A 123,669-nucleotide genomic window follows, 5' to 3' on the forward strand; every position below is an offset into this window, starting at 1 on the left:
TTACACCTACAATCAAGATGATTTCCTTCTCGGTACAGCTTTGTCTGCGTTGTAAACCATTATAATTGTTATTTTAAAGGGTAAGGAAGGTTGTAAAATAAGAGTATAATATGTGCTGTCTCAAACTTGATTTAACTATTCACTGCAATGCTGTTTTTGTGTGAGTAGACAACAATGGTAAGAGCCTAAGCACTTTTATTCCACAAATGTGCTTAGGCCCAAATTAATGAGTAATATGAAGTCCTCGTGATAGAGTTAGATAGATAGACAGATGGATAGATTCTCACACTGAAAGTGCTTTAGAGTGATTTCCGCACACGCACTATGCAGAGCAAACCGCTGGCGACACAACTCTTAACCCTTTAAAAGTAGGCATTTTCGAATGTTCTTGTAGAACTCCATTGCTTTCAATTACCAGAAGTGATGTATCAGCATTTGAATGTTCTAATCACATATGTGTGGCCCTACACAGGAAAGGGATAACTCCCCAGACTTCTATATTCCCAGCCAGCAACCACTTGCTACATATAAGCAGCCTGCCATCAGGACAGCTCTTGGTCTGCCTGCAGTTTGCAAACTGGCACTACGCTGGTCTGCCATCAGACAGTTGACGTGATGCAGTCAAGCAGAGAATTAGATACTAAAGGAATGCAAAATCACTGGTGACTGGTCCTGCAGCTAGCGGATCACTGTAGTGCCAGTTTGTAAAACAAAGGTGGGCTGACGGCTGGCACTGTTACAGCCCGATAGGCACTTGCTTGCTGGGTTCATGCCCATGAAATAGGACCGGCAGGCTGATTTGGTAGAAAATTGAAGTCGTAGTCTCTCTCCTTCAATAGTGGTTCTTACCTGTATACTTTGCTTTATGGGGGGAAAAATCAAAAATGTAATCTCTGAATACAATGTAGACTGAATGCAAACCTCACAGATTCCTGCCTTGTGCTCATCAAAACTTTGAGGGGTGAGGAAGGGGGGGTTTCATTGATTTTTAATTTGAGATATTGCATTGCAATTTGATAATGCACTGCCATGGAATATATTTCATGGCAGTGAATTAATTTTCAGTAATAATTTATAATATATTCCAGTATATTTCTGTATTAGGTATGTAGTACACATATTTGGTTAATGGAGCAGATGAGGTGAGGGACCTTGCACAAGGGCACAAAACACATACTCCAGGCAGGAACGAAACCTATCATCCCCAGCTTCACTGCAGTACCCTCACCCTGTCTAGCACACCTCACAGTTAAGAAAGGGGCCTGTATACAATCAGCATAGTGCTTTCACAGTTCGGCAAGTGAAAAACTGTGACTGCAGAACTGGCCAAACGGTCTTTATGAAGACATTTACTTGTGAAGTTAAGGAAGAATGCTGAGTGAATCCAGGCTAGGATGGCAGAAAATAGCTGCACAGCTCCTACAGTCTATCACAAGCCCGGCCCTGCCAGACGAGTCAGCGCTCAGACTCTCGTGCCTCTGACGCCCACACCACAAGGTGTCATTGTCCTCGCAGGTGACTCGTCCTGGCCCCTGAGACAACCCGCGGAGGTTAACCATGAAACCCGATGCTGAAGAATGCGCGGGACCATAATGAGACCACCGTAACTACGCAGCGCAATAAAGCTTTCATACCCAGACACATTAACATTGCATGAGCTGACCTCATGGCAACGGAGGGTGGATAATTCTGCAATTATTTTTCATATGCTAAGCAGTGATTTGACACCGAATTCCGAAATGCTAAACCCCATTGGCTAAAGACAAGAGGAGCCTTTCAACATTCCTGGGAAATGACTTAATACATTGAGTACTATTGCAGAATCCCAGAGATATGAATTACAATTATTCAAATTATGGACTGACCAGGAAACCACACAGGTGAATTAAAAGGAGCATATGCAATTACACTTTTGCAATTTATCACTATTTGTTGCTGATAACATGCAAAAATTAAGCAAAAATTAGCCACGGTGACGAAACGTGAAGAGAAAACAAAAGGAATACAAAGAAAAATACAAACAAAAGGACTTACCTTTGGACATCTTCTAAAGAATGTAATGTGGATATGTTAACAGCTTCTGATAGGGGGGGCTCACAGTTTCCTTAAGAGGCCAAAGGTTGTGGGTCACAGAAAAGGAGATGACATGTCATGGAAAAGATTTCAGTCAATAAAGGATCCTATTAAAACATTTGGTAACACTTAGCTCAAGGCCCTCGGCGAGAGGGGCCCTCACTGACATAGCAGCTGTCACAAGATGGCATAACCGATGATGTCATACTTTTATTGGTAAATTTTATGTCAGCAGCATCTGTTTTATATCAGTTTTATATCATTTGACATCAACTGACATCAACTGACATCATCTGTTATGCCGTCTTCTGACAGCTGTTATGTCATGTGTATGAGAGTGTTATGTCAGCTTTATGGCAAGGGGTTCAAGTAAAGTGTTACCAAACAAGTTATACTATACGTCCACTTTCTATTTTGTTATATATTTTGATATACGCAGTGTAGTATATTATTTCATTTTGAGTGTATTTTGATGGACGAAGACAGTTTTTGTGGGGACGGCCTGTAGCATAGTGGTTAAGGTACATGATTGGGACCCGCAAGGTCGGGGGTTCGAACCCCAGTGTAGCCACATTAAGATCCACACAGCCGTTGGGCCCTTGAGCAAGGCCCTTAACCCTGCATTGCTCCAGGGGAGGATTGTCTCCTGCTTAGTCTAATCAACTGTACGTCGCTCTGGATAAGAGTGTCTGCCAAATGCCATTAATGTAATGTAATGAAAATAAGGATGTTTTGGTTATTTTTTTGGATATGTTTCTGATGAAGTGCTGGCTTTATGGTGGTAGGTATAGGGCAGTATATTACCCAATTGCTCATCAACATGATTTCCTCTGGTGAATTCAACTTAAGCAGAGCGAGAAACGAAGAACCAGCCTGAAATAAAAGTGATATTTATATGTATAATTGTGAATAAACAAATAACAAAATTGAGGCGGCAGAAAAATATCCCCTATCTTGACCTGTTTTCAATCATTTTCCTTCATTAACAAGCTTGCCAATAATGGGAGGAATCAATTGGCTGGAAAACACATAGCTTTTTTCTTCATGCCATATTAGAAAGATTAATCGATTCAATTTCAGACACTTTGTCGCTAGAAAGTCTGCACAATGTAATTAAATTCATAGGGAGGACGTTGTATGTGCAGCATACACAAAACAAATACTGAGTCGAAATAAAGGCTAACCTGAGCTCAATTTTTTAAATGATTACATTTGCGTATTCATAGACACAGCTTTTTCATGAATATTCTCACAGTATGAGCAGCTACATGTATCAACAATTTTGAATGACACACCAATGATTATACACACTGAATAATGATTGAAATGTGCGCAAATAAAGAGTTTTATTTCTGTTTTACCTACTTTAGTGGCTATACAGGATAGTACCAACACTTTGTGACTTAATCACATTGTTAAACAAGGAAACAGGTCAAGACCAATAATTAATTATGGGGATATTTTCTGCCACTGACAATCTGTTCATATATAAAGTTTCTGGAAACATATTTTACGAGGTCCTGTTGAGCCCTTGAATGCCCAATACAGGCCCTTATTAAGCAGGTCATCAGAAACTTTGTAAAATACCTTTAATCACACATACAATTGGTCTGGGCCAATAATAGCATATGGTACAACTGAAATCACATTTAAAAACCCCTAGTGAACTAACCCTTTGAAACTACCATCACTTTCAAAGTTACAAACAGTTCTGCTTCATTCATGTTAGAGGTTTTATTGTGATGGTAATAACAGGAAACAATATTTAAGGTCAATTGTACATCGAGCTTGACCAGAATGAAAATAACTGGACACTGGGCAGCTTCAAAATTGCAAAGCTAAGGTTTGTCACCTGGTCTGGTTTATGTCCTATGTTTATGTGCTATGCATATACATCCTCTGTTGCACTGTCATTTCAACACGTTGTCATACATTGAAGTAGATGTCTTGTGTAAGATACTCAAATTGTGTTACTGCTGTTTAATACCGCCTAATGTACCAAAACCTTTAGCTGTCAGTGGGATAAAACCCCAATCGAGGTGGCACTGAGTACCCATGCTGGGCGGCCAGTGAAAGGCCTTTTCACCAAGCGAGGAGAGGCCGTGTAAAAGTAACCGCCATCTTCCATTAGCAGCTTTGTTGCTCGACAGCCGCAGTGTGAGTGATGACACACAACATTACGCCTCATTTTTGTTGGCACAATGCTCACCTGGTACCAGTATTTGTGTAGTTCTTAATGTGCATTACAGTCCAAAGACGAGAACAGATGCCTTTGAACGGAAGGACAAAAGCCAGACGAGGAGAACCTGTTAATGACGACAGCTGCTTTAAACGAGCTAGAACATGTGCCACTCAATGAAACGCAGGGCACTGACCGTCACATTCATCTGTGAAGAGCGGAATTACAATCAGGCAATGCTAATGCGATATCACCACAACAACCGTTCAGGTTCAGAATCCACCCATCCATCCATTTGTTTGTGGGAGTACCCAGCAGTAACCCATGTGGACACAAGGAGAACAAGCAAACTCCTGAAAGGCCCTCAATGGGGATTCAACTCGGTAACTTCTTGCCATGTGGCAAGAGTGCTTGAACTTAACCATTTGAAATCAGTATGAACTACTGTCTAACTTTCTAAGACATGGATATGGCAAAGGAAACTTTATGAAAATCCTATATTATCTACAGTACAACAAATAAGAAGAGCAAGATATGTACCACTTGATACTTACCCATTAATAATACTAAAGTACAATGCTATTCCTAAGTCAATTCATGAATGCAGTTGTGATTTATGAAACAATATAGTGAAATTCTGCTTAGAAAGTACATTATTAATGGAACTGGTTTAAGATTTCAGTAAAACTGGTCTTCCAATGTTGCATAGTCATAAAATTCCCGTCAAACATTTCACCAACATCTGCTTTGTAATTAATTATCGGAGCTTGAGGCAAGAGAAGCAGCTAATGGCTGGGTACAATCTTTTCCAAGATACATTTTATGAGATGGGAATGTTGTATTGACACACCAAATAGCTTGATTGACAGGGGACAAGTACTCTCACATGTATAGATGATTGCTTCTGAAAATGTAAACAAGATAAGTAGTAGAGACCATGTAGCCTACATGTACTCCAGGCAGGAGCAAGTTATTCTTGCCAATGTCAACAGGTATGATTTGTCAAAATCTAAAGGGTAACTGTTTTGTCAGGCGAAGTTGACTATTACACGTATCGTGCCCATGGGTGTTTGTGTTATCAGACAGTTCAAATACATTTTTGAGGCTTTGGATGAACTCTTCCTTTGAAGCGCGATTGGGGAACGTCAGTCTCGGTACCTCCGCAAAGAGCGATGGCATTCCGCGAGACTCTTTCCTCTAATTGCCCGATCACGCTTCTGCACGCACCTCCCGTCTCGACCACGTTTCTCCTCAAACACGTCTAACGACAGCTATGTGGGCGTGCCGAGACTCATTCCGTCCTCCGCTGTAGCGTCTGGCCACGCTTGCGAAATGTCCCACGTCGCGACTCCTTCGACGGGAATTTGCTGTCGCCTCATTATCGGCATCAGACGAGCTGAGTGATCGCAATTACGTCTGCCCAAATGCTCGGAGGAAAAACCCGCTTTTCCTGAAAGTAGCAATGGTTCATGAATGGGCCCTATTGTGAGCATGCGAGGGTTCTGCCAGTTTGGAATGGTGTAAACTATCATAACCAGCCTTTTAGCTTTAAATGCACCTTAATTAGCGGATTCCTCTTTCACCAACAACACATCTGCTACAAGATGGACGCTGACTGTAACATTGACAGAGCATCATGCAGGAGATGTAGAGATATACTGTACATCCAGTGTTTTTTTTTCTTGCTCTCCTTTTATTGTCTCTCTAGACTATTCCATCAGGCTTTCCATGTAGCCTAGCTCATGTTCAGCAGCTCGATATTAGGCCGTATTCATAAAGTTAACCTGCGTAGCATCCTACCAACCTTCAGCTACACAGAGTGACGGACAGAAGCATGTTAATACGAGATGGGATTTGTTTATTTTTACATGTGGATCTTGTTACACCCAGTAGTAAGCATCATTCTCTGTGGAAATGTACAAATAAATGGCCTGCACCCCATTGCAAAAATGTTCCTAGCATTATGCCATTTCGTAATTTTTCCCAAAGCACAATAAACTATTTTGATATTGGAATTATTGTTTAGCATTGTTTAGCCTATTATTCTTTGACAACCAACTGAAATGTAACAATAATTTTGTGAAGATTTCACAGTTCACACTATTACTACCAAGTTGCTCTTTACTCCATTGAAGGAATGCGTCTGTGAACTAATCCCTCGGGGAGCTACTCACACTCACTGAACAAATGAATGTCTGTGAACGAGTCATTCACAGAGCTGTGCATGTTGCAGTTAGCGGACAATAAAGCATACAACAGGGCCCTGCAACATCTAATCCATTAGTCTATGAAACATTACTGGTGCCCCCTGGAGGCTGAAATGGCTCAGGTGGTAAGAGCAGTCTACTAGCAGTCTATCGAAGTGTCCCTGAGCAAGACAACTAAGCCCCAATTGCTCCTGATGAGCTGGTTGGTGCCTTGCATGGCAGTCATTGTGAGCCAGTGTGAGTGTGTGTAGGAATGGGTGAATGCGAAGCATTAATTTACAGCACTATATAATTGCCAACAATTTACCATGAAGTGGTGTAATCCATAAGTTCTGAAAAGCTCTTAGATCTTTGGCCTGCTTGCTTAATGGAACCTGCCAGTAAACTTTACAGAATTTGAAGGTCTTCATGAATTAGCCTTTTCCAAACTGCTCAATTAGTTAATCTATGTGGGGCATCGGGTAAGGATCAAATTTGGATAGGGCATTAATCTAGCGGAAATCTGAATAGTATCTGTATTAATGGCTGATATTAGCATGAATATACATATTTGCGTGAACAAGCTGGTGCACAAGCCTACGTAATAAAGTGGTCACTGATTGGATATTACATGGTTTCTTTTCTGGCATATTGCCTGCTTTCTGCAAAGCAGGACAGTGTGGCTGAGTATGACCTAACTCTCTACAGTAATAATGGGTAACCCCCTGCCTGCTAGGCCTTTCAGGTGGTCTATGCAATGTGCAAGTTTTAGCTCTTTCACTTGCTCACAGTCACAACTGCATTCATGCCAACGGCTTGCAGCTGCAATCCCAGCAAATGCCATCAGGAAGTGTTCAATGTCATCATCCTTGGTTAATGATGTAATTATAATAACATTATAATAGTGATATAAACATCTGTATATTGCACTTTAGTTTTTCAGTTACCTCAGACAGCATTGCAGCTCTCCAGATGGACGACACACCAGTACATATATTTGAATTGTTAAAATAAAAGTCATAGGGACAAACTTGTTTGTGCAAGTTAAGTCTTCAGACCACTTTAGAAAAACAACCAAAGTTAGACGGGTGAAAATCTGCCATGAACCATTTTTGAGGGACAAAAAATAGGGGTTCAATTCACATTGAACATGGTAGAGCACCACTGTCCTTCTTAACCGGAATTAGAAAAGCCATTTCTAAAAATAAAAAAACACGTCAGGAGAACATTTGGAGTTTTCCTTAAAATAAAATTCCCCATACTCAAATAAATCCACCACAGCACTCTATGTGAAGACGGTGCTTTCCAACTCAATGCTTATCAAAATCTATAGCTTCCAGCTCTTGTTAAATCACTATTGAACAAAGTATTATTTTACCTGTCATTCATATTCTAATAATCTTGAAGTGACAAGGGAAAAAATTATCCACGAGGCATGATGTGTCATCCCCCATCCACCCCCACCCCCCCATCCCCAACACCACCCATCCCAACAGCACCACCCCCCCTTGTTAAAATTTTACAGTTGGACCACTGGGAATAATCACTTTAACAAGATTCCTGAGGAGACGATGAACAGTTGGGGAAGGGGAGCTGAACCGAGCACTGAGTGTGTGTTCTGGCCCACTGCTCTGTTTGTCAGCACTTCCAAACAAGGCTACCGTCTGCACAGAGAGACAGTACCTCTCCCCCTGGAGACACAGAGCCCCTCAATATTATGTCTTCTACATGCCTGTGATTTTTTTTATTGGCAACCATAGTTACTCTGAACGGCCCCTGGCAGTCACGAGGCTACCGATATCAGCACCCCCGCCTTTCCCAACAAAGCGGTTACCATGGTACCAAACCAATCATCTTTCTCCTGGCTGGCAAGCTAGCGGAGTCCTGGAAAACGCAATAAACAAGCCACATACGCACACCCTCCCCCCACCCCTTCTTTTCCTCCTTTTTCTCTTTTTTTCTTTTTTTAATTCTTGCCCAATAAGGATAATGTTATAGGACTGGCCTTATTGGGTGAAGGTAGGCTGATGAACGACCATGGCAATTCTCTCGAAAGCCTACAGGATCCAGCCCTGTGAAACTGTGGAATGAGCTAAATATACACTGCGCGCGTGGCCATGGATTTTCCTACTAATTCAGCCGACGCCGGGCGTCAAAGCCGTTTCTCAGACTCTGAGCACAGGAGCTGAGCTCCAGATACATACTGTAAGTGTATATAATGATAGAGGGAGCTCTATCATTTTTGGGGCAAAGATGTATTTTTCCTTGGGTCTATATTCCACAATTTTAGATTTGTAATCAAATAATTTACATGCGGTTGAATGGCAGATTCTGGACCTTTATTAAATGGTATTTTTATACATTTTGGTTTCACTATGTCAAATGTTTTTTACATTGTTCCCCCATTTCCGGGTACCAATACGTTTGAAACAAATGGCTAAACAGGTGCTTCTGATTGGTCCTCTGGGTTCAATTGCTTCCTTGGGGTAGTATCTAGTCTCGATCCTTGGCTTTGGATTGCCTTTGGAGTATGTTATTGATGATTGGCAATATGAGGACTAATGAAAGTCAAGAAAGCTATAATAAGGCTGAGCAATAAGAGAAAAAAAAACCTTAGGCTGACCAATATCAACTATTTTGAACTGACAGATCAGAAAACCTCTTGAGGAGGCAGGTGTGGATGTTACAGTGACTGCTTTCCACTGAAGGCTTCATGAACAGAACTAGAGTATATACTGCTAGATGCAAACCATCCATCCATCCATCCATCCATCCATCATCACCCGCTTATCCGGAGTCGGGTCGCGGGGGCAGTAGGCAAAGCCGGGTATTCCAGGCGTCCCTCTCCCCAGCAACGCATTCTAGCTCCTCCTGGGGGATCCCGAGGCGTTCCCTGGCCAGGAGAGATATATAATCTCTCCAGCGGGCTCTGGGTCTCCCTCGGGGTCTCCGCCCAGTTGGACGAGCCCGGAAAACCTCCAAAGGGAGGCGCCCGGGAGGCATCCTGATCAGATGCCCGAACCACCTCAATTGGCTCCTTTCGACGCGAAGGAGCAGCGGCTCTACTCCGAGCTCCCTCCGGATGTCCGAGCTCCTCACCCTATCTCTAAGGCTGAGCCCGGCCACCCTACGGAGGAAGCTCATTTTGGCCGCTTGTATACGCGCTCTCGTTCTTTCGGTCACTACCCAAAGCTCGTGACCATAGGTGAGGGTGACCAGTAAATCGAGTAAATCGAGTAAATCGAGAGCTTCGCCTTCCGGCTCAGCTCCTTCTTCACCACAACGGTCCGGTGCAACGCCCGCATTACTGCTGACGCTGCACCGATCCACCTGTCGATCTCACGCTCCCTTCTACCCTCACTCGTGAACAAGACCCCGAGATACTTGAACTCCTTCACTTGGGGCAAAGACTCGTTCCCAACCCGGAGGGAGCAATCCACCGTTTTCCGGCAGAGAACCATGGCCTCGGATTTGGAGGTGCTGACTCTCATCCCGGCCGCTTCACACTCGGCTGCAAACCTCTCCAGTGCACGCTGAAGGTCACGGTCCGATGAAGCCAGCAGAACCACATCATCCGCAAAAAGCAGAGATGCGATTCTGAGGTCACCAAACCGGACACTCTCCTCACCTCGGCTGCGCCTTGAGATCCTGTCCATGAATACCACAAACAGGACCGGTGACAAGGGGCAACCTTGGCGGAGTCCAACACCCACCGGAAACGTGCTTGACTTTGTGCCGAGAATGCGGACACAGCTCTCACTTTGGTTATACAGGGACCTGATGGCTCGTAACAACGGCCCCTGTACCCCATACTCCCGCAGTACACCCCACAGGGTTCCCCGGGGGACACGGTCGAAAGCCTTCTCCAAATCCACAAAGCACATGTGGACTGGATGGGCAAACTCCCATGACCCCGCCAGCAACCCTGCCAAGGTAAAGAGCTGGTCCACTGTTCCACGGCCAGGACGGAAGCCACATTGCTCCTCCTGAATCCGAGGTTCGACCGTCGGTCGGAGCCTCCTTTCCAGTACCCTAGAGTAAGCTTTCCCAGGGAGGCTGAGGAGTGTGATACCCCGGTAATTGGAGCACACCCTCCGGTCCCCCTTCTTGAAAATGGGGACCGCCACCCCGGTCTGCCACTCTACAGGTACTGTCCCCGATCTCCACGCGACACTGAAGAGGCGTGTCAGCCAAGACAGCCCAACAATGTCCAGAGCCTTCAGCATCTCAGGGCGAATCTCATCTACACCAGGCGACTTGCCACTGAGGAGCTTTTTGACTACCTCAGCAACTTCCGCCAGGGATATAGGTGCAGATTCCCCCAAGTCTTCAGGCTCTGCCTCTTCCACAGAGGACGTGTTGTTCGGGTTCAGGAGCTCCTCGAAGTGCTCTTTCCACCGCCCGACAATATCCCCAGTCCGGGTCAGCGGTTCTCCTCCCCTGCTGAAAACAGCCTGAGACAAGCCCTGCTTTCCCTTTCTGAGTCGTCGGATGGTTTGCCAGAACTTCCTCGAGGCCAACCGAAAGTCCTTCTCCATAGCCTCCCCGAACTCATCCCATACCCGGGTTTTTGCTTCAGCGACTGCCGAAGCTGCAGCCCTGCTGCAGCCCCGGGTGGCCAGGAGGGCTAGATGCAAACCACAACCAACAAATAAAACATGGTTGTGGGAGTATTTTTGTTAAGGATCTGAGACTGCAAGCAGACATTGCATTGCAAGGATAGATGAGAAACATACTAAACATGACTGTTTTGACTTTACATAATCGTAATATGGAACATGAAATGCTATTCATTCAGCTATCCTGGTTTTATTTCTAGCTTGCTTCCATACATGAAATCAGTCTGGTTCAAACCCAGGAATAATTTATTTGGAAATTGAGAACTATCATTTTTCATTGCCATAATAAGCGTCATAATAAGCTTAAGTAAATTTTATGTGGCCGGCTTTCCCTGATTCTGAATCAACTTTCTATTTTCAGAAATTACACCATGAATAGCAGATATGGCTAAAAGTATAGTGAGGTCAGCACACCATTTGTGGAACCATTTTCTTCCAAGATTCAGACATAAACATAAATATTAAAAGTTGTCTAAAATGTAGTGCCCACCCAGAATTATGTTACTGAAGCACTGTTATATACAAGTTTTCACAAATGGGTTTTTTAAAGGCAAGGTTGAGTCATCACTTGAGGATCAACCATCACTGCTTTTGAATCATCCTTCAAATTCAAACTCCAGGCATAGTTAAGGGATCAAACTCCAGATGAAACAGTTTTGGAATAATTACAGTGTTTTATGTGTGAGGATACAATTATTTTTGTATATATTCACAGATTTCAACAATCAAGCATTTTATAAACAGTCTTATTTTAGCAGCTTGTGAAACTGATCACTTCATGGAAATGGTAATAATTAAATGTTAATTATAAGTGCAAGACATGCTTGTTTTTCTATATTATCTTAAATTATTTTTTTCTGGTGTAATCATTTTGAGCATTTCAATAAACTGTTCTCACAAACCACAAAAAGGTGTTCCATTTATTTAACTATATATTGTTGCAGTGCTTGATGGAGAAGTTCATTGCCTGAGAGAAGCTAAGTTTTTTTTACTGGTACTTCAGTATTTAATCACATTGATTTTCAGTTGGGTGCAAATGTCTGGTTAAAATGTCTGTTACAATGATTCTATATGTGATCTAAAGCAAACCTGAACTCTAAATGATACATGAGACCTTTCTGCTAATTTTAAAGCAAGATTGCTTTTTACAGGACCCTGCAAAAGTTTGGGAACCCTTTTGGATTATTCTTTGTTACTTTGTATATAAGAACACCTTGCCAACTGTTAAGCATGGCGGTGGATCCATTATGCTTTGGGGTTGTGTGGCAGCTGGGGGCACAGGAAATATTGCGCATGTGAAAGGAAGAATAGATTCCAGCAAATATCAAGAATTCTACAACCTAATGTTCAGACATTGAAGATAAAGACAGGTTGGGTATTCCAGCAAGGCAATGATACCTCAAAATTTAGAGGTAATTCTGTTCACTTTCAGTAATTGTAAAAGGCTTTTTGACCAGGGGTTCCCACATTTTTGCACACCACTGTATACGGTTTCAAATGCAATACTCAATTTTAACATTAATAAATTTTAAAGGTGTCTAGTTTGGCTTTTGAGCTAGGCAAATGAAAAAGCAGCAAGAGGAAAACATTTCAAAGCACTTTCAATTTTAAATGTGAAATGCGCTACATTATGTGTCAGCATACTGTAACACAGCTGTGGAAAAAAACAGTCAGGCTACTTTATGTAACATTTACGCTCCACATAAAACAAAATGAAAAGAAAGCAAAAGAAAGCAGGAATGTTCCTGGAGAGTCCTCAGTGTTCCCATGGGAGTGTGTGTTTTGGTGGTGGTGGGGTGGGAGGGTTGTCTTATCCTCCGGAGTTGGACAGGTCGCAGTTCGGAGCTCATGGAAGGCTCCTCAGCTGGAGCCATACGCTGAGATTAGTATCGTGTTAATGGGTCCCGAGGCTCCAGGATTCACTGCTGGAGAACTGTAAGAGTCAGTGGAATGCAGACCGTATGAATCAATGTCATCATTAGAGACAATTGCACAGACAGATGCGAGACATCTCTGTGCCCGGTTTATATCCTGATTTTGCGAGTGTGTATATCTGTGTCCGAGTGTGATTGGGTCAAAAACATCCCTGACAAGCAAAAATTAGAGACAAATTTTTGCATGTTCAACTGAGGTCTCAAAATATTAAAATATGTCCGCATTTGGTCATGTACACTATATTATTTGCTTGAAATTGAATGAAGCATTATTAATGGAAACTATCAGTTGTGATTTTAAACAGTTTTGTTTTTACAGTTAATCCTTTCTGTATGCACTCAGGGAAGTAGGTCTAGATAAGAGTATCTGCTAAAAGTAAATATACATGATACATGAATGTTTGAAGATTAGATAATTTAAGTCTCATTAAGTTATTCTTTCTATATTAAATCTTGATCCTGATCCATGCATTTTGAAGCAGGCCTTCCCAACTGCATCACCGGTGAAGTGGCACTGTTTTTATTTGATAATTGATTCACACATTTCAAAAACATAGTTCCAAATCCTATTTATTTAAACATATTTATGATTGTTAATGCCACATTCTGTAGAACAACTTCTCATGTTAGTACAATATTGAATCAAAGAATTGCACAGGATTTATTTTTCTCAAAATAACAAGCCACACAACTGTGTGCCGAAAATATACTTCGCTGAGCAAATATCTAAGATTAGACTTGATTTACACAATAGGGTATTTCAAGCACACTGTAGTCTTACTGAAATACAGCACTTTCAAAGTTGAGCACTGTGAAAACAAACAAGACAGAACATTTTCCACAAGACAACCTGTGAGAAATATTTCACACCTCTGTTGCCTTGTTTCCATTTTGCTGAAAGACATTTAGTATAAGACACAGTATGTGCATCTGAACTGATCTTATTCCCTTTTTAATTTAATTTAGGCACACAATGTGCATATAGTATCACCCATGTCATTTAGTGTGGGTGTGGTGTGTTTTTGTTTTAAGTGTTGGTTGTTCTTTCATGTTTTCATACATTCAAAAAGATTGTTTACCACAAGTGTTCTAGATGTTTCTTTGATTTTTACTTTCATGCTAGACTAATTGCTGCAGGCAATGAAAGCACTGGAATAATCACTGGTGAGCACTTTCGCGTGTCTTGTATCCAAGTAATATATTTTATGCATGTTGTGGAGTATATACTGTATGTTGAAACATGTTTAATGGCTTATGGATTGCTTTAATGTGTTATATGTTACTTTGTAGGCATAAAATTTATTACAGTAATTCCGATATTTTGGAGAAATCTTGCTGAGAGTATGCTCCGTTAATCGCAAGCTAAAACAAGACCCAGTGGTTTTTCTTCTAGCTCTTCTGTCTGTTCTGTTGCATCTCACAAAACAGCATTGACGTTAATCTTTGAAAATATGAAAATGCAGGTCTTCTTACTCAGCCTGCAGCTAAGCCATATTAAAATGTGGTAGTTTATTTAGCCAATACAATGCGTATGTTAGCCTAATATTTATTTCCCAACTCGATCACTGGACTAGGGGGCAGCTTGTATCTAAGGCACATGATTGGGACCTAGAAAGTTGTTGATTTGGATGGATCAGGTGATCCTGAAAACGACATGCCTTCAAGCCCCGCCCAGGACCGTGATTCTGGTCTGCGGCTCTTATTTTTACTTTTAAACTGATCTTAGAATGTGTATTTTGTGGTGTTTTATTTCATCTTGATTGTATGCTTGTTTCTGTGAAGGACTTAACTTCTATTTGGAAAAGTGCTCTATAAATAAAGATCTATCTATTTGTCGGCAAACATTTCCCCGTCTCAGCAGTTTCAGCAGTCTAAATTTCATATTTTATTTTTGGTGTATCAATAAATCTTGAGTAATACTATAACTTATGAAATTCTGCCTCTTTTCAACCACTGATCTTCGGTGGTCTTATATAAAATTTTAAATTAAGTCTTAACAGTGCAGGAATGATTATATTTCATGCAACGCTCTGTCAGTTTCATCCTGAAATGAATTATAACATTGCTAGCTACGGAAACAGCATTCATGATTTATCTCTATTTTTTGCAATTTACAATAGAAACAAGAATTTGGCTTTTTTAAAGTCTGTCAAGCCACTTCTGATTAAATTTTTCCAGTCTTTGAAGTTGCAAAGATGTGCTTTTTCAAAAAGAAAGGTACAACCATTGCACCATGTGTCTTTACCTATATTAAGCCTTCAGCTCTGCTGCAAACAATGGATGTTACAGCAGACCCTGCACCAACCACAGCCACTGAGAACGTCTTTGGCCTGGCATGCCTGATTCCCTCCCTAATTCATCTGAATGTCCAATTGACTACTTGCTTTCTGCAGCTGCACTCATGTACTGGTCCTGTCGCTGATTCCGGACAAGCTTATTAACACACTTATTGCAGGACGTTATTTGTCAGTCAAGCATGCTGGAGCATTTACGTTCAAATCCGATAACGGGAACCTGATGCAGACCAGCCGGTTCATTGAACCATGGTCATTGAATTTGACACATTTCAGCTTTGTGAAAACAAATGCATTTTGTGTAAAAAAAGGAAAACATAAACAGGGCCTAAGATTTGCTGTGTATGAATGTCCAAAATCCGCCATGAGCGTAGACCCCTTCGAAGGCTGAATGAATGGACAGGGTCAGATAGCAGGGACAGCAATATTGGCGGTAATAATGTAAAATCTCCCACTCATTATCATCATTCTACCAAGTGATAAGAGATAAGGAGACAAAGACAAGGCCGCTTTTTATGGGGGGTGGTCTGCAAGTTTGGGAGGTGTGGTATGTTTGGTATGGTTTGGCCAGAGAACAGCACCCATGCTTCTGGGATGGTTTGGCCAGGGAACAGCACCCATGCTTCTGGGATGGTTTGGCCAGGGAACAGCACCCATGCTTCTGGGATGGTTTGGCCAGGGAACAACACTTATGCCTCTGAGATGGTTTGGCTGGGCACAGCAGCCTTTCAGTTCACACTCAGTGTTCCCACAATTGTATAGCCTTTATATATTTTTATATTTAAACCTTTTTCAATATAGATTTGTTGCGGCAATAGGATATCTGCTTCACATTTAAGGCAGTGACACTTACTGTTTGATCACAACCAGAGGAGATACAACTGGGTCCCTAAGCTAATCACTGCTGTTAGCAAAGGTATCAGTCATTTGTTTGACAGACAGACATGCATACGCCTATGAGCTAGTTATGACAAGTTATTGTCACAAGATGAGAACTTTTAGCAGGACGGAGGCAGTTTTTGTTTCTACTTTGCATCTTTAACAAAAGAATAATCAGAACAATGCAGCAATGTATCAAGGTAGAAGTCTTTGAGCAGCATGACAAAGGGTACAATTTAAGACAAGTATCTTATTTATTCTGCAGTTTATTGTTATTTGAATAAAGCAAGAATGTATCACTCATGATTTTATAGCTATACACATCCGAAATCTGATGGTAGCACATATGAAATTCCCTTAAATCACCTGGAAGCATGCAGACGTTTTGTGGTCATGCGACTGTCAACAAAGGGAACAACAGAAAATGCTGAAGACCGTGAACTATGTTCGATGAACCAATGGTGCCTAGTTCCCTTCCTGGGTTGACTGTTTTGAGCCCTCATCCCATGACCCCCCAAACACTCATCTCTGCTCATTGCCATAGCAATAGAAAATCACCCCTGGCATCCCTGCTGAAAAAAATGGCACAAGCTAGGTTTTGAATGAGCTGGTAGCTGGTTGACCACTTCAAACCAGCTCTCAGCTCGACATGGTTTAGCTGGTTGACCAGTTCTGACCAGCTCCTGGCTTGACATGGTTTCACCAACTCAAGCTGTTTTGAAACAGCCTTATGACCAGCCTTGGCCATGCTGGTTGATCAGCTCATACGCAGCTAGACCAGCTTATGACCAGTTAACAAGCTCAATTTTCAAGCTGGTCAACCTGGCATAGCTGGATTTTGCAGAAGGGATCACCCCTGCCAAAGTACAACCCAGTAGGGACTCTCTGAATTGGGTAAGGTGATCCCCCTGCAAGGACCATGATGGCTTTTCCAGTCTGGAGTCTGGGGGAAACATTCCTCCAGCCTGTCACTGCTCTTCCGTTCCTTCTGCAAAACCTTTCCCTTCCAGACTTTCCTCGGGGGACAGAGCTGTTTAATAAAGCCACAACAAACCTCATGTCTGCTCCCTGTAAGGAGCAGATCCATCTTACTGTGTGAAGCCTGATCTTCCCTCTCTCTGGGTGTAGTCTTCTCAAACAGACACAATGGCTGGCTGGAAGTTTCATTGGATGTGAATGCCTCTTTTCAATCAAAAATTGTAATCGGCCCACATTTTTTCCCCATGAGCTCTAAAAGACGTTTTTTTCTTTATTTGAATAGAGGCCTTAATAATAATAGGGCGGCCTGTAGCATAGTGGTTAAGGTATATGACTGGGACCCAAACGGTCGGTGGTTACACCACAATAAGATCCGCACAGCCGTTGGGCTCTTGAGCAATGAGTGGTATTATAATATTCCAGTGTTACAGCTGATCCATATGCATCAAAAAAGAAGTCACTTTAGCTCTTGAATCTGATATACCGTAAAACCTTTTCTTAGTTGGTCATCTCAAGTCAAACTCATCACTTGGCACAGCAGCTTCAGGTGTTTAAATATTGGAACTTTTCCCCCTTGAAGCGCACGGGGGTATAGAATGAGATCTGTGGTTGCGGAGCGGTGAAGTGAAGGTGAACCACACTGGTGCAGCTTTCAGTCCAAATCCTTGGCATCAAATCAAATGCTTATGTATTATCCGAACATGAATAAGTTTAACTTATCCCAGACCCCTCCTCCCACAAACCAGGCTCATGTTTGAACATATTTATTAAAAAAGGTAAAAAAAAGGGCAAAAAAGGGCCTTTAGCAGCCAGAAGAGACGGTTCCCCAAAAAACCCAATATTTGTGAACATAACTCTCTGTGCCCAGGACAGGTTTACAGTCTATCGCTGGCAGAATGAATTCCTGAAATAAACTTTCCAGGCCGCGGGAGTGAAAACAACCCCACTTCTTTTGTGAGAGACAGACTGGGCCCAGCCACATATTCATCACCAGGGATAACCTTTGACCCCTGAATCATATGACACTGAGTGAAGGAGATCCCAGTGTAGCCAGACAGTCTGACTACGGCTGTATCTCTACCTCCCTCTCTCTTTCTCTCTCTCGCACATGCACGCTCCCTGTCTCTGCAATGTCGCCCTGTATGTGCAATATAAACACGCCCTCCCCAACCCCCCGAAAAAGACCCCAGCTCTGTCACGACGCCCACTCTCAGGGGAACACGCAAGGCTCTTAGAGGCCAGCAATTAACAACAGGTAGGCTCTAACAGAGGTTTTCCACACCTTCACGCAGCCTAAAGTTTCCTCTGTCAATCTCTCTCTCCTGTCTTTATCGGGTAAGTCTCCTGCCTGCTCCTTTAGCAGTGGACTCCATCTGTAAGTGTCTCCAGTCACCAACCAGAATACTTTTTCCATTTTTGAAAGTTCAGGATAAATGTGATTCTTATTTAAAAGGAAAAGTCATTGTGCAAGCATATGGTTTGTCGATAGGTGTCACTGCTCCACACAGACCTACCTGAACTGCTGGGTAACCAGCTGACATAAATCGTAAAGAATGACAGTGACAATACCTGTTCAGAAACTGTACTTTTTCTGACCTAGCTGTCTTTGCTGACATCAATTTTTTTTCAGTGCTATATGCCAACAAATGTGTCTAACAACAGAAAAGGAAAAAATTGGCGGTAATCCTCCGGCCTTCCATCGCGTTTTGGCGGCAGAGAGGCATGCGATGCAGACAGCTTTGCTCTGCCGTGAGTTATGCCTTTTTCCGTGAGAAGATGCACGCGTGGAATGTCGACACCTAGGGCTCTTGGCTAATGTTCTGGGCAGACGGATTGCAGCGATGGGTTGATCTTACATAAACGCTATCAAACGCATTTAGAATTGCACTTTTAGAGCAGCCAATTGAAAAGATTTGTGTTACCACCCTAGTGTTGCTGTGACTACTTCTGCATCAAGACTCCATCTTTCCCCTCCTTGTATAGTCCGCCAGTGGAGATGAGCTTTGGATCTGTATTGTGTTCACTTTGGTAAGCCAGGCACATTTATATTGAATTGGACAGTTATTGTGCATACTCTGTCTGGTTGCATCTTTGCACATTTGAATGATATTAAATACAAAAAACTGCCTTGTCTGTGCCAATTGTGGATTGGCACAAATGCACTAAAATGCATGTATATAGGCTATATACTGTATACGTATATGCATTATATACTGTAAGCAGTATAAGCAGTAATTCATGATGTTTTCCAGTAGACAAACTATCCCAGGTTCATTGTGCCAGTTCAGGATGCAGGTCACAGAGAGACAGATTAACATTGCAGAGAAAGGTACCGTCGTGCTCCCTTTGCTATCTTGGCACACCCAAAGCATTCTGGGATCATACCTCTAAGCACTCCAGCTAAATGAGTCTGTTAAATGGTGACGTGTGGATCCAGAAGGTCCTGGAGCTGCGTGATTTGGCGGCAGTGGCGAGAGGACCGTGAGGCGTGAGTGCATGGGGACACATTCGCCTGCTGCGGTCCAGACCTCAGCTCTCAGCTAACGCACCGCTCACACAGAGGGGGAGGGTAACAGCACCGGTCCAGACCTCAGCTCTCAGCTAACACACCGCTCCTGAGGTAACGGAACACAGAGGGGGAGGGTAACAGTAACGAGAGCGCTGCTTTGCCATGTGGGCATTGGCATGAAAGATGTGTCTTGTAACAAAACAAAATGTCCTCCAAATAAATGTGTCCAAAAAGCTATATTCAAAATGGTGGATATATGTTGCCTTGCAGATAGCATTAAGGGGAGGAACCTGTACCCGTACATATGAAATACTTTTATCCAAATGCATATTTCAGATACGTGTACACACTGTACATGTATTTGAAATTATGCCCATATCTAGCTGTGTGGGTGGAGCCAGGGACCACAGGACCACCTCCGGCATTAACTGGGCTGACTGAAAGCAGTCGGCGCTTAGGGTGCAACGAGTGACCGGCACATTGTTGGTTTGAATCCCACATCACGCAACCTTGGGTTGTTCAAATCCAGTCCTGGATACCGTAGTCTGTAGACAAATGGAAAGGCTAGATGTTCTGAATTACATTTTGTATGTGTGCTTGCGTTCCAATGACATAGTGGATGGGGAAATTGGGCAGCCCCAAAAAGGCCCACCAGTGAACAGACAAAGGGCAAGCAGAGGCAAGGAGAGTGGTTGCATGTGGGGAACACCTGTTCGCTCTTGTCCCGGGAAAGCCACGCTTCTTCAGTCAATCACGGAGCTTGTCGCGGACAAATGGGAGCTTTGTGTGCCATTTACCCTCTGTGCCCTTCCACCTTAAAGGGTTTTTAGGTGAAAGCAACTGTGCCCCACTCCTGCCTGTGTTTTATATAATCTCACATGAGACTATTAATTTGCATGAACTCTAAAATAATACATTCTGGTTAAAGAACAAAAAGACATCTTTGATACCAAAAGCATGTATCAGAAAATAATACAGTAGTTCTTCCTCAGAACTGTTGGGCGGCTGAAAGTGATGAAAGTTAGTGATGAAAGATCCTTGCACCACCCCAGGAGGAAGGATGGTCCCTACCGCATTGCAAAAGAGACCAACTGTCATCACACGAACCTACTGTCCGGCTACTGCCCATTTAAGGCCTGATTTATTAAGATTATTGGCCACTTATTGGCCAAGGTATCTATTTTGCACCAATCATTTGTTGTGTTATTAGTTTTGCGTGTGCTAAAAGGATTTGCATGCACTAAACGTCTTTAATTAGGTATATCACAAATGCTACTAGGCTAGTGGATGAGCGAATAAAAAGAAGCAGAGAGACAGAGGAGAATGCATGGTTGCCTGCCCTCTCAGTGATGGGGACAGTACTCCCAGTTTGCCATAAAACTGGATGGAAGAAACTAGTTTACCTTCCTTATCAATTACATTAATTCTTCTGCTAAAACCAAATTAAAATGATGTTACCATAGTTTTCGGTCCGACAATCAAGCTGCCTGTGAATACTCTTTCCAGAATAGTCTGTCCAGCCTGTGGTGCCACCTTGAGGCACAGGGAAGGCAATGTACTGTATCAAGGAAGGGAATTTTGCAATGAAAAACTAAGGACATGTGCTACCGCACATTGACTAGAACCTGAAGGGATTTGATGAACTATTACCCCCAAGTATTTTTCAACTTGGGCACCAATTTTCTACCATCCATAAAGTATCTGAAGTACTTTCAATGGCTCAGTCAAGGTAATTTATGTAAATGAGGAAGAGCAGCACCTAACCCTGTGGGACTCCACTCCCCACAATACCCTGCTCAGATAAGATCCCTCCTACTTCTACTCTTTGTGTTCTATCCCATAACCAGTTCCCACTCAGAAATAGCTCCTGCAAATCCTACTGTCCTCATTTTGATATTAAAATTGTACCTTATCAAATCTAAATGCACAATATCATATCATGCCAGGCATGACCATGTTGGCTGTCCCATGTTATTATATTAGTTTGTCGCTAATGATAGATTCCAGTATTTTACATGTGATGCAAGTTAGATCGATAGGCCTGTAGTTTCCTGGATAATCTTATATATTGGTATTATATTACCTTGTTTCCAGTCATCTAGAGTCATTTCTCCAGTTTCTAAGGACTGTCTAAAAATACTTGCCAGTGGTTTAAAAATGATCTCGCTTATCTATTTGAGTACCCTTGAGAGTATGCCATTGGGGCCTGCTGCCTTATTTGTCTTTAGTCTCAGTATCTCAATATCAGCTTTGTATAATTTCTTATAGAGTATAGAATATGCCTTTTGCCCTATTAGTAGCCTTCTCCCTGGTAAAGCTCTTAACAAAGTGCCCATTTAAAGGCAACAGCAATATCTTTATTCAAATACAGCAGTTCCTCCAGCTCCTTCGTTATTCTTAATGCACTTAAACTCCTCTTTAACCGTCTCTTTCCTTGTCCTATTACAGTATTGAAAGAAATGCTTAGGATTACATTTAGCATCTTATTCAATTTGCCTTTCAAATAGCCTTTTACTTAACCTTAGTTATTTTTTAACCTTACACTATCCAGCTTTATTACCCTCAGTACTGTCCTTTTTATATAAATCTTATGCAGTTTATTCTTTTTTTGCAAACCCTTATGTATAGCTTTATTCACCCACTGTGGAGACTAACTTTTCAACATAATTTTCCACACCTTTGGAATTAATTTTCATTGGGCATCCAGTATAACCCTTTTGAACCTGCCCCACTTTTCAACCACAGCCCTACTATCCAGAATTTGCCCCCAGTCTACAGTACTTAAATTTGATTACATGACTCAAAACATTCAAAATCGACTCATAAATGCTTCAGTAAAAATAGCATCCATGTTCTGCAATGGCCATCTCAGTCTCCAGACTTAAGTCCCATCAAAAACCTGTGATCTGAACTGAAGTGGGGGCTTCTACATGGTGGAATTGTCAAAAATCCCTCCAAATATTTTCTAACCTTATCTCAAATTATAGGAAAAGACTCATGGCTGTCATCTTTGCCAGGTGTGTTTGCACAAAGTATTAAACCAGGGGTGCCAATATGTGTGGACCCTGTTTTATGGGGAAATTATAATTTGATTTGAAACATGTAAGACCAAAGTACACTACCACATGTTAGAAAAGAAAGCTTATGTAACTTGCTTATTTTTAGTTGACAGCATTTTTTGTGCATATTATCAAAGGTGCCGATAAATCTGGAGCCCACTGTATGTACATGTGTAAAAGCAATAATAATATTATTACCATTACTACTACTACTACTACATCAATCACAATATCCATAACAACTGTGATAACTGTATTTATTAAATGTTGTTCACAAATTGCCAAACGCACTGTAACCAAGATTCGTTCAAGAAATCCTGATGAAATATTTTCCACCCCAAAACGGATACATGGCCAAAACCAAATTAGATTATTTTGAAATGTTATCTGTGGTTTGTCTGAAAGAGCCACATGATTGAAGGATTTGCAGATAGCAGGAGAAATTAATCATTGTTGAACAATGTGGTCACAAGGTTTTTTTCACACTGTCTGCTGTTCATTGACACATCACAAAAAAAATGCGAAAGAAAAACAACTCTAAACTGCATTTGGCCTTAACTTGCCTTACAGTCCGTCTAAAAAAACAGTGCCTAAGGCAATGTTAAAGATGTCCTAAGTTAAATTTATGTGCAACATCGCCACCTCCTGGTCTTACATAGCCACCACTTGCACTATTAAAAACAGTCCCCACAGACCAGTCACATCAGAGATCAGAGGCAGGACAAGCCTTCCAGCTTCCACTCTCTTGGCAGCCTGCCTGTTGTTGCCATGACGACATTTGCTACACTTGGTGGGCAACAAATAGAGGGTATGGACTCACAGCTGGTGTCAGCCAAGAGCAATATCAGCAGCTGCTTACTGGCACAGTCAGTCTGTGGTACACGCTGGGCTCCTGTGCACCATATTTCTGTTATCGATATTAATGAACACACATATTCATCATTGTAATGTGCCTTGCTGTCCCACCTGGGGCCACTTGTTTTCGGGAATGGGGGGAGTCTGATTTAATTAGGGGGGACATTGTTCTGGCCCCTGAGTTTGATGGCAGTTGAAGGAGAACAGTGTTAAATTAGTTTTCAGATATCCACGACTGTGGCATTGAAAATTGTACATGTTCACCGTCAAAGTAATTCAGCGTGGAGGATTACAAATGACAAATACCCCCAAACATACAAACACCACTTCCAAATTATCACACCTTCTAAAAATAGAGGGAATCTAAAGCCTGTTTATAAATGTTTAATGTGATATAGGGTCCATATGGTCAGGATGACATTCGCAAAGTATTTTACCATCAGTTTTAATAGAATAAGCTGCATTGTTATTTAAGGGTAAATTCGAAAGCTATGATTAGCCACACACCAAGGAAGACTAATTTAATAAATGGTTCCTCTCTCTGTGTGCAATAATTGCTGGATAATTTCTTAATTATGTACATAAATCACACTGTGTTTGATTTCAGGTCTGTTGGCTGGGTGTTTTATACATAATACATGATAAGACAATACGTGACTAAGACAAAATGAATAAACATAAAACATGGCAAGACAGACCTGAAACGTGACAAGGGGAAATTGGCAATTGACTGATTTTGTTTTTTTTCATGATTTAATGTTTAACCCTATCCACTAAGCCCCCTTGTATTTGAGTTGTTGACCACTCAAATTATTATTGCAATCAAATTTATACAATATAAAAAACCATGAATTAATAAAAAATGCAAAACAGCAGTTTAGATTCTTATCAACTTCTTATTTTCTTAAGCAGGGCAATAAAACTCCAGCCTCCCCCTCGCCACGCTCACTGTTTACAACCCTCACCTTGCCACTCAGACAATAGAAGGCATATTCTAAAATTATAGTAATCCTTGATCCGACAATATTCGACACCAACATATTTCTGAAACCAAATATCCCACCTGGTTATGAAGCTACGACTAACGCTGAAGTTTATTTCGTAATCCATTCAGCCATTTTATAGAAAACGATATATTTGTCGGCACTATACTGAAGTGAATGTTGTCTGGAACTGCTTCTTGGTGTTGTGTAAAACATGTAAAACATGGTAAGCTTCTTGTACAGGTCTTCTTTAATTGAAGTCTTAAACCAGTACGATTATGTATGATTACTTCAGTCCTGCTGGCGGTCACTAGGCAGTTGGTTTTCAAGGTCTTTCACACGGCGAGTGAACTTCCCAGAGGACGTATCGTGAGACCCATAACATGGCCACAGTCTCTTGGATAGCTTGGATAAAAAAGGCAAGCACAGTTGAGCTGCTTCTCGGAAACAAGAGAGGAAGACCACCTAGGTGGGCACACCGTACCCCCTCAAGTTTGGCCCCTTTGATGTGCAGTGATTCAAGTTTACCCTTTAGCCCCCACCTACCCCCCTGCTATGTCTCTCAGGCTGCTACTCTTTCAACAAAAGGTGGTGATGGTAGGGGGGCTCAAAGTCATCCCCTTGTTCATGTTCCTGCAACTCATACCATTGTTACAATCTAAAGATATTACTAACACACCAGGGGATTGTTTCACTTAAGTGAAAAGGATACAATAGAAATGAGTGTTTAACATAGAAATCTGTTCATGCATAATCTCATCCACCTGCCTTGTTTTTGTTTGGTATTGCCCTTTTGCTGTTGTGTACAACAGTGCAGCGTTCGTCAATTACAGAAGCAGTCAGTCGAGCACATAGTGTTACTCAGCAGGGTCACATACCATACCAGTCAATTAAGTCCCAATGACTGATTGTTGTTGATGTGAAATATGGAAAGGTCTTCTGTTTGGTGATTGCAATGTTTAGGGGCATTCTTCAATGTCATCTGTGAGACATCATCTTCCCCTTTGTGGCAAAAATAGAGTGATATATTACTTGTTAAGTGTTGTAATGGCTATTGGGAACATCCTAAGGAAGACAGATTTCTTATTTATGTAGCTGTTAATCAGGGGTGCCCTATGTACAGCTGTAAAGCAGCAGTCCTGTACTGTGGGGCAGCTGATATAGCAATCTAATATACCATAGGTCAGCTTATATAGCTGAAAAGTAGCAGTCTGCTATACTGTAGGGCAGCTTATTTAGCTGCGAAGTAGCATAATTTGGCTGATTCAAATTGCAGAGGGACCACAGCGCTGCATCGTTGAAAGAGAAACATTTCCCATATCAGCACTATAACACGTTTATAAAAGCTGGGTTAAGCTATGTTATAAAAGGCATGTAACAGCTCTTGCTGATCCAGGGAAAACTGGCCTTTATTGTATTCATCATCCTGCCCAAACTGTACTCAGCCAGGTGTGCTGGGGGAAAACTAAACAAAATGGCAACCATAGCAGCTCAAAAGTGCAGCACTTCAGCTATACCCAAGACTGGGCAATCTGGAATGAAGTCAAAAATTAGTACTTTGCACAGTTCTGCCCATGAGGACAGGCTTTGAGAGGGTGCCTATATAAACAGGGACCCCTGCCCAAAAATTATCCCCCCAACACACTGAAAGGAGGGGGATAAACTGCACTTCCAGTTTTTCACCAGAAGGGGCATTAAATTAATGGTGCAGATAGTGATAGTTATTTCGCATTGCCTTTGAAGTCCCTGTTTGGAATTTGAAGAATTTAATTAAATTGAATAAAATATTAGAGAAAGTCTTGGTTGAAATCCTATGATGTATGATTATGATTATGATTTTAATGTTATGTGCAAGCTAGCATACTATAGAGAACACCCAGCCATGGTATGTAGTCTGAATTAAATAGAAGGCGCCTCACACACGCTGAACAGATACTCTGTGCAAGGACACACAAACAAGGGAAAGGGTGCCAGGAAAGCCCCGTGGCACCTGTTTTCATTAGAATAGAAAGAAGAACAGAGGGAGAATTAAATAATTAAAGAGTGTGAGAAAGAGAGATGAGGAAGCTTGTAAAGTTTTGCAACAAGCAGGAGCTCAAGATGGCTGCAGTACAGGGACACGATACCCAGCATCTGGTGATTTATTGCAAAGGATTTGCAATTCAATGTTAATTCGTCAAATGACTTTTGGTCCCCTGAATTGTGTGTGTGTGTGTGTGTGTGTGTGTGTGTTCTTACGAGTGCTTTTTGCATGAGGCTCAATGGTCAGGAACAACTTTAAGTAGTTAATTTAGATGTTTTTATTCCAGCCATGTCAAGTATACCAAGCACCAAACACACTTTAATGCCTATTTTCTCTAGATTACATATTCCAGTGCAAAAAACTACTTTTTAAAATCTATTTAATTATAGATGTAGCTATAAAATGGTGCTTCATAACCAAAATACAGTAGCTGGTCATTTACAGAAGCTTTTTTTATGCTATGTATTTTGTCATTTCTATTTTATGGGGTGCATTATTTGGAAAAAAAAAAAAGTAATTCAGCATATACATATAGGTTTTGAAAAATAATTAATAAATAAAACAAAAGTTTGAAAAAACCTTGAAAAGTAAATTACCAACTATTCACCACATTGAAACAGAAAAAATAACTGATTTATTCCGCTGAGTATTTAAACTAATATGCTAATTTGTGCTTTTTTAATATCCCTGAACTAATAAGTCATAATAAAAACCATTCAAAATGGTTTGCATATTCCACATTCAAAATATCATGAAATTCTCCAAAAAATATAACTTTTTCATATTCACCTTTGGTGCCTGACAAAGGCAAAGGTTTGTATGTACAGAACATCAGAGCCTTGCAGAACATTTGGAGGGAGAAAGAGAGGGAGAGAGAGAGAAAGAATAGAGCAGAGAGAGCAAGAGGAGAGTAAAAGGGGGAGAGAGAAGAAATACAGAGAGTGAGCATCAGGCCAGACTCCACCCTCCCTCAGTTTTTGCAAAAATATTCCTACCAAGCGAGTGGTGTGAGGAGAGTTGGAAAGTTCAGAGGCAGAACCTGACTCCCTCTTTCAGCCACACAGACTCGCACACACACAGGCTCACACAGTGTGTGAGTTTCACATACGCAGACTCACACAGGCCCACCGCTGTAGCAGGGGCACAAGCGCGAAACGGCATAGCGTCACAACAGCCCGGACTATCTTTTCTGCACCACACCCTTCCTCACCATGGGGACCCTCCTCCTCATCACTGCCACTCTCTGCCTTGCTGGAGCCCAGCACCAGGGCCTAATCGACTACCTGGAGCAGAGACTGGTGGCTATTGAGGTAAGTACCGCCCTGCTGTCTTCCCCGTGCCAGGCCGTTTGGCTCAAAGTTATTGGCTGACTGAATATTCTTGAAGGTACAGATGTTAAAGGGATAGTCCAAGTTTTTTGGAAATGTGTCTTTTTTTGGCTCTTACCCAGTTAGATGATGAGATCGATACGACTTTCATCCCTGTGCATCCAGTACAAAAATATTAGGCAATATCTATGGGCAGCTACCACTATGAATAGCTACAGAAGGAAACGACGTTAGCACTAAGTTATGTGATGGAAATACAAGTCTGAGCCAAAATTGCTAGTCTAGGAAAATAGCTGAAGTCATAGAAGGAATACTTTCAGTTGGGGTAAGAGCTGCATAATAAAATAAACTTTAAAATCATGTTTGTCTGTGTCTATTATTATTTTAAAATTTGGTAGAAAATGTGCATAGTGTATCACCAAAATGTTTTGTAGATCTTTTTAGCCACTCATGAACATCCAATATGCCAAAAGCCTAGTAAAAGGGTGCAATCTTATAAACTGTGTTCAAAGGCAGATTTAGCAGGATTTTCCCCCTTGGCCCCTTTGTTTACACACAAACACAGCCAGCCAGCAGACATCCAAAACTGATAATACTAGCTAATAACGCAGCAGCTATCCAATGTTACTGAAAGCTACCTCTTGATTAATGGTTAGCCACCAAGGTTAATCACTTGTAAACCAAGCTCACCACTGTAATAGCCAATCATCTTCTCTTGCCAGAAGAAATAAATAAATACACGTAGACAAGCAAGGTATTGGGCAGAAGTGAACACAGAAACAGCCTGCCAGTCATAGTAATGACAGAGCATGTTTGTTTTTATAATATTTTCAAGGTGAAAACACTGCATAGTATTCCTTTCATACTCTTCCTAGGTTTGTTCTTGTGAGGTCTACAGCTCTGATATTGGGGTAAATCTTGTTTAAGGGTACCTGGAACTGGGAATGTTTTTAATACAACTAGAGGAACAGATAGGAATGCCCGTTGGGCAGAGAGTCTCAGATTAAGAATGCTTTCTTTGAGGGCGGAGGTGCTCTGCAGGGGCCTTCCTAGGATGTATGTTGGATTGTGGTAGTGCCGAGGAAGGCTTTGTTTTGCTTTGGTTTTCTCAACCTGGGCAAAGTTTCAGCGGCAGCCATCCAGTGTGATCTGACTGTTTCCTATTAATCTCAGAACCTAGTCTCCTAAATATACTGTACAGTAGTGAATGCATGCATCTGCCATAATGCACCTCTGACTCACTGTCTCTCTCATTCTCTACCTCCTGTATTTCCCTCCACATTCTGCTCAATCCTCCTCTATATCTCGTTCCCTCTCCTGATTACACATTCATCCCTGCCCTTCATTCTCACTCTTTCTGTGTCTCCATTTCGCTCTCGCTCAAAGTAACCTGCTTCTCGCTTCGCTGAATCTGCAGTAATACTCCCATGAACAAGTCAATTCATGAGTGGACTTTCGATGAGCTCTACTTTCCATGGCAGCTGGGGGGAAAAAGGGGGGGAGAAATGTTTCCCCCCTTTTTGAAACAGGGCCTACAAAAGGTACAAATTAAAAGAATAATAATGTACAAATGAAAAACGCTTATCTACCTAAGCAGATCTACTGTATATATAAGAAATACAGAATGTACACTAATACTGTGGCCAGGGTTGTTTCTAGAATGCATGGATGTGGGCAACTTCAAAACAACCTCTAGGCTATGTAAATCAAGAGAGTGGTTAACACTGGCATATAATCTGAACATCTGTCATGAAATGGAACACTAATTCAATTATCCATCTGTGACAGAGACTTCTGTTCAAATACAGTCAACTAAAGCGTATTCTATGGGTGCACCACTTGGTTTTTATTTGATAAATGTTTGGGCTATTACAAAAAAAAAAAAAAAAAATCATTCAATATTGCTCTCTGTTCCCTATCATGGCACTTTCCGTACTGTGAACCCATCACTCTGTGACCCTCTTTTCCCATTTTTTAAAAATAAAATGCATAAGGTCAAACAAGTGAGCCACTCTAAATTAATTTACTGCACATTTCAATCTAGTGGGATGGTGGTTTTGTCAGGAATGGTGGAGATCCCTACAAAGCAGGATGCTATATTCAGGCTGCAGCAGCCCCCATCCACAGAGCATGTGCAGTCACCCGATTATTTGATAAGCATGCTTTCCATATGGCCTTCTTGGTCACCAGACCTGAACCCAATTGAGAATTTATGGGAGATTCTGGAAAGTGGATGTGACAGTGTTATTAACCTCCATCAACAGGATTGATAGATTTTATAGCACAGCATGTCAGGGAGCGGGGTCGAGAGGGGTTTTAAAAGTTACCCACCAGATGTGGGATAACCACTAATATGTTCTAGGGGTATCCCTCGAGACAAGGGATATGCCCTAGAGGAGGAAGGGGAAAACAAAAAATGGAATAAATAACTCCCCGGCGCTTAACCAAAAGAACGACCTATCAAAAAGATCAAGGAGTCTAATTGGACTCAAGCAAGGAAATCACAAATGGCAGGGAAACTCAACCTCGCGCCCTCCTGATTACGTCGATCGGAAAACGAAGCGAGTAGGAAGTAGGTACGCAAACAGCAGCAGGGAGAAAACTATGCAGGCTCCCAACTACGTCATCGCCTACTTAGGACTGGAAGCGGCATAGTGACAATGAGAAGACACACAAGACATCCTGTCTCTAATTCAACTGAGGAAGCAGGATTACTTATACTTACACTAGAATACACAAAAAAACATTGAAACTGTAATTCAGTTGACAAAGCAGGATTGATTAAACAGAGACAGGAATAAATGAAACACATTAACCCTCTCATTCAACTCATTCATTCAACATTCAATAATAGTATACACAAATAGCGACAGGGATCTCCATCATGGAACGACAGTTTTATCGCAACAGACATATACTAAGACTGAAACAAATACAGTCTCGGCTCCACTGACAATGCGGGAGACTTAGGAGGAAGCAAGATAAATACACAAACAACCCCAAGGATCTCCAACATAGAACTCCGGGCTTCGCAAAGCTCTTACTGGGAGGAGTGATAACTCCAACACTCGCATATTTAACCTTGGTGTAATACATAGAACAAAAAACATACACTAATAAGGCAATGAAGAGCACTTGGGCAGGAGACCTATGTGGAAGTAACCTAAATACTCAATCTGCCGTGAGGATCTCCGACGTAGATCCCCGGACTATCGGAGGTGCGCAAAACTCTCTCTGATGGTTGTTTTCTCCAACTGCGGCGTATTGAGACTTATGAAATATGTACAATAACAGACAAACTATGACGAATGACAATGAAAACAATGAGTTGAAAGTGACAAAAAGAAACACTCCTGTATACTAAAGTAAATGTAATGTGGCTGTCAAACTAGAAATAGCACACTACGGGAGACACACAGCAGCAGCAAGAACCATTTCCACATACGGATAGGGTGAACACCGTCTTATCCCATACGCTTGTTCAAAGCTGTAGGGAGTCTGAGCCAGTCTTTTAATTACAAAAGGGCCTCAGAATTCTAGTTCCACCTTAACTCAGCCTTGTTTTGAGTTAAGCAAAACAAGCTAATATACTGGAGAGAAAAAAAAGGCTTAAGGTAGACTTTTTAGCAGTGTTTGTGTAACCCTTAATATTGGTCTGGTATCATCGCTTGGGTTTTCAATGCTCCTCTGGGCATTGTAGGCTCTTACTACCAATAATTAGACTCGGACTACAACTGGATTGAAAGATGTTTTACTCCCAAAAATGGCAGACAACAACTCCACAAGTTACCAGCGTGAACAGTCCTGTCCAACTCACCCTATCCTTTTGTCGCCAGGAGAGCCCTGTATCTAAAAAAAAGTCCCACTTTCCAGTGCATAATAAATGTAAAATAAAAGTATTTGTTATTCTTATAAACTTTGCAATGCTGCCAGAAGCAAAGCTACATTTTCTTGGCCTTCCAGGGGCGTATCTCTTTGTGGCACGAGCAGTCCAACCGCTACGCCACAGAGCTGCGAGAGTTCAAGCAGCAGATGAACGGGCTGACGGAGAATTTGGAGAAGGGACACGAGGCCCTCCGCAGCGACGCAGAGACCGTGGGCACCCGCGTGGAGCGTCTGGAGCGCGAGCTGGACTACATGGAGACCCAGAACCCAGCACCGCCCTGCGTGGACATGGACAAGAACCTGATGGAGCAGGAGATTATGACTGCAAAGGAAAAACCCAAGGCTGAATACAAGCTTTCAGGTGAGGCTATGAGAAGGGGATCCATACACTTTCAGGGTTCTTTGTTTTGTCTCTATAGGGGAACCGTTTTTATTTTTTTATGGAATATCGTATGCTAGGTGTGAAAAATATGAAAGCTCCCAGATTGAACCATTTTGCCCAGAATGGAGACAGACTACACAATAACATGCATAGATTATATATATATTTTTAAATGTAGGTTGAATGTTGTGAACATCTAAAGAGTAAAACAGCACCCTGATGTAAAATCCAATCCACCAGATTGAGCTGGTCAAGCTGTCATAAGCTGGTCTAGCTGGGTATGAGCTGGTCCACCAGCTACCAGCTGTTTCAAAACATAGCTTGAGCTGGTCAAACCATGTCAAGCTGGGAGCTAGTCTCAACTGTCTAACCAGCTAAACCATGTCGAGCTGGGAGCTGGTCTGAACTGGTCAATCAGATACCAGCTGTTTCAAAACCTTGCTTGAGCAGGGCAGTGAATGAAGTTGGACCCAGTCACTGTATGAGTCTTGTTCTTGTTGAAAGCAATGAAGGAACCAGCTAACAAATTTGTGAACGAGTGAGTCAAATGATTTGTGTTTCTCAGGAGAACCATCTCACAGTTGCTTTAACTGTCAAGGTACTGGAGATTCATAACACATTTTCAGCATACTCAGGTTGCCAGGACTTCATGATTAGCAAGCCAGGATCAAGGGTTCTGCTAAAACACTTTCAGTAAAGCTCCCAAAGGAGTATGTGAGAGGATACAGTCCAGATGGGGAGTACTGCTAGACACAAGTCAGCAGATTGAAAAATTGCTAGGTGGGATAAACTCCAAAAATAATGATTTGGTACACATAAAATCCTGTCTTTCTTTGGAACATTGAATAAGTATGCTGGCATCTGTTGTTTCAAGATATTTTGAAGCTCAGAGAAAATTGAATAAAAGTTGAGATATTATTCTGCCGGGGATACTTGGAATAATGGATCTTGTCCGCATTTCTAATTTCATCATCCATGTCAGCAGCCCCCTTTATTTTTTAATTGCGGAGTTCTTTACCATTTTGTCTTCAACGTGTATCTATGGCATTAAATTAATAGATGCCTGATAACAAACCAACTTACACCCAGGTTTGGCAGGTTTAATTTAAAACTCAGTCAGTTCATTTGAATTTGACTCTTTCATCTGGTTTAATTCTGCTATCTTCTGTTTCATTATGAGAAGCAGCTTTGTGTTGTCAGTTTTCCCACAGGATTTCAGCGAGTTCATTTTCTTCTTACGAGCAATGAAATTGGCTGCCTCAGGCAACGCTTTGCACTTGAGCATACCAAAACGCGACTTCAAAAAAGGTTGAACAAGGGAAGACCTGTCATTGGAAAGAAATTAAACTTTCATTAAAGTTTTTTATAAAGAAAAGTTTAAATGAAAAAAAAAACAGCTGAGACATAAGAAACCAACACAAAAAAGCTTTGCAGCTGCTTTTGTCATGGTGGAACAAGAACAGAGGTAACTCTTCATCACTCATCAAACAATTAATTAACCAATTCAAATAAGAACATTTTTGTTTAAAAAATAGCTTTTTGCGCTATTTTTGTGTTTTCTGATATTTTTTAATGTTTACATTTCTTTTATATACCACCATTGAAATTAATACAGGGTTGTAGTAGACCCATGCAAGACAATGCATTTTGAAAGTTAGTATCTGCAGAGAGAAGCATATAATCTTAAGCTTTGGAAATGTGGTTCCTGGTTAGTTGATGTTACTAAAGTGTGATTGGTTGTCTAGATTGCAGAGACATGATCTCCAGAATTAAAGCCATGAAGATTGTGAAGAAGGCAGGCGGCCTGAAAGGAGTGTGGTTCAAAGACACTAGTGTGTCGGGGAAGGTCTACGTCTTCAATGGCACCAGCAAGGACGTGCTGTATGAGTTTGGCTCCGCACGGGACCTGGCGGCCTCCGTGGGGCTGTCCCGCGGCAGGCCAATCCACCTCCCGTTCCCCTGGAGCGGGATGGGCCACACCATTTACAACGGCTATGCCTACTACGTGACGGAAGGGGCAGTGTTCCAGCTGATCAAGTACGACCTGCAGAACGGGTCCGTGGTGGACAGCGCTGTGTTCTCGGCCGACGACCAGGTAACACACGCTTATGAACAACCTCACTAGAAGGTGGCAGTTAAGTTACAAAAAATGTTGTATGAAACGACAAAGTTTGATCTGGTCAAACCATGTTCAGTATGGAGCTGATCTGAAATTATCCACCAGGTACCAGCTGTTTTAAAACCTAGCTTGAGCTCTATTTTTTCCTCCCCAACTCTAGGTTTTTGCGCATTAAACAACAATACGTAATTATTGTTAAAGTGGCAATCTATGATTATGAACAAATAGCATATTTGAGACATATTCCCACTGGCATTTCTCTAGCAATGACCATTGAGACCATTTCCATTGTTTATCCTCTTATGTATCACCCCTTTTCTTGACACAAGCTTGAAAATTACATACCCAATATAAATTGGTTATTATTCCTGAACCCTTTTGACTACAGGCATAATCCTCTATTAATCCTTTATTGTTTAAAAGATTTTATGTTTTTGAGTGGATACAGATTATTGTGGCTGTGGCTGGTGCTCTTAGAAACACAATTGACCTTAGCTATCGATAGTTGATATATTAAGTTAGCTAGCTTGTGAAAATTCAGTCTCCCAAGATGAGCGCGTATCATGGAGCCATGTGTGGCAAGTGGGGGCACGTCATAGCTAATTGATAGTTCTGATTACCAGGCCCAGACAGTTTGGATGAACTTTTATAGTGGGAAATTTAGGCTTGGAAAAATAACTTTTAAAATACATTGAAATAACTGAATAATAACAAAAATATGCACACTTGTTTTATTGTTGCCTAAAGACAACTAGCAAGCATCATGTTCAACCACCATGTTACTCCTTTAACATCGTTCTTTCTCAATATATGGCCAGTAGGGCCTGACTATAACTTGACAGACACCATTTTTCAATGACTTTCAAGTTAACATTTCCATCCTGTCATTTTCTGCACCGTCCTTAATGTCATTCATTCTGAGTGTGCAGATGACTTATGACAACCTGCTACAGTTCTTTTATCAAGAACATTTCTTGTATTTGCTGGATCACGTCTCTCACTGTCAAAAATAGAAACCACCTCCAAGCCATTGTGAACAGCTGCCTGGAGATAACCATCACAGGCTTATCTTTATTTTATTAAGACATCGTTGGTGACACTGCTGAAGTCCTCTCCCTTGGACACAGCCTATCACCATCTCAAATCCTATGCCGACAGTTGCACCCAGGAGATCCACCTCATCAATATGACTATACAACATTTGCAATCAACAGTTCTTTATCATAAATATAAAAAATAAATGACAAATTTGAATTTAGAGTGACAGATTAGAGGAAAAAAAGATGAGAGAAATCAATATTAATAACAATGGAGATATTTGCCCACGCCTGCAATGTTGTGTGTCTAGCTTTATTCAATATAGCTGTCATATCGTACGTGCTAAATTAACAATACACACAAATATAAGCATGCAATATTTCTTCACTGCAGTGTCTGGATTAGCCCAGAGCATGTAAAATTGCTGTAAAGCCAGCCAGAACAAGGCCGTAAAACATAACCCTGGACAGAGCGATGATCCGTACATTTCTTATTTAATTTTCACATTTTAAAGTGCATTCAGTTTTTTTCTAGTAATCATATGATTTGTGTTTCACCCATATTTTAGTTGTTTTTAGCATGTCTGTGTGTTATGCAAATCTTGCTTGGCCCTCTGATTCGGTGTCATTCACTGTAGCCAATAATTTTCCAACTTCCAACGTCCTAGTGGCCTGCAGGTTCTGCTGATTTTTGTTTTCTGTCGCAACAAGAACAGGTTAACTTTGTAATCAACTATGTTAACTCATCAATTTACAACTGAGAAACAATGCAAAACTGCTCACTCTGTGGCCCAACAGAATGAGCTGAGAACCACCGCCCTAAATGGATACATCTAAGTAGTTGTACTGTACTGTATTGTATTGGATTGTATTGTATAGGTGCCTGTGTACGGACTCTCTCCGGAGACCTACATCGACCTGTCGGCAGACGGGGGGGTGCTGTGGGCGCTCTTTGCAACGCGGGACACCGAGCGCACCATCAGTCTGGCGAAGATGGACCCCGATACCCTGGAGGTGGAGCAGATGTGGGACACGCCCTGTCCGAGAGAGAACGCAGAGGCGGGCTTTGTCATCTGCGGCACGGTGTACGTGGTCTACAACACCAAGCTGGCCAGCCGCTCACGCGTGCAGTGCGTCTTCGACGTCGACGGCCTGGTGACCAGCGACGAGGCCCCGCTGATCTACTTCCCCAAACGATACAGCACCCACTCCAGCCTCAAGTACAGCCCCCTGGAGAAGATGATCTACGCCTGGGATGATGGCTACCAGATTCTTTACAAAATGGTCATGAAGAAGAAGCTGGAAGTGTGAGCGCCCCCTGGTGTCCGATGATATAACCACATAATAAGTGACAGATAATGAGGAATATTTATCTTTCACAGCAAAGAATACACATACACAAAACATTCAAATACATTAAAGTAACTTCTTACTTATACCTTTCTGGTGTGCAAAGCACCCCTTACATTACAATTTTGAGATGAGTAGGAATATTATTCTGCACATTATTGGTCTCTTTCAATATCCTTCAACAATTGTTCAAACCACATATATTTTTCTTTTTTATCCAAAATTGTCATTGTACTTGTCACACTACAGAATGAACATTGTTTTCCTAAATGTTTCAGCAAGGAGAGGATAGAGCAAACTAATGAGTACTGTAAATTCTTGCTGATCTTGGGAAAGTGTCTCACCATTAAGCAGGAATGCCAGGCAACACCCACAGTAGTTTTTGAAAAGATTTAACACTTAACACTTGTTAATTTACCGAAAACCCTCAAAAACTTTTTCATCTCTTGTAAACACAGTTTGAACATGTCATTAACAAGAACACAAGCAATGCATTGAAACCAGGAGGCCCTGAGGGTAACATGAAAGAAAGTATTACTTTGTTGTTAAGACATTGAGAAATTACAGAGCTATAGGGAAAACCGGCTGCAATATGTAACTCATTATGCATCAGTGTAAATTTGCAGGGGTGCACACAAGGGCTGTTTCACGATGATGTGCCAATTTCTGCTCTTAATTATTTAATTAGCTCAATCATATCTTGATCTAATATTTGTATAAGCACCAGCTGCAGCCACAAACTGCAAGTGTATCCCAAATATTTTACTTTGTTCAAGCTCAAGAGTGAACCAACATAGTTTATAGTGATTTGTGAAAAATAAAACTAAGGTAATTGGTTAGACAAAAAGCCAGCACTTGGTTGTGCACCCCTGGTGTAATGTATCACTTGTATTTGGTGGTTTTCTTGTCACCTATTTATCAGATTTAATTTCATGCCTTTTGAATCATGTCACAAAAACTTTATTATATGTTGTAGGCAAGTAGCATCTGGTTATTTACATTTTATTTGGCAATGTTCTCCAATCTGATTTAGCCAATTCTCCATAGCATGAATGTGTAGACACTGGATTTGTAACCAAAAGATTTTCTTATTTTTTTGCAGTGCTGGGCTTGGGTATCATACATACTTGTGCCTGTAGAGAACACTAAATACAAATACAGACTTTCTTCTGAACAGGCTTCTATCTTCATGTGTAAATATAACCAACGCTTGCTTGCTGCTTGGAAAAAGGAGTATGGTCATCAGCTGGTAGCTGCCACAGCAATAAAGCTTTGTTTACATTGGAAAAGGACACCCACTGAAACAAGTCATTTTAGAACTAATCGTTTTATTGTGGCTTATTTAAAATACAAGGACAGTTTTCCGAACAGTTTCAAACAGTTATTTTACAAATACAAAGTTTCAATACAAAAAATTGGAAAGTCAGTTAATCGGCCAGATAAATGGAAAGGGAACATTACGCACATTAATAAACACTATGCACGATGATACTCAAAACTGTGAAGTGTTCAAACGGTCTTAAGAACCACAGCTAAATCAGTTTGAACCCCCCTCCGGTTTCTATGAACAGAGGGATATCATCACACGCACATTTGCACGCGCACAAACACGCACACTGGAGGAACTGATAGGAGGAGGGGGGGAACATGTCAATCAATTATCTTTTCCTTGTCCGTCTACAAACTGGAGTCAGTTGGAATGTAGGGAACCAATTAGGGTAGCTATATATAAACACGGACGTCTCGACAATCACGTAGTGCGTAACTGAAGATGGCGCAGAGATCACTCCAGCTGAGAACGCCGCCTCTCGTACTTCAGAATTAACAACTGTCAATTAGCCAAATGTCACATCTCAGAGGTATCTGGCCCGCCCACAGCCTCATGGAGGAGCTACGCTTATTTCCGTCCAGGGAAACCCTGGTTTTGCTTATGAATCCCGAAGTGTTGTAAAACTGTTTCTACAGAGAAATGTGTTGGAAAATAAAACATGCTGTCACAGACAGGCAGTTATCGAGTTATTATTCTTTAAGGAAACAGGATCCTTCCTGTTTTTTTCATTGTTATTTTTTAATTTCGAGTTCTAAGGTCTGTCCCATGCATCAATGTTCATTTTAAATCAGAACATCGCCTTTAAATCTTTTGTTTGATTAAAAAAAGTGTTTTTTTATGGTCTTTTGGCTGACAAGCAACAAAAAGGCTGAACCCCAAATATATTAAAAGCTGATCCACAAAATCTCAGTAGGTTTGTGGTTATTCGAGAACCTCCTTTGAAGGATGTCCTCTTGGTTTACAGGGAATGAAAGCACACGCCTTTCAAGACTTCTCACCTTTGCTCTTGAGCTATAGCATTGTATGGTCAGAGTAAAGTAACACTATGCAAGCCCTCCAAATATGAAGCAGATGGTGAATGACTCTTTCTTCAGTGGGTCCCCCAGAAAAGGTTTCCATTGTGCTTTCAGTCTAAAGTATTGTGCAAAAGATAGTGCCTTTATTTCACTATGAAAATGATGAATGGTTTGTACGTCTCTATGTCTCATTGCATTTTTAGAAAAAGCATGCTTCAACAGCCGAAGAAATCTCTAAAGCAGTGCTTTCCTCTTTGTGACTAAAAATTCAGGTTTTACAAAATGTACAGAGGGCAAGTGTTGCTGTTGATTGCTGTTAGAATGACTATTATGGGACACAATTATGGTGTTTATTATGGTAGGACATTATGGTAAAAATTGTCTACTGTGGCCTTAATTTATTTTTGTCAATGTCTGACTGAAATGGCAGTTTATTGTCTCATTTATTGGCCTCAAGAAAGTGTAAACTGAAACACTGCAACTTTTCTTAGCTCGTACTCAGAAACTCTGGCCATAAAAGCAAGGGCTTCGCCTCATTACCTTCAAGCGATAACAGTAACCACAAGATTCACTTTAAAATAAGACATGAAGATACATTCTACAGGATGGAAATCAACACAACACTAACCTATGCTAATGGGTCTGTCTGCATCACTTCTGCATCTAACACAACTACTACCTATGAACAATTTTATAACGATCTTATGAGCATCAATTTCAACTTTAAAACTAGCAGGTGCAAGTCAATGTGTCTGAACAGAGTGAATTGTGGGATTTAGTGTTTAATTCAACTGCATAATTGAGCACCATTTTGTTTCATATCTTAAAAACAGAACATTTTCAAATGATTTTAGTGGATTTGAAATGGAGTTATAGTGGAATCTCAAGTTTAGATCAGTGTAAAAGAAAGTCAGGAATTCTGGCCCACAGGCCTGTTGAAAATGCATAATTCAGCATTCAGTCAGGTTTGTGCTCGATGTACAGGTAGAAAGGGTGTAAAGATGTTTTGTTATCCAAAGACAACATTAGTGCTGTAATTAAATTGACTAAATTATTACTCTGTTTAAAATACATATTTTCATCAAGCCGTGTTGAGTCCTGCAATGCAAATAAAAGTATTTTCTCTTTGAAAATTCTAAACCACACCTAATTTTACACTCACCTCTTCCAGTGGTGCTTCTGTTTTCACATTTCTACTGTAACACTACAATTCTCTTTTCACAAAAGTGACATCATAAAACAGGACTGTACCAATCGGAAGGCAACATTTAACAGCTTCCCAGAATTCTCACAGTGACCTTTTACTTTATTTATACAGAAAACACAACAGAAGAACTAGGAATTCGCCTTTAGCTCTACATGTAATAAAACCTCAACGTTATCGGCCTCAAAAACAAGGAAATGATATGCAGAGATTTCCCAACAAAACATTTTGCAAGTAACAGGATTATGTTCTTTGGCCTACACGACAGTTGGACCTCTACAGAAAGCTACAATCTAGAAGAGGAGATAAAAGTGTATCAGATGTTCCATTAAATGCGTGTCTCTTCGGTCTTTAAGAGTGCCACGTCTTCCGTGCTCTGCATGCGTGCACTCACACCCTGACCGTTCTGCTGGCTCCACACGGCCTATCGATCGGCCCGGCTGCCTTCGCTGCAGATTGATAGCAGGGGTTTACGTGCATTTCAGGAACCCTGCTAAATGTATAGCCTGCCACCTGTTACAAAATCCCTCCTTGACCCTTCCACACTAATGTTGGGAATTGCGTTGCCCTTTGCAATTTTATTTTTCATTAAGGCTTTAAGAGCTTTTGATTTATATTAGCAATACATTAAAATGCACGTCATGTCAATTTCAATAAATCTCACCTTAAAAAAACTAATGGAACATTGATTACATTTTTACTGTACAGGGACATGAGTAATTATAGCTCGCTTGGAGTTTTATGTTCCTTTCTACCTGCCATAAGGTAATTATGAAATAATAATATGCTTCTAATTTAATGACTGTATATTTTATAATGCCTGTGTCCCTTTCAGTCTCAGATTAATCGTTTTCTCACCACAGTCGGCAGCTTTCTCGCAGTGTAATCCACTTTAATGCTTTGACAGGATACTTTACCCCACGCTGTCCTATCTCACCGTACCTGTTCCTCCGCACTGTGTCAGTTCGCCATGGCGACTATCAAAGCGTGCCATCAGACCGAAGATCCTGTCAGTGCAGAACGGAAACACCGGTCCTTCACAAACACTCCCGAACCTTGCCGCATTCGCATTTCAGCGGGAGATGTTGTCACCGATTTGCCGCTCATTGTCCTGGGAACGTCAGGGAGGCTCTCTGTACGAGGACACGGCTCCGTCCCAAGCACCGACCTAGGACCTGCTAGCCCCGCCCTAGTTCTTAACCCCCGAGCGTTTAGTGCAAAAACTCATCCTGCGTCAATGCCTAGGGGAGCTAGAGGTCTACACCAAGGATGAGCGGGGAGGGTGGGGAACGGACGGACAGACAGACGGCGAGTCAGCTGGAGACGGGATGACCCCCCCCCCCCCTCCACGCTGACAGCTCGCCTCAGGGGCTGCTGGGAGGTTTGGGGGAAGGGCAGGACCCTTGGCTGTCGAAGCTGGCAGTGCGTCCTTTCCACTGGAGAAACAAAGCACAAACAATGAAGGTGAACTGTGGTTTTATTTCCATGGTGCTGTTACAGAAGATCAGTATTAAAAGGCTAAGAGGGTGTTAGTCCTAGGCAATACCAGGATAGTACACTGCAAAAAACATCTTTTGTACAATGGGACTTTAAATTCTTTTTTTCTCGCGAGGAGAAAATATCAGCCTTTTCACAAGTTTACTGTTTGTTTGGAATTCTTACCTCATTAGCAAATCTTACAATGAGTCAAATTATATGACTTCATTGGCAATATCTTTGTCTTATTTTGCAAAAAAGTTATAGGAATAAGATTTCAGTCTAGATAGATAAAAATCACTGCCAATAAGGCAATAGTCATGATAAAACTGTGCTTATTTCTAATAACTACTATCTTTATTATCAAAAACAATATGATAAACACTTAAATTATATTCAGAGACTGTCCGTTGAACCATAAAATTAATCTTTTACTAGTCTTTTTGATAGTTTTTTCAGCTGAAAGGATATCATTTAAGATGGAAAAAGAAAGATTGAAAGAGCGTCCCAGGGCAAATGTTTTTTAACAGATTAATGGTCCAAAATAGTAATTTGTCCAAAGATTGGGCCCAGTTTCATTTCTCGTCTGTTTGTTTTTCAATGCATTTGTATTTTGTTATTTAACGCCAGGCTTCTATTGTGTTTTTTGTAGTAGTACACAAAGTAGTACACAAACCTCTTTTTCAGACTTCCTGGGCTCCAGCAGGGGGTGCCAGTGAGCAATTGGCTTGCGGGGGTAAGCCAACATTTCATTCCAGTGGTCCCTACCAAGCCCTTCTGCACTGCACCCAACACGGTTCACCCCGATGATCTCATTGTGTCCGACCCTGCGCGGAATCAGAAACGGTAAGAAAGGGAAAATCACAATTCCAGTTCCCCAGTCCTTCCGCAGCTGAAGGATTAACATGGATTTCCATATCAGAGTCTATTCCTTAAACCCAGGCAGATGCCATTATTTATAGTATAAAAATGTTTTACATAATCATCCACATCGTCATCATCACTGTCTGCAAATGCGGAGAAGTGTGTGGCAACAGTAATGATAGTGATTTCAGTAGCAGGCTCTAGACTCTAATTTGACAGTTGTTCCAAATTAGCAAGTGCTATAAACAAGCGATGCATCTGACGCATCTAAACGCCGCATCAATGTAATTTGTAACCTCGTCCGTCAAGTTGAGGTTTGGAGTGCTAAATGCCAAGAAAGTCGGCATTATTGTCATATAATTGTTTCGTATAATTGTGCAGAAATATTGAGACTTAATGAGTCTGAAACAGCAACAACTGTTTTTGTTGGTAGCTGAGGGCAGGGAGGAATTATTACGTTGTGCGTCATTCTGATATATGGAACGGCCTCTAGATGCACCAGGAGATTTCCGCTCATTGATGCAAGGCTTAATAAGAGCGGGGTAGAAATGCACCCGGGTGGTTTGAATGAGTACGAAAGCAGAGCTTAGCACACAGGAAAGTCAGCCTGATCCTTTGACAACACCTCCCACTGACAGTGTGTGAAATCCAAATGCGTCCGACAGCTTCAGCTTCTAAGAGACTCTCCGGTTTCTTCCGGAGCCACTGCTCCGACTGGGCCGGTGCTTTCAGGCTAATCCCACGTCCCCGAGAGAATTCTGACGTAGCATAAGGCTTTGGGTGGTGACCTACTGGCCTCCACATAGGCGGACATGTTATCTCACGCCTTCACCTCCGGCTCCACAGCCAGTCCGCACATCGTCGCGCCATGAGGTAATCGATACGAGAGCGGGTTTCCGCCGAGGCCTGGAGGCCAACGGATCTATAAACACTTACATAAGCGCAGCACGGAGAACGGGTCCTTATGACCGCTTCAGATCGCTTCCTTCCCGTGATCCGCAGTGTCTAAATGTTTCCCGTGTTGAAAATGATTTGCCTCTCCGTAATCGCTTCCTCATTGTGTCCGTGAGAAATGTCACCAATTTATCCCTGTCCCCAGGTTAATTTAGCTAAATGTAATTCATTATAACACTAAAGGTGCATCCCTCGCTTAAAGGTCATTAACTCTTGGGAAGAACAACAGTGTTAAAATGTTGATGCTCTTTCAGCATGTTCCTCTGCTTAACATTCAATAAACAATCTATGTAATATTTCTGTTGGACAAGCGCCAACATAATTAAATCTAATACTTCTATTAGATTTCGAATACATCGGTATATATATGTCTATTTCTGGCTGGCACCAAACGTGTGGTTGGTTGAACAAAAAAGCAACCTCTGTGGTCACCTCCATATTATTAATCACTTTTACTCAGTCAGGAGATTAGGGCCCAGAGCAGATCTAGCCAATGATTTAAATAACCAATAAGTGGGCTTCATATTCACACAAATTAAATTAAATAAATTCAGGGACTGCCATACCACCCTGTCTCTTTCTTACACCAAACATTTGAAGCTAGACACGTGGGCTTGGTTAGTACTTGGATAGGGAACAACATGGCAACATTGCAGTGGAAGCCTTGATGGGTAGTAGGGGACACTTTTCCTTGGACACTAGACTAGACAGAAATCCAATGTCACGGCACAGTGATGAGACAGGGTGCTGTAAAAGGTGTCGTCCTTCCAATGATCTGTGGCCAGTTAATCCATGAATGTCCTTTCGAAATTAGAACTTGTTTGCAGAAAGTGAACTATAACCACCATTTATGGCATGATAAACTGAATGTTTTCAAAAATTATACTTCATATACAATATGTACTTACATGCCTTTAAGATTCAAAATGTCATCTTTCTACACAAAACAGGATGAGCTCTGTGGTCATTGTTAGTCATTGTTCATAACAGACTATCTTTAGTCAGATATGGTCTTACGCACATGTCGTAGTCCATGACGGATATGAGGAGGCTGACTTGGTCCATGCTCTCTGGAGGAATGTCGAATATGATGGCCTCGTTGTAGGTGGGGTTCAGAGTGTTTTTCTTGATGGTTGTCTTCTTCTTTTTCAAGCGCCTTCCATCACATATGAGGGACACTTTCACATAGGGGTCTGCACGTTGGAAATAAGAAAGAATAATCACTACTTTATGCATGTACCCCCTGTCATGCACGGCTATAATACAATGATCTAAACAGAAGTATTATCAGAAAAGGTTCTACAAACTAAAAAATGGATATCTGATGAATTAAGGATTTAAACCATCTCCATCTCAAAAAGTTAAGTTATTGAAATATGTAGAAGTGGAATAACAATAACAAATAACTAAGTAATAGTGTTTTGGGTTTCGTGATTTAAAACTAGAACCATCACTAGGATGTCCTGTGCAAGTGAATGCCAGAGTTCTTTTTATGAGGGATGCTTCGTTAATAAAAGACAACGTGAAAATTATACAAACTTAATATATTTACACATCTACTGAAGCAGGCAGCATATGCTGTTCTGTTTCCATATCAGGTTCAAGACCAATCACATACTGTATATTGGCTTCTGAGACTGATTTTTGTTTGGGTAGAAGCCAGGTGATATAAAACACTATTCATAATGTGTTGTACCATATTATACTTTGCCAGCTTCTGTTGAAGTTTTTATTTTTATATATAGCAATAATTAAGCTGTAAATAACACACTGTAAGTCATTTGTATTTTACTACAGTAATTACAGGCATCTTTTTAATTAGGTAGAACTGCTTGATATAGAACGAATAGAGGTTGAACTTATACTATAACTATAACCTTATAAACCCCCTGGGTTATACTGTGCTATGGCAAAACTCAACTAATGAACAGAGCCCTCAATGTTGATATCGATTTTAGACAGGTATTGTTTGTATAGTTTGTTTTCGCGATTTCCTGCAGCACAGTGATAGCCTGGTTTTCTATCTCCAGTTAGCAGTACTGAGTTAACACCAGGTAAGAAATACTGAGATTGAATACCTCCTGCTAAGATGCTAAGGTGATTCATTGGTCTCATCATTGCTGAATCTGAATCACGATTGTAAATAGATGAGTTTCTAGATCGATTTTGACAGTGTTAGTACGATAAACTGTCACATACTGAGTATAATAAAAAGGATGGAGCTTTCCACGGAACGGAATTGCTTGGGGTTATGATTTAATAGCTATATTTTACTGCTTGCAGATTCAATTGAGGCATTAGGTTTTCAACTGAGGGATATTTTAACTGTCAAAGCAGATTAAAGAGAGCTATAACAAAGTTCTGCTGGTATAGCATCTGACGACAGGATCTGTATCCATATTGATTCTTATTTGACCGCAAATATATGATTAGTAATACACCATGTAGGACTAAGGAGAATTAGTCTTTTCTTTAGAATTGAAGCCAGTTTGAGAAAAATCCGCACCACTTGAAGGAAGTATTGCTAATTGCTCCACAAGCATGAACAGCTAAGCCTGGAGATTGAAGTGAGGAAAGCTTTGCCTTAATGATTAATTACTCAGAGCAATTTTTCAGTATCTGTACCATGTAAGAAAAGATTTGTCACGGACAGATTCAGCAATAAATGTTGCGACAATGTCACCTTAATGTTTCCTTTGTTTTATCAGGCCTGTGAAGAAAATATACAGTAGGTATAAAAAAAAAGGTCACTTGTGCGTTTGTGTGTGTGTGTGTGTGTGCGTGTAATTAATAATATTATGAGCAATGTCATTTAGAATTTGAAAATACACTGGCACATAAACACTGACACAGTTGTACACAGGTGCATAATGTACACAGATATATGCATATGCACACACACACACACACACACACACACACATACACACAGACAGGCATGTGCTGTGCAGAGCAGAACCTGAGTATCCTGTGATGTCCATGGCTTTGAGGTTCCTGCACCTGATGACAGTGAGGGTGAGTCTCCCAGCCGTGGGCAGGTAGCAGAGTGAGAACATAATTTCCCCCAGGTCTACACTCTCCTGCCAGACCAAGAACACACAGTGAACTCACTAAGGGTAGCATATGGGCTCCCTGATGCAAATGCCAAGACACCAGAATATCACAAACACAACAGAGCGTGTTTGACAGAAAAGTTGTTAGGTGAGCCCAGATTAATCAGGCGTACTTACAGGCTGAAAATCCCTTAACAATATGCCATATGGAAACCACACGGAAATCAGTGTCAAAAGAGTGGGTGTTTATGGATTCAGCTGACTGCTAACATACATCCGAAAATCTGGATCCGAAGTCCACAGCTGTGCTCTACTCAATAAAATTCTTCTCGAGGTAACATGAGTGAGAACCACTAACTGAACTCGGCCCAGGTAGGAAATCATGAAAAGGAAGATATGTGAAGTACAAAGGAGTCGAGCCGAATCTCATGAGCATTACATAAAAGTAGCCTACTGGAAGACTTTGCACAAGTATCATTTAACAGATCTGCTTTGATTGTGTTCAAAGTACTGAAAATCGGTTCAGTCGCAGTTCACATCAAAACCGAAACCAGATGAGATAAGACTGATTGGATTTCAGAAAGAAAATGTCAGAAAGTTACTGAGTAGACTGTATGCCCCACATCAAAATGAAGGTAACAATTTGCATGACTGTTGCCTTTACAGCAAACTATAAATTGGTTGAGTGTATCCATCTCCTTTTTAAACTCTGGCCTCGAGATCTGACATGTTGAATCTTGGAGACTACAACAGACTTTCAGTAGCTCAAGCTGAATAGAGTTTCTTATAAAAATGTTTTTAAAAACCCTCTTGCCGGCAAAATCCGATCAGGCTTGGAAATTAATTTCAAGAGCAAAGTGGGTGACAGTTGGCTCCAGTGCATAATTTGTGCCAGAACGGGAACCCTCAGTTTTGGACTGCCTGTGTTCCAGTTTTTAATTGCTTGGATCCGGCACCCCTTCCCCATATTAATTAATAGGTCTTACCGGCTCAAGCCACAGGGCCCACATTTTGAGGGGGCTTCCAAGGTCCAAAATCACTCACAGGTATTAGCCTACAAAATGTAACCCCTTTAGTATCAGCCAATTTTTCTTAACACAAGCTTGAAAATGACATGCCAAAAATAAGATGGTTACTATTCATTACATTAATGGCATTTGGCAGACGCTCTTATACAGAGCGACGTACAGTTGATTGGACTAAGCAGGAGACAAGGGTTAAGGGCCTTGCTCAAGGGCCCAGAATCTTATTGTGGCTACACCAGGGATCAAACCACGGACCTTGCGGGTCCCAGTCATGTACCTTAACCACTGTCTTGAACAACAGGCATAATCCTGCTCTCTTCTGAAAGGTAACCCTTTGGGGTTTGTCTTCCAAGAGTCAGAGAGTCCATTTAGACATATCTGATAATATCCGGATAATATCTGATAATACAATATCCATGACCAAGTGAAAACAGGGTCCACTAAAACCAAGTTACAGAAGCTCAAACAGTGGAAGTGGAAGATATTTTTCCTCAGACAGAAACAGGTTGTGAAGATTGTAAAAAAGAAGTACAATAATCACAATAATAACATCTTGTACACTAATATGTTCATTGAGGTCCATTGATTTAAGTTTTTGTCAAATACCAAACCCCCATCAACATTCACATGCTATTTGTTATTCAAAAGCAGGTTTGCTCCTTATTTATAAGCGCACTAATATTATTCAAAATAATAAAATGTTTCACTTCACTGAAAAGGCCTCTATTGTGAGTCTAATTATATTATATTATATTATATGCTAACTAAGAAATAGTACTGGGTGGTTTAGTCTCAATTTAGAAAACAAATTAGAAGTGTGATTACCGGATACATGTGACACTGAGACCAGGAAAGAAGCTAGTCTCAGTTCTCACAAAGGTCGTGAATGTTCTCATGGAAGCCAGTTAGCTTTTACGACCTCAAAATTGCACTCTTTTAATTGGAAGTGAGGTAGCTCAAACATTTCAAACACTGCCCTGCACTGCACACAGTGTGAACAGGCACAGGGGTGGTGATCCCACCTCCCCCTGTTTGGAGCAGAGGGGAGCAGAGCTGTCTGCCGAGTCCACCTTCACCAGGACGAGGGTAAAGGGAAGTGACAGCCGCCCTGAAAGTCTCCCGGCTTCACTGAGGCCGATTTCCCGCTTCATGTCGTGATTAGTTAGAGGCGCGCTGAAGTTCATCCTGTAAGCAGAATTACTCCTGATGGTTTCTAGGCTTTATTTAATCACTTGAAATGAGCCTCGTAAGCCCCCTCTGACGGACAAATCCCCCAGTTCTGTCCCTAGAGTGGCTTAATGGTCCACGCACCTTAAGGCGATTTGGCGCAGAATGTAATTAGCAACTTTCAGTTTGCCTCCAGTTTGAGCCAGATAAAGGACTAGCCGAGTCCTACACTAAACAGTATGTGTGTACAGTTGATATAATTTGGACATGGATTATTAGGAAAATTCACTGCATGGAAGTAGTCGGAAAGGATTTCTACATTTACTGATTTATTTGCTGATTTATTTTCATAATTTAAGAACAGAAAACAGCTAAGCTTAACCGGGTGGTTGCTGAGGGTGATGAAGCATAGAGCTCAGACTGACTAAACCCTCCAGAACCCTAAGCAGCACAATTGTGCATCGCTTCACAGTAAAATGTTCAGAGTTAAATCAACTCTCATAGAGTCTCTTTGATCCCATGAGAGTTTGCACTACATTAAAAAAATACAAATAATAGTTTATTTATCACACTATAGTATATACAGCTCTTTACAGAAAGGTAAACACAACACAAACCTATGACTAATGCTTCCTTGGAGCCCAGATCTGCCATCTGGGAAACACGTTTACAGTTTACAGTTCACCTACTGAGTTACTGGGGAGCGAACTGAAATCCCCAGGGTAGCACAAGGATTGCACCCTGTAGCAAGGTGGTTTGTGGTTATTGCAGCAAATATAAATGAGGCAAGTCACCTTAATTCAATGTATCTTTTACATACAAAGGAGGCCTATATGACAGGGTTGCCTTTTAATGTGGTATTAATGTGTAATGGAGTAAATTAGAAAAATGCATAAATATCATAGAACAGTAGTCTACACCATAGAAATACTGTTGTTTGTCCAATAATGATGCTTAATGTAATCAACTTTTATGTACATAACTTTTTACATTTCAGAGACCGTACACTGAAATTACCTTAGCAACTCAACTAATTTGTGGGCATTTATTAATTTGTTGTTTATTTATTTTCCTTGATCAGGAATAAGCGGGTTAGATAATGGATGGATGGATGGATGGATCTATTTATTAATTTATCAATAACAAATATACTTTAATTCCTTTTCTTGGTAGCCAATAGTATGACCATGCTTTAAAGAAATACTATGCAGGATTTCTTTCCTTGCTTCCTGTGTTGAGAAAAGCATCTACGGCCCCATTCTCAATCTCTCCTACACCCCCAAGATGACAAAGCTCACCCTATAAAACAATTACATATTTTATTCTAGCTAGCTGTCGGTAGCTTTGTCACACCGTATTGCAGATTACTATGTGATAGCTGTGATAGCATTGAGCTAAGGAAGCTGCGGTCTAATGTGATTCGTAACACATCTGCTTAATTTAGTGGTCACTTTCCACACAAGCAATTTAACTGACATTGTATTTAACTAGTAGCTAAATTACTGCAATTGCGTCTCTTTCAAAAAATACAGCAATAGCTTATTCGTATCAGTCAGGCAAGTATATCAAAATGCTCGACTGACATTACCAAAAACATTTTGCTGTCATACAGTATGCTCAAAGTTACGGGGTAGTTAGCTTTAGCTTAGTGGGAATGCAGAAGATATTTTGCTTTGTCTAGCTTTGTTGGGCAGGTTTGTACCATGGCAGGAGCAGCTACATTCATACCAGTGAGGTAGTCAAATGTATGCCAAAATGCTTGACTGAAAAATCTGATAGAATCTCCCAAAAACAAACCGTAGTACTGTACTGTGGGGACCCAGCTATCATGGCCAGCCATCTAGTAAGCTAATATGGACAGCTACCTGCTTTCTCTCGCAAACCCAGCTAACGCACCACTGCAGCCAGTCCATACATGTCTCCTCTTGCTCTCATCTTCCTCTTTTGGACACATGTTTTTCTGATACAGAAATCACTGCGCCAATGTGCTGCCCCCAAGTCAACCAAGTCACACCTGATGGAATACTTCACTTTGAGACAGTTTGATTAGTGGATTCGAAATCCACAAATATACCATATATTATTCACTTATATATAACTCCTAAATAAAGTGAACGGTTTCTTTGCTGTGTGCAACCAAGCATTGTACAGCCATGCAACATATACCTTATCTCTTTGACACAGTACCACACGGCTTCATAAAATCCTCCTTTGAAGCCTGTCACCCGACCCAGAGACTGCAAGTCATTCTGAGTGACTCTCCTTAAACAGCCAGTCACAGTCACAACGACAAGGTTCGGCTTCCTTTTTTGCTTTCATCTTCCCAGTACAGCAGGTAAGGAAGAAACAGGTCAACACAAATGATGATAGAAGCTCGACAGAAAAATACACATGAAAGCTTTGCTTCTTGGTGGGCAATTCTTCCCCTAAAAGGTTGAGGCTGTAATACTTCCCTCGAAGTTTACCCTCCCAAAACCTCTTCCATCCATTATCTTAACCCGCTTATCCTGAACAGGGTTGCTGGAGCCTATCCTAGCATTCAATGGCGAAAGGCAGGAATACACCCTGGACAGGTCGCCAGTCCATTGCAGGGCATACAGACCATTCATTCACTCACACACTCATACCCACGGGCAATTTAAACTCTCCAATCAGCCTAACCTGCATGTCTTTGGACTGTGGGAGGAAACCGGAGTACCCGGAGGAAAACCACGCAAACTCCACACAGAGAGGCCCCAGCCAGGATTTGAACCCTTGCTGTGAGGCGGTAGTGCCACCCACTGCAACATCCGTGCCGCCCCAATTTCAAAACTTCATGAATGACTAGCCTTTCCAAACAATGCCTTTTTTCATTTTCATATTACAAAAAGATATATATTTTGACAAATGGCTCTGTAGATTATCCAATATTGAGTTTTTACCACATTAAAACAAGAAAACAAACTCAGCCTTCAGCCACGTAGTCCAGAAAGTGATTATCAAATTAGTGCATACTTAATGATGCAGTAGCCTACCTAATTTGCTTAATAACCAAAATTGTAAAGTAAAAAAAAAATGTTTTAGTGGATACTCAACTGGCAAAATGTAATTGTGATAGGAGAATACTTTTAACTTGTTAATGCTCACATTGTTCCATTCGGCTCATTAAACACCCAACAGTTGTAGAAGTGCTCTGGCTCAGCTGGGGCACCTCTTTTGGGTACTTACAACTGCAGCTCTTTTCTCATTAAGAAGTGATTCTTCTGCTTTGCCAGGCGTGTCACCGTCAATGGCTACTTTATTATGGCAATTATGGGAAGGTCCACTTTGCGTTGCTGCTGCAAATCACCACAACTCGATGAAATTACCACGCCGCACAAAGAGCAAACTGCCTTCTGCCACTTTAGCAATAAATACAGCATTATTGAATGGTGTCTCTGACTTCATGGTTCAGGCTGATAAACGGGGCACGAAGGTCTGTGGAGTGTTGCACAGTGACACGCGAGTTTCAGCGAGGTCAATATGATGCGCGAAGCTATTCTAGTGCTTTCGGCCTACTCTATGTCCAACATCTCTGCGTTCCCAATGGATTGTACTATTGCCTCCACAAATTACCCACTAAGACAACAAAAAGACATTGGGCTTTAATTTAGGATATGATACTAAAACAGTATATTTACTGTCACAGAGCATTAATGCAAACACACCAAAAAAAACCAAACAAACATATTTTCCAGTCTGCGTCTGGTGTGTTGCGAGCTGGCGTGCTGTTGATTTAGAATTTTCTAGATTTGTTGTAGCTTATTGCAATTTTCCAGTCAGACAGGTCCACATTTCACCCTTTTCAACAAAAACCTGTTTATGGTACGAGTCGCAGCCCAGTCTATGGCATCGCCTAATTCTAATTTCTGGGGTTTCACAATTGTCATGCAATGCGCACATGATCAGCCTACTCAAAATTCAATTAACAGTTTTTGTGGATTGTATGCTGTTCAGTTTGTCTTTGATATAAATCACTCAAGCAGGAAAATGCATCATTGATTATGGAAAATGGCAAGCTTTAGTAGCCACGGCCAGAAGGCCAATGCGCCGTGCAAAGTTGATTCCAGAAAATATGGCCCTTAGTGTTTCACAATGCTATCTGAGCATTATCTTTTGAACTACAATCCCCTTGAAGGAAAAGTAAAATCAAAAGAAGTAATCTGTTTGTTCTTTTACGAGGTACAGTTCAAACACATAGATAAAGAATGGTCATTTCATCAATACAGAATCAATGACACTATTACTGTCCACACTTCGCTTCAGTGCATTCTAAGTAAAGGGATCGGTGCAGAAAAACTACAACTACATTACTGTAGGCCTACTTGCCAAAAATGCTCGGACAAGACTAATCACAACAATTAGCTAGCAAAACTAGCATTTCAGCCAGACTTTTGCCATGTTAAGCAAAGAGCTTAGATGGCATCCTAAATGGCGTTTTGCAATATATCCCACAGCTGTGACAGCACAGCAGTATTTGGTTTCAGGTCCACAATTCCACAATGCAAATTGAATTAATGGGAATGGTACAGTACACAACTGCCCAATCTGATTTAGCATGATTTGACAGTAATGTCTGAAATTTGGTCTATCTGTTGCATAACTTTCTGCTTGGACAATGCTTGAAAATGTTTTTGACAACTTTTGGAAAAGTGCTAGCCCACTTGTCAGTGCCGCAGTGTGAGCATTCCAAGTTCAATTAAGCCTTCTGCTTGACCGTTTGATAGAGCACATCATATGTTTTCCATGGCTCTTGGTGAGGACATTAAAGGGTTAATTGCATTTGTTGTCAAGCATTTGAGGATTTCAATATGTACCTTACATTATCTGAGACAAATGCACTTACATTGAGGAAATAAATCAACATCAAAGTTCAACAGACATTGTTTGATGGTTTCCGTGACTGAGCTGTAATTGATAGCATCAAGATCCAGTGTCAACAAGAATAACTTAAATTGGAGACATTTGAAACTAAACTAAATTCATGTGCCACAGCCTTTCTTATGTTAGACATTATCGATTTTACATTCCTAACTCTACCTGGTGTAATACAGTATGTACTAAATGTAACTCATTTCATGAGGGTCATAATCGGTCACTAATTGTATAGTCAGGTGATTGCAACAATCACATGCCTACAGTGCCCCATGAAGACTTTATTGGTGATACAAGATAGCCTATAACTAGGGACAAAGGTTTATTTTGGCCTGTGGTTAGACTCCTCCCACACTCTTGGGATATGTAATCTGCATGCACATTCTCAATCTGACATGAGCCGAATATCTAGCAGTTGTCATGAACAATTTAGAATAATTAATTCTGCATATTAAATGTACTAATCCTTACATAGCGAAATTATAAATCTATTCAAGAAATTCTCTGTTTAGATAATGTTTAATTAACATCCTGTCTTTCCCTTCACACACAATTTATTGGCAGTTTTTGTTTTATCAGTGATCAATTAAAATTGATTTTGCTGCTCTCTCAGTTCAGGGCTGCACAGATGTGACTCTGGCTGAAAATAAATGTTTTATGGAAGGGCTTAAGCAGATAATACTGCAATGCTTGCTGTAGTCTGGTACCATAAATTGGCTCTCCGTAACATTTCCTGCATTGCAGAGATTGTTTGGAGCAGTATTGGGCTATTGCTAATAAGGCAAAGCACACACTAGGCCAAAACTACTTTAAGAGTGGCTGGACTAATGGTGCAGCAGGGCTTTGGACAGGTAACGGTACTTACAAAAGCCAATGGTGATGCCAGCCCCCAACTCTTCAATCAAACTTCAATTTTGTAACAATGATCATTCTAGTACAGAATGGCCACTATAGTACATTGTACCAAATTGAAACTACAACAAATATAAACACAATGTACAGTATACGGTTTATATTATGCTAAACCTCCACTAAATGCTCTTGTCTGTTCCGCATTTCACAGTGGAAGAATATAGTTGCATAAAGCATTAGCAAGGATCATTCGCATTGACATTGTTGAAAAAAATGCATTACTGCAGCATTTGTAAATAGAACGTTGTAGCCTGCAACGTTCTCCTGCAACGTGAAGAACATAACCGTGAAAATTATGTGACGCTGAAGCCATGGTGATACTATTATGCAGCTTTCAAACATGGGCCAAGAGATTCTCAGTGAAAGCTCTTCAAACGGTGCAACCCATATTCTGTGTGTGTGTGCCATATGCTTTAACTCAATCGCTGGCAACAGCAGCAAGGGGAAATGATACACACTGAAGGCAGCCTGGCTGAGCTCATGTTGCCGAGGGAAGGAACAGTGAAGAAGCGTCTTACGGTGGTCGCGTACTGTATGTCCTTCCAGATCGACGTCTCCCTAGAGAGGTCCGACATCTCGAACAGATTGTCCAGTATCACCTCGCCGATCATGTCGTGCCTGGAGAAGCGGTCAAAGTCGAAGACGCTGAGGTGGAGCTTGCTGGTGGCGAGCTCGTCGTAGGTGGCGGGGAACTGGAAGGACTCGTTGAAGGTGGGGTTGAGGGTCTTGCGGTGGACGCGCGTCTGGAACTTGCGCTTGCGGTCGGGGAGCAGGTAGATCTTGACGTAGGGGTCGGAGCTGCCGCAGAAGTCCTTGGCGGGCAGGTCAAAGGCCTTGAGGATGTTGACGATGAGGGCCTCGTTCTCGTAGTCGTACTTGAGCGAGAAGTTGATCTTGCCGCACGTCTTGCCGCCGTTCTCAGGCACCTCCTCCGTTTCCAGCGTCTTCTGCTTGTAGAGGTCGGGCTTGATGCGGCCGATGCTGGTGGGCTGCTCGTCCAGGTCTGCGTCTACATCCACGTAGTCGTTACCCAGGTCCAGGCTGGACACCTGCATCTGCCTGGGCAGGTGTCTCTTAAAAGAGCTGTGCCTGAAGGGGGAGAGGGACAGGAAGAGAGTCAGCGAGAGGGAGAGAACGAAGGGAAAATAGAGTGAGCCAAGTGGTTATCTGTGTGGCAGACCTTGGTTATCTGTGTGGCAGCGCGAATTAGGATTTTTTGCACTGGATATGAGCCTAGAGCATCATGGGTCTGAGTCCTAGGTGCTGCTCAGCTGTTGCAGCCTCAAGCCTACCCCTCCCCCCTCCAAATTCTTCCTCTGCAGCGACAGGTGTTCTCTCTCAGGCAAATTACACAACGGTGCTTCTGCACAGGAAGAGAAATCCAGCAAATAATGGCCTTTTAAGAATGTCATTAAAGACACACTCTACACATATCATCACATCAAATACACCGCTGGTAATAAAAGAATAAAAATACTTTTAACAATAACAGTTATTTTCATGCTTTGTTAGATTTGCTGTTCTCCAGAGAGACCTTAAGACTATCAAAGTGATTTGTTCCCAGAATTCTTTGTTCCCTGTGGTCTTCATTACCTTCCATACAATGAGGACACTTGGGTTCATGGCCCAATATTCTTAATAAGAAACACAATATAATACCTAGATTACATACAATTAGATTGAATCCACAGATATTTTCTCATTTTACAGGTATGATGAAAATATTAATCCGAGATAAAATTCTGCCTGGGGAGATCTATTTTCCTTGCCACCTACTTCAATTTTCTGCTCTTGCTCTTAAAAAGATTTCTTTCCCAATCTTTAGGACCCATGTGTGACCATTATGGCCACTAAACATCAAAGCAATCCTTGGCAACGGCAAAAATGTGCTATATTTCAGTAATTGGTATTGAACACCAACATAACATCTGCCATATTTCTTACCGGGAAATGGCACTAAAGTTCCTGAACTAGAAGGAAGAAGACTCCAGACTTATTTCCCTTCAGCTGTTTAGTGTAAAAACACATTAAGCCTAAAAGCTAACTAGACGCAGGCCACAAAGGAGATTTACTTGAACTTGAAATAAGAAGCTTCCATGGGCTGAATGCCCTGTTCTCATGATTATGTATTCTTATGAGCTGATAATACTTTTTTATGAAACAAAATACATAGACACTCACTTAAAAATCTATTAGGTATTTATTAGACTTATTTTACTTTTTGGTCTTCTGCTGCTGTAACCTATTCACAACAGAGTTTTGATGTGTTGTGTGTATGAGATGCTGTTCTGCATACCACTGTTGTAATGTGTGATTATTTGCATTACTGTCACCTTCCTGTAGGCTTTGACCAGTCTCGCCCTTCTCTTCTGACCTCTCTCATTAACAACGTGTTTTTGCCTGCAGAACTGCTGCTCATTGTTTTTCGCATCATTCTCTGCAAACTCTCTGTTGTTCATGAAAATCCCAGGAGATCAGCAGTTTCTTAGATGCTCAAACCACCCTGTCTGGCACCATTAATCATTCCACGGTCAAAGTCACTTGAACATTTCTTTCATATTCTGACATTTGGTCTGAAAAACAGCTGAACCTCTTGACCATGTCTGCATGCTTTTATGCATTTAGTTGCTGCCGCATTATGGCTGATTAAATATTTCCATTAACAAGCTGGTGTACCTACCTATCTAACGTACAGTTGATTAGACTAAGCAGGAGACAATCCTCTCCTGGAGCAATGCAGGGTTAAGGGCCTTGCTCAGGGGCCCAACGGCTGTACGGATCTTATTGTGGCTACACCGGGGATCGAACCACCGACCTTGCAGGTCCCAGTCATGCATCTTAACCACTATACTACAGGCCGCCCTCTCAACCTCTTCAGACCCCACCACCTTCCCCAGCGCGCGGGCGAGGCTGACCTGGTGGAGGAGGCGGGCTCGGTGGTCTGGCGCTGCATGCGCTGGGTGCGGCGCAGGAAGTGGTCTCGCATGGAGAGCTGCACCTCGGCAGGGATGTCGGGCGAGGTGTGGCTGATCTTCACCGCCGCCTCCAGGAAGCTGACGGAGGCCAGCGGGTCCTTGGCCTTCTCGGCCGCCATGACGTCGGGGCCGCAGGCGGGCTGCGAGGGCGGCCGGTCGTCTCCGCCCCCTTCGGGGGACGCGGCGGGGGCGAGGGGGGCCGAGCTAGAGGACAGGGCCTTGCGGCGCCAGGGCACCCAGCACAGCTTCCAGGAGGCGAAGACGCAGAACCCCAGCAAGCCAAGACCGCACAGCGCTAGCACAGCAAGGAGGAAGCTGAAAGACAAGTCTGACAGGGAGCCACACCACGGGAGGGGGCACAATATGGACAGACAGATGGCCAGAGCAGCGAGGGGGGAAGACAAACATAACCGCCACGTTAATACCATGCGCTGAACAAAACAAGTGCATGATATCTGTGAATGCAGATTATAACAATTTAGGGCCAGATTCACAGACACAGATTAAGCCTAGTCCGAGACTAAATTCGATTTTTAATGGAGACTTTCCGTACAAAACTCAATTTAGTCCAATACTAGGCCTAATCTGTGTCTGTGGAACCGGCCCATAAAGTACAAACAGAAACATTTGCATTTACATTTGTTTTATTTGTTCAATCTGTGAGCTCTATAACGTTTGGTACAAAGACATTGTTTTCTTTATTTGACTCTGTGCGCCACAATTTTCGCTTATCAAACAATGTAATCAAACAATTAACCACATGTGGGTAAAGTGCCCATTGTCAGCTTTTATGTAAGGGTATTTTTATACACTTTGTTTTCACCATGTAGAAATCACTGCACTTGTAAGGCATAGTCTCTGGTGATGTTGTACTGCAGCCAGTACCTGCTGGTTTTGGGGAGTAGTTGCCTTAAGTTCTCTTCAACATATGAAATGGATGTTCTGTTGGATTCAAATTGAGTGACTTGGCCATACATTTTTTTTCTTCCAGTTTTTCCCCTTTGAAAACTTCCTTGGGTTGGTTGGTTTATTGAGTGCACTAGTGCTCTATTTATTCATAATGATGTTCATATGTTCATAATGATGTTCATTATTCATAATCATGATGTTCATGATTTATTCATAATGATGTTCCAACAGTTGGTTTCAGAAAGCCTAAGGTTTGGCCTACTGAAATTAACTTCTCAGCCTACTTCTCAGCTTCCTTGACTATCAATGGCCTCATCTTGACACATACCAATAACAGACACAAAAGCCAATCAAAAGACTAGAATCAAGATTAGATACTGAAAGCTCTCTTACACTTGCCCAAAGGAAGCAATTGCACACACCTGACCTGCCAGAAATTCATGTGAAGCCATTTGTCCTAAAAATTATAGTGGCTAGTGGTGTGCAGTTCGCGAACAAGTCGTTGTAACTCTTTTTACTGACTCGGGGGTACTAGTTGGTTTTCTCAGTTGAGTCGTTCATTCTACGTGTTTGTTTGACCAGTTGGGGTGCTCCTATGCACTTGTGCTCTACTGAAACAAAAGAATAACTCTCGTCCCTAGTGCACTATGTCATTTTGTCATTTTCCCCAAAACACAATAACCATTTTTGCTCATGGAGATGTTCGCCTACTGCTCGCCTGTTTTTTGACAGCCTATTGAAAAGCAAGAATCAGTTGGTGAAGAATTCGCACACTATTACTACCAAGTTGCTCTCCTCTGCACTGAACAAATTCACGAACAATAAAGCCTATTATCTAATAACATTAACAACTCTCCAACCAACAATGTTTTTAAACATAATCACGTATAGTATCAAGTATAAATGACTCGATGTTGCAGGACATGACATTGTAAACCCAAAATGCAAACACATTTTGCTGTTCCAAAGCTCTCACACTGAACGAATGAGTGTTTGTTAGCTAATCATTTGGGGAGCTACTCACTCCACTGAACAAACGAGTGTCTGTGAACTCATCGCTCTGGGAGCTACTGACTCACTGCACTGAACGAACGAGTGTCTGTGAGCTAATCATTCAGGGAGCCGCTCACTCAACTGAACGAACAAGTATCTGTGAATGATTCATTCGGGGGGCTGTGTGTGTTGCAGTTTGAGAATGATAAAGTGTACTCTTCACATTATGAAACCAACTCCCATAATTTCTTTTATACCTTAAAAAGTGAGCTATTGACCGATTTCTAAGGGAAAATATGCATAATTTAAGATTGTTTAAGGAATTTGTTTTTTTTTACATACATTTAATTAGAAATTCCAGCACCTGAAATAAACGTTAATGGGATTTTTATGGGCTATTTAATCGGATATTATCATAATTAAGGGGTTCCCACCCAAGGAGGAAATCAATGGGTCCTTATTTTGAATAAAGGGGTTTGCTTTCAGGGGCAAATTAAGTGGGTATTAAGCACATTTGAATGATTTCAAGTTTCATAGTGCCAATGAATGAGATAATCTACTCTCCAACTAACCATGTTTTTAAGCATAATAATTGTGCAAAAGCATTTCATGACGCGATGTTGCAGGACATTATGAACCCAAAATGCAAACACATTTCTTGCTGGCAGTTGACAAGTCAATGAGCTTTGAATGAGAATCACAAATCGTTCTTCGCCAGCGGGGGAGTCCTATGTGGCCCCTGGCCTTACTGAATCAAGTGAACAAAGTGAGTCGTTCAAAAGAGTCATTCTTTTGACTGAACGAATCAAAAGTGAATGATTCAGTAAAAAGGATCACATTTTTGTCTGCATAATTATAAACAGTATGGGTGGCCAGAATCCAATTTTAATAAATATATTTCAGTTGTTCAAAAGTGTATGTGTGGCTAGTAACTGAAATGTAATGGTAATAGAAATTTTGGCATTACTGTATCATGAATGTAGCTGACTGGGACATGTATATTGAGAGTACTGTACGCCTGCACTCCAAAAGTATAATTCTCAGCAGAGCTGCAATGACGAAAGTGGAGCACTGATTAAACATTGTAAAATTATGTCGAGATTACAGGGACTTATTCTCCCTAATTCATGCATAACTAATGCAGTGAACTATGAGCTGTTTTGTGAAACACGTGCCTCATTCATACTTTAAATGGCATCTCCAGAACAAATTAGTCTTAAAAATTTCCTTTAAAAACTAAATTAATCTCCAAGCCTGATAAGTATTGACCTTAGATAAGGGTTTGAATGAGCTAGCAGCCACATTAAATCAATGCAGAATTTATTTAATGAAGAGGACTCATGGGTAATTAAGTTGACTCAGTGCTTATCAGCTATTAGCACAAATTTTATTCATTCCCTTATGAAAGATCACCTTTCTGTAAGCCCTGTATTTTACATTATAATACAGAAAACCTCATAAAACAGACTACCCAAAACTTCCATTTGAGTGCTAATGGTTTGAGAAGTAATATGTATAATAACTTGAGAGAATTTATTTTTTATTACGGTACAAAAAGGTTTCTGCAAGGTTCAATTCCTGGGATATTCTCACAACATCGCCCAAATCTTTCTTTCTGCTGACAAGATTGGTTGCTTGATGGTATCCACACACACATTCACACACAGGCACACACACACACACACTGTAACACACACAAGTTATATCATGATGGCACTGTATTGGAAATTAAGATGTGCAAAATGCAATTGCGGCTACCTCCGATTAATAAAAAATTGGTTCATAATCTATTTTCAAAAGTATGAAGCCTCACCATGAAATCACAGCAACTTCTAATATTGTCAGCAGAGGCAGTTTTACATTATCTCTCAACACTAAAGAAAGGAAACTGCTGACAGCCTTGTTTTTTTATGATTATTATGAATGCGCTTGCGGAGTAAGCCAAGTGAAACAATTCCCGGGGAGAAAAAACGCAAACACAGACAAACACCACATGGACATTCACTCAAATCAGAAAAGGCACAGCCGTCCTCAGCTTTGCCCAGGGCCAACAGTATCCACAGATTTATTTTTTCTTTATTGAGTAATTAATTGATTTCTGCCCGTAATTTGTCATCACCATTCCAGCCACAGACTGGAGCTGTTTTTAGATGGTTGGTTTTCACACATTCTTCCCCATGGCCAGGAATCTTATCCAGTTTATCTGTAATAATTTACACGGTAGTGTCTCCTCACTTACTGAGAGGGCTTTTCCTGTCCTGACCTCATAATTCAAAACCAAAACGGTTCTCTGAAGATATCCACTGATATATAAAATACTTTCATTCGCCTTTCACGGTTCAGCTGGATGGTAAGTCTCACCATCCATCCATCCATCCATTATCTGAACCCGCTTATCCTGATCAGGGTCGCAGGGGGGCTGGAGCCTATCCCAGCATACATTGGGCGAAAGGCAGGAATACACCCTGGACAGGTCGCCAGTCTATCTCAGGGCACACACACCATTCACTCACACACACACACACTCATACCTATGGGCAATTTAGACTCTCCAATCAGCCTAACGTGCATGTCTTTGGACTGTGGGAGGAAACCGGAGTACCCGGAGGAAACCCACGCAGACACGGGGAGAACATGCAAACTCCGCACAGATAGGCCCCGGCCGACGGGGATTCGAACCCAGGACCTCCTTGCTGTGAGGCGGCAGTGCTACCCACTGCACCATCCGTGCCGCCCGTAAGTCTCACCACCATATTTCAATTAAATATACGCATAATAACATTACAAGTGGACACTAGATGAACATGTGGTGTGTGCTGTACCTATCATCCTACAGTAAGTTGCATTGCAACGAAAAGGGTACTTTGCTCACTAACTAAGGCCATATGGTGCTGCAACCTGTTCAATGGGTGATGCATTTTTTTATGAATATGGATTGTTCCCCATTCAGTTTTTTCGGTCGGTGGAAGACTGGAGATGATCAATGTAAGTCTTTGGAACTGCACAGTTTTGCAACATTGCAGAGAGTGAGTTTGTATCAAGGTGCTGGTTAAATTCCTATGCAAGGCTAAAGGGCCAGTGTGACATGGTGCCTGATTTTCCTGTGTACTGTATTCCAGGTCTTCAAAATTTGGGAAATGCTGTACATTCCACGTTGGTAGCATGGGGATTTAGTTTAGCAGACAAATTTTAGTTTTATTTATTTATTTTTCTCTACCAAGGATTCAGTGTCCAAAATGTTCTGTTTGGACACTCAGCCAAAATCCACTGCGAATTATGTGAGACAGGATTTCCGGGTGTGGGGATTTGCCTCTCATGGAGATATTTTGGGTTGTTCACAACCAAAGCTTCTCCTCATAATTCAAATTTCATGACAATGCAAACCCTGTGATTGGAACTGGCCGGACAGTGAGTTTGAACACTCTGTTGTTCATGAACGTACTGTAGCACGTAAACCACTCAGCTGCTTCTCCTGTAATGGATTCCCAGATGAATGCCAAATTTAAATTGGATTTTTTTTTGTTTAATCCATGTAGAAGTTAAGACTAATAAAAAATAAGCCACCAGCTCGCTCAACCTCCCATGAGCACACGCACACACACACACACACACACACACCGGTTGTATTGTGATGGCACATGGCATTTTTGTTGAAGATGTGTTAAATTGTAATTACCAGACATCCAATTAATTATAGCTTTAATTAAACATTTTTTTCACAAATATGTCAAAGCATTGGTCCTGAGGCAGCACAATACATTCAGAATTCATCAATACTATTCTGATGAAAGGATCCCACAGAAAGCTGAATGTGGCAAAGCGCTGGTATAATGCGTTTAATTCATAATACAATAATAATAACTGCATACTTAGGCAATATACATTCACTGAGCACTTTATTAAGAACACTGCTACACTTAATCATGCGATTATCTAATCAGCCAATCATGTGGCAGCAGTGCAATGCAGATACGGGTCAGGAGCTTCAGTTAATGTTCCCATCAAACCATCAGAATGGGGATAAAATGTGATCTCAGTGATTTTGAGAGAAGCATGACTGTTGGTGCCAGAAGGGCTGGTTTGATTATTTCTGTAATTGCCGATCTCCTGGGAATTACCAGAGTTTACTCAGAATGGTGAGAAGAAAAAAAAATTCAATGAGCGCCATTTTGCAGACGGAAACTATGGAGAATGGCCAGACTGGTTTGAACTGACAGAAAGGCTATGGTAACTCAGATAAGCACTCTGTACAATTGTGCTGAGGAGAAAAGCATCTCAGAATCCACACCAAACCTTGAGGCAGATGAGCAGCAGCAGAAGACCATGTCAGGTTCCACTGCTGTCAGCCAAGAACAGAAAGTTGAGGCTGCAGAGCGCACAGCCTCACCAAAACAATCCACCTGCCTTGTGTCAACAGTCCAGGCTGGTGCTGGTGGTGTAATGGTGTGGGGAATGTTTTCTTGGTGCCCGTTAATACCAATCAATCATTGTTTGAATGCCGCAGCTGACTTGAGTATTATTGCTGACCATGTGTATCCCTTCATGGCCACAATGTACCCATCTTCTAATGGTTACTTCCAGCATGATAATGCACCATGTCACAAAGCAAAAGTAATCTCAAACTGGTTTCATGAACTTGACAAAGAACTTGGGATGAGGTAGAACGGGAGATTTGCAGCGTGAATGTTCAGCTGACAAATTGTGTGATGCGATCATGTAAACATGGAACAGAATTTCAAAGGATGTTGCAGCTTTCATCATCATGTGGAATCCATGCCATGAAGAATTGAAGCTGTTTTGAGAGCTATGAGAGCCAGTATTCGCATAGTGTTCCTAAGAAAGTGCTCAGTGAGTGTATGTGTTATCAGTTCTTGTATATCAATACGAGAAATACGTAATGATAACTTCTGAAATCAAACTTTTATTTAATTAACCGCTTGCATGACTGCATCATTAGTAGGAATTAATATGCATTTCTTATCATGTCACAGTGACCTACAGTGGGAATCCAACACTGTACTGCAAACAAACAAAAAACAAATCAACCTTAAGCAATGAACTCTTATATTAAGACTTAAAATCGTATTTCTAATGCTTTTTAGCAAAATAAAACAAAAAGGTTGTCAATGAGATGAGATGAGCCTGTTTCACTCATTTCAGGATCTGCCAATGGTTTATGCCAATTTCACTTATCAAGCAAAAGGTAACTTATTAAGCTAACACTCTTAAAAATAATTCTATTTAATTTCATTGGATTTTAGACCCATTACAAGATTAAAACACTTGTTAAAACAGTTTTTGCAGCGTGGCTCCTGATATTAGCACTGGAATTTGTAGTTCCCAGCAGACTCTTAAGACTGTGGAGCTGCAGTGGAGACGTGAGGAGCCTTGCCCCCCTCAGACAGGCTTGCGTAATGAACCATGACCGCGTACGGCTCCGCTCTCTCCTGCGAGCTTATCTGCGTCCGCAGCGTGAGAGAGCAGTCCCGCTCCAGGGTTAGTGCTCAATTAACGGCCGCTCTCCGGGAACAATGTGAGCCCACAATCAATAGGCAGGGGTTTTATTCACCTTTTTCTTGGTGGAAAGGGTCGAATAGAGATCAATACCACCAGTGTAGAGTCTTCGTACAGACTGTGGGAAACTCCTATCCTGGCGGAAATTCTGTAAGTAATGCATGCTGAAATGGACTGAGGAGATCTAAGTTTTACCCCCTTACTCCCTTATGGACAATTGCCAACGTCAACAACTCCTTGCCCTTGCACGCCCCGCCTAATCTACATTTGTAATATCTGGTACTCAATTTGATACCATATATTATTAATGAATAATATTATTATTAAAGGCCATTCAGCCCAGCAATGCTCGCCTTTTCCTACCCCCAAGTGTACCTACTGCCTAGTTTGTCTAAAAGCTAAATGGAATTACCGTATCAAGCCTGGTCTTGAAAACCCCCAGTGTTTCTGCCTCAACTACATGTATTGTTATAAAGCCTTTCAAACCACTGTGCATCAGCCAGCACAGTATTTATATAATTGTTTCTGTGTATTTTATTGTGTGCCATGTTTCATACATTACATTAAGTGGTGTACAATCAGCCTATGTGTCGAAATAATCACTCTCTACGAGAATATTCTGCCATTTGCATGATGCAATGTGAAAGGCATTTATATGATATTTAATCATAACTGCATAACTGTGGAATTAGTATTGTGATGTAGAATAGTTGCAAGAAAAAAATTGTTTATTTACTGACATTACAGGCATGTGGAGGGTGCATTAATGCAAGCAGAGGTGCACTGCAAGTTTCACTTCTTCCTAGAGGAATCTCAAACTGGATGAGTGCACTTTGCAAATGCATTGTGCATGAATATAATTTCCAACAAAAGAGCCTGATGCTCCCTGTGAGGATCTGGTCTGACAACGAGAGACTTTAATCTGCAGTGTATCTCATCCGCAGTAGATCAAGATAAAACAGAACCTGTGATACAGGCCTAAAATGGGAGTATGTCTTATCAGTTAGATGCAAGGGAAAAAAAACAGGAAAAGATTCCAGAGATGCATTTTGCAGGAAACCAACCGGCAAAATTATAACCAAACCACTTGGCTAGCTGGACTTCCCAAGATCATACGCAAACATGAATTTGTATTAACCTAAGAAGATGGATGATTTGGAGGCCTCATTAAACATGGCCAGGCAGGGGCTGCTGTCAAAGCAAATCTGTGGAGGAGCACGGCGTGCACAATAAAAGGCAACATCACCACAAACGCAGCCAAGATATGCAACCGGCAAGTGCTGCAATCTTTCAAAACCAGACCGAGTGCAATTTCACGGACCAGTGATCCTCTACCGTGAACGCAAGCCTGACTGATTGGCCGGTTCCCTCTGCCTCTTAATGCCAGATTATACGTACATGACAGAGATGCAAAGGTGCTCCAACGCTCTTCCAGCTCATTGCACTTCATGATCGGTGATGCCGCAGACCCATATAACCCATGAAACCTCACCATGACAGAAGAAGAAATGACAGAGGAGGTTGCGACCGGATATGTTGCGTGTACACGAGAAACAGCTCCACCATCATGCTCAACTTCATAGAGCACTCACCACACCCTCAAGACCACAGCAAACTATGGGTCTTTCAAACATGCAATGCTGAGAATTTCTGAATGAACAGTGGTCTTGCAGGTTTTTTTTCTCTTGCGCTTGGGTTACCAAACTGAGCCCCAGCTCGACCTTATGAAGCATTTCATAGGACCAGGAAATGTAATTAAGCCTTGTTGTGAAGCTGACTGAGGGAGCAGGCCGAGGCCCTGGGGTATTTTTTTCTCCAAATGCCTTCAAATGTGACCTGGTTTCTATAGAAACCTGCCCATTAGACGAAAGATGCACTCTCTCCATTGCCCATTATAAACCGAGCGAGGAAACCACAGTCTTCCCATCGCATCTGAATGCCTTTGAGGGTAAACTGGAGTAGTGTATGACATTTCCTGCAACTGTGATGGAGACTGAACTGCGCAATCATGGCAGGTTTAGCCAAAATGGTTGCTATCCTCCAAGCTAATGCTGTTTGAGAAATTTTGCCTGTCCAACCATAGAACCTGTTGAGATCATCTCCAGCTAGTCCTCCTCTATTCTCCTTTTGCAAAGTCATACAGTAGAGGTAGAGATGCTCAGGGGGTTTAATGCTGGGTTGGATACTGGGACAGATACTTAGTCCAGGGATACTCAAATCTGGCCCCAGAAGCCAGTATTACTGCTGATTATTCATCTGGAGTCAGGGTTGACCAGTTCATACCCAGCTAAACTAGTTTTATGACCGGCTTGGCCATGCTGGTTGACCAGCTCATACCCGGCTAGACCAGCTTATGACCAGCTCAATTTTCAAGCTGGTCAAGATGGCATAGCTGGATTCTACAGCAGGGAAGACAATCCTAGATGGATTCAATAGCCTGTTGAGGTTGATCCCTGCTCCCATACTTTTGAGTCCCAGCTTGCCTTCATATTTTCTGGACAGGCCTGGAGATCTCCGGACATGATAAAGATGCCATACCATACCCCATACCCCTAGGGCCCCATCATTGCCTGTCATAATGTGAACGTTCTGCTCTGAGGAGCACCCCTCCTGAATTCCCCCACTGTGATGCTCCATCATGTCCTTCATGCTCTCGAGCCTCTCCTGGTTACGCTGTAACAGCCTGACAGTTCACTGGCCACCAGATCTTCCCAGAGTGAGTGAAAGTCAGCATGGCGAAATAGGTGAAATATCTGTCTGTCATCTCCATCCACATTGCACTGCATTCTGTCATTAATGTTCATACTCTTTGCCTATAATCAGTTCGGGTGATTTACAATGTGCACGGTCAAGGCGCAACTGAAACAACTGTTGAATTGGTTTCACCCAACAACCAGGGGGCGACCCAAACCAGCGGTTGACTTTTTGTGTCACTGTGGTTGTTTGACCCTGCAGCAGACACTGCAGACACACTGCCACTCGATCCTTCCTGACTTCTTCCAGGAATTCCCGTGGTCTGGTGAAATCGCCATGCTCGGTTGCAGCCAGTTTTAGATTGCTTTATTTCATCTTTCTCACAGCATTCAATCTCATGTCCCAACATCCCTGTAAATCTCAGCGTCTCTGTCCCCGCAGTCCACCAGGCAGGGACGGTTTTGGTGCAAACACGGGAGAGGGTGGGGTGGGTGCGTGGGTGAGCAGCGCATCAAACCTGAGAAATCAGTACCGGCACACTGATAAGTCTGCTGTAACTGCTGGGCACGGCGATTATGGGGTGATTGGTTTGCATTGAGAAAATTGGATGAATCCAAACGGGCCACTGTAACACAGCTGGGCTGCAGCAGTAAATATGAGAGGCAGAATTAACTGAGTATCTGAGAACTGAGGTAGGGTGCCGCTACGTGTACAAGGCAGAAGGCATGTTTACTCCTGGGAGAGGATGGAAATTGAAATAAACTGAGAAGGGGTGAAAGTGCTGAAACGTGCGTGAGTTTTCTACTCCCTGAAGGAATCGGAGAGACTGCCTTTGCACCTTGTTACGCACATGCTAATGAGCTGAGGAAGATTTAAGTCACTAAAAAGTCCGTACGCAGGAAAACGTGACGGGTTTTTTGAGTTTTGTCCTTCAGATGCAGAGTTACTCTGAATACATAAGTGAGATTCATGGGTTACCAAGGGGCCGACACTGATTCAAAGGCAAGAAAAAAATATTTTCACTTCTAGTTAAATGTTCTGTGCCGCTCAAGGAAAATACGAAATTACAAAATGTAATAATGTTCTAAGTGCAGTAATAAATTATCAAACTTAGCAAGACATTGATAAATGGAATACAATGTTTCTAATGTACAAAGAAGTTAACAAATTATGCTTTGAAAATGTAATACGACATGATGGAAAAAATAATACAAAAATAATGTGGAGACATAGATTCACAAGCATATCTAACTCAGTGGTGTATATTCCTCAGCATTGTGAGAGGATTCCTGCAGACTGATACTGTGGTATTTCAGCTCTCCCTTGTTCCCCATATCGTGATTCATAACAGACTGCTGACTGCTTTCTTACATTTTCAGTGAACCCATGCATCTATTATAATATCCTACTCAGAACTATACCACAGCTGTGTGTAAAAGGGTGTGTTCAAACAGGATAAAGCCATAAAGAAGAAGACAGAAGAAACCTTTCACAATGTTGTGTTGGGACAAACAAGGCCTATTAGCATCCCCTGCGCCCTATGTTGCGTTCCTGTTTACAAAACCAAATCCAAGCTCTTTTTCAGGCTTTGTAGTTTTTTCTCCAGCAACATTTCATTTTCAATCTTAGCAGCAAACGCCCAGGCATACTGTGGGGCTGCAGCTGCTAATAGCCCATTAACCTGCATGTTGACTAAGATCTCCTATCGGTAACATACAGCTGTGAGTTTGGCAACATTTCTGACACCAAGGTCATGCCTCACCAGTCCTCACACCCTCACGCCCAGGGTCCTAAAGTCGCACAGTTAAATATTTAGTCAAGCCGATGGATACTATTATTCTTGTCATGCAGTGCTGGGTGATAAGGATGCAAGAATCTCTTCAATCTCTAAAAGTGACAGAGTGAAATGCATTTCCTATAACCTCTTCCATCTTCAGTGTTCCAGCTCATGACTTTGGTTTTAAGTATATATATCAATACTACCAGCCCAGTGTAAACGTTCAGCCTGTGAGGGAAGAGTGAATGTTAGTGCTGTGTTTAATTCTAGCTTAGCTGACTTAATTGGCAATTACTGTAATGCTGCAGGATTGAAAAAAAGTAATTTTACTGGTTTAATTTTTTTTTTTTAAAGAAAAAAGAGAAAAAAATCCTTTTAAATGATTTTCACCTTCAAGCATAAAAGCATTTTTAAAGTATAATTAATCTGTGTAAGATACATGTTTCAACAAGCTTGTATATTAGCTGTCTAGAAGGTAAGATAGTGGTTGACAGGCTATTTCATAAGAAAATGCAGACATAGCTGTTTACTACAATAGCCTACGGTTAAACACTATCTCAGTTAATTTTGCCTGGGTTTGTTCACACCCTGTACTGTACTCTTCAGTTTCCTGCTGAAGCCACATTTCTGAAGTTAAGGAACTTCACAATAAATTGAGCTAGTTGCTGTTTTTTGTCTGCCGTATAGACTGTAGAAAACGTGTCCCACATGTTTCAGCACCTAAAAGATGGCAACTGTCAGTCAAGCCACAGAAGATACTTCTCTGGACTCTGTCCAGGTGACCCTGTTGACAGCCCAATGGTCTCACGCTAAAGCATTCATGAACTGCCACTATGACTGGAAGTCAATTAAGGACCATTTGCTGCTTTCCTTTTTTTGTCTGCCTTTTCCATAACGCCACAGTTTAGAGGTCCAGATTTCCTAGCACAATGAATGATTTGTCTGAGTTTTGACCTCTCAGCCATGGAAGAGTTCCAAAACTGGTTTTCAATCTGGTCACTGATCACCCCCTGTGTGACTGCCATGAGTAAATCTCACCTCTCGCCCTTAAATAAAAAATGTCAAAGGAATATTCTAGATGCAGTGACTACGGTGTGTGAGGTATTGGACTTCACTGTGTGAAGTATATTGAAATCTGCTGATACAGACTGGTACAGATCCAATCAATTATCTAATTCAATTCAAAGTCAGAGAATGAGAATATGAGAATACATAACTATATTTTGCATAATTAATAATTAATCATTCCAAATGGAACCCATTCTGCACCAAAGATCAATCAGCATTTGTACTTAGCTTTGACTTTTAAACATGGTAAATGTAACCGTTTTTAATGCAGACTCATTTTTTTTCATTTATTGTTCATGCTCATTGAACTCTTCTGTTTTGTTTTTAGTAAACATTCATTCTTAATTTTTAATAAAAAGTAGATGAAACAGAGACCCTTAGTGAGCACTTTATTAAGTATGTATTACTTATTTTTTAGACTTATTACATCTTCTATTATTGCAGCCTATCTACTGAAAGGTTTGATGCATTTGTGTGTTCAGAGATTCACTTCTGCATACCACTGTAATGTGTGGTTATTTGTGTTACTGTCACCTTCCTGTCAGCTTCGACCAGTCCAGCCTTCTCTGCTGACCTCTTTCATTAACAACACATTTTTGTCCGCAGAACTGCTGCTCACTGGATGTTTTTAGTTTTTCACACCATTCTCTGCAAACTCTAGAGACTGTTGTGCATGAAAATCCCAGGAGATCAGCAGTTTCTGAGATACTCAAAATCAAAATCACTTAGATCACATTTCTTCCCCATTCTGACTTTTGGTCTGAAAAACAGCTGAACCTCTTGACCACGTCCACGCATGCTTTTATGTATTTAGTTGCTCCCATGTGATTGGCTGATGAAATATTTTCATTGCCAAGCTGATGTACAGGACTACCAAATAAAGTGATATATAAGTGTAAGTGATAAGTCCAGGCCTACTTATCCAACTAACTGAGATGCCTAAGAACAGACATTATGATACCCGATGATTAACAAGCCATTTGGCCCATCGGCACCTACAGACAACACAGTATCCAACACTGTGTCACACCTGGACCTGAACACCCTGGGGATCCATTGCAACCTAAAGAATGAATGAACAAACAAACAAATGATCAAATGAATGAAGGAATTAATGAGTTACCTTATGCTCCTCTTGCAGGCAGCCCAAATAGTTATAAATAAATGCCCTGACTGGCACTGGCTACAGCCTCGCGTTAATGGCCAGAATCCCATCTGGAGATAATGCCACTCACTCTTACAGACAAGATATCTTTCCCTTTCATCATTCTGAAAAAAAGGTGTAATGCCACTGTTGCGCAGCATGTATACCCTTGTCAGTCAAGCTACTTGGTGTTCGGTGCGCACCTATTCTCTAAAAATACATTCCTTCTTGTCAATCATTTGCACGTTTTGTTCCCCGAGGTCTCCCTGGTGCAACAGGCCAAGAGAAACCACTCCCCATAGAATGCTCTCTCCTGCCTTCCACCCACATTCACTGACAGTAATAAGCAGCAGCACAACTGTAATGTGTGTCCTTAAAAACAGTGCACAACACAAAAACAACACAAACGAGGTGAGACCAGCGTGGAGGGGGGTTTGGGAGGAAGTATGTAAATCATGTGATCAGATGGTTAAGTTTTATGTATCTACTGTACTTTACCAGTCTGCTGCTTTCAAATGCATTCCAATAAAACTGCTACGCCCAATTCCTCCCTTATAAAAGTAGATTAAACCCATTTTGAGTGTTATCGTTAATTCGGCACGCCTGAATATTCATTACCGGTTGAAAAAACGGACTCAGGCTGGCTATGGCAAGGTTCAGATATTCTCGCTCCATTGTTTATACCGTGCAAATATGTAGATGTCTGTAAATAATGAATAATAACAGGTGACAGCCACCCGCGCCACAGCCTTTGCAGGTGGCTTCTCATTACCGCTTCAATGGAAGTCGAGTGGGTGAACACGCTGGAAAAGGCAAGATATCATAATTCACCCGTCGCCAAGTTATTACGTGCCTTATTGTTTAGGACCCCCCAAATACTTATTTACTGCCAAAACCCACCCCCCACCCCCACCAAGAAAACCCACACTGTTTGCCCACAACATTGTTCCCCCAGAATACCACAAAGGGCAATTTCATGATAGAACACACGCCTTCAGAAAGGCATTAAAACATAATGCACTGTTTCGTCTTATCCCTTTCTGGTAGGGAAGCTCGCCCAGCCGTCCTCCCATTGCCTGTGCCCCTGTGATAATGGAGGTGATTAGCATTTTTGTTGTGGGACACAGAGAGGGGGTTTGGGGGGTAAGAGGCAGTGGGACCAGGCTGACAGGGGTTTAATGGAATTCCATTCATCTAGGGAGTGAGGAATCGACCTAGGGTCCGGGAGACAATAAAACTGTCACCCACATGGACACTGCCACACTGTTCCCTACACGGTGTTCTGAGATTAATAAGCACCGTAGGCTTAAATGGATTACTTTAATATGTGCTCTTCTGTGTCTTCTCTCCTTTCTCACTGGGTCTGTCTTTAATCCAGGCTGCCTGCCTACGGTTCACCGCTGGCTGTGACTTTATTTAAAAACTTCCTGGTCTTGGAAAGCCTCCATATTGGAAATACAGTACGCCTTCGTATCAAGGGCTAGGGTCTCACTTTAACGGTCCAGGAGAAACGCAACTCCCCAGGCGACAGACAGCAGGCGCTCATCTGGGATCATGACTCTCGATGTAGCACGCCCTAATCGCGGTCGTTGGGTTGCATGTGTCCGGTTTTGACCCTTGGCTTCGGCGGCAGATGGGGAAGAGGACCGAGTTGTTTCTCTGTCACTCTTGACCTTGGCCCAGCGGGGGGAAGCTTGGAGCGATGGTGTGGGGAAGAAGTAAAACATGATGATGCGTAAAGCCTGATGCACAAGCAGGCTTCCATAGCTCTCTCTCTCGCACTCTCTCTCTCACTCTCTCTCTCTCCCTCCCACTGTCTCTCTCTCTTTCTCTCTCTCTCCCTCTCTCTCTCTCCCACTCTTTCTCTCTCCCCCCCTCCCCCCCTCCCAGTCCCTTTCTGTCAACCCAAGCTCCAGAGAGCTGCCTTCCCACAGCAACCCAAAACCGTGCGACTGTTTGGCATCGAGAAAAATAGCCAACCAATTCTAATTCCCACCGAGCGCCGAGCAGTTGTGCCCTCCATCTCCTCGGCCACACTGACAGGTGATGAGAATGCTGGGTAACTGCCCTGCCTCCTGCCTGTGTGTCTACAGCATGCGGAAGGCATCTTGCGAGGCTCCGAAGATTGTTTTTTTCCCTCCACAGGAGAGATGGCCAGGTTCCCAAGGAGACTCTGAATTCAAACACACTTTATTAGCATGAAAGGGTGATGCTTCGTACAGTCTGCATCCACACCTCTGCTTGTACACCACATAAGAACAACCACAATTCCCCAAAGTCACGCAGAAGAGAGCCACCAAAAAACTTTGTACAGTTTACCTGGCCCAAATCCCAACAGTACCCACAAGCATCAAGGGACGTCTCTGCTTGTTCATTAGGAGTACAACATTTTCCCTGTTTCCACAGCCTGGTGGGAAACACACCAAACTACGCCCTTGTCAAAAATCACACCGCTGTTTTTCACCACGTCAAAACCAGATGATTTCACTGGAGGTGAAGAAAGGCGGGAGCGTGAGGGGGTCTACGCAGTGCTTCTGACGGACACCGAATCAATGCCCGGCGGTGACTTCGCTGTGCCTGTTCACACCCCATCAACCATCGCTAATGATGAGGAGGGGGACATGCGGGGGGGGCTTTAAGCCCACTCTCAGCATCTGACATTTTAAAGGGAAGTCATAAAACATGCTGCAGGAGAAAAGATGTCTCCCCCCCTCCACCTCTCACCCTTTTTTATTTAGAGACAACCCCCCCCTACTTGGCTGTACAAATCAACCCCAATCATGTCACCCGCCACCGCTGTGGTGCATCAGGGCCAGCAGAGCGGAGGATCAGTTGAAAACTAATAAGATCTGATTGGATTTGGCCCACGATGGTGCCGTCTCTGCTGCTGCTGCGTGGGGGGGAGGGGGTGGGAGGGCAGCGAGAGAGAGAGGGGGGGGGGAGATATAGAGAGAGAGAGTGTGAGCAAGTGACGGGTAGGGAGGACCAGAAACCCTGCAGCTGCACCAGCAGCATTGGTGAATGGTAACGCTAAGGCTGGGGGGGGGGGGGGGGCAGAAGCGCGCGTTCTGTGGAGGCTACTCTCTCCCAGGAACGGCAGTTCAGCACGCCAACTTGGGAGAAAAAAAAACACAGGGTGCAGGTGCATTTTCCCATTCCAATTTCAATTTTCGCTTCTGCGTGAAGCCGGCAGGTCTTGGCGCGGCTCACCCCAAAGCGCGTTCAGACCTTCCCCGCGTGGCTAGGCACCGAACGCGTGCTCCGCGGGAGTGGTGGAGTAAATCTCCCCATCGCTCTTCATTTACAACCCAGGCGTTCCCTTATAAGCCTCCGGCAGCAGCTTGGCTGCGGCAAACCGTCAATTCAACTTGAATGCAACCGATACGCTGAAAGTTGACTGGATCCGATATAACACAGCACAACGTGTGAGACACGCTGGTGTGAGGTGAAGCTTTCTTCTCATGTCACGGACATTGCTGCAAACCGTGCGGTCCCACCTTTGGTTGGCGGCAGTCTCGCAAATTACATAATTTAGCGAAACCACACTGGCACAAAGCAAGACCAGATGGGTATGGTCTGTTCTTCTGCAAGCAGGCAATGTGATTACTTTATGGAGACGCACGAGACAAACGATTTAAGTCTGCAGTGACTCTGGCAACAAAAAAAGTACTGGAGTAGATGATAGCTGTGGTTAAATATTAACAATGCCCCATGTTAATGACTATGTACAATTCTCAACAAATGAGAGTCATTAGCAAAGAAACATTTACAAATTGAATTTATGCTCAAACACCTATTTTTCCTGTAGTAAAAAAAACTGGCCGATGAAACATAAAAAAGATGCTGCTGCTGAAGATCTGAGAGCAACCCCCACCTTTGAAGTGATAGATTGACCCTCCTCCCCTAAAAAAAAGTAATTATTTAACACGAGGAACTTCAATCAGCCAGGAAATGAAAGGAGTGGTGGAAACTGCAGCGGCATAAACTAAGGCTGGAGATAGACGTGCTGAAGAATATTAATCCCAGGTGCTCGGCAAAGAGAATTCAAAAGTAACCCCCCCAAAAAAAGGCTAAACTGCAGCCGACCCCAAGAGGCAAGATCACAGAGCTCCCCCGTTCTCCCCGTCGGCGGACCTGTTTCGGGTGAGCGGCCGGTCGGACAAAGGCACATTTGAAAGCAGCAGGTTGAAAAGGAGCCCTTTGAAAAGAGAGAGGGGGGCCGCTCTTTTCCTTTTTTCTCTCTCTCTCCACTGATGTGATGCGCGGAGGCAGCGGTAACTCACCGGCGACTGGCTCCTTCGCTCCTCTCTTTTCCGTCTCCTCCGGCTCTCCTCCTGGAGATCCTCGCCCTCCCCTGCCTCCAGACGGACTGAGGCTCTTCGGAGCACGGGACCCTGTTTCTATGGTCGCTGTCGGGGAGCCCAGCCGCACGGAACGGCGTACTCTACACTTCAGTCAGGATGGGGAGCAGTTACCAGCGCCTCGCGAATAAACCCCAGATTATCCCTGACGGTGCAACAGCTCAGCCTTCCCTAGCCCATCAACCCCCCCCCCCCCCCAAAACCCCCCCCACCCTCACCCTCAACCAGCCCATTCTGCCATCCTCACTGATCTCATCTTATTTTACTTTCATGCAAGTAGGCAGAAGAGTGGTTTGCAGGGGGGAGGGGGGAGGCGGAAAAATAAATGTGATAAATGTTGTGCTGAAACAAGGGGGAGAGGAACAAAGGGAGGACCCGCATAAGTTGGGGAGTATGAATATTAATGAGGGGCTCTCATGAATATCAAACTGCGGTCGTGAATAGACGCAGATTTCACTCAGGGCCGCAGCACGGGCAAGTGTCGGTTGGTCGGGGGTTGGCAGGGGGGTTTTTTTGATCAAGATCAAGCGGAAAAGGATGAAAGGGACCCGCACGCAGGAGGACCTCGGCACACGCACGTTCAGGCCGGTTGGTTAAGATGTCGACCGCGCGTCACGTACGCACGCGGCCTGATCCGTGAAGCACGCATCGCCGGGTTTAACGCGCTCCTGAGGAAATTTTGCCTTGGCCGCCCTCCGCAGCCGGGGACACGTGTTCACCAGTGCGTCGAGCGGGGCGCATATAGGCGACTTCTCACAAGATTATCGTCAACGACAGAGCGTTGTCACTCCTGTCACAGCAGGATGTGCGCTGTGTGGGGCCCGTGTTAGGGTTTTCATGTTATATAATGAATGTGAAGTAATAGAACATACAAATGAACCCCTTTTTTGACACAAGCTTAAATATGACATAGTTACTATGTTCTTGAACCCTTTGGACTGCAGGCATGATCCTGGTCTCTTCTGAAAGGTAATTCTTTGGGGTTTATTTTCCAAGAGTCAGAATTACTCCAAATATTACTGAAATTAAGTTACAGATGCTCAAACACAGTGAAAGTTGAAGCTTTTTTTCTCATCATCAACTATTCAGACACATTCCATAATTTCACATTTGTTTTTCAAATGCAGGCTTGCTCCTTATAAGCATACTGAATAATAATAAAGATTATGTATTTAGAGAATGTATTTAGATGCTCACTGATATAAAATGGGATCACATCACTGAAAACTCTCTCTATTGTGTTGTCAACGGTGTTTTACTGTTTACTCTGAGAAGAGATTCCTTGGAATGCCTCCACAGGAAGTCCTCTATTTAGCAAAATATTTTTTGTCTTTGTAAAACATCAACCTTTTTTGCCATAAAATCTCACTCCATGTGTGTATTGAAAATGCTAGTTTTATTCAATTCTATCAACGTTTTCCGAGTTAGCACATCATTTTAGAATGAGAAACTATCACGCGTTTTCTTGTAGTATGTGGATTTCCAAAATGCAGAGTTACCCCACATTTGTTTTACCACCCACATGTTACAACAAGAAATTGTTGTCGTTAAAGCAATGGCGTGTTAAAATAGGTTGAACAGATCCGTGAGTTTTAACGCATTCAAACGGTATATCCTGTTACCATAGTGATTGAAAATATCACAAGCTGAAAAAAGGAATTAATGCAAAAAAAAACCTCACTGAGAGACTTAAGGGATTGATATAAATACAACCACAACCCAAAAAAAATTCCAGCAATAGTTGTCTCGATATAATGTAAAGTCCACCTTATTTTTATGCATATTTCAGTCACACTAAATATTGTGAGACAGAGATAGATGAATGAGAAAATGAGACAAAGGCACCACTATCTTCACTACCTGGAGAGCATGCAATAAATATGATGTCATATTTTTTAACATTTCTACATTAACAGTGCTCACATTTCATACTGGCCATGCAGGTAGGAATCCTGCTGTGCCTCATGTCTGTGGCATTTATGATTATATAATTACTACTTTTACAGTTTTCCAGTAATGGCTATTTGGATTTCGGGTGGGGGGGTTTATGTTATTTGCAATGAACTTCTGGGCCTAAAGGGCTATCCATACCTGTTCCCCACAATTTCTGCTTCTTTCTGTCCTTAAACCTTTGTCATGTGAAGAGCTGGACAAAACACACTGCCATTTGTCATTTGGGGTTCACTCACATTCACTCACATGTTTACACCTACTGCCACTGAGCCTTCAATTAGCCAGTTCCCAAAGGAATTCACACAGGGATAACATGCTAACTCCGCACTCAGGGAGAACATGCTAACTCACAGAAATTCTCTCAGTCGGGATTTGAACATTGTGCATTCTGGCTGTGAGGAAACAGTGCTATTCACTGCATGGCGTACTGCCTGAACCCACGGGAATCGAGCCCATAAAGTCAAATCATGAAATTCAGTTTTATAAGCAATGGTTACACCTTCCCTCTCTCTACCCCGCTGAGTGTCATCTGACAGAGTGGGTTTCATTTTCCTCAGGTTCTAATTCACAAATCTGTTCCTTATTTAAACAAGAGAAAACGTACAATTTATACATTTTAACTTGTTTGAAATAATTATAGTTACAAATGCTCTGAAGTGCCTGTCGCCCACTTGATCATTAAACCAGGAAAGATGAAAGAAATGCTTGACTGTGCTCTGTGCTGAGACTTCTTAAGCTGTGGGGTTTATTTATTTAAAAATAATAAATTCCATATCCACCTCCAATGATCTTGCTAGCCTCCCTGAGCAAATTCCAGTGCTATCCGGGGTGCAATTGAGTCAGGCGTATGGGTGAATCATGTCAGTACACTGCCAGCTTTCTTCTTGAAGACCTTTCACATTCAAATTAAAACTTCCAAAATAAATTGAAATTGACAAAAAGAGAACCACTGTCAGCCTCTCAACAGGAAGACTTGTCCTAATTTAGCCCGGAAGCTGAATTAGTAAAAAGCCTTCGTCTGCCTAACAGAGATAGGTCTACTGACTGTATACAAACACACTGAGAGCTACTGCAAGCCCATTGAGAGCTACCCACCTGCTCAGGCTCTCTAACTCTAAATAAAAATCTCTATGGTGACGAAGCCAGCTCTGCAAATAGTGAATGTCCAACAAACTTATATAAGTACACACCATCTCAGTAATGCACATCGTTTGACAGGTAAGTCTAGAAAGTCAGTAATGAAGACCATATACATGCATTAATACCACAGACAATAAGTATTGACTCTGAGACCAAAATAAATCAGAATTATGGTAAAAGCACCTGTGTTATTTTGAAATTGAATGTTTTTCAAATTATTTAAGGATTGGAAGATTGCCAAAGGTGTATCGCATGCCTCAATTTTGTGTTTTGTGTTTATATATTACATCGACTTCACTAGACAGAGCAGAGATCTAAACAATGTTTTTTCTGTATTTAAGACACTATTATGTACTATACACTTTTTAAGATAATCTATCACCTCCTGGTCTCTTTTGATGCAGTGCATGCCACCCATAAAATCTCAACTTTGTCTTTAATACTAGTGAAACCAAATACACACTTTTCTGCAGATCACACTCCAGCTGGACACTCAAACACAAAACCTCAGAGACAACACACCCATAAAATATGGGTTAAACAGACATTGAATATGCACACAAAGAAGGAAACTGCCATTGAAGTTTACGTTTAACAGAAAAAGCCATGAGCAGGGAATAAACTACTTTGAACTGCCTTTCCACTGGTCCCAGATTGTGGCGATATTCTACTTGTGTGTGCAATTCCCAGCATTCTGAAACCCCCGGAAAAGCACTTACTAATACGAAAATTGGATTTTCATAATTGTACATGAAAACATTCCTGGTCTTCATTAAATTTGAGTGTTTAAGCTGTCACAATGTTTGTATGACTAATCTATATGAGTAAAACAAATTGTCCTAAAAAAGATGCGTTGTACTTCCTGAAGCACTGTTGGCTTCTGGTCACGAAACCATGGAAACAGAGAACCTTCTGCTTAATTTCCCCCTTTAGATTCCTGTCCCGCCCTTTCCCTGAGGCACCGGGTTCTGCTGTCAATCGTCTAGTGATGTTTTAAGCAATGCATCTGAGATAATTTTCGGTGTACCGTTAAAAGATTGATTTTTATAGTAGTTGTATGATATAAAACGTGTCAGTTGTCCAAGAATATACATTTCCTATAAACAGTGGGCTCCAGAATTATTGGCACCTTTAATAAAAAGGCTGCATATAATTTAAAAAAACATGGATAATGGTCTATATTTTATGTTCAAACATATGAGAAAACTATACTGTTATTTCAATACATTTACTTTCATGTTTTGATTTTTTTTATTAAGTAATCAATTTTTTTCTAAAAACCACAGGTGCTAATAAAGTACTAGGAAATCCTGGCAGAAAATCTGGCTGCCTCTGCTAGGAAGCTGACTCTTGGTCATAGGTAGATTGTCCAGCAGGACAATAACTGCAAGCATACATCAAAATCCACTCAGAAGTAGTGTCTCCAGACTTAAATCCCATGAAAAACCTGTGGATTGATCAAAAATTCTAAAAAATTTCTACATGGAGGAATGGTCAAAAATCCCTCCCAATGTGTTCTCTAACCTTATCACAAATATTGTGATAGAGCCCTTGTATAGAGCCCTTCATCTCAAGATCGTCTGGGTGATGCATGGCAGCCATTTTGATTCAGATGGCTCACCACATCTGTGGTAGAGAGGGAGGGACCACGGAGAAAATAAAGGAATCAACTGTGGAAGTCAAGGTCCTGCTTTTTTCCCCCCATAAATATTTTGTTGGCAAGATTTTTTAGTTTCTGCCAGCTGGGGGTGCCATAGAGTCCAGTTTGAAAGAAGCCTTTTGAAAAGAGACAGAAAAGAGCAGGTGCAGGGAGACTGGGAGAGGGACGGAGAGGACCAGCGGCCAGATGCTTGTCTGAGGAACGCTTGAAGCATTGGCTCACATCAAAGATGCAGCCCATCACAGTCCACCCGCAAGTGGAGTCTGGGGTTTGTGGGAAGGCAGTTGTCCTTTGGAAAGCTAAAACAAGGATACGCTATGTATTCCATGCATTAATTTATGTATGCAGTGCCAATTTGTATCTGCTTCTGTTTGAAAGAAAGGGCTAGCTGGCGGGCCTGCTGAAACACTGAGCTTCTGCTCAAAAGAGAATTTGGTCATCAACTTTTGTCCCTGGAGACTGTGTGCTACAACTGGCCGACTGTTTTGGACAACTTTGGTGACTAACATGGGCAAAGAAAGAGCAAATAAATCAGTGATGAAATGTTTTTGTCATTTTTTTCTTTTAGCATTCAAAGGTCAGTCAAACATGAAAAAAATGAATTAAGTCAATGCTGAATACTTAAATGTCACACATTATCTATTTTTGCCAAAGTTCCTGCCAGCGTGATGTACTGTTTATCCCCCATGCTATAATACAAAATCATCTTGATTACTTTCTGAATTGATGTTGTTGTTCTTTAAAACCCTTTTAATACCCTTGACTTGTGTTCTTTGATCCCGTTATCAATAGCTAGCCAGAATATTAAAACAATTCTCTCCCGGGTCTCTGGGCTGTTTGATTGAACATGTGGCTCTAAATGCCTTAGACAGGGATTTTATGTGATGTGTTTGATAGATTTAGGATATACTATAAACCAATTCCATACACATGTGAGGCCCTGCTACAGTCACTAGTGTATCATTCAGAGTATTGTATTCCCTCCATGATTGAAGAGGCACGAAGCCAACAATAGGGTCCATCCTTTAAATAAGTTTATCGTTTCAAAGAAAAAACATAACTCTTATAGTACAAATCTGCCAGACGACAATCCTTCAATGATTAGATACGATCGTGAATGGATGCTCTATTGCATGCAATGTGAAATGTGTTTGGACTGCACATTCTTCAGACATGAAGTGGATGCATAATTGTTCCTCAGCATATGGACCAAGGGGGATTTCCGTGGACTACACAGGCTGAAACCTGGATATGGTGCCTGCATTTTAACACCAACAAAGAATGAGCATTAGCAAAGCAAGCTCATAGCAGGGTCAGGCGTCGCCCGGGAACTGTCTCAGTGCCATCCATCTTTCTAATGAGTCACATATCAACGGCCCACTGTCATCTCCTCCGTAAACAGAGCTTACAGCAGAACCCCACACCCCATAGGGGGGGTTCTGGATAAGGGAAGTCCAAAGGATGGCACCTCTGGGTTGACAGTACCCTTAGGGACCAGGTTCTGAGAACAAATTGAAATCAAAATCTTGCGTCAGTTGTGTCAGAGGAGGGGATTTAATGGAGCGTACAAAAATCCTGGTCTCCTTCGCCATCCGTGGATGGCATCGGGCCAGACAACTGAATTGGTATAGAGCTGCGGAAGGGGTTCGTCTGGGGACCAGGCATTTCCTCCAGTGCAGCAGCGTTTTTTGGAAACCGTGGCATGTAGTGAGAGCCGGAATGGTGCAGGTGGCGGATCTTCAAAGTTTAAAGGACCTCCGGCTCAATCTCTTCCAGGAGATTCAAGTGCTGTGATATCACTCTTTTGTTTTTCTCCGCATACGTTAGAGAACAATTAGACTCCCACGCCCGCGGAATGCAGAAGTGCAGTAATTAGGCAGATGCGGACAAGTGGATTGGCGACAAGTGTGTGCATCATTATTGTAATCAGCTCGATTCTCTGCGCTTTTTGCATGATTGGCATTAGTCTATATTAGTCTAGCTCTTAAACAACCCTTTTGTGTTCAGTGCTGCCTACTTACCTTAACATGAGATGAATCAACCCCATAAACAAGCCAGAGGCTTGAAACCTGCTGAGGCAGACATAATGCATTCCATGCCTGCCAGTGGCCATGGCACTGCAGTGATCCTGGCTGGAAATTACTTTACCATTACCATTTTTTGAGAGACATTGTAAGAGACGTTGCAAAATGCAGCAAAGCTCCAATTCCCTACACCATCAGCCCCTCATTCAAATGAAGGTTTTAAGAACTGCCATTTGAATGGGACATTATACCGATGTTTTGGCTAACTGTTGTCATAAAACAGTGTTAACCCTGACCCTCCTGGCCAAATGACCGCCTTTCGTATAATTTTGCCGTGTGCTGTATTTGTTACATGCAAGCAGTGCACAGTTTAATGATCAAATAATCACTTCCATTTGGACATTTTGATAAATTTCCATAAAAAGAGCTGGAACTGCTTGTATAATGGTTTCAGCAGGATCCTATGGAGACACCATCAGGAGCAGGATGTGAGGACGTTCATCTGTATCCGGCCCTCTCTGGGCTTCAGTAGCCGTGCTCCTAGCCTGACCCCGCTCACTTCAAAAATGCGGAGCAGATCTGCTACGCTTACTGGCTTAACCTCAGTCCTTGAATTAATGGAAAAATGTTCTCTTGGTATGGTTTAGCCATGTGCAGTTTTGTGCACCCCCTGTGATTTTAATTTAGCTCACACAGTTGTTTGTGATCAGGAAGACAGCACTCCAACCTGAATTCAATTCAAAACATCCTTATGTGGGAATTAGAGAGAACATGTTTTTCTCTACCAGTAAAGTGGCTCGCCTTTCAAAATAGAAGCATTGTTTTCCTGGCAGTTGACGAAACAGTGGCGCATTCCTTTGTTAAAAATATAGAAAATAAAACTTGCATGGCTGTGAAGGGTAAAAGTTGTTTTTACAGTTTGTGGAGGAGTTCACTGAAATACAGTAGGCTCCAGAATTATTTGCATCCTTGATAGATTATTTATTGATAGAAATGAATAAATAAAGCCGCATAGAATAAAGAACACAATTAATCATATACACGCCGTGAGCACTTTACTAGGTATTTATTATTACCTCATTTTTTAGGTCTTCTGCTGCTGTAGCCTATCCACTTAGAGGTTTGACATGTTGTGTGTTCAGGTCTTCTGCATACCACTGCTATAATGTGTGGTTATTTGCGTTACTGTCACCTTCCTGTTACCTTCTCTTCTGACCTCTAATTAACAACAGGATCAATGGTGTAATGAATTCAGCAAAGTACCATGACAGAGAAAACACCATGAAACACATACACCTGTGTTCAAAAGTGTCGCCATTAACCACAGAGTTAATGACTCAATCCTGTCAATTGTTTCGGCAGCAGAAAAACTGCCCCCATGAAGTATACTACCTAAAAGTTAGTTCTGTCCCCACTGTGTAAACAATGAGTGCTACACATTTTTTTCATTGCCAATTCTGACAGTGAAGCAGCTATCTTTTGGGTTCCATATCTCATGAACTTTTTCAGGTGGGTGTCAGCTTCTGCTGCAAAAATTCTGCTGCCAGCAAAAATAATATTCAAAGGAATGCACCTACAGAAACTTCCTTTTCATTTATTTTCCCTCTGTTCATGCCAATGCCAACCAAATGCTTCTTCCTACAAAGAAATATGGATGAAAACTCCAAAAGTTGAATTGTTTGCCCTTAGCAGTTTATCAGTCTGAGAAAAAAACAACTGTGCTCTTCCTCGTATTAGCAATTGCTTTCAGTTGTTATTATTATTATTATTATTATTATTATTATTATTATTATTATTATTATTTGATTTTTTCTAAGGGGGTCAGGCACTGGGGCACACAAACAGTTTGAGATTGTAAAAGCATTCTGTTTGCCCGGATTTAAAAAGTTGCGTTACACCTAAACTGTTGTGTCACATTTAAATGTTATTTAAAATAAATAACCCAGCCAATCAAACAGAAGACCAGATAGTAAATTGAACTTCGGTCACAGGTCATCATATTGCTACAAATGCACTGAAACACAAATGGGAAAAGTTTGTTTCAAAGCTGACTGTCGCTCCTCTTCCGTTGTCTTATTCTATTGGTGGGAGAGGTGAACCCATGACATCCATCATGTTGGCGTCGGCTTCGAGGCACCACGATTAGCAGTCACAGCCGGGGAAAGGCATGGCTTCACTTTCAGTGCTTCATAGTCTGATCTTCCAAAGTCTCGTGTCATGCTGACCCAGGGTACTCTGCAACATGTCAGTCCATCCCCGGCTCTGGTGAATGTTGTTCTCCAGGACAGTTACTCAAGTCAAGTCAAGTCAAGTCAACTTTATTTGTATAGCACATTTACATGCAGCAACAGCTGAAACCAAAGTGCTTTACAGATTGAGGAGAAAAAAAAAGGAGCATAAATGCAGATAAAAGTACTCAAAACAGTATCCAGCGTTTTCCAGTTTATCAGGCGCAGGGAAAGGTATTACCACTTTCAGGTTTTCATCAAGTAGCTGCCTCATGTGAAGAAGAGAGGGGGGAAGGGGGGGGACTTTGACGCACACAGAATCGCGAGCAGACGTCAGAGGCAATAGCAATGTGGCAGCAGCATCAGTAGGAAGGTGGGTGAATAATGGTGTGTGAGTGATGGGAGAGGAGTAAGAACTTCGAAACAGAGAGTGGCAGATGACCAGTTATGGACTTTGTCGTAGAAGGTGACGGGTATACAGAACAATGAGCAAGAAACTGGGCTTATAACATAAAGGGTGAAAGTTACATCCTCAGGCAGAACACTGCGGTTGTACTGCAATATAGTATGTCTGCAGTCCATTCAGTTTTATTGCATACCATGGCTTGGATAAATACTCAATTCTGATTGGTTGACAGCCATACTTTATATTCTTGTATAGATTGCTAAATTATTAAATTAAGGTAAATATGCAGGGTTTTTTTTCCAGAAAATATCTTAATGGCAGCATATTACATCTAGCTGAACATTTTTGTAGCCAGGGGTGAAGTAGGCCATTAAATGTAGGTTGGAAATATTACCTAACTTGGACATTACCCCCAGAATTTAGCTATTGTTTTCCGTTATTTGTTTCGCAATCAAAATTACTTTACTCATAAATTCTCAAAATTGTAAAAGCAATACCTGACAATAACAACAGAAAAAATAAATCATTTCATAAAAATGTTTTAATAAACATATTTGCAATATCTCGCATTTCTGATTTTCTGTCTGTTGAATCGGCCATTTACCGGATAGAACAACGTGTACATAGATACGTAATATTTAAAGTCAGTTTACTTCCTTTTTTCTCTCATACTTGTCAGTTTTGGTGGAGCATGCCTCCTGCTTCCGGCCGTGGGGCACCCACCTGGGGGTTCAATTGGAGGGGCGTGTTTTCTCTTTCGGTGACGTATTTCTGCCATGCTGATTGGCTGCTTCCAGAAATACCTGGGTGATTCTATGCCCAGAAGCCCAGAGAGCCTTTGCTAGAGTGGAGACTGCCAGTCATTGGTTTACAGTGGGTGTTCAACTGCGATTCTAATGCTAGCAGCAGCCTGGAGCTGTTTGTCTCTATCACAAATGTAGAAAGTACAGTACGTCATTTATTTATTTCATCAGCAAATACATATTTATTTAGTTTAGGCATCCAAAATGGCTGGCCTGCATTCATTGCTAGCTTATAGAGGATGTTTGTAGCTACAGCAAATGAACTGGTTAACTATCCAACTAACGTTACGTGTATAGGCTATTCATTAAACAGCTAACATAGTTCTATCTTGAATCCGCAGGTTTATAAAAGCAAGATGGTGCCTACTGTGTGCTGCCAAGATTGAACCAGTTAACTGCTCCATCTGTTAACCTAAATTATAATAATAATAATAATAATGCATTTTATTTGTAGTGCACTTTACATTTGGAGAGCAAATCTCAAAGTGCTAAAAATACCGATACACAAAGCAAGTCACAGAGACAACAATTAAGGTTCACAGGGAGGTAGGGAGGGATGGGGAGAGGTGCTGCTTGAAGAGGTGTGTCTTCAGCTTGCACTTGAAGGTGGGGAGAGATTCGACAGTTCTGACCTCAACGGGGAGTTCGTTCCACCACCGTGGAGCCAGAACAGACAGTAGTCGTGAGCGTGAGGTGGAGGTTTGGAGAGGGGGAGATGCCAAGCGGCCTGTGGAGGCTGAACGAAGAGGTCTGGCAGGGGTGTAGGGTCTGAGGTCTGAGGGTCTGGGGAAGACCCCTTAACTGCTTGGAAGGCTAGCACCAATGTTTTGAATTTGATGCGAGCCATGACAGGCAGCCAGTGGAGGGAAGTAAGCAGGGGGGTGACGTGTGAGTATTTGGGAAGGTTGAAGACCAGACGAGCTGCTGCATTCTGGATAAGTTGGAGGGGTCTGATGGCGGACGCTGGGAGGCCAGTCAAGAGGGAATTGCAGTAGTCCAGGCAGGATAGAACCATCGCTTGGACCAGGAGCTGGGTCGAGTAGGGGGTGAGAAAGGGGCGGATTCTCCGTATGTTGTATAGGAAGAACCTGCAAGACCGGGTCACCGCCGCAATGTTATCGGAAAGGGACAGTCTGCTGTCCATCACCACGCTGAGGTTCCTTGCACTGGGTGACGGCGTGAGTGTGGTATCCCCGAGGGAAATAGAGAGATCCAGATGAGGAGAGGTATTAGCAGGGATGAATATCATTTCAGTCTTGCCTGGGTTGAGCTTTAGATGGGGGTTGTCCATCCAGCTCTGGATGTCCCTCAGGCAAGCTGAGATACGGGCTGAAACCTGCGTATCAGACGGCGGGAACGAGACGAAGAGTTGGGTATCGTCCGCGTAGCAGTGGTAGGATAGCCCATGTGCAGTGATCACAGGGCCAAGGGAGCGTGTAAAGAGAAAAGAGAAGCGGGCCTAGGACTGAGCCCTGGGGAACTCCTGTGGCGAGGGGCCGAGGTGTCGATACCGAACCAGCCCAGGCAACCTGGAAGGAGCGACCAGTCCAGGGCTGTGCCACAGATGCCCGTTGCTGACAGGGCAGACAGGAGGATGGAGTGATCCACAGTGTCGAAGGCAGCAGAGAGATCTAGAAGAATGAGGACAGAGGAGAGGGAGGCTGCTGAGGGAGGAGTGACTCACTGACGGAGAGGAGTGCAGCCTCTGTCGAGTGGCCCGATCTGAAGCCGGCCTGATGGGGGCCTAGCAGGTTGTTGTTAGAAAAGAAAGAAGAAAGTTGAGTAGAAGCGGCTCATTCTATAGTTTTAGAAAGGAAGAAGAGATACTGGGCGGTAGTTCTGGATGATGGAGGGATCCAGAGTAGGCTTTTACAATACAAGATACAATGTTTATTTTCCACAACTCGTGGACGTTGTTCATTTTATTACAATTTTGTTTATTAATTTTATTTTCGGCTTTAGAAAAAAAAAAAAAATGTATGTAACTGTGTGAAAAATCTGCAACTGTGTTTTAACGCTGCTCCTCTCTAACCAGGGTGAGTTTGGATTTGGAAATATTAACCATCATAAGCCATTCAGTTATCTGAATGACTTATGTGTGTATTTCTTTGGCGAGATGGCAAGCTAGCCAGGCAGTTATTTTGTGTACTCCTCAGCCTGTAGGCTACTGCATGTTGATACAAACTTGTAAAAACAATAGGACAGTCGTAAACGTAGCCTATGGATCGTTCTTAATACACGTCACAGGTTTCGTGACTTTGACTTACCTGCTATTCTGGAGGATAACCAGTTCATACAACTGCACATGTTTTTCGCCAAATAATTTCTGGTTATTTTCTGCACAGTACATGATTGCTGAAATCAAGCAGATCGGGAGATAAGTCATTCTTTTGTTTTCCAAAAATTATTACCCGGAATTACCCGGAAAAAACGCAAAGGTTGTCAACAAGGTAGGTTTTCAATATAAGTAGACAAGATCTTACAGCAGGAAATTGAATACATACAAGTTTGTTTGGATGACTTTGTCATTGGTAAGTTTATTTTAAGGTGTTTTATCATATAAGTTCCTCATATTCAAGCTAGCATGAGCCAGTGAGCTGAGAAATCCCAAGGGCAAGTTTTACCAAGCTTCAAGTCCAAAATAGAGGCCTAGTAACTAGCTATGAGGTACTTTGCAACAAAATCAGCTAATAAATGTTGTGGGCATATCTCCTTGCGGTTATTGTCTTCCACTTGGCATCGTAGCTATTTGGCTAGCTAGCTCGCTACTGAAATATCATATCCCTAAATGAAACCTCTACTTGATTAACGCCATGCCATTGTAAAATGCCATGGTGTTACTGAAAAATGATGCTGTGGGCAGAAACGAAATTATGTTTTACCGTTAGTAAGAGATTGTGTGAACAGCTGAGTGTAGGTGTAGGCTATTTAGGACTAGTTGTTAGTTACATTGTTGCTTATTTCTGTGGTGTCACCACTTTTATGTTAGTAATGACCAAATATGGTAGATGCTATATAATCTGGGATCTCATCCATAAAATATTACATTACATTACATTACATTATTGGCATTTGGCAGACGCTCTTATCCAGAGCGATGTACAACAAAGTGCATACCCATAACCAGGGATAAGTTCGCTGAAAGACCCTAGAGGGAAGTACAATTTCAACTGCTACCTGTACAACAAAGAGAAGGACAAGGGCCATTTATTTTTATTTTTTTTTTATTTATTTTTTTGAACAAACAAACAAACAAACAAACAGAGCAAAAGTGACCAAAGTTAACTATCCAAACACTGCTTACCTGGCCAACTAAAAATACCGATGCACAAAGCAAGTCACAGAGACAACAATTAAGGTTCACAGGGAGGTAGGGAGGGATGGGGAGAGGTGCTGCTTGAAGAGGTGTGTCTTCAGCTTGCGCTTGAAGGTGAATAAACATTCATACTGTTGCCTGTACTGGATTGTTTGGCTATTGCACGTTTCTGTTTGGGATTCCATCACTGATCCCTTCACACTTAGAATGTTTCATATTTACCATTTGAAATCGGGGTGACCCCTGCTGTTTTGGAGGGTTAAGATTATGTCTGTGAATACTTCACACAACAGGATAATCTGGGCAGTGGATAGATAATCAGTTCAGACCATCCTCAAATTGGGGACAGTCCAGCGATTGTCAGGAGGGGCGAATCTGACGCAAAATCGTGCGGATTATCCTGTAGTGTGCACCACACATAAATGGAAACATTTGGTTGCACTGATCTTCGGCTTGAGGCTTCATTACTGATAGGCTACTTGCTGTTCTGTGCCCACGCTCTTGCTGTAGTGACGTGCTCTATCTTGTCACAAAGCCCTTATGAGTCATTCTGGATAAGAACATCTGCTAAATAACCAACTAACAGGATAATAATAAATTAGCATAAATTGCCAAACACACGCAATTATGCAACGCCGTACAACCAGACAGAGTCATATCCTATTGACCGAAGGTGTGAACGTCATGGGTTTTCCTCTCTCTGGCAGTATCATGCACGCATTCGCAGGTTGTTGTTCACATCTAACAGGTCTGCTTTGAAAAGCAATAAAACTAGCACCATCCTGGCCTTCTGTCTGTGTCTGTTAACATACTTATCGCCAGCAAACTGCTTCTCAGAGGCCTTCACACATTCAGAGCATAGATGTCAGACTACCCAGCGCAGGCACTCAAAGTGTGAACAAAGCCTGAGTGGGATTTCTCCCATCAGCCCGTGCGGTGCATTCAGCTTGCCTGCCGTGTTTGCCTCACGGCACAGACGCCAAGGACCGAGGATCCTCACTTTCCACACACTGCTTTCTCATCCCAGAACCTGTCTCCTGTCCTCCTCTTCCTCTTAACAATAAGTCCTCGAAGGAAAATTACTGTCGGGTGCTTCATAAACAAGGGGCACAGTTGACTCCAGGAAGCCGGGACTTTTATGTCTCTGATGCCGACTGCGCCCAGATGTTGTTCACTCGCCAGATTAAGCAGACTGCTTTGTACCCAGCCTGCCGCAGTTAGAAGGAGGAATTTGCCTCCTGTTTTGCATTATGCTAATGGGATTTAACTGCGGCAATGGTACTGTTGTGCCTTGTACATTTCAACTGATACTGCACAACAATGAAAATGCGGAGACCGACTTTTAAACGCAGCTTGTTTAATGAACTGGTTTTTCTCCATCTGACATACACACACCGACGCAATGGTAAGTGACTTTTCCACACTACGGTATTCGTGAGGAACAAACAATACATAACAGGTACTATCACTAAAATGCAGTTAGAAATGCCCCATACACACAGACATAGACACTCACACACACTCATATGTGCATGATTACTGATATCCTCATCTACCGGCGGGGGAGCTGTGCAAGTCACTGCTAATATGATCCTTCATGCATGCAAATATTAATCTAATTACTGAACAAGGTGTTTTGAATCATTAACCTCTTCTATGCTAATGTATGTAATGCATTATGTATGTCATTTTGATGTTATTTAAACAATTTGCTATGAGCTTAAAAACATTTGTGTTAAATGTTGAATGTAATTCTTATAGGATTGAGCATGGTTGTTTGCATCAGGATCGTTGTGTCTGCAGCATCATTCTTGGGATGATTGTAGCATTCAGATTGTGTTCATTCTCTCTCAGAAACAGAAACACACACACACATACATATGTATATTTACTTTTCACCAGTCAACCATACTAAACAAAAATCTGTACCCTGCAAAAACCAAAAAATGAATCATTATTAACAAATATTTTAGTCTTAAATTTACACTTAATATCTTATCTTAGACTTAATAATATAACCTTTTTGCTAAATAAAACAAAACATTTGCTAATGGGGTAAGACAATTTTCTACTTGAGAAAGAAAATCTTAAATCTCACTACTAGAAAGACTACTGTTTTTTGTTGTTTGTTGTATCTTTGTTCATCATATAATCCTTAGAGACAGGCTAACCTTAACTCATGTTCACCTTTCCACATAGATCATATGTTATTATTCTAAATTTAGAGTGGTTACCAAAACTGTGGAATCACCATTTTTTGTTGATTGAGTCCAGTAGTAGAAATACATCAGTCAAATCCTAATCTATCAAATCACTTTTCGGCATCACTTCCAAACATGCCCCCCCCCCCCCCCCCCCCCCGACACTCCACCAGCGGAAGGCCTGCTCTACCATCCTGCATCTGGCATAGAAGGTCATCTGAATTATTTAGACAGGCTCAATAATAGGGCTTTTGTGCCCCTGAAAAACAGAGAGGTGTAAAGAGAGGTCCTCTCAACCACTGTGAGCATGGATCAAGATGCAGGTTCCTGCATTATCCTCCATGTAGCACAGACCAGCCTTTACTTATTCATAGGGATAGATGGCAGCCTCAGCTCCTCAGTGGGAAAAGCTCAGGGGAAGATTATGCCCCAGCAATCTATGCTGCTGGGGAAGGGGGGTAAAGGGTGCAGGGGGGGGGAATGGGGCCAAACCCCCCCCCCCAACCCCCCTGCTGGGATATAGCTCAGGAATCTCCACAGCAGTGGGCACTCTGCCAACTCTTTTCTTTTGTCTTTCAGTGAAGTGGAATACAGATTAAAAAAGCATTTCCCCCAGAAGACCTTTCCCCTGCTGCTGACCGTGAAGTGGGTTCCCACTCTGGACGAGGAAAGAACCGTTTTAACCTGTGGCTTTAATGCTCCATCTCGGCAGGAAATCGGCTGTGTCTTTACCCACGGCATGGCCGGTGAGACCTGGATAAACTCCAGTGTGCTGAAAGCGCAAGAATAATCCACTCGGATGTATCAGTGGCCTGAGAGCAAAACCCCCCTCATTAGATGCCACCCGCTGTAGCACGCTGCTGAGCTGCAGTCAGTGTAATAGGCCACTGGTCTCCATTTTGTCCTGCTTCCCCACAACACGCAGCATGCCACCATCATTGCTCCCCTACCATTGCCTTTTAAAACCACCTCTCTCATTTGACAAAAAAAAAGTGCTGCTGCCCAGTTTTGTAAAGTGCGATTTTAAGCCAACTATTGCCACAGTACTATCATGTCCTTCACATGACACGGCGTCCACCCACACTAGCGTTAGCAGTGAATGGGGTGATCAATACTAACGATTTTTAAATGGCCCAAAACCACTTCTTTATAACCTCCAGTAAGGGCTGTGGTGCTTCCACTGAGCACTTAGTAGGATGGGGGAAGGAAGCCCTGGTCCTCGACTGCCAGAGATGTTCCTGGTTTTTGGTCTATCCAAACTGACTACAAAATTGATCATGATATGGAGGTACCTAGCAGCTCACCATTATGGTTCTGGATATGCCAGCTCACGCTCTTGACAAGACATCAAGCTCAGATGGAACAAAAACCAGAAACATGAGAGGCACTGCAGGACCAAGGCTGCCGACCAATGGGACGGGAGGTAGATCTTCCTCAGAGCTTTCACTAGCTCATTAATCTTCCAAACTGTCTCACCTCCATTTGTCCTAAAGCACCTGGAGTGTCAGCACTGCAGTGTAGCAGGAGGGATAGCAGTGCAGTGTAATTTAGGTTTGATTTCCAGGTGGGGCACTGCTGCTGTACCCTTGAGCAAAGCACTTCACCTGAATTGCTTCATTGACTATCCAGATGTATTAATTGATTGCATGTAAAGAACATTAGCTGTGTAAGTCCCTCTGGAGAAGAGCATCTGCCAAATGCATAAAATATAAATGTAAAATGGCCGACAGTCACAACCCCTTTAATGGCTTAAACCCATCAAATGACAACCCCCACTGTCAAGCCATATGTCAGAGAGTCGCTGAGCTCTGGGTTAGGAGGGAGTGTTCCCGGGATCACTCCTAAGGTGGGCTTTCAATAATTATGAGGGTGAGGGGGTCGTTTGTTCGGAAACAGGCGATGGACCAGTACTGCGGAGACTCCAAGATAATTCAAAGGACGTTCCTTTCCGGGACCATTCGTTCCGACACCGATGGAAAATTATTGCAATCAAAGCGTACTCAGAAAAGCGCGCGTTGAAAGCAAATAGCAGATCCCTGGCTGTTTGTCTGCCGTTCACTTCTCACGCAGCCCCTCAAAGGAAGCTGCAGAATGTAAGCCTCAAAGGATGTGAGGTCAAAGAGTTAAAAAGCATTCAGAGTCAGAGAAGTGTTCAGAATCAGCTGGAGTGAGACACGCTACACTTAGCCTATGCTTTGGTTTTTCTCACTCAGTCAAAGTTGCTTGACTTCCCGCACTTATCTTCATTTTTTGGCAGGAACAGCATGCTTCTGTCTATGTACCCAAGAAGAACGGTCCTCAGACAATTTACTGTACCATTTACAGTAAGGGCACTGAAAGGGTGGGGCGCTAGGGCAGACGCTGTGTACGTTTCTGACAATGCTGTCAGAAAACATCCAGAAGCATCCGTCGATGCTGCATACTGGAGGCGCATGGTTATGGTTCATGACATGCGATTTTTCAACTCGATACTGATCTTTCCCATTCAGCCGTGACAGGAATGTGAATGGGAAGCATGAAAATTGAAAAGCATTGATGTTTTGAAGCTATTTCAAAGGATAATATGATTATACCGCATTTCCCCTGTTGACTGCTATATCTTGCAAGCCAGTTTTTGACATTTATTTCCATCTTTGGAGTCTTACCAGGAAATGTCCATCAGTTTTTCACTGCAAATCCCCGGCAGTTAAAAACAGCTTTGTTTTTGCTTCTATGTGGCAGTAGCCATTTATGCCAGTGGATGGATTATGCGCAGTGGCATTTCTTGTCCCCACAGCTCATCCACAAATGCCATTGGCGCAGAGAAGTACATTTAATTTCACCCATGACGGTAACACCAATTGACACTGAGATTTGCACACCACCAAGGGACATGCTCCTCAGAGCTAGGATCCGTCTCTACGGAAACATCACCTGTGACATTCCCTGCACCCGGCCATGGTAAGAATTCTCTGGAATCTTGATGTTGTCAGACAATATTGTTTAATCTTATTACATATATTGTGTGTAAGTATTTGGACAGTAACACAATTTATGTTGTTTTAGCTCTGTACTCTACCATATTGTATTGATATTATGAGGTTAAAGTGCAGACTGTCAGCTTTAATTTGAGAGTACTCTATATTGGGTGAACTGTGAAATTACTGCCTTTTTTATACACAGTTCCCAGTATACGCATATAGGGTCCATAAGTATTTGGACAGTGGTACAATTTCTGTTCTTTTGGCTTTGCACTCTAGCACATTGGATTTGAAATGAAACAATGAATATGATATTACAGTGCAGACTGGCCATTAATTTGAGGGTATTTACAACCATCTTGTCTGATTTACATGACCAAAAGTAATTGGACAGTTGGCTTCTCAACTGTTACTGATTGGCCAGGTGCATTCAATCGCTTCTTTAGTGCTGGTATAACAAAGCATTCAGTATCTAGTCCTGATTCTAGGCTTTTCATCGCCATTGGAGTCAACAGTGATGTTGTGCCAATGAAAGTCAAGGAAGCCATTGTGATGCATAGAGACATAGGCTAAAAAATAGGCTGACTGAAACTGTTTGGGACATGGGTGCGGGTATTGTGCAAGGTGCTGTGAATATCTCAACCTACTCACCTACTATTGGGAATTAAAGACCTAGAGATGAACTGGAGATGAATGGGGGGTTGAAGGTAGAATACTAGAGAAAAGGCACAGGTGTGAGAGAGAGAGGGTGGAGGGGTTGGAGTGGGGGCCTCACATGTTGCTTCCACATGTGTCCACATCTCATTACTGGCGTTGTGTGCAAAGCCCTCTTCTTTCCTTTTCTATCTCTGTCAATTTGCCTGAAGTCTCCTGAAAAATGGTGGGGCTGGCACCGCCTGCTGCCACATTAAGTCACATCAACAGAGGTGTGGAGACAAGTGTCAGGTCTAGAGGAAGAGAGAGAAAAGTACCCTGTGGGGGCACTGGTGGACTGCCAGCAAAATACGACTGTGGAAGGGACAGAACCTCACCACGTTAAGATGGGTGTCCATACAAACAAGCCAGCTGATGACAGTTCACACCTCACAAGGTCCAGTGGTGGTGGTGGTGTTACTACACCTGTGGAATGTTAGTCTGGAGTCACACATGCATACGGACAGTGTTTCTCAAGTGTGATCAGTCACCAGCCTTCCACCAGCGACTTTGAAAGGTCAGAGTCTTCTTCCTCTACGCACCACTGTATAACCCAGCGGTGGGCAATGAAGCCTTCATTTCTGGTTTTCTTGTCAATTCTGGCCTTAATGACTTCTTTAGCCCTAACGTGTATGCCATCTGACATTGCTCGATAAGCGCTTGGAATGACAGCGGTTCTTGTGTCCCAATATGAAGCATTTTACTGCGTGAACCAGTGCTGTTCTATACAGCCATATTTTGCAAGGGTAATTGGTGAAAACAAAAACCTGCATACACACCGGCCCTCCAGGCTAACCCTTTTACAATATTGCCCTTTTTCACTGCAGTATGTGGATGTACTGTACATTTTATTGTGATTGAGTGCATTTTAACCGCTGTTGCATCTAGAGGAACACTGAACTTTTCATGTTATTTCTGATCCACCAGCCACACAACAGAGCATCACTGAATACCAGCCATTTACCATGCTATACTGCAATATTCCAGACAGACCTGGGTTCAAATACTGTAGTATTTGTTTTGGATTCAAATACTTTTCTGTGTTCTATTGATCTTAATACACCAGGCAAGCTTAGTCAAAGTATTTGAATCCATAAGATTCCAGGTAATTATCAGACTGTATTACATCGCATTTATCATGATATCACATGTTGTACTCCAGCTCGTTATCATGCTGTATTCCATCCCATTGGTTGCAATATGAGTAACTGTATTCCAGCTAGTTGTAACACTATATTCCATAATATTTATTGATATTTATCCCAGCTATACTCCAGCCAGTTCACACTATATTCCATTCCATGTATTGCAAGATACCCCAGCAGCAGTATCCTCCGGCTAATGATTACACCATATGCCGGGTTTTTAATCATGATTTATTCCAGCTATTTTTCATGCTGTATGTGTTTATCAAACTATACCCTCGCCATTTCTCACCTTATATTCTCTTACTGTAGCTAATTATCCAGCAACATCCCAGTTTTGCATTGTGTTATACCATGCCTTATTATCAGTGAACAGCCAAGCCCACAGGCTTCTGTTGACTTTCAGCAACACACAGCAGTGGTTCGGCCAACAACAGGCATAGTCCACAGGCTCTGACTCCGTGTGAACATTTATTTTTATTTTGGAGTCACTTGCACCGTTCGTACAAATTAAGAGCCCTTCTTAGTCACACACCCCGAAGAAGATTGTTTAAGTGCAGCTCGTCATCCACTAATCTATTTCGGAATATCCTTTGTAGTTGCATTCCTTTTGAAGGCACGTATTTAAAAGACTTGCACACGGACAGTTTAAGACAGCGATTGCTTTTTTGTTTTCCATTGCTCTTTGCCTCAGGGTTATGAAGACTTATTAAAGTTATTTCCTGGAGAAGTCAGGGGTCTTCTCTTCTTCATCTGTACAGCAGCGTGCAAGTTAACAAAAACCCTAAATGGAACGTCACAATTTGAACCAATTTCCTCTCTGATATTTGCATTCGATGTGGCGGGCAGGCTATGCATTATTGAGCAGCTTTGGCTAACTGATCACCTGAGGGGGCAAAAATGGGTGGCCTTTGACATTAAGTAAATATAGCAATGAGGGGTCCCTCATGCTCATTAGCTTACACCCCTCTCTGCATTCCAAATTGCGGTTTGAATAATTAAACGTTCCAACGCCTGTGCACACATAGCTGGGCATATTTCCATGGGTCATAGCCGTCTTCCTGTCCCCCTGGCCAGTTTTCCAAATGAACCCGGGAAAGCCTCCTTGGACATTGTCCCTCCTTGACTCACACCACAACATGAGTCGCCCCTCTGGGCAGTAATCGATCAACAGTTTTGCGCTCAGGGAAACTGCAGCTGAAGACCTGGTGGATTCAACCCCCCATAGAGAAACTACTTAATTTGCTCTACAACACTCTGCTGGAATACAAACACATACAGCAGTTAATGTAACCGGTTGTTGGGATAGGTTGTAGGCAGAATGAATGTTTTAAAAGTGTGTTCTCTTCAAGTTTGCAACACGAGGAGAACACCGCGTCTTTTGCCCGGAGCTGTCACTGCCGGTTTGTGTGTTCTGTTCTTTTCTGCATCGTTCATTCCTGCAAGGTATCTGGATAATTAAGGGCTAATAGCACTTTTACTTAACCTCCAGTTCCACTAAATGCTAATGTGCACAGCAGTAGATTTCAGAAACCGTGAGATGATGGAAAGCCACTAATTAAGCCAATTAGCAAACATCACGCATTCCTAAATCTGAGCAACAATGTATACAAAGAAGTGGTAAAAGAGAACCTTTTATTCTTAAAAGTTCCTTGCATCAGACACACACACTCAAACACACACAAACACGTACACGCACACACACACACACCCACCGCCCAACACATAAATTGCCGACTGACCTGTCTCCTTCGGGCCGGGGCTGGGGTTTCTCAGCAGTAAGAGATAGTCCTGGCAGGTATCCGAGTCCAGGAAGTGGCTGTTTTGAAGACAAAGGTCAACAATCAGGGCCACCGCCCTCTGACAAAACATGTCATTCTCCTTCCCGGCAGGATTCATGCTCCCCGACGCATTCTCGGCAGGTTTTAGCCTTTTCATCCAGTTTTCCACACGCACGGCGTCTCACATGCACTCAGAAAAAAAGCAGCACAAGGAAAAGAACTGTAACTTGCCTTTGCTTCTTGTCGCCGTTCTTGAGCTGTCCCTCAAGCGTGTGAGCGCGCGTGCATGCATGTGTGTGCGGACAGGGGGAGGGAGGAAAGCCTTAATGATTCACTTGTTGCCCCCAGGTAGTTCAGTGACAGAAATATTGCATCACATTAAATCTGAGCTCAGAAACCGAACGGAATGAACGAGTCTGCTCGGCCGACGGTCGGGGTCTGGCGACGGCCCCCCTCCCCGTACGCGGTAATGAAAAGTCTCATTAGCGGTGCTTTTGTTTTTCTCAGGCCGGCTATTCCCAGGGCAGAGGTGGTCTCCCCTAAGAACAGGTCCCTGGTGCCGTGCACACTACTCAGTGCCCCTTTCTCCCTCTTTCTGTCCCTCTCTCCTTCTCTCTCTCTCTCTCTCTCTCTCTCTGTGGTCGCCTGTGAGATGCTGGCTGTTTACAGATGAGGGGGGGGGGGGTCTCTCCCATGACTCTACAGCATCACATCTCTCTCCCTCAGTTTATCGTGTGTGTGGGTACAGGAGTAATTTTGTTGGTGTGTGTGTATATATACTGTATGCAGTGGGTGTGAGTGTGTTTGTCTATGTGTGGCTTGGGGTAGGGGGTGCTCTTGTGTGTACATCTGTGTGCAGGATCCTGTGGGTATGTGTGCATGCGTTCATAAATGTGTATGTATGTCCGCACATATATGTGTGAGGAGTGGATGTGAATGCATGCTGGTGTGTGTGTGTTCACATGCTAGTAGGTGTGTACGTGTGTGTGTGTATTATTGTGCACACATGCTGGCGTGTGTGTGTGTGTGTGTGTGTGTCTGTCTGTTTCTGCGCACCCCCGCTGGTGTGTGTGTGTGCCTGTGAGGCTGTGCACGTGTGTCTGTAGCAACCCTGCAGAGGCTGCTCACTTTCTGCATTCCCCCGTCAACTGAAAATATTTTTATGAGCTTTTTAAGATCACAATAAACATTCAAACAAAGAATACACAGTGAAAATAACTACTCACCACATGTAGGCTCATCATTTACATACAGATAGAGAGTATCAAGCACTCTGCCAGGACTTAAACCTTGATCATCCCTGATAGTGTTGTTGTTTAGTATTGTTGTTTAGGGTGACATTAGCAAGCAAGCTAGCTATGTTTATCCTGGCTGAAGGCTAACCAGCGATCTCACAAACTCAGATTCAGAGAGAAATGCAAAGAAAGCAAAGGAAAGTGCCTATGGTTAAGCTTTTCATTATTAACATTGGCCCTCAATAACTTTTTTGTACGATGGGCTCAAGTGTGCCACGTCAGATTAAAAAAACCCTCGTAACTTTTAGGACATAAAACTGTCCTAAATGACCTCAGAAATATGCGGAATCCCATCTGTTCGTGAATGAGCATGCATTTGCATAATTTAAGCCCCAAAAATGCTATGTAAGGCCAGGCGTGGTTCCCCATTTGTCAGGAAGAGTCATCCCTCAAAATGAGTCAGACAAAATAACTTTATGAGTTTGGAGATTGAGGCCCTGCTTTCCGAGGTCGATAAATGAAAGCGAATAATTTTAGCAGTGTCAACAGAGGAATTAATGGTGCTTTCACCACTCGTGTCAGAAGGCTGGAACTGGGATAAAAGGGCGACATAATTAGCGTCACTCTTAGCAAACTGTGTTCATGCGTGCTCGGAATAATGGGTGTCACGTAAAAAAAACAATGTTCATCTTCGTTGCTTTATCTAGCAGTGACACGTTTGCCGTCATTTCGGAAACTCTGTCTACTCTGGATGTGCCCGAGATTCTGACTCGGAATGAGAACATTCATAATAGGACAAATTGTAAGTCGGAAACTACCGACTTCCGAGATGGCATGAATGCACCATGCCGGACCTGCAAAATCCAAAGAAAAAATGACTAATGCTATTATCCTGCATTCATGTGCTTCTTGGAAGCTCCCACTTCCGAGTTTGGAAGTCATAATTATGATGTTGCGCATTCAAGTGCTCTTGGTTGGAAATAAACTGGCAAAAAAATGGACACGAGGACAAAACTCTTTTGTACTTTGATCAAATTGTTTCATTCATTGTTTGTAGATGAAAAATAAATGTTGTTTGTCACATGTGAGCCTGTATTGGCCATATCCAATTGGCCCACTCTTGGAAGAAGCAAAAAAGCTGCAAACTCCTGCTGTCAGGCTAAGGAATGTAGCTAAGCATAGCTGGTAGAATAGTCCATCGTATTTTCCTCTCATATTTGTCCACTAATAAAAACCCTGGACTTGTCATCTTTTCTCATTTTATCACTCATTAACACAACAAGAAGGGATGGCTCAATGCAAAAGAACAGGTGCCATTTTTGGAGGGTAGGTGGGCACAAGACCGTTAGATAAAGGATATGTTTCCAGCTAATGCTTGGCCTACTGATGTGAACCGCAATTTTCTGTTTCAGTTTGCTTTCTGGCTGCTTTTTTTAGAGTGGGGCGGATAGTGGAAATAATTGGCTCCTAATCATTGCTGTTTGCTCCTTGCTCCTGTTTGGTGTCAAGGTAATGAGTGTGGGACCCGCTCAGGCAAACAAAAGACACCACTGACTGGGGCTGATGAAGGCAACACCGCACCTTTTGCCAGCTCCTACCCACAGTGCAGTTCAGCTGCACACGACTGTTCTAAACTCTTGTTAGGGGCCTGCCATCGCATGTACATTACTTAGCACATTGTATTCTAAACAATTGCGTCTGGGACAGATCATTAGACACTTCCTGGTTGCTGTCTTCAGCTTCTACCAGTTCACAAGAGACTGACGTGATGACAGGACAGTGAAATAACTAAAATTGTGCTGATGAATCAGCGCAATTTGTAAGGCCACACGAGAAGCATTTTGGGTAATGAGATTTTGTGAAGTTTCAACCCAGTGCTTTGTACTAATGTGGCCATCCGATTCAATCTTAAATTTATCTGTGCCTGTGCTCCAACATTAAGGGACAAGAGCAAAATCGTGGTCGTATGAAAAGCCTCATTTTCTGATGAGAGACATCTGTTTGTCACTGTCCACTCCTCTGATTCCATCTCTGGGTAATGAGGGGGGATCAGGTAGGCTTATTCAGAATTCCCTTTGCGCAACTGTAATTTGGCAAACTATTAGCCAATTCATATTCTGCAATTTGGCAAACAATTAGGCTATTCATATTATCCTTAAAGATGGTGCTCAGTCTCAGTGTTCACCCAGTTGGCCAGTTGCTAATCACATCACAGTGGTAACATTGGCGAGGTGTCTTTGGGCCCGTGACCCAAAGTGCTGAGGTACCCACTCGTGACACTGTTTTAGTAATTGCTTTTCAGCAGTCGACTGAATTGCTTTTATTTGGCCTGGGCCCCCGTCGCACTCTATTTCTGCTCGTTCTCCCTCAATTTCTCCCCTATGTCGAGCTGCATGAAAAATGCTTGAAGACAAGCCTTGTCAAATAGAGATTACTATAGCAACAACCCGTTTGTTCACGCTCTGCCCGCTAGGTTCCTGTCGTCTCATGATGGAGGAAAATCCTGTTTGTACTTCATTGATTTTTTTTCTTGTATCCTTTTCGGCTCCCTTGCCTCTTATCTCTCAGTGGAGAAACTCTTTGTTTTACTGGAGCAAATTCAGGAAACGCTGCAAACTTTATGTATGCTTTTTTCCGATTCTCAAACTGGGGTTTTGGGAGAGCCAAGAAAGATTAAAGATACAGTTTATATCTTCGCTTTCTGCATGGAAGGTGAACATAATTTTCAACAGAGCTGACTAATCCATGCTAGATAAAAGCCTGAACCAGGATCTGTCTTTCTGCTATAGAAAGTTATCTGAAGATGAAGTGGGCGTGCCATGGGTCAGGCAGAATGCTTCATCAGAGTATTGATTTGCCATTTCACGTTACATTGCATTATCTGTTGGGCCTTTTGTTTTCATTTTCCCCCTGGCTAGCGCTTTTGTGATTCATCCAAGCATCAGGGGGGCCTTGAGTTCTACCTGACACCTCCCATTACTACCACGTTGAACCACATCGCATCAGGACATGCGGAGCTATCTCACAGCAGTCTTACGCTCTGCTTACTCACTCCAGAGTCTCACAACCGGAACACCACCCTTTGCCCAGGTCTGAACCAGGGCACTTGCCTACTATTGAGTATAGAAGTTGCATACAGGTTGTATAGAACTTGTATACTCAGTAGTAGGCAAGTGTGCCGATTCGGACACGGCCCTTGAAAACTAAAGTGTGTGAGATGGAATGGAATCAACATTCTGAGCCCCACCAGGAATGAGGAGGGTAGCTATTAAATTTGACTGACTGCCGGTGCTGCTGGGATGATTGGACCATCATGTTGCTGTTGCACCTCCTTTAGCCACTTTGGTCTGAAGCCCCATGGGATCTGGCTGTGTTTGTCACAGGCTTGAGTGTCCGACAAACCGACCATGTTCCAGGCCAGTTCTTCTTCTGAAATCACTATGACTTTGAATCTGTATTTTTCTACTGAATTTATGCCAATGTGTAAATTGTTGCTGCAGGAATACAGGTACATACTGTAGATGTAAGATCACAGCATACTTGGCATGGCTTCAGTGCAGAAGATGGCTGAATTTGCTGATGTTTCAAGAGGAACAGTGTCTAAGGTCGGTCACCAGGGAATACTGAGGGAAAGCATTAGCAACCAGGATTTTTCAGGCAAAGGTGGCCTCTCAACCAAAAAATAATGCCGGGGTTAAACCCCAGGCACAAGTTCTAGGGAGAATGCATTCTCTGAATCTCATCTGATTTATGCAGTAGATATTCTGAGGAACCCATTTCACCCTGCAGTAGTTTTAGATTCCTTTAGCCTCACAAGAGAGCAAGGTTTGTGGTCCATAATATGCAAATAAGGTGGATATATCATAGTTCAACCTCGGGTAAATACATTAGAAGTAGCCGGCCGAGAAGAAATTAAATAAACAATGAAATTACATTACAGAAATTGCATTCTTAGACTACATTACTATTATTACAAATTACATATTAATTCTATTCAGGAAATTCTAGTAAGAACGTCCATACATATATTACACTAAGCACTAAAATACATTTTCATAGGAAAATTAAAATAATTATTACAATTATGCTGTGCTGTGTCACTGATGAGACAAAAAGATGTTGACACAATGCTGTTAAGTGCTCTCCTTTTTTTTAAAAGGATAAAGATCTCTTTTTCCTGATGGCCAGTTCTCTAACAGATTTTAATATTCTAATTATTCAGGTGATGTTAGATGAGGTTATTCGCCATTTCCTTATTATTTTACTACTCAGTAATGTTCCCCTCCCCAGCTTAGTCTGCCTAAAAACTAGAAACTAGACATTAGAAGAATCAGATTCACCACACCACTATTTATTTAGTGTCCATGTTTTTGTAATAAGGGTTTGAATTCTGCACAGTCATTGGCATTTCTTATTCACTTAGCCAGTTTTGTTCAAAGTACTACTGTACTTCCATAAAACATTTGAATATTTGGAGTAAGAATGAATATTACAGGTTGTGCTGGTTTGCTCCTGTGTAAATATGAATGTGTAAATAATTCATAATATTTTATTTTTTAATTAGCTAATTATAAAAAGCAATAAAAATGTGTTTTCACAAATTAGTTTTTTTTCCAAAATAGTTTTGATAACTCATACATTTTCATTTGCTGTAGCTGTATTAAGTCTTTCGTTTTAGCAGGAAGTAATCTACTGTTTTACAAACACAGTGTCAGACTTCAAGTGGATTTGCACAGAATACAAAATTCCATACATGTAATATAAGGCATAAAAATATTAGTAAATATTTGCAAATACGAACTGGCGTATTGTGGCTTATTGTCACAAGCTTCATCATTGCCTCCAAATTTCAGCAGGGAGATCATTTTATTTAACTTGCAAATGCTTGTTTGGGAGTACATTTTGTTCCTGCAGACATGACAGTGCCCATATCCATAGGGCATGTGTATAATGAGTATTACTATGATGCTATCTATAGAAGCCATGGCATTCTCATCTGAACATCACAACCCAACTGAGCATTTATGGAAGGTTCTGGAAAAGGGCCAGTTGTGGAATCTGATTTATTGATCAATTCAATGTGGGGTTAAGGGCCTTGCCCAACAGCTGAATGGATCTTATCGTGGCTACTCCGGGGCTTGAACCACCGATCTTCTGGGTCCTGGTCATGCACATGTTGCCCCCATGGACATGGTTTTTGGATTTGTGGGTTTGTTGAATATCTGAAGATGTCAGAAAATGAAGATGAAAAACAAGAGTGGCACTGCAACACAGAGCAGGCCGTTGAGGCAGAGTGTTGATGTTGACTTTGGAGTGATGGATATGTAAATGAGCCAGGAATCACTTTATTACAGTACATGCCAAATGGCTCGTGCTGTCTGCCAACATATTGCCTCGGATCAAACCAACCTTGATGAACAGTCATGCCACTTCACTTTTACTGCTGTCCAGTAATATCTGTGAGGCTACTTCCAGACTGAGGTAATTTAATATTAATGAGGAGCTTTAGTGCCCACACAAAACAATCGGTAACAAGGCCCAATGGCGGAAACAACAACAGCAAAACAGGCATGCTCACTTAATCACATTCTCTATTAGATGCGCAACTCATGAAAACAAACAAACAGATTTGCATCTGAAAGGTGTGTTATTGATTAAATGATGTGGGGGACAGTGAAATTCTCCTGTGTCAGTACCAGTCTGGGATGAGAGCCATTCATCAAAGAAGAAGCAGACTATTTCACTGGGACAGCTGGTCGCATTGATTTCAAACGTCACGCCAAAAGAAAATTGAACTTTTCTCTGTAGTTGTACTAGACATCAATCAGTCAAGAGAGGGCTTTAATACAAAACCATCTGGCCTGTTAGGACCTCAGTGAAATCAATGTTGGTACAATGCAGGAACTCACCCAAGTCAACAAATACATACTTGAGAAAAGTAAATGATTGTTATTAGTAGTAAATGTTTATTGAATGTCACGCCGGCCCAGCAAGAAGGTAATTGAAACAAAATAAGTTGGTTGTACAGCAGCCTTCAACACACTAGTCATATGACCTCACTTACATACACGTGTAACTATGCATCCAGACCAAACCTGAACCCATCTGGCCTTACGGTTAGAGTGAGACTGGGTGTAACTGTGGGTGTTATCCTTTGATAATGTACTTAAAATAAATTATGTTAAATCCATTGACATAATCTCAATGTAAGTAGATGTTCAAAAATTCAGTAGCTTGCTAGTAATTCTAAAGCATTCTAATCAGTCTCCACATTGTCTTATCTGTTTGAAGCTAACGTCGGTATTTCTTCTGATATCCCAGTTTGTCTAATTGCATCCCACCTAAATTAAACAGAGTGTTGGTCCACAATCCACCGTGTGATGTGTGCATATTTTTAATAATGATGGAGGAAGGGTCAGGGAAATGACAGCTGGGGTTTCACATGCAAATTGACTTATCTGTCAACTCCGCCTTTGAATGATCTCTACGGCGACAGGATGAAGGCTGCAGGTGTTGAACTTCATTTGCAGAGGCAAAATGCATGATAAAAGGATCGCTCACTCAAAGCAATGCAAATCAGCCTTTGTTTACCCGTGTAAACCGGGCTGCCATAATCAGATGCTGTGATTTAAGTGTGTGAATGTTTTGTGTGTGTGTGTGTGTTGCTTGGGGAGTTAATGTGCTTGGGGAGATGCTAGTGTTTGTTTGTGTATGTGTGTGTGTGCGTGTGTGTGTATCCTCTCAAGATTTTAGTTTTGAGTCTGTGACTAAGAGATTATGTTATGTTTTCTCTTTGAGTTATGGTTTCTCACTGCATTTATGTGCTTCAAAAGAAGTGGGGGAAGTTTTATGGCATGCAGACGCAGTTTGGAACAGACCTGTCTCCTCTGGCTGCTACCCACTGATGTTAGCTGTATATCAGAGCATCATATGTCATCCAAGCTGCATTATCTATTTGCTGGTGTGGGTATATGCTGTGAGAGTTGCCTTACGACTGTTTGAGCGGCAGCAGATTTGTCATAGTCTGCCAGTATTTACACTGGAATTAATGCTGCTTAGATTAAGTCCCCAGGGATGGCTGCGGCCTCATTTGCAAAATGCTCACACGCAGATTTCATCATAAATTGTGCGTACGGCAAATTACATGAGCACATTGGGCCTCATGCAAGAACATTTTCGCATTCTTATCAGGAATTTCTCTTAATTTATTCAAACGAAGAGATCGTTCAAGTGTGCCACGCTGGAATTAACAAACGCACCTAACTTCAGAAAACGAAGGGGTGGTCTGTAGTGTAGTGGTTAAGGTAAATGACTGGGACACGCAAGGTCGGTGGTTCTAATCCTGGTGTATCCACAATAAGATCTACACAGCCGTTGGGCCCTTGAGCAAGGCCCTTAACCGTGCATTGCTCCAGGGGAGGATTGTCTCCTGCTTTGTCTAATAAACTGTATGTCGCTCTGGATGAGAGCGTCTGCCAAATGCCATTAATGTAATGTAAAACTGTCCGAAATGAAGATGTCTGTTATAATATAGTATATAAGGTACTGTAGGTGGGTTCTGTCAGATAGATGGCCAATGGGATTAAAAGAACAAGGGACCAGAGTAAAAATATTATTTTTCCTGGACCCTCACTACCATTCCAAATTAGGGTGGGAATTGCCAATATTCAGTCCAAAATTGGAAGGCAAAATAAAAATGTTTTCGCTGCGACCCAGCAGCTAGTAGCCAATAGGCCACTCTGTCTGTCAGTCTCTCTATCCACAAAGCTTTCAAGCACTGCCCATAGCCACAATACAAAACATTCACAGATAACCCTGTGTCCTGATTGTCTGAGATGGCACGCAAACATAAACCTCTTAATGTTGATATACAGTGCAGTCCATATGTATTTGGACAGCTGGTATAATGTCTGTTCTTTTGGCTCCGTAGTCCAGCACATTGGATTTGATTGAAATAATAAATGTGAGGTAAGAGTGTGATTTTACAGCAAATTAAATAATAATAATAATAATAATAAGTCTCTGTGAGGCCGTTCACTGGTCACTCGTGCGCACACTTTTATGGATATTTTTTCCTAAGATTTCTGATTCACTGAGCTTCATACATTCATACACAAATATTTTGGGCCAGTTTCACACTGATTAAATCATTCTCCATACAAAACTCAATTTAGTCCAAGACTAGACTTAATCTATATCTGTGAAACTGGCCCTTTATGTACAACGTGTGCAAAAAAAAAAAACAATATTACATTACATTACATTACATTATGAAGTATTTAGCAGACGCTCTTATCCAGAGCGACGTACAACGAAGTGAGGTATGAACTGATTAATGAATCAGTTTAACTTCATCCCAGAAACAATGAAAATGATTTCACAGAATTAAAAAAGCCAGTCACACACAAACACTCAGTTGTAATAAAACATGGTTTGCACAAGGTTATTTTTGGCGCATCAGTCTTAAAACTATGTTGTTAAACGGGGCCATGTAACATCTCCTTCTGGCCATCTGACCTGGCCCAGAATTAAGCTGCCAGAAGTCCTTCCATGCTAATTACCCGAGTTTAGATAGAAGTGGATCTAAAGTTGTTGCACAGCCCTCCAAACTCTGCTAACTTTTCGGAGGACACAGATCTGAGTCATTAGACAGCCATCTCTAAATCCATTAACCAGGTTGGGGTGTTAATTGACAGGAGGATATTATTTATTAATTTGAGGATTAAAAGACGTGCAGCAGAGACAATAGTCTCTGTCAGCGGATCTAAACTTGGCCTATTTGTGAGTTCATAGGAATTGAAGTGAGTGTCACTCTGGCAGGTGCGAAATCAAGCTTTTTGATTTTGTTTTGAGGGCAGGAACAGGTGACACAGCGGCAGTAATATCATCACACTGATGGCGCTATGTTCTGAAGCCGCTCAAGCGAACACACGCTAGGCGAGAGCCGAGCGGCAGTCAGAAACCATCTCACAGGCTGTGAGGAGATCATTTACTCTGCAGCGTGTTTTATTTGATTTCTTTTACACCTGGAATGTTCGGTTGTATTTTTCACCAAGCCACACTGGCGCAACTTCCTCTACCGGTTCAGAACAGAACAGGCGTACTGTTGTTCGCAGTACGTACTGTCCTACGCTGCACACATGTGATGTCGGCCGCGGCATCTTTTCACGAAGCGGTTCTGGAGTTAGGCTCGCACAGACGCAAGTCAGAGGAAGACCCTTCACATGCAGCTCCACAGGCCGACTTGCTGGGGCCCACTTGACTGCCAGTGGTTACTGGTTACTGGTGACACACAACTGAACCAAAACCCACCCATCTTTGGGAAACACCAGAGCCTATTCCGCGTCTCCCTATGGAGGGAGGCCACTGTCAGCACTGGGGTGGTCCTGATTTGGTACCAAACTGCGAGGATCTTGCCTGTACTCAGTACAACTCACACTTGAAGAATAGACTGGAAAAGATCTAACAGATTTTGTTACTGCTTGTTATTCTGAAAGCTAATATGGTAGATAACAGAGTGGTGTATCATTTTTGATAAGTGTAAGCTACTTAGTGATTAAAACGGATTACTAACAAATAAACCAATTTATGATTGAATCCCTCTAACATGATATGAAGCTGTGTGTTACTTGATTAGACCAATTGATTAGTCCTATCATTGGCACACTTGTTAATCAAGAGAAATGAATGAAAACAGGTTGAGATTAATGATTTGTTTAAAATGATTTTATACACCACCAAATTTTCAGATCAGACGCCACTGCCTACATTAGAACAGTGCCTTAAACCTGTATTTACTTTAACCAAATTATTTATTAATTTATTTATTTATTATTTTCCCAGTCGTAAAAGTAGGCCCATCCTATCATTGCAACACCTTCCGTCAAAGGCACTGCCCAGTTGTTCTTTTCACACTGTACACTGTGCAGAAGCGGCTCAATTTATCGCCACAGTCAGCACAGGCAATCATGTACTGCCAGGAACAAGTACAACTTAATACCACTTTTTTTAAATGTAAAATCAATAAACGTTGATATTAAGTATCTGTCACTGTAATTCCTACATTACTGACAAATCTGTAATATTGTTGTGCATCTTCGTTAGTTCCATGCTTTTGAATGACAGCAGGTCTGCTTTCAAATAGTTTTCCCTATGTATTCCCTGTATATTTCAGATACAGATTCGAACTTGGTCTGAAAATTTGATTTATATGAATAAAAATGACATACGATTCTGCATATTCATGAAATTGTTTACACACAAAAACGTTACTCCCATAAGAAGTTACATATCTGGGTCAGGATGCATGAAGAATATGTTTGGAAATGTTACTGTTCTCTCTAAATGCCAGCTCATTAATGCAGGGGAAAAATAATTTCCTTACCCAACATTAACATTCTGTTTTCTTTCCTCAAAAAGGCCATCTCTGCTGCACTGTGTACAGGAGCTACTACACCTTGAATAATGTTTCATTAATGGGGGGACTGCCAATCCATCCTACAGCAAGTATATGCAATTCCCAATTCATCAGCATAATTTAATTCCTAATGTATTGTCATGAGCCAAAATGGCAACCGAGATGATGTCATTATGTATTATTATCTTTAATAATTAGATGTGTGATCAAATAGGCACCATTTTCCCATCAATGTGTGCCCTTTCTCATCAATGTTATCTTTATTATAGCTGCCCTTTTCATAATTCCATTAACCCTTTTTACGTCTGTGCCCGTTTTATCTACCATGAATTTTAACATGTTCAAATATGTTCTTATAAATCACAGAGGGGAAAATAATAAATGTTGCCAAAATGAATAATACATGATGATGTCACTGACACATTGGTTCATTGAAAATGTGTCAACCAACAGAAGGGGTAAAGCCAGTCAGGGGAAGGGTTCCGATCCATGTGTCTTCAAATCCTGCAAAAAGCCAACAAAATTACATGAGTGCATAAGTACACTCAGTGAGCAATTTATTAGGTAGACCTGTACACCAGCTTGTTAATGCAAATGTTTAATCAGCCAATCATGTGGCAGCAACTAAATGCATAAAAGCATGCAGGTGTGGTCAAGAAGTTCAGCTGTTTTTCAGACCAAATGTCAGAATGTGGAAGAAATGTGATCTAAGTGATGTTGACAGTGTTAGACAGGGTGGTTTGCTAATCTCCTAGGATTTTCATGCACCACAGTCTCTAGAGTTTGCCGAGAATGGTGCGAAAAACAAAAAACATCCAGTTAGCAGCAGTTCTGCGGGCAAAACGTGTTAATGAGAGAGGTCAGAGGAGAAAGGCCTGACTGGTCGAAGCTGACAGGAAAGTGACAGTAACGGAAATAACCACACATTACAACAGTGTTATGCAGAAGAGCATCACTGAACACATAACGCATCATTACTCTAAGTCTAAAAAACAAGTTTAATAAATACCTAATAAAGTGCTCAGTGAGTATATATTTCATCGCAAAGGCAAAGGAATTACAATTTTAAAATAGTTTTATCTATTTAACGTTAGCTAGTGAAATTAGGCACTGAAATTATGTCCAGTAGCTACCAGTCGCATGGGAACTCGGTCCCCAATCCTACCCAGCATAAACAATAAAACGATGACACTCTAACAGGTCTTGAGTGGCAGTAGAAGGATATATTTTGTGGCCAGCCCCCTCAGTGTTCTCAGGCTCTCTGGTTTTGTCCTTGAGATGATGAAACTAGCTCTAATCCAGTCTTTACTTTCCCATGGCTGAAATATGTCTCTTCAGCCTCCTTTAACTGAGGATAGCTGCTGCTCTCACTAAGACAGCGCCCTCCGTAAATGTCATGAACGCTGCCAGAAAACAGTAAGTTCATGAACTGTAACTTGAGGTTGTCGTTCCAATTATTGACCTTAGCAGCCATTTCAAATTGTTCAGACGAGTCGGACCAATCTCACCCTGTGCCAATAAAAGTCTCAGGCATAAAACAGGTTGTTGGAGTTCTTCATGGGCAGGTTGTGGTGGATCATTGGATTTGTTTGTGCAGAAACGGCAAACTAAATCATTTTAACTTTAAATATCCCTCAGCTGCCACCAATATAATACACCAAGTCTCACTGGTATGATAATATTTGTTTACAAACAGTCCTGTAAAGGTTTCTAGTGGTACAGACATTAATTACATTACATTAATGGCATTTGGCAGACGCTCTTATCCAGAGTGACATACAGTTGATTAGACTAAGCAGGAGACAATTCTCCCCTGGAGCAATGCAGGGTTAAGGGCTGCACCGGATCTTATTGTGGCTACACCGGGGATCAAACCACCAACCTTGCGGGTTCGAGTCATGCACCTTAACCACTACGCTACAGGCCACCCCTAGACATACTTGCGCACCAACAATAACTGTATGGTCAGAAAACCGTTCAATATATTCAACAAATTCAATATACGGTCTAGGTATACGTTTACCTAGTACTGAAGGTGGAGGAGGACAAAAAATGAAAAACCTGGAGAAACTACATTAATACATTTAAATCAAAGGAATAAAAAAATGTCCAACGTCACTCATCCAGTGCCTCAAAACACTGTCACCGATCTCCACAGGTACACTCACAGTTCCCAGTAGCTGTAGTAACCTCACGCTACTATAATGGTGATCAGCAAGCTTGAAGGAAGGAAAAAGGTGGAACCTTTACTCAAATAAAAGTGTACCATCAGTGAAAACAACCCGTTGGAAAAAAGTGCAGCCTCCACCCTTTTGATTGAAGTTCGTGGAGATGTGGGAGCTTTTTTTGTGGCAAAATCTTAATTGAATTGTGTCCATCCCTCAATAATCTACAATATTTAAAATCATTAAATTGCCAAAGGCTGAAGTCACATTAGTTCACACTAGCCAAGTCACACTTGTTCAGGGCTATTCTATTAATCAGCAGCTCAACGAACTCTCTAGCTGTTGAATGAGGTGTACTTTGTTAGGGTTGAAGACCTACAGTATGGTAGGTATCCATGGACAGGGTTAGGCAGCCCAGCACTAGTTCATTTGTCCAGCCTAGAAAGACATTGATACTGTACATGCGCATCAGTGTACGAGTCCCCCGCCGAGAGAGCGTGACTATATGAAAATATAATATGGGAGCAGCTGTCTGGCCAGAGTCTCCCGGCGGCCATCTCCAGCTGTTTGCAGGCAGCCAAGTCCGCTGGCTTGGGGGAAGGTGTTTGTTCAGGTGGTGAGGGATGTTTGTGTGTCCCTGCAAGCAAATTAAAAACTTTAGCTTTGTCTCGTTCCCTTCGGGTTCGATACTGGCACAGTATGTGTCCCGGTCTCCACGGCTACGACCCCCGAGGGCCAAGGCTACCCAAGAGCTCTTAATTCAGTGGCATGCTGATTGTGAATCAATAGAGTTTTTATTACAGTACGGACCCTGCTGAACGATCAACACGCTGGGAATGGAAAGAAATGCAATACAATGGATTTAGTTTCAAATAGAAAATACAAAGGGGCTCAAAATTAAGTGTTGCCATAAAAAACGGTGCTGATAGTCGGCTGCTTTGCAGGTGGTCCAGTGGTGTGAGTAATCCAGTGTATACACACACATTCCATTTCCAGGTGCTAATGGTCAGAAAACATAATCATGCGGTTTTGAAATTATTTGCACTTTGGTTTGAAAAAACATATATATATTTATTCCAATGTACAATATTTTGTTTTGTATACCTGATGATGAGGCCAAGGTAAAGGGATGTATGTACACACGGAAGCACATATTTCAATAAGGTGTTTGAAATTCTGCTCAACCTTGCTCAGAGCCACATGCAAGGATGACCCTCATGTTCACCCTCAACCGGGGGAATTGTTCTCATTCAGCCAAGCACCACAGTCATTTCATTCAGGAATTGAAACGCAAAACCTCTTGGCCTGCGTCCCTCAAGAATCCCAAGCGTTTGGTTGTATAATTCTGCTCATGTTGAAACAGTTGCAGCCGGTGTGGATCAAACCCACGATCACTACTGAGCAGCTGGCTGACTCCTGAGTCAATTATGCAGCGTGTCACGTTACGCCAGGGACCACAATGCTAACCAGAATTCAAAATCTGAGGCCACCCTGAGACGCTGTGGCACTGACTTGCAAGCGTGGGTGGAAATGCCAACAATTGTAGTAAACAGGGAGAGGTTGAGCCTGTAAGAACTACTCCGAGTGAAGGGAGGCATTATATTGATGTAATGTTGTATAAAAAGCCTTTTTTTTATGTTGCCAGAGAAAAGGGTTGTGCCTCTGTCTTGTTTAAAACATTTGGTGTTTAGGCCAAAATGCAAACTGCAGAGACCGGTTTGTTAGATAGCTTTGAAACTGAAGATTGAAAGGTGTCTAAAAGGTCAATTGCATCAATCAAATATTTTTTAAAACAAGCTCTCTGCAGCACAGTGAATTACCATTCATCTTTCATTTCAGCATGCATTTAACGAGTTTCAATGAGCGCCAATGAGACTGGAAAATTAGCTAAGCTTCAGCTGGCCTGAAAATATTTTAATGTCATGGAGGGCAACATAATTCCACCAAGGAGGTCCTTATCGCACTCCATAGCCCTTCAACTCAACCGATCACTGACTTCTTTCCCAGCTGACCTTGAGAATTGAGTCAGAGAGCCTGCTTGATGACTCCTTCTAAAGGAAGCGATGGAAATATCCGTGCTGCCCAGCCTCCATGCTGACTCCACTGGGCTGTGTGTCAGGTGCAGCTTGACTGTGAGGTGGAGGTTCGGCTGCAGGTGCTGAGACAATGGCCCGTCTTGCTGAAGGGTGATATTGACTCACTCTGTGAAACCTGTCAGGTCGAATGAGGCGGGGAGCGACTGAAGGTCAGCCAAGCGTGGGATTCCTTGCCCGCTGGCGAATAAACAACAGCTTCCTTCGCGACTTGAGAAACGTGCCTTCCTTCATTTTGATTTTGCTCGTAAATGGTGCAGAATGGTAAACGAGTCACCTGCGACAGTTGTTACGGATACCGCCATTTTCTGTGCAACTTTTCCACAGCAGAGTTGTGTAAACTGCCTTGAGGTAGCTTGATACAGCCCATTTCAGGGCCGTTTCCCACAAACCATCTCTCTCATGCAAAAAGGTCAATATATATTGGCAAAGCTGCAAATGAGTCACAAAGAAAGGAGGCAGAGAACTTACCATTATTTGTAAATAACTGTGCCCTTACTCATTGCACTTAAAATTATTTTTATGTGTGAAAAACACAATTGATTTTAAATTAAAGCATATCCCTTGTCTCTTTGCCTGACTTTTATCTACAGTAATCAGTGACCATATGTTGCAAAGTGTTCTGAGTTAAATCAATGGCCAGAGCTGATTTCAATCCAGTAGGTTTTCACAGTATTCAGTTAGAGTGAAATGCTCTCTGTCTGATTTAACTCTACTGTTTACAAATATTATAATATTACAACAACACAATCGGATCCAAAAAATGGTTTTCAGAGAAGTACAGTAATTAGTCAAAATTGTTTCTATTTTCTGTCCCTTATTGACTGATCAAGGTACAGCACAATACTCACCACAGTCTAGTATGCAACTCAGCCAAGTCATCCCAAAGCCACATTTGAGTGAAAAACAGATGTCTACAAATGAATACAAATATCTAAAAATCTTTCTTTTAACAGGCTCTTTATTTGTACATTCTTCAATCCAGAGAGCATTTTTGTAACATTGATCATTTCGGTCACAAGGCCTGGATGTGGAATTTGTACGGATCAATAAACATGTCATTTTCAATGTGTTCAGAACCTTTCAGAAATAACTTATAAAAATACTGACATACAGTCTACTGACAAGCAACATACCCAGTGGCATTTATTTTCATCTTCGACAAATTATTTCCTACTGTATTCCTGTCACATTCTTTTTATCAACAGAAATAAAGGAAAAAGCCTGGCGATAGCGGAGCCATACTGTACATTTGCACTTGAACCATATGGAGATTATGATATGGAAATTCAGAGAAGATTGTAGGATTGTATCCAAATAATTAGGCTATTCATAACTGTATTTTCTCTTTAAAGAGAGACCAGTCCACCCTCCTTTTGTATTTTTACTATTCAGACAGGGTGACCCCTGATATTAAAAACAAATGTACGACACACAATAAAACCACGATTTAACTGAAAACCATGCGATTGATATTGAAATACAAGCAAAAAAATATTCTGACAAGCAAAATGTTTAATGTATTATTTATTTATTTGTATGCCTGTAGCAAAGGTTAAACATGGCAGACAGCTTAATGACCCAAACTCCTGTTTGCCTCCAGTCATATTATAAAGGTTGAAAGCTGTGTAGGATTACCATTGTTCTGCTGCACAAAATTCTTGCCGCTTCGGCTCAACGAAGGCCGAGGAAGTAATTGCATTCACGCTCGATCTATACGGACAGGCATTCCAAATGCTGTGTTCTGCTTAATTATTGGTTTCAGCCTTCATTGCGGCTCTATTTTGAGGAACCTAAACTGCATCGGGCATCTAATAACACAGCTGCGTGTTCACGCTCTGACGAGAGCCACAATGGAAGGCTTCACTCGCAGACAGCGACCAGGCCGGCCCTAAATAAACACGCTACACATCGCGTGAGGTTTAGATCCCGCTGTTTTGTCATTATTGGGCAGATGGAGTGGAAATGACCGGTCTGGCAGCGTGATGCTATCAGGTTGGTGTCATTTCCTTCTGCATGCGGTGAGTTGGTCTGTCACTGGAAACTGAGGAATGGGTTTTTAGGGATTGTTATTTATGCGTTGTGGGACCGTCCACAGCTTAAGCAACCCCTGAGGAGGCAAGCACATGCCGTAGCATAAATATGACTTACCAAACAGAGCAAATAACTTTACTGTTTATGAAAGGCCTAAAGCAATGCATCACCAAAAAATATGAAACGTTACTAAAATCTATAATCAGTCAGTTAGTGGGAAAAAGAAAGAAATAGCTTGTTCTGAATGGACATCACTTTCAGCAAAGGGGGCAGGTGATGCGGTAAGCAAGTCTTCTGTTATAATAACATGATCGAGAGAGCTAAATTACTGCGCCCTTGATTTGTGGCCACAGGTGGTGGTGTAAAACGCAAGGAGGAGAGAAGAAGCCAGGGAGAAGGTTGGGATGGGAAGGGAACAATCAGGCATCTGGATTAGTTGGAAGGGACGGTTCGGTTTTGATGTGAATGAGAAGCCAAGAGAGAGACCCAAAATTGCGGATGGGAAAAAAAAACCTGGCAGGGACAGACAGAGAGCTGCCGGCGAGAGGCAGCCAGATCCTTCAGCTGATGAAGGAGAAGAATCCTCAGGCGTGGATCCAGCTTCCCTGCATTCTGGTAGAAGGTGGACATTTTGTGTAGCGTTCCCTGGTGGAAGTTCCAGCTGGAATTTGCTGATGGAATATAGCTGGCTCCAGCTTGATGCCACCTGGAATTTGACGACGGTCTAATTTCCTGCCAGTATGGTTTCTTTCAGAACCATCTTGTTGACAGCTTGACCATCTCCAAACCAACTTAAAACCAGCTGGAACCCTGGTGGAATTACCAACTGTGTTATACCTTGCATTCAAAGCATAGAGCTGCCCCCAATTTACGAGAATCCTCTTTTTGGTACCATGGTGACCATGAGGCCTCTCGCTACCTTCTCTCAGCTAACAAGTTTTGTCACCATTGATTTTCTTTCAATAGCTATGATTGTTGGCAGCAGGCTATAATTTCTTACATTTATTTCCAGAGGCTTTGTGCAGGGGCCATTGCGAAATGACTTTGCAGAGAAAAGGGAAATTACAGAAATCAATCAATTGACTGTTTATGTCAAAAGCCAGTCTGCATCTTGTTGGTGTAACAGCACAACTTAAGTGTGTAAACACTTTCCCAGCAATTTAACCTGTGTCCACCTGAGCTTGGATTCAGATGATGCAATATGTGATGTATTGGAAGGGCCACCAAACTGGTCGAATTAGTTCGACTATAAAAAAAAAAAAAGGTTTTATTAAATTTTCCTTGAATCAAATGAAATACAGCAGTGCCATTGCATGTCATTCCCTGTACCGGTGTCATGCAATATTGCCATATACATCCCATTCATCACATCCAGAGAAGATCCCTTGGCTGTTGTGCTGCTTGTTTCATCTGGGTCAGAGGGAGGCTTACGTAAGGGCTCGTGATCCATGTGGCCTTTCCAACACACAGCCTCTGAACTAGGTGAGTCATGGCTTCCCTTGCAGCCATCCTTGCCTCGCCAAATCAAGCCTCGTCTCAGCTAGAATCACTTTTAGACAGGCTTTCCACATGCTTTTACACACACTTTCCACACCGTTTAACACACCCTTTTCTCTTGCTTTAACTCATACTTTCTACATGCTTTAACACACACTTTCTATCTGTGTTAACACAGGCTTTTCACACACTTCAACAGGCTTTCCGCACACTTTCCACCTGCTTTAACACTGGCTTTCCGCACACTTTCCACCTCTTTAATACAGGCTTTTCACACACTTTCCACCTCTTTAATACAGGCATTCCACACACTTTCCACCTCTTTAATACAGGCTTTCCACACACTTTCCACCTGCTTTAACACTGGCTTTTCACACACTTTCCACCTGCTTTAACACAGGCTTTCCACACACTTTCCACCTCTTTAATACAGGCTTTCCACACACTTCCCACCTCTTTAACACTGGCTTTCCACACACTTTCCACCTCTTTAATACAGGCTTTCCACACACTTTCCACCTGCTTTAACACTGACTTTCCACACACTTTCCACCTCTTTAATACAGGCTTTCCACACACTTTCCACCTGCTTTAACAGTGGCTTTCCACACACTTTCCACCTGCTTTAACAGTGGCTTTCCACACACTTTCCACCTGCTTTAACACTGGCTTTCCACACACTTTCCACCTCTGATGAACCCACATGAAGTGTATCTTGTGCCTCCTTCAGATTCATCTGAGTATTTGAATGTTGTCGCATGCTCATTTGAAGGTAGCCACATAATGTTGACCTGAGCCCTCTGCTGGCTATTTTGTGAGTTGGTTTTATTGTATGTTGGTGCCCTCCAGCCACCTGGCACTTAGCTGACCATTCATGTGTCCGTTTTGCAACAGTTTGGTGGCAGTTAATGTTTGGTGATGGCAGTGAAAGAAGAATCTGAGGATGTCTGTGGATTTTCCTGCAGGGTGCAAAACAGTTGTTTCATATTCCCAGTGCATAAAGACAGAGACAGCGCTTGATAAATGTCACTGAAAAAAGAAAACAGTTCCACTCTAGGGACTGAAACAAATCAAACAAACAAACAAAAATGCATTTGAAATTCTTTATTTTTTTATGGTAATTCCATTGCAAACTGTGCCTTGTACTTGTACCTCAAATTCTAGGAATTTGCTAGTTTCAAATTACATTATGCATTACTGTAAGTCATATAAATAAGAACATACAGATTATGATTTAAGATAATTAATCATTTTATAGTTTTCAAATGTCCTCAATGACTACTGATTTGCTAATTGCCATATATGGCAGAAATATCTTCAGTGTAGTCCATAAATATTTAGACATTTGTTGTTGTTTTTAGTCTGTATTCCAGCAAACAAACATTTGAAGTAAAACAATCACTATGTGGTTAAAGTCCCCACGATTTTACGGGACCAAAAGTAATTGGACAAATTAACACAGATTGAAATAAAGTCATGATGTGCAATATTTCATTGCAAATCCTTTGCAATCAATGATTGCCTGAAGTCTGCTGGTTATCTGCCCTGGTGATGCTCTGCTAGGCCTGTACTTCAGCCTGTTGACATCCCAAATTATTGTTGTGTTCGTATTTTAATAATAATACAAACTGCAACATAATAAAACCACAAAATAGCAATGCATTTAAACATGGAGATGACTCTGTGCTAGCAAGAGCAGCAGTTTAGATGCTTATCAGCCTCTTATTTGCAAAACAGGGAAATAACACTGTAGCCTCCCCCTTGCCACACTCAGTTAAAACCCTCATCTTGCCACAGACTCAGACAATAAAAGGTATATTATAACAATCCTTGATACCAAAAAATCATGTTCCAATATAAGAAACAATAATATATCATTCGGAAGTAAATTCTTTTCATAGATCACTTTTATTGCACACCTGGCAGACATATTTCGGTTTGATAGAAGTATACGTAAGTTTGTTTAGCTAATTATTCCACACAGATACATTTATGGAACCAAATATCACACCTGCTAATGGAGCTACAACTGTTTTCTGACTCGATAGAGCTATATATTTGCCGGGACTATACCTGAGCGAATGTATTTGAATGTATCTTTTGTGTACACTGTATGTACATGCTCTGACATAAATTTGTTCTGTCTCGAATTTCTGAATGGTGCAAGCCTCTTCTTTCATTTAATTTTTCAACCATATGTGTTCAGTAAATCGTTTTTGAGATATTGACAATTTAGTACAAAATAGGTGTGGGCGGGGGGGAGGGTTAACCTTGTCAAGCATTACAGGAAAAGACTGCTGTTATCCTTGCCATAGGTGGATGCACGTAATAAACAAGTAATAAACCAGGGGTGCCTTGATATTTTGTTTTTCAATATATGGCAATATACTTTGGTTTTGTAAGGGGCAGACTTTTAGCCTCATATTTACTGTACCACCAGATGACATGAAAGCACCATGTTGATTGCTGAACTCATGATGTGGCCTTCAACTTTAAATAAAGGGACAGAGGGTATCAGAAAGACACTGTGTAAAAGAGGGAGGAGTCTCCGCCTGGCCCATTCTTGGCACCACACAGCAGTGATATGTGCCCAGCTTTAACAGTGGGAGACGCACCAGCCGATTAGCAAAATGCCCATGCTGGGAGCTTGGCAGCAAAGAACTATGTCTATTGGTGCCCATTTCCAGATGGAGAAAGGAGCCAAGCGGTCCCCAAAATTTTCAACGATCAACGATTTTCAGGACGATAAGGTTAGGCGGTGGCAGTGGTGAAAAATTATGAATTTAAGATTAATACTAATACTAATACTAACTAATTAATACACAAATTAATCTAAACTCCTCTGTGCCACCTGTCTGAGAGCATGTTTTGTTTCGTACCTATCAAACTCAATGAATAAGCCATCTCCAGAGATTGCTATAGGCCCATTTGAAGGAGGGGCCACACAACAGTGATAAATTAGCCTTAGCTACAATAAACTGAGGCAACTTTCAATTTGTAATCTGAGCACAAGTGGGCTTAAGTGAGTGGACCTTTAATCATTCGTATTGAGCCCAATTCATGACAGAAACATCAAAGGAGACCTTAACCATAACAAAGTGGCTGTGTCTTACATTTTGTCAGCATGAAAACTATAAATCGCATTGAAGCTAATTTATCTGACAGTCCAACATGAAATTACCAGGAAAATAAAACCTTAGCACCAACTCTTTTCTGATTGCTCGTCAGACAGCTTTGGCCTTTGTCTTGGGTACGGCCAATTAATGTAGAGATATTGGCAAGTTTAACAAATGAAACTAGAATGTGTATACTATTATATTGTTTATAGCAAAACGGTTTTCCCTCAAATAAAATTACAGTCAAAACATGCATTAGGCTTATGTTGATTAAGATAACTACAAAGATATATGATGTCATGCATATAGTACAAAAATAAACATATTCATCACCACAATGTAATGTGTGGCCAATTTTCAAGACACCACTTTTTCATTTATACCCAATTATTTGCATAACATTAACATGATAGCATATAATTATTTTAATACATTTAACAGTATTGATACACAATAATGTAATATACACTTAAATGCAGGATCTATCAATTAATCACATTATTTGGAAAACTGTATGCTACATACCGACACACTTTCCGGACGAGCTATGTTAAAACAGTGATAAAAGATATGTAGTCACATAATAGGACACATGTTGGAAATTACAGTGGTGTGAAAAAGTGTTTGCCCCCTTCCTGATTTCTTATTTTTTTGCATGTTTGTCACACTTAAATGTTTCAGATCATCAAACAAATTTAAATATTAGTCAAAGACAACACAAGTAGACACAAAATTCAGTTTTTAAATGAAGGTTTTTATTATTAAGGGAGAAAAAAAAATCCAAACCTACATGGCCCTGTGTGAAAAAGTGATTGCCCCCCCTGTTAAAACATAACTTAACTGTGGTTTATCAAACCTGAGTTCGATTTGATCCTCCAAATGATCAAATGAAGACCAAATGATCCTCAAAAGCTAGACACCATGCCGAGATCTAAAGAAATTCAGGAACAAAAGAGAGAGAAGGGAATTGAGATCTATCAGTCTGGAAAAGGTTATAAAGCCATTTCTAAAGCTTTGGGACTCCAGCAAACCACAGTGAGAGCCATTATCCACAAATGGCGAAAACATGGAACAGTGGTGAACCTTCCCTGGAGTGGCCGGACGACCAAAATTACCCCAAGAGTGCAGCGACGATTCATCCAAGAGGTCACAAAAGACTCCACAACAACATCCAAAGAACTGCAGGCCTCACTTGCCTCCGTTAAGGTCAGTGTTCATGACTCCACCATAAGAAAGAAACTGGGCAAATATGGCCTGCATGGCAGAGTTCCAAGACGAAAACCACTGCTGAGCAAAAAGAACATTAAGGCTCGTCTCAATTTTGCCAGAAAACATCTTGATGTTCCCCAAGACTTTGGGGAAAATACTCTGTGGTCTGACGAGACAAAAGTTGAACTTTTTGGAAGGTGTGTGTCCCATTACATCTGGCGTAAAAGTAACACCGCATTTCAGAAAAAGAACATCATACCAACAGTAAAATATGGTGGTGGTAGTGTGATGGTCTGGGGCTGTTTTGCTGCTTCAGGACCTGGAAGACTTGCTGTGATAAATGGAACCATGAATTCTGCTGTCTACCAAAAAATCCTGAAGGAGAATGTCCGGCCATCTGTTCGTGACCTCAAGCTGAAACAAACTTGGGTTCTGCAGCAGGACAATGATCCAAAACACACCAGCAAGTCCACCTCTGAATGGCTGAAGAAAAACAAAGACTTTGGAGTGGTCTAGTCAAAGTCCTGACCTGAATCCTATTGAGATGCTGTGGCATGACCTTAAAAAGGCGGTTCATGCTCGAAAACCCTCCAATGTGGCTGAATTACAACAATTCTGCAAAGATGAGTGGGCCAAAACTCATTGCAAGTTATCGCAAACGCTTGATTGCAGTTGTTGCTGCTAAGGGTGGCCCAACCAGTTATTAGGTTTAGGGGGCAATCACTTTTTCACACAGGGCCTTGTAGGTTTGGATTTTTTTTCTCCCTTAATAATAAAAACCTTCATTTAAAAACTGCATTTTGTGTTTACTTGTGTTGTCTTTGACTAATATTTAAATTTGTTTGATGATCTGAAACATTTAAGTGTGACAAACATGCAAAAAAATAAGAAATCAGGAAGGGGGCAAACACTTTTTCACACCACTGTATTTCCACTAACTTTAATGTGAATACTTTAAATTTGCCAATACACTTTACAGTGCACGACTCGAAGATTATGAATTTTTTGAGAGGTTTGAATCTTCAATAATCTGCCTCATGGTGAGCCCATGTTCGATGTACAGTAGACATTATACATGGCTGTTGCAGTTTTCTGAGATCTGTGTGATACACCTTGCTGGAGAGCAGGCTGATGTTAGTGTTTGGGCCGATCAATTTAATTTCCTGTCTTTTGAGGCTTTCAGAAAATGCAAACATTTCACTTAGAACATCACTTTTTTGTGACAGATACAACAATTTATTTTGTTCTACTGTATATCAAGTTTTATTTCTGTAGCGCTCAGAAGTTCAATCTGTCCAGTTTATTTAAATAAATGTGGGTGCTCATCAGGGCTGGACTGGGGCAAAAAATAGGCCCTGCCATTTGGCTCAGACCGGCCCACCACAATCGGTCGGACACCGCCCATCACTACAACATCCTTGCAGTCTGTCAGTATAGAAAATGAGCCAATGGGCCGCTGTCAATTTTTTGGGGGTCGCTCGATAACAAAAACATGAAAAATGTTTTTTTTAATTTCTTTTTTTTTCTTTTTTATAAATAAATAAATCATACCGGCCCAAACCGGCCCAAAACTAGACCGGCCCACATGCCCG

General features: G+C 41.9%; 2 protein-coding genes across 3 annotated transcripts; one reads left to right on the plus strand and one right to left on the minus strand.

Annotated features, from left to right (window-relative positions):
• Positions 1-19,034: 19,034 nt before the first annotated feature.
• On the plus strand, positions 19,035-40,151 carry LOC133139628 (olfactomedin-like protein 3A). 2 transcript variants are annotated; one of them, XM_061259221.1, is made up of 4 exons: positions 19,035-19,170; positions 31,863-32,145; positions 33,912-34,261; positions 36,202-40,151. In XM_061259221.1, the coding sequence occupies exons 2-4, from the start codon at positions 31,932-31,934 to the stop codon at positions 36,631-36,633; spliced, it is 996 nt and encodes a 331-aa protein (XP_061115205.1). In that variant the 5' UTR covers positions 19,035-19,170; positions 31,863-31,931; the 3' UTR covers positions 36,634-40,151. The 2 variants fall into 2 exon arrangements, with proteins under 2 accessions (XP_061115205.1, XP_061115204.1); XM_061259220.1 differs by lacking the exon at positions 19,035-19,170 and adding an exon at positions 27,500-27,881.
• A 1,435-nt stretch (positions 40,152-41,586) lies between these two features.
• On the minus strand, positions 41,587-98,429 carry syt6a (synaptotagmin VIa). Its single transcript, XM_061258052.1, has 7 exons — positions 98,273-98,429; positions 57,482-57,869; positions 55,085-55,655; positions 46,476-46,596; positions 44,538-44,709; positions 42,375-42,525; positions 41,587-41,658 (listed from the first exon to the last, which is right to left on the minus strand). The coding sequence occupies exons 1-7, from the start codon at positions 98,427-98,429 to the stop codon at positions 41,587-41,589; spliced, it is 1,632 nt and encodes a 543-aa protein (XP_061114036.1).
• Positions 98,430-123,669: the final 25,240 nt, after the last annotated feature.

The sequence above is a fragment of the Conger conger genome, chromosome 10 (genome assembly GCF_963514075.1).
Source record: "Conger conger chromosome 10, fConCon1.1, whole genome shotgun sequence".
Lineage (NCBI taxonomy): Eukaryota > Metazoa > Chordata > Actinopteri > Anguilliformes > Congridae > Conger > Conger conger.

Bases quoted from the DNA above. Each gene is read 5' to 3' on its own strand.
- syt6a (XM_061258052.1), bottom strand. From the start codon at position 98,429: ATGAATCCTGCCGGGAAGGAGAATGACATGTTTTGTCAGAGGGCGGTG. The intron at 55,656-57,481 runs GTCAGCCTCGCC...CTCCCCCTTCAG, and splicing joins GAGCCCGCCTCCTCCACCAG to GCACAGCTCTTTTAAGAGAC. The intron at 41,659-42,374 runs GTTTGTGTACTA...TTGTTTCTCCAG, and splicing joins CCAGGAAGTCTGAAAAAGAG to TGGAAAGGACGCACTGCCAG.
- LOC133139628 (XM_061259220.1), top strand. From the start codon at position 27,783: ATGGGGACCCTCCTCCTCATCACTGCCACTCTCTGCCTTGCTGGAGCC. The intron at 27,882-31,862 runs GTAAGTACCGCC...TTGGCCTTCCAG, and splicing joins AGAGACTGGTGGCTATTGAG to GGGCGTATCTCTTTGTGGCA. The intron at 32,146-33,911 runs GTGAGGCTATGA...TTGGTTGTCTAG, and splicing joins GGCTGAATACAAGCTTTCAG to ATTGCAGAGACATGATCTCC.